Below are 103666 nucleotides of genomic sequence, written 5' to 3' on the forward strand. Positions count from 1 at the left end.
ATGAAACCGGAGCAAGATGTGAGTGCAAAATAAAGCACAAAATGTTTATTCAGAAAGGTTTACAAAAAAAACAAACAGAAAAGAAAAGCTTCAAATAATGAAGATCAGGCTTGCTCAGTCATTAAGTAGGGTAGGACATTCAATGCAAAGCACTGAACCATGGCACCTCTGGGGTTTAAATAAGAGTAAAGGGGAAATATGCTGGTGATTGGAATCAGGGGAGTGGTTGAGTGTTTTGATTGATGCACAGTGCCTGTGTAGTGTGTTGGCTGGATACCGGCTGGGGTATGACATAAACAAACAAACAAACAAACCCTGTATATCCAGCTCACTCCATGTAAGCTATCAAATAATCACTCATAAACTAGAAAACAATGCAATATCATATTTAATTTATGCAAAATTATCAGTATAGGTTGGAGACTTAATGATGTAACAAACATGCTTAATATCATAAAGCATGCAACCAAAACTCTGAAAAAGGCTTATATGTTATATATAGGAAAGTGTATAAAAACAGGCTGATCATTCTGGAAGACTCACAGCATGCCCAGATCAGAATGATCTCTCATCCTGAATCTGGGGATGCTGTGAGTCTTCCAGAATGTCCATCTGTCACTCACATCAGTGGCCTTCTTTCAAATGCAAAAAAACAATGAGCCTCTCAGTAGAAGGACATTTATAGAAATGTCATATTATTATATATTTTTTTTCCCCATGAAACAGGGAACAAGAGTCAACTGTGTCAGACACTTAGTTTTGCCATGAAAACAAACTCAGATGCACTCCAAACATTGCTTTATTGAGAAGTGTCACAAAAGCTGATATGCAGGTGGCTCTCTTTCTAAAGCTTCCTCTCGTGCCCTGGGGGTTGCACATTTTTCACTCTGTCTTCAAAGTGCACTTCTTTCTGCAAAGTACACCTGCTGCCAGTGGCCCAGTGCCCACCTTCTGTTGAGTCTTATTTGTGGGCCATGCCCACTCTCTTCCTTGCTGGGTCCATGTGCTCATTCCCTTACTCTCCAGAGCTGAACTAGGCACCATATGTGGGGTCCTGTTACATAATCTCAGTTGGGGTGCTGAATAGGGAAAAAAACTCAGTAGTTTTCAGATTGGCTTGATTTTTCAGATTTAAATGGTTGGGGTTGAAGCTGCTGAAGGTAGAACTGATGCTATCAGAACGCTTTATTCTCCCCAGAGCATTGTGACTGTGATGTGTGGTAAATCTGAAGGAATGCTGAATTCTCTTTAGAATTTGCTCACAGGCCTGACACTGAAGCTAATGTAATTTGGAGAAGTGATCTTAGTTTATTTAATAATAATTCAAAGATCATTTGCTTTAGGGCATAAGTTGCAGCATGAGAACCAAAAAAGACGAATTACTTTTTACTATCATTTGGTCTATAGCCCCAAAAATCTTATTATTAATGTAAACAGAAACAAATAATTGTTTCAGCTGATAACAGAAAGAAATGTATGCCATTTATAATTACCATTTATATTTTAAATATTTCGACTACACACATTCACAATCTTGAAAGCAATTGACTGCCTTTGAGGAAAGTGTAAGATCCCAGTAATCTCAAATGACTAGAGAGAGAGAGAGAGAGCGAGAGAGAGAGAGAGAGAGAGAGAGAGAGAGAGAGAGAGAGAGAGAGAGAGGGGGTGGAGCGTTGGGGGAGGGACAGGGGATGGACGTCCTAAGGGAACAAGGTGTCTCACCAGCACGGTAACTCTCCTGACTAAAAGGAAATTAGCTGAAGCAACTGTACACTGAACTTTTTTCCCTTTATTTTATTTTACATTATGGAAGAACAACTTCATCTTGTACAAAACCGGAATACTACATTACAAGTGCTATAGGGAGCTCCGGCAAACGTTCCATGAGGAGTTGTCTCTGAGGACCTCAGGTAGGTGTACTGTGGCATACATGTGTGTTTTGAAAGTCTTAGCTCCTACTTGGAAATGACTTATGTGGCTTGTTTGTCCTGAATATCTTGTTATTACTCCTGATTATAAAAAAATGAAACAAAGAAGGAAAAACAAAACAAAACAAACAAAAATCCCCACAGTGATTTAGTATCAGTCTTATGTTATAAATGAATTTTAGTTAAATGTTCTTTTGCATTTGTAATAAGAAACAAGAAGGATTTCTTTTTGCTCTGGCAATACATTTTGGTGTGGAAAATACAACAATGTGACAGATTTACTTAATATTTAGTTCAAACATAAATTGCCAACTTTCTCAAACAAGTAAGAAAGAAAAGAAAAAGGGATCAAATTGAAGTTATTTTAAAGCAAATATAAAGGCTGAGATGATGCCTTAGACATTTGAAAAGTTTGAAAATAAAAACTGTAATGCAATTATCAAAAGCCAAAGATAAACCTTTCTGCACAGGTCTATAAAATATTTTAACATAAGTGCAAAAATAGTGCGCTCTAGAAATTGAAGCAGAGGAGAAAATAAAGCAAATATATATATTACATTCCTCACAGTTGTAAAAGGATTTGTAATGGGATTTTCCATATCCTATGTGGCAATGTGATTTGTTTTATATGATTTAGGGTTGAGCTGACATGTGGATCAGAGTACAGATAGGCATTGAAATAACCTTACTGACTGAACTAGCATTCCCACTTGACCCTGTGATTCCACATTTCATTCTAGTCTGCACATAAAGCCTTCTTTAAGATGGTGTGAACACGAGAGAAGGAAATGATACTGTTTTGAGACCTCTAAGTTAATTGAAACTAATTTAAATCAACAGGCTAATAGTAACAAGGATAGGACATGGCAGAAGTATGAATATCTGGAAAAACTGGAATTAAGCCATCTGTTTTAATTATCTATTTTTTGGCCCCTTCCCAGTAATTTGGATCATTGACTCCCTATGGTAATGGGTGTGGACGCATCTTAGCCCATGCACAGTGCACTTACAGATTAAGTGGACAAACAGTGGACTTGTGGAAACACATCAAAGTTACTATACACATATCTGTACACATATCTGTTTGGCAATCTGGTATGTATTGCCACTAGAATTGTTATTGAATTGTTATTATAAACTCTAATTATAAACTTTCATATTTATGAAATAACAGTGCTGTGAAAATTATTTTTCAATCCCTATTTCCTATTTTTTATATTTCTTTTTTAGTTCTTTAGACCAAATCTAAAGGTTTATTTAAAAGCTTTAAACAAAATAACCTGTGTTAAAAAGTATATACTTTTTTACTTTTATCCTATGATGTCTAGAACATATCAGCATACTTTTGAGCCTGAACTGATCAGTCTTGACATAGGATCCTTCATTAGGTCTATGTCTACTAAACGCCACGTCAAAACTTTAATTTGTTTTTTTTCTCAGCCATACTCTTTTTGATTGAACATACTCCTAATTAGCTTGGGATCACACAGGTGCCTCTGTGGACATGTGTGATGAGCATTTATGTCTTTCTTGGTTAGGAGATGTTTCCAGCTTGCTACTCTCCCTTGATGCCTATTTTTTTTTGCCGGGTGTGCCGGGTGTTTTACAATTGTATCGACATGAAAACTAACTTTAGCTGAGGCAAGAGAAGCCTGTAGGTTTGTGAATGTTTTTGTTTCTTTATGGCTATCCTTTTTTTCCCCTCCCAGCTGTCTGTGACAGGGCAGATGCTCCTGGGAAGATTCATTACTGTCCCTCTACTGCCCAACTACAGACATCATGCCTCTGAGAGACATCATGTCTTTCACTGCGAGGGTCACCTAGTTTTAAAAATGCCTTTGTGACATTTACCAGACTGAGAGATAATGCTACTTATTTTCATTCACAAGTTCATATTGAGCAAAGAGTGGCTGTAATAAAACCTAGCTGACTCTAACTGAGATGAATGAGAAAATTTAATTATGGAGCAATAGTTTTTTGACCCAGGGCTAATGGGTTATTTTTTAAGACCTGAAAATATTTTGCATTTATTGTTATGAAACAATGAGGAAATGTAATATTGAAAAAGCTGTATTAATGGATTTTGTAATTAACTTCATATTTATGGGATTTTGACACAAATGACACTTTGTCTTAAAGCATCTTAAATGTTTTTCCCCACCATTATTGTGTCATTTGATTGTTAGCTTATATTGCATTAGTGAGGACACCTTTGTCTGAACTTTGTAAATGGTCCTCAGTATTTCCTGCTCCATCAAAAACTCATGGTGAAAGATACCATACCATACATACACACTTGAGAGTAAGATTGCTGGTTCAGGGTCAGGTTGTACTTCTTATATTTGAAATGATAACATTATATGGACATGTTGGAGCTGATTCAGCATGAGTACTCTGTAACAATTTTGTAAACTTTGGCTCTCATTGTTAAAAGTGATCCAAGTTCCTATATGGATGGCCTGAACAAGTCACTACAAGTAGCTGACACTCTAGGCTGGGACTGCAAACTAAAATACTTAACACATCCTATTACTATCAGAGACTGACTTCCTCTCCCATTTTTGAATTTGCTTTCATTTGGGGGGGGGGGGGGGGGTCCCAGTTTCATAATCAAGACCAGCTGTCTAAATTATACTTACAAATGTTTAAAAGTAGCCAAGAGTTTTAAAAGTTCTATTCATTCTGAGACTTCATTTAATCTGTAAAGTTATCTAAAATACCATTGCAGATGGCTTAGGATGTATTACTTTTAATAATTTTCAGTCTTTCATCAAGCAAGAGAACTATTGTTAGACATTGGGAGTATTAGACAGAAAGTAGAGAAATTACAGGGAAAAATGATAACACATGATAGCCTAGAATGATTCACCCACTCTTAAAGCTCATAAGATACTTAGTTATCACTATTGTCTTGTTTGCATTAAGAATTGTATTTATATACACCAGATTTCATTGTACACTATTATGATCACAAATGTTTTCTTAAAGTTTTCTTCTTTGTTATATAACAAAATGTATGAAATAAGTGAAAATGTAACATCTGTCTAAAAGAGCTCAAGAGTACTTCACAAGCTCAAACAATATAATGCTGCTTTTGTCAAGGCATGTTAGAACAAGAGACCAAATACCTGACTGTGGGCTTTCACTTGGCAACACAGACTGTGTGTGTGTGTGTGTGTGTGTGTGTGTGTGAGTGTGTGTGTGAGTGTGTGTTTGTATGTAGTATGAGTGCTGTAGACTGCTTAATAATAATTATGTCTGCAATAACTCTTAATTGCAATAATGTATTTACATATGAATATAATATGAACAAACTATCACTATCCCATGATCTGGCAAACTTAGTGATTATATTCATAAATGCATGCTGAGTCACTCGATAGACCTATCTCTTTCTTCCCTTCTCTTTAGGCCCAAGGATCCATGAGGAGCCGATGAGAATGGCCTTGACAGACAGAGCTAAACTGCTCAGTGTCATAGCAGTCATACTGCATATAGCCAGATGTCAAGGAAGCCTAGAAAAGAACAGCTCTCCTCTGAGGTTCACTCATCACTTGTACAACGCCACCATTAATGAGAACTCTGCCCCTAGGACCTACGTGGAGAGTCCTATTCGAATGGGCATTGTGATTTCTGATCCTCTCTGGGACATCAAGTACAGAGTTGTCACTGGTGATGATGATGGAATTTTCAAAGCAGAAGAGGTAGCCATGGGGGATTTCTGCTTCCTGAGGATAACAACTGGCAGTGGTAACACACTTTCTCCTGTTCTGCTCAATCGAGAGGTACGAGATACCTACACTTTGACTGTTGAAGCTACTGAGAACACCTTTGAGTACCAGGCCAGAACAAAGGTACTGATCCAAGTGCTTGATACAAACGACCTAAAACCACTATTCTACCCTGCCTCTTACAATGTGGTAATCAGGGAGGACACTCCACTGAAATCAAGTGTGGTGAGAGTGAGTGCAACAGATGCTGATATTGGTAGCAATGCTGAGTTTTATTACTCCTTCACGACTAGATCACATCCGTTTGCTGTTGATCCTTTCACAGGAACAATAGTGCTTGTCAAAAGGCTTAATGCAGGCCAGAGAGACAGGTATGACCTAACTGTGTTGGCAGAGGACAGGAGCAAGAAAATCTCTGGAGTGCAAAAGTTTGGAAATGTTGCGACGGTTGTTGTAACCATTGAAAAAGCCATTGAAAATTTTACCCTCATCACACCCATCATGACAGAGGCTCCTCAAATCGACACTGATATAATAAGCATAAATGTTAAGATAGTGCCTCAAGCAAAGACACGAGTGGCCTCACTGAATATAGATACAGGGGATTCAGAGAAGGCTTTTGAGATTATTCCATCTGTATTGCAGGGCAATGACTTTCAAGTGGTCTCAACAAAACGAATTAAGTGGTCACAAAACCCATTTGGATTGAATCTCTCTCTTCAGGCCAAAGACAAAAGTAACCCCCCTTTGCTAACACCAATTAAGGATATCCATATACCCTGCAACCAATTTACATCACTGACATTTGAGCAGATGGTATATCAAGTTAACCTTAGTGAATTTTCCCCCCCAAAAACCCATGTACTTAAAGTATCTGTACAAACAAATTTAACCAATGTCACCTACCACATCAAAGACAGCACAGATAGCCATAAATTCAAAATCAGTGCTAAAACTGGCATTATTGTTACCTCTGAGTCTCTTGACTTTGAAAAGAAATCTCATTATGAGTTTGATGTCACAGTAAATTCTGGAGAAGCTGAAGCACATGTCATAGTTGACATAGTTGACGAGAATGACAATAGTCCTAGATTTACTTTACCTTCATACCAAGCCACTCTGCCAGAAAATATTCCTATAGGAACTAGCATCTTAGCTGTCTCTGCTATTGATGTGGACAGGGATGACAATGGTTTTGTGACCTATGCCATTGCAAACACAGCTCCCCTACCTTTTGTAATAGATCCACTAACAGGAGTCATTTCTACCTCAGAAGAGTTTGATTATGAGCTGATGAAGAGGTGGTACCACCTTAGAATCTGGGCTTCTGATAGTGGTAGCCCTTTTAGTCATGTGAGTGAGTGTGCTGTGACCATCACCATGACCAACATCAATGACAATGTCCCACTTTTCGAAAGAGTTGCGTGCAATGCCTCCATACCTCATGACCTTGCACCTGGAAGGAGCATTGTAACGATGTCTGCAGTTGATCTGGATGAGCTGGAACAAATCCATTATGGCATTGAAAGTGGAAATGAGGATAAATTATTTGACATTGACCCTGTTTCTGGCACTATCACACTAGCTCAGTACATTTCTGCAAACATTTTAGACACAAAGAGCACTTCATACATCCTAAAAATATCAGCAACCGATGGCAAATACAATGCTGACCCCACTACTGTGACTGTGTATGTCATGAGCAAGGGCACAGAACCCACAGCACACTGCCAGGAGACTGGAGTATCCAGGCAGCTGACTGAGAAGCTTATTGAATCAATCAAGCCTATACTCTCTACTCAAGAGGAAGCAGATGTCTTCTCTGATGTCCATATAATCAATCGTTACTCTCCAAAGTTTGCTCCTGGCATACCAAGCTCTATTTATATAAAGGAAGACTTTGCTCTCAGCATGCCTATACTACACTTTAAGGCTACTGATAATGATAGTGGCTTTAATGGAAGGCTTGTCTATGTAATTTCAAGTGGGAATGAGGATGCATGTTTCACAATTGATATGAACACAGGAAAACTAAAGATTATCTGTGAATTGGATAGAGAAGCAAAAGAATTCTATATTCTGAACATAACAGTGTATGATTTAGGTAGTCCACAAACAACTGCATGGAAATTTCTTGCTGTCAATATTTTGGATGTAAATGACAATCTGCCATTATTTTCTCAACCGAGATATGTTTTGAGGATTCCTGAAAACACAGAGGCTGACAAAAGCATCTTCAAAGTACATGCAGTTGATTATGACCTTGATGACAATGGAGTCATCAAATATTCCTTGTTAACATTTACTGACTTTTTTAGTGTTGATGAAACATCTGGGGATGTGAAGGTGATAGGGAATTTGGACAGAGAAGCCTTTCCCAGATATGACTTAAGGATAGAGGCTAGGGATCAAGCCAAAGAGGAGCCGCAACTTATTTCAACAGCAGATCTACTGGTTGTCCTAGACGATATCAATGATAATCCTCCTAAATTTTCACCCAAGATCTATAGGATTAAAGTCCCTGAAGATGCCCCTCTAGGCACAGCACTACTATGGGTTGAAAGCTACGACTTGGATTTGGGAAGTGGAAGCCTTATAAGCTATAATCTGAAGAACAATGAGGCAGGCACATTTCTCCTGGACACATCCACAGGCTTACTGACTCTTGAGAAAGAGCTTGACTTTGAGAGAAAGCAGTCTTATAATCTAACTGTTCGAGCTGTGGACCATGGAAAACCCAGGTCCTTATCATCCTCATGTTTCATAGAGGTGGAAGTGCTGGATGTCAATGAAAATTTGCATAAACCAGTTTTCAGCTCATTTGTACATAGAACTCCAGTTCCGGAGGATGCCAAAATAGGCACTTCAGTCATAACCCTGACAGCAATGGATAAAGATTTGGGGAAAGATGGAGAAGTCAGATACCACATTTATGATGGGACAGGACTTGGAGTCTTTGTCATCGATGAAGAAACGGGTAGGCTTAACAATATGAGCTTAATGCCATGGGTTTATGAATAGTACCATACTCAATATACCCCTAGTCTATCGGTTTTACTTTACTGTACTAGCTGTTGGGTTTACCGATCTTCTTTATGTTATACTTGTCTTTTGCATGTTGAAGAGATTTTCTGTAGCCAAAACAACTGCTTCATATTAAATGGCTTATAGATCAAATTATTTCAGCCTTCTCATATTCTTATAAATTACAGTGTAAGAATTGAAGATGCAGCTTAACACCTAGTGTACTGTTTACACATTTTATGAGTCTTTGTTATTTGTCTAGTACAGTACTTTGCAGCATTCAAATTTTGAAAAAACAAAAAAACAAAAGAAAAATAAAATCCAGAACATTTGTCAGAAATCTCAAAATTTAAATACACATGGATGCTACAGGTTACACTTTAATTACATGTTGAAAAATGAAGCTGGAAAAAATGCTGAAGATCGAGGTACATTACTGTGAATTTCAGTTACAGTGAATATGATCCCAACACCCTCTATTTCAAAAGTTGAAATCTTCATGATTCTCTTCACAGGAATGATTCAAACTGCAGACACACTGGATAGGGAGACTGTTCCACACTACTGGCTGACTGTGTATGCCACTGATCTGGGCACTGTTCCCCTTATGTCCTGGACTGAGGTGTACATCGAGGTTTTGGACATTAACGACAATCCTCCTGAGTTGTCCCAACCTGTCTACTTTGCTTCTGTCCAAGAAAATCTGCCGCAAGACAAATTTGTATTGAAAGTGGCTGCCACAGATGTAGACAAGTCTTCAGAGGGGAAGATAACATTCAAAATTCTGGATTCTCAGCGCACACATTTTGCAATCAACTCAAAAACAGGTGAACAACTCACTTCACTTCATTTGAATAAGGGTCCTTAATTTTCAAACAATTGCATTTTCAAACAATTGCTTTAAATGTACTTTGTATTGGTAGTTGTTGGATTTCTGTCAAGATTTTTTTTTGTGTGTGGGTTTATAAAAGCATAAATGGCTAAAAATACTTACATAATGTGTGCAAGATATGATTGTCATGGAAGGTCATATTATTTTAGTATTAAAAAGCATAAATGGTTAACAATATTTAAATAATATGTGCACTATGTGACAACTCAATAGACTAATACAAGTGCAGGCACAAACTAGGTGTAACCAAGGGGGTATAAGAGTAAGTTTGTGAATAGACTAAATAGCCTGATTACTCTATACAAAATGATCATTTTGATCATTTTTCAGTGATGGGGAAAGCACTGCTTCCCTAAAGCACAAAAAGTCCAAAATTACCTTATCTCAAACCTGTAGATTAGTCATGGTTGTAAAAATGCTCCTAGGGAAATTACAATAGCATTAACCTGTATCACAGGCTTAAACTCGTCTGTTCAGGGCTTCTCATTTCTTTGTTGCTCTATTAGCTCCACCCCAAGTCCCGTTAAGAACAGGGGACATTACGACAGTTAAATGCACACTGAGGTGTATGTCTGAAAGCCTTCATGTGTTGTTAAATTGAACTTTTTTGAGAGCTGCTAGACATGAAGCAAACTACAGCAGAGTTAATTACTGTTACTGTAAAGGTAAAGTTGGTAATAAACCTTTATAAAGGTAATATTTTAATAAACTAAACTGAAGTTTAAGTTATTATGATGAAGGAAGAGCTTTGGCAACCACTCGCAGCATAGATGGATTCATACAAATGTTAAGTCAGGAATGACTATTAACATCGATATATCCAAAGCCAAATTAACCATATAGAAGAGACAAACCTACAGATTCCTTCCTCTGGCGAAAGGTGCTCTGTATTCCCATGTTAGAACAGGAAAGTTAACTTTTTTTTTTTAATACAGAGACCAGTATGACTAAGCTAAGATAACCGCTTTAACAGCACAGTGTAGAAAAACATGTGGGATAACTTATATGTGGAATTGCCAAAGAAAAACAGCTCTATGGTGGAGCGCGACTAGAGTTTATAATTCATAAAGTCAGTGTATCTTAATGGTAAAGAAAATGTTTAATGTGTATTTGGTTTATATATAGATTTAGGTAACAACATATCTCATTCCTTAGTTGGTGGATGTTAACGCTAAAAACACACTTTCTTTAATGACTTTAACAGGCGTCACCTGCCTAAATACAAACAATCGTAAAAATCCAGCAGGGTTTGTTTTGAGTGTTGTTGCAGAAGGACCCAGCGGGTATGACAGCCTGACAGCGGTTATTTTTTTGGTGGTAAACAAGCTAAACTGACAAATTCCACCAAAATTGCTGTCAAATTTCAGGGCTCGAGCTAGCTTTCCATACTCAGTTGTAAGAAACTTTAATACAGTACAGGAAAATCATTGCATGCATTGCTTATTGGCACATCATGGCTTTGCTGCAGTGTATCTTAAAAATTAAATAAATGAAGAAATAAATGGTAAAGAATGTCCAAATGACCTCGTGTAAACAACAGAGCTAAATAAATAAACTCTGCCAAGAAAGTAAAGCCGTGGGAAAAGAGTGTGAAATCTTCACTCTGAGGTACACAAGCAGGTGTGCCACCCATCTAGGCGCAGTGCCATTGACCAGTTAATCTGCTCTTCCTGTGTCTGTGTTTACTTAGGTGTGATCAGCACCCTGTCGGCTCTGGACCGCGAACAAAAACCAGAGCACATTATTGAGGTGAGCGCACCTGCTAATTCTAATTTATTTGATCAGGAGCGAAGCACGAGTCTGATCCTTTCACTTATTGTTCAATGAATATTTGTATTTCCAGATTGCGCCACTTTATAAATCTTAAAATGACAGAATTTAACAGTATTAACTAATAGGACTTTAATTTCCTACAAAAGTACAAATAATGATGTTAGAAAAATTGTTTATTTTGGTCCACACATGCAGTGGATCATAGCGGGAAGTTACACATTATATGTGAGAATATAGCATGCAGCTTTGTTCTTAAACAGTACTCATAATCATTATCTATGTTAGCATTTTTCACTTCTGCGATTTGCAGGTAATTGTGTGTGATAATGGGGTTCCTGCACTACGCTCCACTGCCACAGTGGTCATTCAAGTGCTGGATGAGAATGACAACAGCCCTCAATTCAGTCACAAGCTTTTCCAGGTTAAACTGCCAGAGCGCCAAAGCACAGCACTTCCCCAGCATGTCTACAGGATGCTCGCCCATGATGACGATGTAGGCCTCAATGGCATGATCACGTACACCCTGGTGGACAATATGGATCGGCGATTTGATGTCCATCCCACAACGGGGGTGGTAACAGCCACAGGGGAGTTCGGGCAAGGCAACTATAGCATCCTAATGGTAAACTACTCACAAATACTGCCATTTATACTTTACTACCTCACTACCTCATTGCAACTTCCACCTTTATTCATTTAGTTAGCAAATAATAGTCAGGCATGCAAAAAATAAATTAAAAGGAAATCATGTTTTCTCAGGAAAGGAAAAACATATGCAACTGTACATGTGCTATCTGTCTCTTGGGTGTCATAGATAAAAGCCACAGACCATGGTAGCCCTGCGCGAATGTCCAAGGCACGTCTGGATGTGGAATGGCTCCCACAGCCAGAGTCTAGTTCCACACTGCTTGCCTTTGACGAGGCCCACTTCAACTTTGCCGTCATGGAGACAGACCCTGTCACTCACATGGTGGGAATCATTAGCACCGAGATCACTTCAAGCCTCCTATGGTTTGACATCATAGGTGAGTGCATGACTATCATTATTCCTTCCTCCCTGGCACTCCTCAGTAACTGTCAACATGACCACATGGCACAAATATGTCCCAGTACTGTTTGAAGATAATCCCATGTAATTGACTGCCAGTACTGGCAGAACAAAAGCAAATGATAGAGTTTATTGGTGACTATTCATTGTGCAAAAATCAATTAATCTAAGCATATAGAAAAGATTACAGATACAGTTTTGTAACTGATGTAAATCTGAATCAGACCCAAACTATTTATTTTCTTATAATTGACTTAGGATATGATAACTATTCGATGTAGATTTGCACATTAAGTAAACACTAGTATGTTTTTATTCAAGTTTAGCACAATTTGAAAGGACACAGGTAGAAGTGCCATTGTACCTGTACTGCTGAAGGGTAGGCTTGGGTTCTCTATGATGTGTTTCCACATTGTCTGAGCCAGGAGACAAAGCTCCAACTGTGACCTGTTTTCTCAGATGGTAGGCCAATGTCCTGTGTCCTTGCCTCTCCTCCATAAGTCTCCTAGTGGCTGGACAAGTAGCAATGGCTCTTGGCTTTACCTCCAGGAAGGGATTTGTTCTTACCTTCACACTGCTTTTTAGCTCAGCTTCTATAACTCAGGTAGAAATTAACTTTGGCAGAAATGTATCAGGGACAGAGTAACCATTCCACTGTATTAAGAATATGGGCTATATTACTCGGGTCTGCTCTGGGAATAATCAAATGTTTCAGACATTGCATATTTGAGAAAATGACATCTTCCTCAGAGTACTAGTCTTTGTACTGGCTGTGCTTTAAATATACTTAACACAGTGAGAATCTCATACATTTATGAATACACAATTTTTCAAATCAGCAATTTGGCATAGTTTTGAGCTACACTATATTCTCTATGAAGTGTGTGCCTTCACTTTTACAGTGTAGCTTTAGCCCTTTCTAGAGAAAACAATTGTTTATTGATTAGAACCGAATGAAACAGAGACTGCTTCAAACAGCCTTTTTTCAGAAACTCCATTAAGATCAGTCACCAAGGCCTCCATCAAGATCAGTCAGCTCTGTATTAGACACACCTGGTTAAGGGCTCTGGATGAGTAAAAAGGACATCAAGCCCTATCAGTCCATTCAACACACATTTGGAGAATGCGTTGATCACAGTGAAATAGGTTTATGGCCCACTCCAAAGCTTCAGTCCATCTAAAATGAGACTAGTGAGCTTTCAAAAGGTGGATTTCTTAATAAACACCATCTGCCAAAGCAGGCATGGGTTTACCCCTACTGACTGAGACGTCTGTTCTGAGTGTGTGCATGCCAAACATTTTCCCTGAAACAATTGTTTTGTTCTTAAATACCCTGCAACTCAGGAGGAGACTTTTCAAGTGACCTTGTTTTCTGTTAAAAATACACTAGACAGCAGATGAAAGCTGAAGATGCACAGCGCTTATACTTAAAGTGCTTATACTTAGTCCTGTCATTGGCTCTCATTAAGTTGGATGAGTGAGCACCCCATGCTCAAGCATGCATGTGAATTGTGTGACACTGGTTTTCATCGAGCCTTACTCATGCAGGTTTGAGCTCTACTTGACTGGAGTGGCCGTTGGTTAAAGGGGCCAGCCCTGTACAAAGATTAATCATGTCACTCAGTTAAACAGGTTTTGTTTAGTTCGGTTTGAATTGCATGCCACCTGGGTCTTACTGTCACAATATTTCATTCTACTTGCTCTTCTTACACCAATACATGCAAGTCCATGTGCAGCTCTTCTGAGAGATGCTGATAATTGCCCCACAGATGCCCTGGGACTCCCCCCAAAGGGTTGGTTTCTAATCAGCTGGTGTTATCTTTTAGGTGGTGATGAGGACCAGGACTTTTACATAGAGAAGGACACAGGGAGTGTTCTAATAGCCAGATGCCTGGATGCAGGCAAAAGATCGAATTACAACCTCACCATCAGTGTTACGGATGGCTCTCAGATGATAACTACTCAGGTAAAGGCATATGTATCACATGTTGGAGCAAGACTCATTAATGTCTCTCTGACTTTATTATTGCTGTAGAGTGCAAAAGAAGTTCAGAATGATAAGAATGACTGTGTGGTTTCTTTTGCCCCAGGCAAAAAAATACTTGGTCTGCAAAGAACTTGCAAAACATTTGTAGCGCTTCCCAGTGTAGAATAGTAGTGCGGTGTAGATATAGCAATGTCTGACATACATCAGATTTAATGTTCACTTAAATGACAGTTAAGAAAACTGGGATGTGTCAGAGATTCCTCAAACAAATCTTTAGGCATTGCCTTATTTTCCTCCTGACCTTCAGGCATATATCCGAGTGTTGGATATGAATGAGCATCGGCCAGAGTTCCTGAAAACTCTATATGAGGTTAGAGTTCCGGAGGACACAGCTCCATGGAAAGAGATCCTGCAGATCAGTGCCCATGATGCCGACACAAACAGCAGGCTGGTCTACTCCATTCACAGCAGCCTTCACCCAGACAGCCTCAAGTATTTCCACCTGGATCCAAAGAGTGGAGTGCTTGTTCTGACTGATGAGCTGGACTATGAGGCCTTCTCTATGCACATTCTTATTGTTATGGTAAAATGCTTCTTATGTCACCACAGATGAGCTACATGATCATATTTTATCATTAGTTGTTAGGTGATAATCGCTATACCTGCAATTATTCAAACCTCCAACAAATTTAGACAGCTTTTTAAAGCAAACCAAAGAGTAGTATATTATATTGATTTTAATTAAGCGATACTTATTTTTATCAGGAGAAATGTACCATCCTATATGTTTTTGTTATGCAGGTCCGAGATCAGGAGATTCCAGTGAAGAGGAACTTTGTAAAAGCTGTGGTGCATGTCGAGGACTGTAACGATTACACACCCTCTTTCATGAGCACTCATTATGATGGAAGCATCATCAACCTGGCTTCAACTGGTACTGAGGTGCTTCGAGTCAAAGCTTTGGATAAAGACAAAGGCAGTAATGCTGAGATAGTGTATTCCATTCACTCAGGTGAGAGCATAATAGCTGTCAAACCTATTTTGTTTTCTTGCACGCTATTTTAAGTTTATTATAACTGCTTTAAAACAAGAGTATTAATTCCACAGCTCTATAGTACTTTAGTTGCTTGTTTCTTATATATTACTACTACACACATATCTTATAAATTTCCAAGTATTGCAAATAGTTCAACTTACTTGACAGACGCTACACATAAGTCCAGGTGAGTAATGGATAACACCTGAAGAAAATGTGATAGATTATATAGAAAGTAAAATAGTTGTAATAACAACTCAAGAAATATGAGAAATGGAATTGTAATTGCAGGTAATCTGTGAATCTGTTTACTCTTCTCTCCTTTTATTCACCCTGTGAATTAATCAGCAATTTAGGCATATCATAAATTAAATTAATTATTACTAAATAAGTTTTTTGGTAAAAGAATACACAATTGCAACCACTAGAAGTATTGGTCAACAGATGCTTTTACAGTTAGCAAAGTTCCATAATAATGTTTTTGTTCATATCTACATAGTTAATCTATCTTCTAAACTTCACTTTCACATATTTACAAATGTAGCAATGAATAACTATTACCAATGTGTTGATAAGGACACATTTAGAAAGTGAACAAAAAATTACTCGCAAAGCAAATGATGTTGATTTGTAAAACCCTCCACCTCAAGAGAATATATCATGTCATGGGACTGGGGCTAGCTTACCAACAAAATGTCAGCAGGAATGTTAGTTTCATTTCCTTTCAAACAAACAAAAATATGGCCCTTCCTTGTGGAAATGTTCAGGTCTGGGATACATTCAACACACATAATTTTACAATGTTTTTTTTTTTTAATTTATCTAGTTTTTTGTTAATGATTTAGAAAATACTCTTTGAACTGACAAAGTTTTTTTTCTGAGCTAAAACTCAATTCCTACTGGATTTTTCCTCTTAAACTGCTGAGGTTTATTTTAGTTCATTCACAACCATTTATGATATCAAGGCAAGTTAGTAACAATGTAATAATTTAATTCTTTCTCTCAACAGGAAATACAGATGAAGCATTTGAAATTGATCAGCAGACAGGAGGCATCCGTGTGGCTAAGTCATTAGATAAGCTCACCCAGGACCAGTACCATCTCACTGTGAAAGCCACTGACCAGGGCTTTCCACAGCGCAGTGATCTCTGCACCATCAGCATTCATGTGAAGCTGTCTGAGCACACAGCACCCAAGTTCACCCAGGATGAATACTTTACTGAAATAAGTGAAGCCAGTCCTTCAGGCACTCCTGTGCTCTCTGTCTCGGTCAGTTCTCCATCTGCTGTAAATTTCAGGATCAAAGATGGTGACCCTAATGGGATTTTCCACATCAATTTCAACTCTGGGCAGCTGTATGTCCAAAAACCCCTTAATTTTGAAGAGTGCCTCTCATACCGCTTGTTAATAAGAGCCTCAAATACAGCTGGGGTCTCATCAGACGCTGTCGTTTATGTGTATGTTATCGATGAAAATGACAATGCCCCTGTTTTCCTTCAGGACAACTACTTTGGACAGATCATTGAGTCTGCACCTATGAACAGCATGGTAATGGGTGAGAACAACACCCCACTGGTAATCAAGGCCTCAGATGCTGACAAGGATTCTAATGCTCTACTAGTCTTCCAGATCCAAGAGCCTAAGGCGCAGAAAGTGTTTAAAATAGATCCAAGCATGGGCACCATCTCTTTAGTATCTGTGCTGGACTTTGAGACTACCCCTGAGTTTGTCTTTAGTGTTCAGGTGAAGGACTCTGGAGAACCCTCTCTAAGTGCTGCCAAACCATGCAGAGTTACCATTCATGTCCTAGATTTTAATGACTGCCCCCCTAAATTTACACTACCCATCTATATGGCTTCCATTGTGGATCCTGTCTTTAAAGACACAAAAATCATCCAAGTAATGGCTCATGATGCAGATTCATCTGTTTTGTACAGTATTCCAGAGACTAATCACAAAAATGTATTTAAAATAGATCAACTAACTGGAGAAATTTCAGTGAATGAAGAGTCTGACTTCCTGTCACATTATGAACTTAAAGTTATAGCGTCAGATGGCTTATACAAAGACACTGCTTTAGTGAAAGTTAATGTAACTAAAATAAAAAAGACTAGTCTGAAGTTTGAGGAGAGGATGCATATGGGCACTGTAATGGAAAACACTACAACTATAAAAACCTTAACTGTATTAAGGGCCAGAGGTAGCTACCTCAATGAACCACTGATATACTCTGTTCTGAACCCAGGGGATAAGTTTTCAATTGTGTCATCATCAGGAGTACTGCAGACAACGGGTATTCCCTTTGACAGGGAGGAACAGGATGAGTATGATTTGGCTGTAGAGGTCAGAGACATGAGAAATCCACCACGTATAGCTGTCACTCAAGTCAAGGTCTATATAGATGATATCAATGACAATGCACCCATCATATCAAACCTTCCCCACACCCTGATGATATCTGAGGAGACTGAAGCAGGGGATGTTCTCTTTCAAGTTCTGGCGACTGATGATGACACCGGTGAAAATGGATCTATAATATTTACATTAGAGGACCATTTTAATCTCTTCAGGATTGATCCTTATATTGGTGATGTATCCCTTCAGCGACCCCTAGACTTTGAGTCTTTGAATAAGTATGTGCTTATTGTGCGAGCTTCTGATGAGGGTGAGCCCAGTCTGTCAGCTTGGGGAGAACTGTACGTCCAAGTGCAAAACCGCTCCCATCCTATATTTCAGAGTCTGTTTTACCCTTTGAGACTGCCTGAAAACATTACTCCTTATACAACCATCCTGCATGTGCAAGCAAGAAACCCAGAGGGCTATCGTCTTATCTACAATCTTGAAGAAGAAAATGCCTCTAAATATTTTCACATCGACTTCAAAACAGGAATGTTGAGTGTCACAGATTTTTTAGACTATGAGACACAAACAAAGCACCTTTTGACTGTTCGGGCCACAGACTCTGTGACTGGCACTTTTGCAGAGGCAAAAGTAGAGATAAATGTGGAGGATATCAATGATAATAGTCCTGTCTTTGAGAATCTTACTTATACAACAGAACTGTTAGAAGGTCTACCAGTAGGCACATCTGTAATAGAGGTTTCAGCCCTTGACAAAGATTCGGGGAGAAACAAAGACATAACTTACCAAATAGCTGACACAGGGAAAAATGAAAATGAGTTTTTTAAAATTGATCCACTAATTGGTCTTTTAGTAACATCACAGGTGTTGGACTATGAGAGCACTCAACAATTTCATCTGATAATCAGAGTCACAGATAGAGGTACACCACCTCTCAGCAGTGAAGCTCATGTTTTTGTGAATGTTATAGATGTCAATGACAACCCTCCAAACTTCAGCGAGTCTCTCTACCAAGCCTCTCTGGATGAAGAGGCCAGCTGTGGTCACATAGTCATCAAAATCCAGGCCTCAGATCCTGATAGCAAGGACAATCTCCAATATAAAATTATCTCAGGTAATGAAGGGAGGTACTTTGCTATCAATGAAACATCAGGTCTTATCTCATTTTCCAATGTTTGCAAGAAAAATCTGGATCAGTTTTACAACCTTACAGTTGCAGTTTCGGATGGTGTCTTTCAAAAGACTGCTCCTGTAAATATTGATATGACCAGCAGCAACAGACATAGCCCCTACTTCAACCAGGATGTTTATGAAGCTGAATTGGCTGAGAATGCAGAGGCAGGGACACGTGTGATTCGTCTGGCAGCCATTGATCCTGATGACGGACCATATGGAAGTGTGGACTACACAATTATTAACAAGCTTGCAGATGAAAAATTTTCTATTGACAATGAAGGACAGATTGTGACCTCTCAACCTTTGGATAGAGAGAATCCCTCACAAAGAGTGATTGCCATTAAGATCATGGCTAAGGATGGTGGTGGCAGAGTAGGTTTTTGCACTGTGAAGATCATTCTCACAGATGAGAATGACAATGCCCCTCAATTTAAAGCCTCACAATACCATGTCTCAATTCAGTCTACAGTAAATAAAGGTTCTCCAGTTATTCAAATAATGGCTTATGATGCTGACGACGGCAAGAATGCAGATGTCACCTATGCAGTGGATGAAGCTGAGGAAGTGACAGAGGAGGTGATTGAGATTAATCCCTTTACTGGTGTAGTCAGCATCAAAGAGAGCTTAGTTGGAATGGAGAACAAGATATTCAATTTCAAAGTCCAGGCTCAAGATGGAAGCATTCCATTTTACAACTCTTCTGTGCCAGTACAGGTTAAGGTTGTACCACCAGAGGTGCCCTTACCAAGGTTTACTGAACCACTATATACATTCTCAGCATCTGAGGATCTTTCCATTGGCTATGAAATAGGCACAGTTAAAGCTGATGCAGACATGCCACTAATATACAGCTTAGTAGATGGTAACACTGTGGAAAGCAACAAAGACCAGGTTTTTGCTCTTGATAAAGACAGCGGCACCCTTGTGGTGCAGAAGAATATCGACTATGAGAAGACCAAGTGGTATCAGATAGATGTTATTGCTCAGGGTAATCACAATGGCACAGATGTAGCTTCTCTGGTGTCCGTTAGCATCCAGGTACAGGATGTGAATGACAATCAGCCCATGTTTGATGCGGACCCGTATAAGGCAATATTGGCTGAAAATATGCCTGCTGGAACCACTGTCATCCAGGTGACAGCTAATGATCCAGACAAAGATTCTAATGGAAAGGTCACCTACACTCTGGAACCAGAGGCTGATGATGTTAATCAGATCTTCACCATTGACTCACAGACTGGCTGGATCACCACTTTGAAAGAGACAGACTGTGAAACCAAACAGTTTTACAGGTTCTATGTCGTGGCTACTGATCATGGAAGCAGCGTCAAGCTTTCATCATCTGTTTTTCTTGAAGTGACAGTAACAGATGAAAATGACAGTCCACCTCAGTTCACAGAGGACTTATATCAGGCTTCTGTCGTTGAGAACAGCAGACCTGGGGAAGTGATAGTTACTCTGACAACTATAGATAATGATGTGTCTCTAGACAACAGACAGGTCACCTGCTATATAACAGGTAAGTCAAATCATGGCTATCGGAATGAAACACAAAGAAAAAGAAACGATTGTGGACATTATCACCGCACTTAAATGACATTACAGTTTTTGGTATATTCTTGGATTTGTAATTTTGAGACATAAATTTGGTCAGATTATACTATACTCTGTTCAGAACAGGTCTGGTATGGTTTAATGTTATATCACATTGTATTACTCTTAGAATGTATAATTATTTAAAATTAACCTTTTAAATTGATGTACTGAATGTTTATGTTTGCCTGTCAACCTTCTCTGAAGATGGAGACCCACTGGGCCAGTTCTCAGTTACTGCAGTTGGAAAAGAGTGCAGGGTTACACCCAATGGTTCACTTGACAGAGAAGTCAAAGACAAACACACCCTTAGGATAGTAGCCACTGATGGAAAATATCAAACGACTGCCACAGTGGAGATCCATGTTCTTGATATTAATGACAACAGTCCATTGTGCGAACAAGTAAGTTATGCATTCTTTCACAAAAATCAACAAAGAATTAACCTTTTCTGAAATTATTCATAATTCAAAACTTAATTAACTACCTAAATAAAGCATAATGTTGACAAATGCCATTAAGAGCTTAAGATGATAATTAAGTCTAAACATATGCATTTTCCAATTCTTCCCATTCCTTTTGTAGTTGCTTTACACTGAAGCAGTCATGGAAAATTCCCCATCAGGACTGTTCATTCTGAAGGTCTCTGCCTCTGATCCAGACATTGGCACGAATGGACAAGTCTCGTTCACTCTTCATGGTCCGAATGCAGACAAGTTTCATCTTGACTCCAAATCTGGTAAAATCTATATATATATTTTGCTTCCTTGAATAGCACAAAGAGATGTCCTTTTTTCTACAGTTAGAGATATGTAAATTTTTTACTAATACTTTTGTAAAGCATTCAAAACAACACATAAGACAATAAATGTTATTCAGAGACACCTGATAAGTTTGAGGTTCTTTTTCATCAGTTGTTATTGCTTGGTTTATCTTTCATGTGCCCTCACTGGTTCCTGTGCTTCTTAGCTAAGATCATCATGTCCTCAGAATATCATATCAGATTACTAAAATCAGAAATGTTTGGAATTATGTTAGAAGCAATCCAGGCTATGGAGGACTGTGCACTGCCTTTGGATATAAATCTCTGTTGTCTATGTGGGGTTTTAAGAACAATTTAACAAAGTGCCTTTTAATGTCTATAAACAATTTTTTTCCAAAACCACTACCGATACTTAAATAACCATAATTGCTCAAAGCACTGTTGTTAGTATTTGTAAAATTGTAACTTCTTATAACATGATATTTGAAATGCTTTACACCTTTATGTCCATGGTCACTACTTAACATTTCAGAGTAAATCATGACACAAACAAGCTTTTGTTGTATACAGGGGAACTGTTCACTGTTGCTGTGTTGGACCGGGAGAAGGAAACGGAGTATGATCTAGTCGTCAAGGCAAGTGATGGAGGTGGACGCTCGTGCCAGGCCGACATTGTGCTTATGGTACAGGATATGAATGACAACCCACCACGGTTCTCCACTGATCACTATGAAGTGACTGTCTTCGACAACACCACAATTAGAACACCTATTGCAGTCATCTATGCCAAAGACCCAGACACAGGTATGCCATTACTACATTAAAGCACAATGATCAGAATGTCACTTATCCAACCAAGAACGTGTAGGGTCATTTTGCATGTCTAAAATTGTTTTACTGGTATCTGAGATACTGAACAGAAAGATAAACATTTCCTAAATGCCTTTATTGAAGGCTCCAATTTCTTTAGATTAAGCAAGAGCAGGAAGGAGAGAGAGAATGGAGGTGTGTTGTGTTTGATATGAGAGTGAAAGCAGGGAAACACTATTAGGGAGTGTTAAACCACACCTGGATATGTGTGAAGACATGTACAGTATCCACTATAGCTTCTGGCCCAGGGCTGTTTTTTTTTCAGAGCAACCTTTACCCCATTTGTGACACGTAAACACTAACAGCTACAAAATACTTTCAGGTGTTTTATTCATTCCTCCTTGGCTACCTAACCAGGAAAAAGGTGCATTTAATTTTAATGTATGATTGTTTAATATATAATTTAATTCAGATCTGGATTTCCAGTTTTGATTCCTTTGGTAAACAATATAAGCTCATATTACTATGACCTACATCTTTAAAATTCTAATCTTTAATCAAATGCAGTGACATCCGTATGAATTATACAGGTTCAGTTATGCTTTATGAACAAGGTGAGCACTGTGCACTCAGGCTGCCGTCCTCTCCTCCTGTTTGCCAGGCATAAACTCTGAGGTGAGATACTCCCTGCAAGGAGCAGACAGTGGATTCTTCTCTCTGGATGAGATTTCAGGGATGCTGCGCTTGGAGCACTCTCTGGTCGATGAAGCTCAGTCCATGTTTGAGCTGAGAGTGAAAGCCACAGACCGGGGCCTCCCTCACCACCTCTTCTCCTTGGCCAAGGTCACTGTGCACATCATAGACCTGAGTGACTACCAGCCTGTGTTCCTGAGCCCTGAATACACAGCCCAGATCCTGGAATCGGTGCCGATAGGGACAGAGGTACTCAGTGTTTCCGCCCTCACCAGAGATGGCACTGGGAGTGAACCTGTCCGATATTCTATTGTCTCTGGCAATGAGGATGGGAGATTCCAGATTGATCAAGAGAAAGGTAAGTTTGCATTTCATTAATATGAGATGTTCATCTAAATGGTTAGGTTAGCCTAATTAATTTTCAATGATAAATGATTCTCTGACCAATTTTCATAGAACTAGTGGATTAAACTAAACATACTAGTGTATGTTATTGATTTTGTCCATATGGATTTGGTAAATTAAACTGCCAAATGAATTTGTTGTTCATTTTATTCATTTATTCATAATACACATTGAAAAAAATGCCAATACAAAACTAATAGTAATTATAGTTTATTAACTGTTTGCATTGTTGAATGCATTTGTGCATTATTGGTGAGAGTATTATTTATCTCAATAATGTATTACACTTGTTTAATGTAAGTAAATGCGGGTAAATATTGAATACTCTTGTGTGATGCATGTGCAATGAAATCATATCTAACATGGCTCTATTTGAATGGTGAGCCTTATGCAAGAGGTGAGTTGCAATCCTTAAAAACCAGAATTGCACAAACAATAAAGAGACAGAGGGCTTATATTACTGTGTAGACTCTTTGTCTGCTGATGGCCTCTTGGGCCAGGCTGCATGTAAAAAGCCTGTCAGGCTTCACCATGAGGATTAGTGGGGGCAGAGCTGGAGAGCCAGTGCTAGCATGCTGTTTGGCCACAGAGATCATTTCAGCTTCTTTCATTTACCTTGTAGTTTCTCTGTTTCTAGAAGTAGATCCCGATCTCATCTCCTATTGGCCTTCATCCTATAGAATTCTTTGTTTGGAATTTATCTAATTTCTTTACAGCTGTTGATCAAGGCTATGCCTGTATTAGAGCAATAATGCACCATTGTTGCTTTTCCACTCTGTGTGTTTTATATTTATAATTGTTGGGCTGGAACATCTTTTTGGCTGTCCTCTGGAGGGATCTTTTTATCCTGGACTGTGTGTGGTTTTTAGTATCTCTAAACTTCCTTGACTCTTTTATTCAGATCCATTGTTTGGTAGTTCATTTACCTTTCTCTTTTAACTGATTTATATGTTGGTTGATGTTCTTTTTCTGTAATGAGGGATTTGGGTCATATGACTTGACTCAGACTTGATTTGTAATTGTCGTAATTGTAGACTTGATTGAGAACATATAAAACACGACTATGGTTTGCGGATACGTGATTCAAGACTTGATTTGCACTTAAAGTGGCTTGGTAAAGATTCAAAATTCTGTCAATTCTTAATTTGTATTCTATAATTTACAGGTGATTTGACTGTGCAACAAAATTTTAACTTTTTTGTTGCACAAAATAAAATAGGTGGACCTTATAGTAATTTTTATGCTGAATTTGAATCTATTTTTAGAATGTTTCTATCGTATGTTTTTTTTTTTTAAATGACAGGGCAAAAAAAAATTACATTAACTATACTTATTCATAAATCAGACTCTTATTTCTGTTATTACACTACAAACTTACACCTAAAATATACAATGTATGATTTTTGCCTATATTTGGCCTCAAGAACATCCCTCTTCAGTGTGCAGCAATAGTCTTCCAACGTGGAGGGGATCCAATTTCCTTGATACTGCTTACAAGTATATACGAGTATACTTTAACAAAAAAAAACCCCAAAAAAACTGTGGGATTCAGTGTGCAAAAATACATAAGTAATTGGGTATTTTTGCACAAAGCAAAATCATCTTTGACCACTGTTTTTTATTTATTCATTTTTTGTTACAAGATGCCAGACTGATCTTAAAATTGTAAGTAGTTTAAAAAAACCTCTGTGAGCACTGATTAGATCTACTTTATCTTGAATTCTTCTCTGACATTCATTCAGCTTCATGTCTTAAACATTAACAGTTATTTAAGGGCGAGTATGGCAGAGGGAAGTCATTTGTATACCAAGGTTAAACTAATGATAGAGGCAAAGGCAGCGTGTGCCATAAAAACACAGTATCAACAAATTTGCGGCCTACATAAACACACAATTGACAACTTCTGGCTTCATTGGGTGGATAACAGACTCTTTGGAAACTTGCTTAAGTTAACACTGCAGACTTCACTTGATTAGCACAGACATGACTTGTTTGAATGCAAGTGCACACTTGTCTTGACTCGACATGTTTGATCCTGTGCCACATTGCTTCATACTTGTCTTGTGACTCAGAATGACTTGGAAAGTTAAAGACATTATATTTACTTGTCCTTATGTGTGATGCACTTCTATTGTAAATTTCAATTTAGTCATCTTCTTTTTTTCTTTTAATTTTGTATGGTACAGAATGTGCACTATACTTGGTAATAATGATATAACAAAGCAGGACTGTCAAAATATCAGATTTTCACTACATGATTACATGCATATATATATATATATGTGTGTGTGTGTGTGTGTGTGTGTGTGTGTGTGTGTGTGTGTGTGTGTGTGTGTAATACATTATATATATTGATATATAATTATATTCATATGCAATTTTAATAAAACATATACAAGTCTCTGCTCCTTTAAGAGAAACCAAACCCAATGATCATGTGCTGATCATGCAGCTGCTTGGTGTGTAGTAGTGCAAAAGGGTTGAAAGCAGAGAGCTGCATATGTGCAGGCTACAGCTCCCTTAGCGTTACAGGCTTTTATGTTATGTTACATAACCTAAAGAGAGTGATGTTTGTCTAATTAATATATGCTATAATATACTATAATATATAATAGTTAAGTATGTTGCTAGAGTTAAATGTTTATTCGCCTAGGATGCATGACCTAATACTGATAATAGCTTATACTCCTTTAGTTTTTCAAGTTTAGTTGGTTTAGTATTAACCTGATTTATGATTTAAACAATCATTAATGTAAATTTATGTTTGTTGATATTAGTTGTTAAGCTAAGTGGTAGGCTGCTACATTAATTATCATAGCTGTAATGTTAACCAGTGCTAACGTATAAAATTGTTTTGTTCTTTCCTGTATTATTTCAGACAACATGACTCTACCTTGTATAAAAATCAATGTTTCAAGCCCAGTAAATTTCCAGGTTTACCACAAAAAATATCTGCCTTAGTTACTGACCAGTTTTTATTCTCTGTCTTGCATGGAAAATAAATCATGTATACAAACATTTGAGCAAACAAACCTTTATTTACAGGAGGGGAAATGTGGACAGCGTCCAGTATTATAGCAGCTGAGCTTTGGCCAAAAACCTTGAATGAGTAGAAAGACTGGAGACAGGACTACTTGTTGAAACCTGGATTCTTGTCACAAGCAAGAATGTAGTGAGTTGTGCAAGTTTTGGGCCCTCCAATTTTATTATAATAGAACGCAAGTAGACTGGCTGGAGACCCAATTACTGAAGCCTGCACCTAGCTATACACAGTTCACTGCAGAGGAAATAAGAAAAATGATGCCTAATCAATATTTCTCTCAGTATTGAACTTTACTGTTCAATTGTATTATTCAGTGAAGACACATATTGAAATAATATCTGGCCAAGAAGGCAATCATTAAATGGGCATATATTATGTTTGGTTGTTAATGTAACATTGCTTTGTTAATGAAATATAAAATCTTAAAATTTTTACTTATTGAATCACTTTTCTGACTAATAAATAGGTAGGTGTTAAATTTTCTAATTAGCCTGAAATTGAGATGGTAATTAAATAAGGCATTTATATGAAAAAGAATAGGGTTTTACATTAACAGTATGATAAGAAACGCTTTGGTTTTGTGAAAACCAAAGTTGCTTATAGTATAGTTACATATGTCAGTATGACAACTTTGAGTTACATTTTAGTCAGTGTACTTTGGAAAGGGAACTAATTTAATCAGGAAACAAGCCCAGACTGTAGGCCTGAAATAGGCCTATGCATATTGTGTTGTTTCATACTTTCATGAAAGTCAAGTTCATTCTTTCTCTCTCAAACTTAGAACACCACCTAACTACTGGATGCTCTTTGCCAGGGAGGTTAACTGTGTATGTCCTTACTTCAGCCATGTTCATTCTGACCGGAACATTCACACAATATCTTTGTCATGCACTACGTTTTATCCAGGAAGTCTGGAATAGCTGTGATATTGTCGCCTTGTGCCGCAGGTGTCCTGTGGGTGAATGCTGCACTGGACTTTGAGCTGTGCCGCGAATATTACCTGTCAGTGGAGGGGGCACGAGACAAGGCATCGATGTCTGACATTGCCATGGTTATTATCAACATCACTGACATCAATGACAACCCACCCGTCTTCAGCCGCAGTGACTTCAGTGCTGAAATCGCGGAGGATATCTTGCCTGGAGACATGGTGATGCAGGTATAGTCAACAGGCTCTCTCACCTGTCACTGCCATCAGAACTGATAACGCTATCAAATGAGGCCAGCGCGGGCTGTTTCCTGGTCCAAACTGCCCTTCTCATGTGCGCTTGAACATACAGTTAGACACCCAGAAACGCTCAGATAGTCAGAAAAACCTTTATGTCTGTCGTTTGTCTCAATTCTATACTGAGTTACCACTCAATTTTACTCAACCGTTTGAGCTCTCTGTACTCATGTGGGCTAGGCTGTAAGGTATGTACTGGACTCTGGGGACTGCTAGTTCTGTGTAGTAGTAGGCAGGAAAGTGTGTGCTGTGCAGTGGTGTGTGAGGGTCGATGCAAGCTGTCAGATCACAGCAGTGATTTTAGGGAGAGGTTCTTACACAGCTTTGCCACAGTTAGGTGTTGACACTCATGACGACAGATTTCTCTGCTCTCTGCTATTCTCTTTCTCTCTTTTTCTTTCGTCCTCTTCTTCCCACCCTTAGGTGACAGCAGTCGACCTTGATGGGCCACTGAACAACCACATCCACTACTCCATTGTGAGTGGTGACCCACAGCAACAGTTCAGCATCGATCGTCGCACTGGCCACATTACAGTGCGTTCTGCGCTGGACAGGGAAGAGGTGAGAACATTCACCACTGAGAGGCTATAGAGGCTGACGGCAAGCCCGGGCTCTGGTCCTGACGCACCTCTCCTCCCTCAACAAGCACAGACCTGTTGCCTTTGGTTTCAGTTACCTGAATCAACAGAGAAAAAATGTTTGCTCGCTACCCAACTCACAGTTGGTTTGTGTATTCTTTGTCCACAACAGAACATACGTCAGAGTAGTTTGACAGTGCTAATCTGCTTGACATGTCTCTTTCAGAAAACACACTACTCGTTAACCGTACAGGCTGCAGATGAGGGCCTGCCTCCTCTGTCCTCGGCTGTCCAGGTGACAGTGACAGTGTCTGATGTCAATGACAACCCCCCTGTCTTCTCTCAGACCACCTACAACCTTGTCCTGCAGGTATGGAGGCAGGGTTGCTTCTTTGTCCTGGGTTAATCCTGGTCCACTGCTCTGCTCAGGCATGTCGAATGACTAGACCGCATCTCGGTGGCCAGCGAGCCATGCTTAATACAGCTATGGATTTGCTCCTGTGCCGTTTTGCCTGCAGTGGTATTTGCTGTGGTGGTTTACCCCTTTGAACTCAGCCCAGCTTGTGTCCTCTAATTACTGTGCTACCTCTGCTGACTTGGAAACCCTGTTTATAGCCCATTTACCTTCACCCAAGGTGTCCGTGTCTTCCATGCAGTCAGACTGTTTGGCACAATGGAGGATACCCTTCTCTGTCTGCTCGAGCACTGCTCAGAGCCAAGTTGCTGGCTTTGGGCGAGTTCTTTAGCCTTAGCTGTGCTTTTATCTTTGTTCCGGAAGAATCTGGCTTTTGCAAGCAGCCCAGTGGCCCATTATTAATCTGGGAATAGCTAGAAACAGACATTCAACCTAACAACAATGTTACTCTTTGTTATTATTTCTTTGTGCTGGTAATGACATGAGCCATTGTTTTGTGCTGTAAAAGTTCATTTCATCTGCATGTTCTTTGATTCTGTGGTGTTGTTTTATGGCAGGAAGGAGAGGCTGTGGGTAGTGGTGTTCTGCAGATGTTGGTCAGCGACAGGGACATGCCCCAGAATGGCCCTCCTTTTTCTTACCACATTGTGTCAGGAAATGAGGGCAGACATTTCTACGTGGACCAGGGAGGACTGCTGTCCCTCTCTTCCCCACTAGGAAAAAGAGGAAAGCCTCAGCACCTACTCAAAATTCAGGTGAAATGTTATGTATTAACTAAGGTTATGAACACAAAAGGTATAAGAATTTTAATGAAAGTTCAAATGAAATTATATGTGTCAAGATACATTCATCAATGAAAATACCTCACTACTGAAAATCTACCTTAAAGAAAACAGAGACATATTGTTGCAAAGCAAATTAGTTCATACTTTAATATCTTTAAAAGCTGTGGAGACAGTGTATTTTATGATGTATGAATATTATCTCAACAGGTCACTGACAATGGCCACCCCCCACTCTCCTCCATATGTGTGGTTAAAATCAATGTCACTGAGGAGAGCAAATATCCTCCCACTGTGGCCCCACTGGAGGTCTACATAACCATGACTGAGGAGACCTTCCCCAGACGGGTCATTGGTAAGATCCATGCCTCTGACCAGGACCCCAAGGACATCTTGTCGTACAGGCTGGAATCCACCCATGGGGGGCTGTTCTCTGTGGACTCCGCTGGGAAGGTAGTGGCAGAGCAGGCTCTTCGATCTGGCCTGTACCCTCTCAATGTGAGCGTGTCTGATGGCAAGTTTAATGTGTGGGCTACTGTGTGGGTCCATGTGTGGACAGCCTCACAGCAGGCTCTGGACCAGGGCTTCACCCTGCAGCTGGCTGGCCTGTCTGCTGAGGAGTTCGTGGCCGACCACTGGCGGGGCCTACAGCGCAGCCTGGGTGCTGAGCTGAACGTGCCCAGGCAGGAACTGCACATCGCCAGCCTGCAGCAGGAAAGCAGCCCCGGCAGCCTGGAGGTACTGCTGGTGCGCAGGACCCAGGATGGCTCGGTCCGGCCCATAGCTAGCCACCGTCTAGCCACAGCTCTGGCTCACGTGGAAGACAACCTTGGTCTGAGCGTGCTCAGGGTGCGGCATGGCAACTGTGCTGGTATTGCCTGCCTTCCGCAGGGCTGCAGAAACTCTGTGTTGATGAAGGAGGAGAGAGTGAGCCACTACGGCACAGCGCGGGCAAGCTTCATCACCCCACAGCACAGCTGGGAGAGCATCTGCTCCTGCAATGGTAGGTGCCTGCCCCTCAGATGACTCTTGGCCATGTTCCATTGATGATTAGCAGAGATCCAAGAGCTGCAGATTGTTATTATGTGTTATTTAATCACTGCTCTGTTTTGGTATGAGCAAAGGAAATAAAAGAGAAGAATTCACATTCTTGTATCTGAATGATTCTTAAGGTTAGAATGGTAAAGATAACATAGGCTAGATCAATTTCCTCATGTAACAGTCAGATATTATTTCTATCTCTCTGCATATGTACACAACATTGTCCTATAGCCAAACATTTGTTTTGGAACATTGGGTTAGTGTTAAAATAATTTCTCAATTAACTGCAAAGCATTGATCAGTATCGATCAATTTGTGATGTATTTTAGAATCAGCTGTGAGATTTGATGGACATGGTTATTTGAAGTACCTTTATCGGACAGAGGAGGAAAAAGAAAATTTCCACCTGTCTCTCCGAATCAAGACATTTGATGCTGAATGCACAGTGATGACCACAAATGCGTCTGACTGGGGGACACTGCAGGTACTACAGCTCATAATCCACAACTGGCAAAAATATTTGGACAGGTACAGACCTGTGCACAACAAAGCTGAAAGAAAACTTGATTCTGGTGAAATCAACATGTCATGAAGACAATGCCAGAAACAATAGCACAAAAAGATTTTTTTTTTTGTGAGATGCACTAGCTCACCAGTTTAATCTTTAGGTTTGCTCTCTGTCCTCACTCTCTTAATAACTGGACGCATATCAGATCATGGAAATCCTGTAAAGAACATTATCTTGCAGACCAGAGTGCCTTTGTACTCCACATCATTTGATTTAGCATTTGACTCAGTTGGTCGGTGTTATGATAAATGATTGCCGAACTTCACTTCCCTGACGTTCTTTCAGAGGTTCGGTGAAGGCACTAGGTTTGTCTGATCTAGATTAATCTAGCAAGCCACATAATGTTTGGAGATTGAGTGGCATGTAGGAAGACAGCCTGCAGGTGCTGCACCACAAATGACATGTACAGAAAAATTTGCATGACTCTACATAGCAGGATAGGTAAAGGAAGCACAGAGTACTCCACAATCAAATCGCAACCTCCACTTTAAAGATATGGCATCTCTCCCACACGGGCCTTTATTTTTTTTCCCATTGTAACAGAACATTCAAAAAGTGGTTTGAGTCATCAGAAGTGTCATCTCTGCATTTCCAGATTTACCCCAGGGTGTTAAATCTTGCCATACCAGCCTGTATTATTGTCAGAAAAGGCTTCAAAATGAATAATGAACCCTGGCCAGCTAATAATTGTCTCACTCATGCATTTACTCTTTTGTCTTCATGGAGAGGCTGACAAGATACATGATACAGTTTGTGTTTCTTTAGGGTGGTATTGTTCCATTGTACCAATTATCAATTTGTATACAACCTCAATATTCTCAGCTGTAAGAAGACACCATTCATCCCCTGGAAACTCTAGGAGTTCAATTGACTTATCCTCTGGCTATTTCTTATTGTCTGTACCCTTATAAGTAATTACCTTTCAAATGGAAATTGGGTTGATTTGAACAAAGCCATCACCATGACAAAACAGAAGCAAGAAAAGATGACTTGTCAGTTAAGCAGCGGTAACATTTATAAAAACTGATAACTACCATCTAACATTATTAAAGGCAACAAGCATCCTGACTGGACACAAAGCAGGAAACAGATGCTCTTAAATAACCAGAGTCGGAAAAAGAAGCACTAATTGAGATTTTTTTTTTTATCTAACTAGACTGTGCAATTCAGGTCTGTCTAGATGTCACATGCTTTTCTGACCTGGGGCTCTAAATAAAAAAAGAACTTTTTCATTCCTGCCACAGCTGGCAAACATCATCAAGATGATGCTGAAAACAGATAATTTAATGCTTTGATATCACCAGAAAGGTCAAATCATATTATGTTTTCTAATGACAGAGCTCCATGCCTTTTTTACACATTACATTGGAAGACTCTGCCACAGCAAATAAGTGGCCTGCATGAAGATGATAATTGTTATGCTTACAAATTTTAGATTAAAAAGTATTAATAAGAAGATTATTGAAGAAAGTTATGCATTGCAGAAAAATGAATATCCGAAAACTGGCTTGCCAGGTCTTAATGTCTAGTAATACTATTTATAAAGTAAACCCTCTTTGTGTTTCAAACCTGACATCTGTACTTAACTGAAAGATTTACTGAAATCCACCTACATTTCAGGCACCTAGAAACAAATATGAGGTCTGGTAACAAGTGCTGGATGATACAATTTTTTTTTTTTTCTGGATATGTCATAGGTGTTGCACATTCAGTCAATTTATCAGTCACAAATTAGAAATTGCCTGTGATTGTTGGGCAGTATTGTTTATATGGGAAAGATAACAAAGTTGGAAATGATCACTGAAATATCGACAATTTATTAATTGTTTGGAAACCAGACAGGAACTCAATTTTCCAAATGAAGCTGTAGCCTGAAAGTGTGTTTAAAAAAAACAAAAGCAAAAATAAAAATCATCTTAAAAAAACATTCTAATAGTATCTGTGTTTTAGCACTTAACCACTTGTGTGATGAATATTTTTTTACTCTGGCTGTATCTGTCCAGCTGGTGGATCGGGAGCTGCTGTTCCACTATGGGTGTGGGAACTCACTCCCTGGAAGCCTGACAGTGAGGGGCTACCCCGTAGCTGATGGCCACTGGCACCACATTGCAGTGGAGGTCAATGGGACAGCGTTGAGGCTCACTGTTGACAGCATGCACTCCATCGTTTTGGACTTACCGGAGCCTTGCAGGCTGACCCAAGCCCATGGGACCCTTCTGCTCGCCAGTACTGGGACCAACACTACTGTGCCGGGCCTCAAAGGCTGCATGGACAATGTGGAGTTTAATGGGCAGCCGTTGAGGACAGAGGTGGCCGTAAAGAGTCTGGGCTCACAGGGAAACAGGCTCTTTGGTGTCTTCCAATGCTGTACAGCAGATGGCTGTGCCAGTAACCCTTGTGAAAATGGAGGAAAGTGTGAGGAGAACTTGACTGGAGGTGAGGGTTAAAACACTATGCAGTGATGGGTGTGCAGACCAATGCTGTGCACTGTGCAAATGAAACAGTAGTCAGACCGAATTTAGCATTTTGCATTGCCATAGCAAGTAATAATTAGCATCAGCGGGGAATAAATAAGCAATAAGCTCAATTTAGATGATGTATTGTGCTAAATGTCTACAGTGATGACAAATTACAGATAAGCACTACGTGCATTTTTTATTCTCAAAAGAGTTGTATTACTTGAATGTAGTTTTCCAAATATGACCGATTAGGGACGTTCAGCATCAGATTGGGTAGCAAAGAAGTTATTGTTTGCACTTGTTATAAGGTAAAAAAGGAAATGTAACAAATTTTCTGGTCGCCTTGATGTTTGTGATTATTCAGGCTTATTTGTGTTGCATCACCCATATCATATTTGTGTTGCATAATTTATATTTATCTGTTCATCAGTAACCTTAAGCCTAATTTTGTATATTAGCTATTCTATGCAGAAGCACTAGTCACTGCAACACAATTATGCAAATGAGGTTAGGGTCATAATAACCCCTCATGTGTTTAATCTGCAAGTGTGGCGTCAGGCCCAGTGATTTCCATTTTAGTCTTTGGTCTCCACTCAACTCCTGGAAAATCTCTGTGGGTCTGCCAGTGTTGGGGTGGCAGCTTCCCAGTCTGGAGTGCAGACATGATGTTTCTCTTGTTTGCTCTGCAGAGTTCCACTGTAGCTGCCCATTGCCATTCTTCGGTGCACGCTGTGAGCTGGAGAACAACCCATGTACATCCCAACCATGCGCCCATGGCCTGCTGTGTGTCCCAAAGTTTGAAGGTTATATGTGCAACTGCCCTGAACAAATTGCTGAGACCAGGTAAGGCTGATGTGCTTCTTTGCAGCCCTTATTGAAGTCGCAAAGTGGTGACTGTATTTTTTGCTTTTGAATTAATTATTGCATCATAATTTGGCCCCTGTCTGACCTCTTCCATTAACTAACTAGTTTAAGCCTATGAAACCTATGCCAACATGTTCCAGTTTCTATTCTCATCTATACATCTCTGTGCAGTTAGATTCTACTGAAAATTATTGCAATGGTGTATACAGCTCACAGACCTCATTCTCCTATTCCTTTTCTCTGCTGTTATTGTGCAGATGTCTGAGTGATGCATGTTCTTCAAACCCTTGTCCCAGTGGATTTGGCTGTAAAATGGCAAAGGGTTCAATCCATTGTGACCCTTTGCCTCAACTTTCAAGACCCATTGGATATGCAGAGATTGCTGAGATCTGCGCAGGTGTGCTGGGACTCATACTGCTCGTCGCAGTCTTTGTGTGCATACGAAAACACTATGTCAGCCACAAGAAGCACAAGCCAATCTGTGTGCAAGATTCTAATGGCTACTTCCCAACGGGCCTGACAAAGATGCATGATGGAGAGAACACTCCCCCCATGGAAATGAGCACCATGATTGGCTTGGGGAATGACCTGGACCACAGCCCTTTCCGTTCCTTGAAGCCTCGTGAGCAGAGGGAGCTGACCCAGATGGTTTCCCGTCCCCAGAAAGCTCAGGGCCCAGTGGTGTGCAGTGTGGCCCCAAACCTCCCTGCTCCTGCCTCTTCCATCTCTGATAATGAATCTATTATGAAACCCAACTGGGAGCCAGACTATGAAGGTGAGTCTGTAAGATACTAAATTCAGTGGGCTGATGTCAGTGGAAGATGGGCAAATTGGAGTAAATGACTGCGCTCAAGCAAACATGGAAAAATGTATGGAAAATTAATTCCATAACAAACTGAGCACGGAGCACTTCTCTGTCATTTTCGTCAAAAAATAGATTAAATCCAGCCTCTATGTGTGTTCAGTGTATTTTTCATGGGTGTTGTGTGTATTAGAAATGAGTGCATTCCTCTGCTCTATGTTTGCAGTATACCCTGCTGATCCTGACTATTATGGGCGGCCAGCCGTGCAGGAGTTCCCTCAGTTTGACATTGTTGAGAGCACTTACCCAACCATGTCATCCGGAGACTCCCGGCGGAACTCTCGCTTTGGGGGCTTCCCATTCCCACTGGAACGCGGTGACCGTCGTGCGCCATTGCCACCCTGCTACAGCAGCCAGAACCTGGACGACTTCCTGGGGCCGGATGGTCTGCCCCTGCCCAGCTCGCAGTGCCCCAACGAGTACACAGCCATCAGCTACTACCCGACGAAGCACACACGCAGCATGGATAACGTGTCAACGGGCTACAAGCGCTTGAGTGTACGCCTGAGTGTGGCTCAGCCATCGTACGCGGACTGTGGCTCCTCCACCCACACAGCACCGCCGTCCAATCGTGCCTCCCGCAGCTGCGTCGACTCCGACCTGGTGGAGAGTGACTATGGCAGCTGCGAGGAGGTCATGTTCTAGTCCATCACTGCATGACATGCTGGCAACCAGCTCTAAGCACTGCACCTTCCATCAGGACTGACATTTAGCTGGAGAAGATGGATTTTAGTTCAAAGGCAGAGGGAAAAGCTATTGGAGAATTAGAATCCCATAGCCTGAACAGTGTTACTCTTCATTTCCAAGAAGATGCCTGACTCAAATTTGACCACTGTCCCTTGCATTGAAAAATTGATGAGGAAGTGTACTAAATAATGTTCTTATACACATAAATTGAGAAGATGCCAGCTGGGCAGAGTGGTAGAATGTCCATTCCTCTCTGAGCATTTGTGAGCATCTCTTTTTGATTGCTGTTTACAATTTGTATTCATGTACTGAGTGCTGTAGTGTTTGTTGCATGAATTTATCACAAAGTCCAAAATGTAGTTATCAGTGACATTTTGAGGTCTTGAGCTACAAGCTGTGCCCCGTGTTGTAATTTTAGCCACCCTACACACCTGCAGAGAGAGAGAGAGAGAGAGAGAGAGAGAGAGAGAGACAGAGATAGATAGATAGATAGATAGATAGATAGATAGATAGATAGATAGATAGATAGATAGATAGATAGATAGATAGATAGATAGATAGATAGATAGATAGATAGATAGATAGATAGATAGATAGATAGATAGATGTACATTAAATATTAAACAAAAATATACCTAGACGACAGCAGTTCCACATTGAATTTTAAAGTTGAAAGCTTTTTGGTGAGACAACGTTTTGGTGATACAAACAATGCTAAAATCATGTTTAATGTATGACCCTAGTGGACAAGAGACTTTAAATAAAGACAAAAAAGTGACAATCTCAAACACTTTGACCAGAAAACGAATTCTGAAGTGAAAAGTAGTATGAATATTAGATTACTTGTGTCCTCTTAGTGCTCAGTCCTTGGGGTCCAAAGAATGCCACCAAGAGCGCAGCACTGATTTGTTATTGAGAGTTCTCCCTGTAACTAAAGCAATATGCCTGTCAGTCAGATGTCTGCTTGGTCAGGCCATTAATGTTCTCCTCTGAGTATTTTGAAACACCAGACTGCACTTTGCGGCTAGTAGATCACAACAATGTGGTGTTGGGATTTATGGACCTCATAGGATGTGTGCGCTTGCCTGCCTCACTGGAGGCACAGCTGTGAAAGAGAAGACACCTTCTACACTGGGAACTGGCCAAACTACTAAATTGTGAGGTGAATCAAAATTTGAGGACTGAAGCTGAGGCTGGTCCTTTGCTGCTTACTTACAAAATATTGATAGTAAAAATATATTATATATCAAGAATAGATTCCAAACAGTGAGTCTTTAGGTAACATATACATTATAAAACAAATATATTTTCACAAGCATGTAAGTAATATGCAATGCAGCGCTTTGTGAATAGCAAATGTTTAGATGCAGTATTTTTTGAATGTGAACTCATGCACTGTTTTTTCCTATTATTGCAAGTGTGTTTGAAGAATTTAATGATCAAAGGCCATCAAATTACAATAAAGCAATGCAAAATTATATGCAGACCATAATGGTTACATTGTGTCTCCTGTCTAGCACATATGATGCATTTCTGTCAAATGAACTCTACAAAGTAATTGTTAAAATGTAGAAGTTTAGCATTGACCATGTAATGGTTTGTACTATAATCCTATAAAAATGTGGTATGTTCACAGTTCTGCCAATTGCTATTACTTCATCCCTGTTACTTTTGTGGTATGTTGTTAATGGACATGTCCCTATTGGCTTGTTTACACTTGAAATGCCATCAGTAGGGATTCGCAACACAGCACAGCTATTAAACAGCAGGATGGCTAGTTTTAGGCTTTTGCAGTGAGGATGTATGGGTTTTGTATTAAATCCGTGCACATACGGGTAGATGCTCAGGGCTGAGCCATTGAGACAGTTGCATGTGCTGCCCCTTTCTGTTACCAACCGCTGAATCATTGTGGTGGCTATTGCATAGTGTTTGACGCTAAATTAAATGTTCTATTCTTCTTGTGTATGGCAGCTGTTTGAAGTATTTCTGGGGACTGCTGATGCTCACAGCTTCTCTTTTCACTGTCGCTTAGTTTGGCCACATGACTGTTGTTGTGTGCACAGTGAATGCAGTGGTCCAGTGGGTTCAAGAAAGAATGTATCATTTTTGTTATTTTCAAAATTCAATATGGGACAAATCCCATGTTTGTTTTAAATCTGTTCCTCTGTGAGAGAATCGTTTTCATTTTAGTCTTCATCATTATTGTTGGAAACATGAAAAAGTACTCTATAAATAAAAGTACATGGTAATAAATGTTTCACTGAGTTACATTATAATTGACTGATAATTGTTCTAATTGATATTGATTGCATTTGGATTGCAGTTGTAACTGTGTGGAGTTTGCCTGTTCTCCCTGTGCCTGCAGGGGTTTCTTCCAGTTCCTATGGGTCCCTGTCACACTCCATGCATACGTTAGGTTGATACAAATTTCCCTGATTGAGTGAGTGAGTGAGTGAGAGAGAGAGAGAGAGTGTGTGTGTGTGCGTGTGTGCGTGTGTGTGTGTGTGTGTGTGTGTGTGTGTGTGTGTGTGTGTGTGTGTGTGTGTGTGTTTGTGCCCTGTGATGGATTGGTGGCCTGTCTGGGGTTGGTTCCTGCCTAGCTCTCTGTGCAGGAGGGCTCCCCTAATATGTGTTTTGCCATAGTTGCTAATTTAAGCATAAAATGTACAATCTGTGGTGCTAGTTCATGGTTAATTTAGGCCCAGATTAAACTATATACCATGTAAAATTAATTCCAATGTCATTCAAAGCCTAACTGAGCATTACATTTCAGATAGATATTTTAGCCAAAATCATTTATAATAAAAGTATGACAACTTAGAGAAATATCTTACTTCATTAAATTTCTTTAATTCTATACTATGCCAATAGTACACTCATGGTCAGTGTGATGAGAGTAATAGCTCAGTAACTAGACACAGTGATCCATAGCATGGCCTGTTACAGAGACATGCCTGACAGCAAGATCATATGCAGCATTAAAGGACAACCCCTCCTACTGCACGCTGAACTCTCGGCCACCTGATCTATAGCTCAAAGCTTCAGAAACTTTGCTAGTGAGTTCCCTTTAATTTCTAGCATTCAGGGTACAATGTCAAAACAGAACTACATATCTGTGAGCAAACTAAAATCAGAATTTCTCTCTATCTGTCTCTCTCTTTTCCATAGCTGGACACGTGGCAAGTCAAGACAACTATGCATTCATCCATACTCTGTGCTCTCACACATGTCTGGCTAATAATGTGACCATGAGTCCAGATGCAGTGCAGCACAAGCTTGTGTACACCATTTGTAATGGTTTGTAATGACACATCAACAACAGAAAGTTTTTTTTTTCCTTTGAAATGGTGATTCTAATTATAAAATAAAATGGAAAGACAATGACAATTCATGCATCATGATTTTTACTAACACTACTACACTGTGTTCATTTGTTTGGTCCAGGACTACAAGTATAGATTACTACCATCCCAGCATGACTACATAGCAAACTCATCCAACTTAGAGTGTCGTCTTTGACCTGCCAGTGGATCACTAAATCCGCACTGGCAGAAAGCAGCTGGTGAGGCTGGGAAAGTTTACCTCAAGAACTCAGACCATCAGAGAGGGTGTCCCACAGGGTTCTATACTCTCCCTACTGTGCTTCTTACTGTACCTCTCAGTCAATATCCTGAAACCACAGTTATCGGTCTCATATGTGATGGTGATGAATCTGCATATAGACAGGTAGTTGACCAGATTGTCCTCTGGAGCATCTATAATAACCTAAAGCTGAACACAGTGGAGATGACTCTGGACTTCAGGAGAAATCCTCCAACCCTGCCAGCACTCACCATCCTTGACAGCTCTGTGTCGGCAATGGAGTCCTTCAAGTTTCTGGGTACTACAATCACCATAGACCTGAAGTAGGACAGCAATCATCAAGAGAGCCCAGCAGAGGATGTATTTCATGTGTCAGCTGAGGAAGTTCAACATGTCCCAGGAGCTGATAGTCCAGTTCTACACAGCCATCACTGAATCACAGAAACTGTGATCAGAAGATCCATTACAATGTTTGAATCTCAGACGCTGCAAGCTCATACTAAATCAATGCAAGACTCACTACTTGTCAGTGTCATGCATGGCTGTGGCATGTACAATTGTCCCAAGGATTAGAAGATGAAGTGATGATGGTGGAGGCAACCAATGCCCCTTTAAGAAATGTTTCTTCCGGAGACGGACACAGCAAGAGTCTGTCTTTTCCGTGGAAGGTCACTTTACTGTCGAGTGTGCTGATCACTGCTATTGTGGTAGAGGTACTGGGCAAACTGTTGGTCATTGCATCAGTCATCAAAAACAGAAAACTCTGGAAAGCAGAATTTTTTTTAACCTTTTGATATTTGTTGCTTTTAAAGTTTTGTGTTTATGTTGTCCTTAATCTGTAGTGCTATTGTTTAAAAAATCTCCATGCCCTTGTATGTGATCAGGCAATCTGCACTGTGCCTTGATTATGTCACCTTCTGGTCACATTACAGATCTGATCTAGTGAATTACACATAGTTTGACCTTTCCTACAGAGATTAATGCTCAAAAAGTTTCAGGTCTTGTTGTTGGTTATGATCAGTTATGACATTTGATAAATACAGCTAGAGCAAACAAGAGAGCAGACATAAAGAGATGATGGTTTGCACTTGAATGTTGGATCATTCTTTTTTTGCAACAGTTGGATTAAAAATATTCCAGATGCTTGTAGAATGTACTTTGGGCACAGGTAAAACTTGAAGATTACTCTGGAGATTGTACTTTAAACACATATTCTCTTAAATAGAATGTTCTCTAAAATAACTAGGTTTCTATAGTCATGCATGTAGCTCATACAGAAAGTACTGCAGTTGCTTGTTCTTTACCACAATAAAGTTCACTCCCACAATCAATGCAAATTCCCAGTTGTGTTTCTAGTCTATCTTGACCTTCAAAGCTTTGTGCAGCTGGAGTAAAATGTTGTAAATTAGGGAGCACACTTCATCTAATGTATAATGAGGAAGTTGTTTGCATTCATACATTTTCCTGACCCACTCAGGTTAGTGAAAAAAGTAGACAAGCAGGGTCATTATGTGGCAAATAAAAATATCACAATATATATTAAGTTCAACAATTCTACAGCATAACCATCACAAACAACAACAACTACACAACAACAACAACAACAACAACAAAACAACAACAATAATAATAAGTCATATAATTTAGAGTTTAGTTATAGTCATAGCAGTTGGTGATGGCAACTAATATCAAGATACCTCACATTGACCCAGTTGGTAAAAGCACCTGTTGACTTATGCCTATGTCATGGCTGTGTTTTCACTGGAAAAGCACAGCAGTCAATTGCAATAGTCAATTATATTTATATCTAATGATCCATCACAGTGAAAAGCATTTTAATTTTTTTGTCATTAAAACATCACTTCACATGTGACTGAATTAGTGTATCCTGAGCTCATGAGAATTGTTTAATGTGCCATTTCATTTAATGTGCATTATGGTCACAAATAAATGTCCAGCAGTGGCACATGCAGTCTAAGCCTTTGCAGAGAATGACCAAAATTGCCAGCATCAATTTCAGTGGATGTGGTGCTTCTGAATTCAGTTGTTGGCCGAAAGTAAGACAATCTGCTTAATGTGAGACAATGTAACCTATTCAGTGAGTTCCACTGAATTGAAAGAAACATATTTATCAATAAGCTTGCTGCTTTCTAGGTACATTGAGCGTACACTAGAAATCAACATGACTGGCCATTCTCATTCAAACCTACAAGTTTTTTGACAGTCCTTCAAATAAGACAACAACTACAATTATTAGTATAATTATTAATACTATTAATGTTACATTCTTAATCATTTGTAATAATATTAATAATTATAAAAAAGTAACAATAATAATATAAATATTAATAGTAATATTACGAAACACTTAATATTAAGCTTATTAATAATATTAATGTTATTAATACTTTTATTAATCTCTTTCTTAATATGGCATATAACCTCTTCAGGAGCAGATACCCCAAAAAGCTTTGGAAAAAGCTTTTATTCTTCAAAACGTATGAGAGAGTGAATGTTTAAGACCAAAACATGGGCAAAAATGCATTGATCATCATTCAAAAGCAAATATCATTATTTATCAGTCATATACAAACTAGCTGATAAAAGAAGCATATACAGAGCTTAGCAATCAGCAGCAGTGAATATTGGTATATGTATAATACCAGAACTTCATTATACCTTCATTATGCTAAGAGTTGATTACCCACAGAGAGAATTTACAAAATTTGCAAGAGAGGTTTGTATCTCTGGTTCTTTGAAGATAAGTGCAGCCTTGCACATACTTTTGCTGTTGTGAATGAATATGGTGAGTCCATTCTCACTCAGACCCTCTCCACTTCAACTATAAACCTGCCTGATTGGTGTTGTCCTCAGGCAGTGCATCAATTCTTTGAAACTTTCAATCTGTGACTCATTGGCTTTGCCTGAGAAGGTTTTTGCCACATTCTGCTTGAAAACTATAATACTCATTCCTGTCTTTTCACACTGAGCACAGCAATTACAAGTTAAATCCTGTTATTAGCTTTGCGAGCCCGTAAAATTGTTGATACAGTGTTATAGCCGATCTAAGATACCCACAGGGCATCAAGCTACTTAAACAATATCATGAGGCAAAAGGTTTTTGTGAAATACCAAATTGATTGGGAAAGCTTACAGCATTTCACATGAGAGCACTGTCAGTGTCAATTTGTATTAACACAAATGAGCAACTACTGGAAGGTCAATGTCTCTGGTACATCTGTGTGTAGAAATTCCCCTTGAGAATAAGGTGCCTATCATGTTAGCAATGGTCCCCATGTAAACATCTGACAGGTTCTGACGGGTGTGAAATGTGTAATCAATAACTCTAGAAATTCAAAACATTGTCTCTAGTCACACAACTTTATACCTGTGTCACCTTGAAACTCTGTGGGAGTGGCAAGAGCAATTTGTGATGGGGAAGAGTGATGTGGAAAAATTAACTTGAAATTTAATCCTAACAGAAACACTTATAACATAGAGATTTTGTTCAATTTAGATAAGTGGGCTCAGCAAGGGTAAAGATTTCTAAGTCCTGAATTTTCAAGTGTCTAATTCAGCAAAGAAAAGAGTTCCATAAGTTTCAGATATCTGACAGCCTATTTTGTTTAGATTTCTTGGCTATTTTTATACTGCATAATTAAAAATGTTGCCTGTAGTACAAACTTTCAAAGGCTGAATGTTGCATTTCCAGTGACATCCAATTTCCTTTTTTTCTTTAATAGGAAATGCCTTTGTGGTGAGTTTGGCTGTGGCAGATCTAGTAGTGGCCATCTACCCTTACCCTCTGCTCTTGACAGCCATTTTCCACAACGACTGGATTGCTGGCACCTTCCACTGCCAAATCAGCCGCTTCCTAATGGGGCTCAGTGTCATCAGCTCCATCTTCAACATCACAGGCATCACCATCAACCGCTACTGCTACATCTGCCACAGCCTGAAGTATGACAGGCTCTTCTCCAGCAAGAACACCGTGTGCTACATGACCCTAGGGTGGTCCCTCACCATCCTGGCCATCGTGCCCAACTGGTTTGTGGAGTCGCTGAAGTATGACCCATTCGTCTACTCATGCACATTTGCCCAATCTGTGAGCTCCCTCTACACCGTCGCTGTGGTGGTGGTGCATTTCATCCTGCTCATTGGCATCGTCACCTACTGTTACCTTCGCATCTGGGTGCTCGTCATTCACGTTCTGCATTGCATCAAGCCAGAAGGCCAGTCCAAGATCAAGCCACACGATGTGCGCAACCTTCTCACCATCTTTGTGGTGCTCATGCTGTTTGCCATGTGCTTGGCACCACTGAACTTCATTGGCCTAAACGTGGCTGTGCGCCCTGCCCTGGGTCAAGCTATCCCAGAGTGGAATATCACAGCCAACTACTTCATGGCTTATTTCAACAGCTGCCTCAATGCTGTCATCTATGGTGCCCTCAACCACAATTTTCGGAAGGAGTACAAAAGGATTGTATTCACTCTATTCAAGTTCCATTGCTGAATGTTTTTTTAAAGCACTATGACTTATCGACAAACAAAGAGAATGCTGTTCAAACAGATAGGGACTTACTAAACAAAGAGTAATGGTGCAACTATTGACACCAGTCTTTGTGCTGGGTCTGCCCATGTCAAAGGACCCACACTATTGATTGCTTTGTTTTTGTCATTGTTGTTGTTGTTGTTGTTGTTGTTGTTGTTAAATTGACATGGAGACAGATAGAACTGTTTTTGACCGAGTTGTTTGAACATGCCTACTGGATTGATATTGTATGATTCCAATGCCCTTATTACCCTATGTTAAGAGAACCTTCAAGTTGTCCAATAGAAGATGCTGGTGTCTCTGAACAAAACAGAAGAAGGACCTTCTAGCGGCTATTTCTCATTCTGTGATATTTAATACCATCCAGGTGTCATAAGTCAATAGACTGGTATCTCACCAGTAGAGTCAGGGTAAGATACAGAGGCAGTTTTCCTGAACTGAGAGTGGTTCAAAAATAAATTATTGATCCACAGGCTCCCAAAACTGCAAAGAACATACATATAATAAATTATTTGTTCAGATTTAAAGAGGATAAATCAAATCAGTCAGAAGGGCTTTGTTCGGATCGTCTTTATTATCATTTTGACTCGAAAAATGTATCAATTTCACAAGCATGTCTTTAATTTATATATAGGCCAATACCTAAATATACACTGTAATATTATAAGGGCCCGATTGCCCCTGGGCAAGGAGCAGAACGTATAGGCTCCCTCGATGGAGACAGACATTTATTAATATATGGAAAAGACAACGGCACTCACACATATCACATAAACGGTGAACATGAATACAAATACGACCAGCATGAAAAAAGGCAATGTGAACAATGACTGACACCGATTCACACCCCAACAGGGGTTTAAATACAGACATAACGAGACTTATTTAGGTGCAGGTGTGTGCTAAACTTGGGCGTGGTTACAAACGAGACAGTGAATTTCCACTGCTCGCGACAGAGCCGTACCACTTGACCAGTGGAAAGGGGCGTGTTCCGTGACAAATATAAGGAACACTAATCATATGTCAGCATGTTTTTCACTTTGCATTACTAAGCACTTGAAAATATTTACTATAATTTAATTAAAATAATCAGAATGGATATAATGCATTGACTTTAAGAACATATTTTATTGAATGGACATTTCGAAATACTTTAATACCTCAATTTGATAGATGACTCTATGCTTTCTTGATAAAGTCTTTCAAATAAACATAAAAACAATCATTGTCCACAAAAGAATCCTTCAAACTAGAATCCTTCAAACATTTACATTTTTGGCATTTAGCAGAAATGCTTACCCAGAGTGACCTACAAAAGTGCCTTATCAATTACTCACAGAATGCATCCCAACCAGTACAGTATTAGAGTTCAAGATACCATTGAACTAGAATACTGTTGAAATACATGTATCAAAAAATACATGTATCAAAAACAGTGCAAAAAATGCTTATGCAAAACAAGTGCAAAACAGGTATAAGCTCTATATCAGACAAATAATATCAAACTACATGTGAATTTCAGTTACCCAACAGGTGCAATGTCAATAGTCATTCTAAATCTTCCACAAATAGATAAGTCTTCAGTCTGCGTTTGAAAACTGCAAGGGACTCAGACAGACAGTGGAACTTTGTTCCACCATCTGGGAGCCAGGGCAGAGAATAGTCTTGATGCTTGTCTTCCATAAGACTTGAAGCAGTGTGTTTCAAGCCAAGCCATAATCATGGCATGGATCAGGCTTTTACCAGATTTCCACAAAACATAAAGTAATGAAATATGCTAGCAAAAATTATCTACATAGGGAAATAGATAATCTAATACAAATATTTAGTTTAAAGGCATAAGAAATCTTAAATTATTTTGTATATCCTCGTGTGCATAAAAGAAGGGTTTGTGCATGTCTGGAAGAATGAGAGAGAGAGAGAGAGAGAGAGAGAGAGAGAGAGAGAAAGAAAGGGAGGGTTGAGAGAGAGCAGGGGGTGGAGGAAGAGAGATGCATGTAGTTATAAGAAATTATAAAGCACCATTTCAGATTGCACATTTCAGTCTGCACCTGAAGTTAGAACTTGAGTGTTATGCCCAAGTAAAATTTGTTCTTATGAAGTCTTAATAAAGATCGATCACTCTGTACTGCCTGGAGTGTTATAACAATATACAAATAACTCAGAAGTTTGAAAAGATTACAGTGTTGTACTCATAGCAGTGAAAGTAATGAAGACTTAGTTTCAATGTTTTAACAGAATCTTCAGCTTATAAATATTGTTCAAATATCTGATGTGACATTTTCTTTTTTTTTTTTTTGATTAACAGTTATCACCTGATCTATGTTGTCACAGTTATTTTGGTAAAACTAATTCTAGTATCCACCTTCCGGACCTCCTTCTGTTCTGACAGAAAGTATTGCAGAAAACAAATTGACTGGGCAGTTTGCACATTACTGCCCTGGACACCTTTATTCTTTCACAACATGATTTCGGTTTCATGGAAAAACAAGTCTCTGACATGGAACTTTTCAGGTCAGAGCAGAATAGTTCAGGTGGCAAATGTATGCCTCAGAAAATATAAGTCCCAAAGGTAGATGGACAGTGCTAATGACTCTACATACAGCAGATGAATTTTGGTCATGTTTGAAGGAAGAAAAAGAATGCAGTGATGGAGCTTGGGATTCAGTAGCTGCTGTTTACTTGGGACAAACAGGAGAGCAGATGAGGTATTATATGTGGAAGATATGTGGAATATGTTTTGTTTGGTCAAGCCCAAGGAAGTGAGCTGTTCAAAGAACTGTTAGATATATTATGAGCTAAATTTTAGAAATGGATGGTCTGTGTCCCTAGTGGAAAAGGTTAGTTGGGAAGGGCATCTATTAACTCTAAAATGAGACAAACTTTCACTGGGTGAGAGGATTTCACAAGTGCTAACATGGGTTGTTCAAAGCAAAATCAGATCATTGTGATGACACTTGACATTCCCATAGGATTGTCTGTGTTTTTAGCCCATCAAAACAGATCATCAGCCTTTCTTTATGTACCTCGTACTGTTACTCACTGCATTAGGCCTGTAAGGGTACTATTTAAGATTTTAGTCTGGAATCTTACCAGTACATAATACAAAGAGAACATTAGTAGTATATTCTACACTAGAATATACTAAAATTTGATTTTTCAGGTCTGCCTTCATTATACTGTTCACGTTTTAGGCAAGCTACTCATTTAATTATCCAGAAAACAAGCATATGAGGTTGAGGGATAACAAAATAAAGGAAACAATTAGACGTGCTAGAACTGTTTTCCGTAGTAATGCCAGCCAGACACCTTGCAAGAAGTGAGTGGAGCATAGGTGCAAAATACATAATCTAACTTTTCACAGGCTATCAGTCACTTTGTCTTGGATGAAAAATTATTTTGATATTTTTCTATGCTTACATATTTTCATATGGATTATGTTCCAGTCTACATCTGGTGCAACAATGGTATTATTATTTTGGGTAAAGATATGAGCAAGGGAAATATGAATGACCATAGTGTTGAGCTAAGTACTGCACAATGCCTGCAGAGACACTGAAAACAGCTTGCTAACAATGTTTGCAGGCCATCATTGACCACTACTTGCAGAAACAACATGCTTTAAAAAAAAAAAGGTTAAAAATGAGGATTCCCTGTGACACCTTCCATGATCTCACGACCAGAGTAGGTTTTATTTCACTTTGCTTTCCCACAGAACACTGAGAGAGCAAGGCCAATGGGAGGTAACAGCATGTGTTGGGAGGTGACACAGTACAAACAATTGTGGCTTTAAATGTCTTGTTTAGACATACAGAATCAAACATACAATCAATGATAATACACTGTTTACATGGTGAAATGTAAGAGAGAAAAATTACAAATACAAATTTTTATAGTGCTTCTATTTGCAGTGTGCAAATATGCTTTATATTAAAACCCCAACTAAACTACATTAAATTCTAACTGCTACAAACAATAAAAAAAACTGCAACAAAAACAGTATATCAGTTTTATATTAAATACAACTCATGAACTGGAACCTTACATCAAGTTCTCACATATCCTTTGGCACCTATGCTGTATAAATGCACAAGGCAGACAGATGCCCCCCCCCCCATCCCAAACAAAGAAAGTAAACAAAAATAACCAACCAAAAAACATGAACAACTACCAGTTGAACCCAAACCATTTTCTTATGGACTCATTAAGACAGAACAGTTATTGAACATTTATACTACTGATTTGAATTCTAAAAAGCATTTGACTTTGTTTCTATAAAATCATGTTTGGTTCCTGGTTTTCCTGTTTTCTAAGATAATCACAAGTAACCTTTTTTTGCCAACTGAGATATGATGATCTTTGCTCCATATGAGACTCATCATTAGAAAGGCAGTTTGAAACAGGTAAATGAAACCCTCTGATCACATTTGTAATTAGAAAAAACAAACAAACAAATTGATAAACTAAACATACACCAAATAATAAGTATCAAATAATTACAGTTACAATAATTGTAAACAATTTAAAGTACACGGTTTTCAATAAGCTTAGACCTGAAAAAAAGAAAATGCTGATAGAAAAAGTATCAAACAAATTTTTTTTTTAATTTTAACTAAAATAAATAGAAACCACTGACCAATGACATAATATATTTGTTATGTTTTATTTTCTGTAAACATACAAGAGCCCATTTGGCCATTACTAATCATTTAAATAGCATCATTCTTTCTGATTTTTATTTTTAAACAAATTTCAAAATTTTGAGTGCTGGGCTCCAAAATTACAACTTGGTTTGTAGCTGGCAGATTTAACACAGTCTTCGCCCCAAGCATGTCTAAAATGAAGTGTGTGTGCGCGTGTGTGTGTGAGAGAGAGAGAGTCACTTAAGGTCCAAACGTTTACTGTAAAGAAGCAACATGTAATTTTTAAACAAAAATCATCAAGTATGATATAATTAAAAGTAATAGGCCAAATGGTAAGCAAATATCAAGGCTCTAAATTTTCAAAATAAAAGTCTGGTAATCACATGAACTGAAGGTAGGAATCAACGTGCTTAGAATGGCTTCGTGAGATGATCTCCACAATAGAGATGTAGGTTCCGGCCACGAAACCCACCAGGCCAAAAACACTAATGACAAGGTTCTTGAGTACCACCCAGCCTGAAAGGCCCTCCGTGTGGAAGGTAAAGATCTGTAGGAGGGGAGGGATGATGAGCGCCAGGGCACTGCTACTAATAGAACCCACCAACGAGATGACGAGATCCAGCTCTGGAATTAGTATAGCCAACACGCCTGCAGGAAGAGAGCAGAGGGACAAAGTCACATCATTCTGTTGTTTCTGGGGTTAATCATAAATCAGTGGACTTTATGGAGGATTGTGTATGTGTGTGTGGTGGTGGGGGGTAAGGGGTTCATGGGGGTTGAAGCAGGGAGCTCAGATAGCCCGAATCCACTGACTATTTTGTGCACACCATTCCTGCAGCAGTGCACTCTCTGTTTTTCACACCATGTGCCACAACAAGATCGTAAAATGTGCAAAATCTCCAAAAGCTCACATTGTGAACTCTCACCAAACATGAACACACTTGCCCACTTAGCGGCTTTCTGTCTCTTGCAATTACTTGTCAAGCAAGTCTGACGCACAATAAGAGTGGTTGATAAAAAAAAAAAAACCTTTGAACTATTCCCCTATTGCCTGTGTTAGATTTCTGAGAAATCGTCGAATGAAGCTAGAATGGGATCGGAAGTTAAATGTTTTTGGTGACATACTACAACTCACCCTAAGGACTGGAAAACTAAGAGATCTTTTTGGTTGTTTTGTAAGCAGGTCTTTAGGTCAAATCATAAACTCTTGGGCACAGAGAAGACAAATTGTCTACCAAAGCCAGGTGTTTGAAGATTTTCCACATGTCAGGCACAAGGTAACAGAGCCACCCTAGGGGGGGAGAGAGGAAAGTAAACAGAGCTTAAAGCTACTGTAAAGTGAATTTAACTGAAGGACGTGTAAAAACGAAACTAATGCATTATGGTTCTTATCTAATGCACTTCTGCAGGAGCATAAACATGATTGTTCAGAGGAAATGACTTGTCGTTTTGATAACACACAAGGAAAATGGAGAGTTCCTGCAGCTTTAGAGGTGATCATTATTGTGACAAGGAGAACTGAGAGATCTATCCACAATCATATGTAAATCAACAAGGATTTGAGTTCCTCTTTAGAGAAGGGCAATACTCAGAAAACGTTTGTCACTGTTGCATTCTTAATCAGCCTGCAAAGTGTTCACAACAACACATTTAACAGCACGCTGAGGTGGACCCCCCCTCTCTTCATAGCTGTCTATCTGAATTTATCACTATAACCTGCCACACAGTTCACATTAAAAGGACCTTTAGCTTGCTTTGTGGTTTGGGCTGCAAGAACAACAGCTGGGGCTCTCGCTGCCTTATGTGTTCTTATTTCTCTACATCCTCTGCTATTTCGTGGCCAAATGCAGATTGCAGCAACAGACATACAACGTTTGCTCAAAGACCAGCGCTGGCCATCTTAAGTCACGACCACATCCCAAGAAAGGAATTTGTACACCTTCTTCTGAAAGCGTTTAGGCAGGGAGCTCTTGAAAAGAGAGAGAAAAAAAAAGCCAAGAGAGACTGCTTTTGATTAGAGAGGCCTGTTCCTGATAGTTATGATAGTCACAGCCCTGGATCTCCTTTAAACAGATCAGCCTAGATAACCTAGCCATGTAATGGTGGCGGTGTGAAGTCAACATATCTTTTTTCTCTTCCAGAGAGAAACAGGGAGAGACGGACATAGACACAGAGTCACACAGAGAAACAAAGAACCTGACTTTCTAACTTTGGTGATTTTAAATGAACGAGGTCTGTTGAAGTCATTTTTAAAAAGGCAAGCACTTGAGTTCCCTATGCAGCAAGTTTGACAAACATACTTACGTGCAAATGTATTTAAGTACAGATGAGAACATCAGTAAATCTTGTTCTGAGGAGTGTATAGGCAAATCTTCAGACAATAGAGAAAGCGGGTATAAAAGAGGTAAAAATTGTTCAGAACTTGATGTCTGAAATGAATGAATATGTGCTTCAATCAGTTAATTTATGTGGCTACACTACATGCCATGTGGTTGTTCATAAACACAGCATGATTTCTGTCTGTAAAGCATCCTTGAGTTTAAGAAAGGTGAGTAATAATAAAAATAAACACTTATTTTCTCAAACCCCCTCCACCACCATTTATTTATATGCAGCATCTATTGTGTTTGTTTTCTCATCAGCCTCAAATAACTTAATTTCTATATTTTAGTAAGGGAAAACTTTGAATATTATACACACTTTGGAAGGTGACACAAAGTTGTTTGAAACTGATTGGTTAAACTACCTTTTGCTTTTACACAATCAGTAACTGTGAGATATTCTGTTAAACCTGTTTAAAGTTGGGTGTGGTTTTGTATGTGGAGCTGCTGTTGCAGTTTTAATAAATCTGCAATTCGGGCAGAGAATATTTTTTGTATCTACAGCATATATGCAGCAGAAATTCAGCACTGAGCTGGAGAATATTAAAGCCCCATATAAAGTCATCAAGCAGCATAGCAGTCAGCAGACTCTGGAAGTCTGTCTGCTTGATAAGATGACAAATTGACCCTTGGCATCTGAATGAATGCACTGACAGCAACACGAGTAACAGTAATGACTGATCCCTCACACTGATATTCAACTAGAGACCACCTTCCAAAACATAATTCCTAAAAATGGTACCCTAATAACACACCCCAACTATCTGGTCTGTGTGCCTGCTTGGAGCCGCCAGGCATCTATGTCAAGACTCCAACCCATACCAATCTCTCCCTTCAAAGGGCTGTCAGATTTGCCAGGTAGCAAACTGGAGCTAAAGAAATTCCAGTCTCATTTTAGTCTCTGACGGTATGGAAAACTCTTGCATCGCAGGGCCTCAGCAGTGAGATGACCGAGAGAAGCATGCGGCTAAATGAGTGCTGCTGCAGGGCAGAGCTGAAGACACAAGTGCAGCGGAGGGCCTACTAACTCCATCATTACATCCAGCCAAATCAAAACGGAAGTGAGAGCCACAAGAGACTTAGGCAAAATCCTTGATATGCTTGCTACAGTCACAACATGGCCAGTAGAGGTACAAACAGTCATGCGACCAATCAGCAGAGCACAGGCACATGTATACCCAGCAGCCCAGTGTGCAACCTAACACGTGCTCAGTGACAAAGCAGGAGTTAGCACTCAATAGTACTTGACCCATAACAAAATTGGGACTAGTAGATTACCACATGCATCTGGAATGGCAGTTGTAGGCATGCAGCCAGCAGCATAGGACAAGACTATAAGGAGATGCACATATTATAGTTCCACTGATGTCTTGCCAATGTGTTAAATATTATATGGCTTAGCCATAAGATTTGGCCCAGAGATCAGTCCAAGGCAATCTATTTGTTAGCAAAAAGTGATAATTCAACAGCCAAATGTGATGTAACCAAAAGTACCAAGGTGAAGAGGACTGCAAGTTGGCAAGAGTGCAAGGTTCAGTATTAACTAATAAAGTACCATTAAGGAAACTACAAAAAAGAACAAAAAAACCTAAACAAAACTCAATTTAAAATAATAGTTATATACTTTTCTCTGGCATTTATCTAATAAAAATCTAATTAAAATGAATAACTGTAGAATACTATATTAAATATTGTGATCATTAAATGGCTCTTACAGAAAATCTGGCACCTTATAATTATAGGACTATGTTTTTAGGGATTGGGTCATCATGATATCATATGGGTTCCCCATCTGTAAATCGAAGGGTGAGATTCGGGGCCATGCCAGTGATGTGGCAGGGGATTGAAGATTTATGAAATTGCACTACTTCAATTTATAAAATTTCAGCCTGTAAGGTAACAAATAGTTCCATTTTTGTAAAAGTGTGAGAGAGGGGTAACTGGCAACTGCAAATAGATAACATGCTTTAGAGGAAAAACACCTTTTAAATTAGAAGAGAAACTTCATTTTCAGTTTGTCAGAACTATATGATTGAAATCCTAGACCAGAAACCATTGCAGAATGACAGAAAGACCAAAAAAACAAAAAAAAACAAATACAGGCTACTTGAACAAGAATGCTACCTGATTCTTAATAATCAAACATCTAGGTCCAGGCCATCAGAGATCGCTTGAACTCTATAAATCTTACTGAGTCATATCAACCTTGTTCATGCCACTTAAAACCCTTTCAGGTCAAGCCAAGACATTTAACTCAACTAAAAAAATGTATGAAATGAAAACATGTATATCTTCAGGCTACTGGATCATCAAGTATGGCACCTATCCATGGCTGCTCAGAACTGTCCATATTTCAGAGAATCACCATGTTTGACAGACTGTTTATAACAGACCTAGGTCTTTGGGTATGGCTTAACCGAGTGCATGTTTCATCCATTTTTGGTTGCACGGAATACTTACTCATCTCTGGAAAACTGGATGAGAGGAGGCAAAACAGCCCACATACCCCTAGAAACAAGGACTGTATATCAATGCCCAACAGAAACACAACCACTGTTTTTACGTTACTATTACAATTCCACAGTCTGTCACTTGTTTGCTTAAATTATAAAGTGTAGCTGTATAAAGTCATGGTCTAATTTCAGGTATTATTAATAACAGCACAAATGCACACATACACATAAACTAAAGGTGATCATGTAACTACACTCCTGTCCAAGAAGTATTTCAGAGAACATTTAGCCTTCATCAGCTGCCTTTCTTAGACCTCTTGGTTCTGGGGTATACTTTTTTTTTTTTTAACAGAGGTCTGAGTTTTACTGTGATGAGACACAGGGGGTCATTTGCAGGTCGGTTTCAGCAGCTTTGGAGAAAAGCCCTGGCCCTCACCTGTTACTGTTCTGCCAGTGAGGACAGTGCACTCCCCAAAAGTGGATAGAACATGAGAGAGTGGTGTATGCGCACACGCACACACATACATACACGCGCACTAACACATACATACACACGCACCCGCGCGCACACACACAGACACACACCCACAGAGAGAGAGACAGAGTGTACTCCGTTTTCCAGTAAGAGCACCGCCTCAAACTCATAAGTACATATTTGCAGACGCACAGACATACACTAGACAAGCCCAGACACTTTACCCCTCACTAAGAATGTGCTTGTCTACTGTAATATTGCCAGATCAGTATGGCACTGTGTGAACAAGGGCTCTCAAACAGACGGAACATCATCTTTTGAAATGTGTGCCATTTCTCCTTGTCAGGCCACTTACTCACCACAATCTCTCCAGCTTTCTTTCATGGCAAATTCACCACTGCTACCTCATTTGTACCTAAAGCCACAAGCATGAGAAGAATGGGGGGTGGTGAACAGGTGGGGATTAGAATACAGTATGTACTGCTTTACCCAAATCCTCCTTGCAAACCAAACAGCAATTGGCTGGTTTTGTGCAAAACTGATAAAGTATAACTTTGGATTTGATGTTGCCAGACACAAATCAACATATTAAATCAACATATTAAACAAATCTGTATTTGATAGTGGATTAAACCCAGTCAGATACACATGTTGCAGGACACAAACAACAAAAAAAAAACAAACAAACAAACCTGGGACTCATTAAAGCCAGTTCCAGCTTTATAACTCTGTTAAGCCTGCTTTACAGTACAGCCTTGACAACACTGGAGCAAAAGGAAAGGGATGAAATAGAATAACACAAGAACAAAGAAAGGACAAGCTAAAATATGCAGCCATGAGAAACACCAGAGAAAAGCCATGGTCTAGACTTTGATGACCTAATCAGAAGCATTTCCATCAACATTTCTGGACTATGCTCAGAAAGACACTGCTTTTTTAATTGAAGGGGTGGGGGGATTAAGGTCAGCCTTATAATGCTCAAATCATTCTGAAGCCTACATACACACACAAACACAGAAAAATGTGTTGACACTGAAGTCATGATTTGTTGATTTGTTGGAGCAACAAGACATCATTTCTTTGTCTCAAGTTGGAGGCACACAAAAAGACTAATAAAACAAGAGCCTAAAAAACACTGTTCTGAACAAAAGCAAGCACACACAAGCACTATGATGCACATGCAATATGGTGCGCACACATTCACAGTGCATCTTGCAGTGTCATTAATTCTAATGGGAGCCTAATACAAGATGCATACAGCTAGGATATGGAGAAGCCCCATGCATAACAAATCATAATAAAGTGATGAACAGAAACTAGGTCAACATAAAAGTGTTGTAGGTTGAAGACTGTCAGTCTGCTGGGTCAATGCAAATCAATTATTATCAGCACAGGTAAAAAAAAATCCAGGTTTACTCCAACAACTTTCCATTTATACGACAACAAAATTTTAATATTTTGATATTTGTTGGGATTTAATTGGGAGTTCTATTCAGAGCTCCTCTAATTCTGCAAGAGTAACATACTATGCTAAATAGGTGAATTATTTTTCAAGCTTTATAGACAATGGCAAAACAAATTCAACTGAACTAATTCAGAACAACCATTACAAATGATGAGCCTTTCACAAGAATGGTGGTATTTACGAACCAGACAGAATTGAGACACAATTTCATATTCAGCACTAAATGACAATAATGCATTTTTTCAGTAGACATTTTTGTTTTTCTTTATGGTCATTCCAGCAGCATAGTCCACTACTTCTACACACCTCTTGAATTTCAGAGAGCAATGTTTGGAGAAAGACTCTGTGGCTCAAAACATCATGTCCCTTTTGGAACACTGGTTATTTGCAAGCAAGCAAGTATTTTTTACATATGTCATTGTTCATGTGGTGATCTTCACAGTTATATTACTGACATTTAAAACTTTCTTTTTAAACACAAAGTTATGCTACTGACATTCAAAGGAATTACAGTTACGGTTAATGGTCATACACAGAAAAAACCTATCAAAGATCTGCAGACCGCATGATAGGCAGTAGGCTTGGTGTTTTTGCAATGCATCTACATGGAACCATGACATTTGTGTTGTTAATACCTTGCTCTACCTGCACTACCAGGTGAGCTTCAGAAGTAGCTATTTGGTATCACTTACCACTTTGATAAAAATGAACCACCTAAAGCAAAATTTATAAGGACTCGTTAATGATAAGGGCAACACAATCCAATGATATCAGATGATAACCAGGCCAGCAGCCCAAAACAAAGCTAACTAAGACAAACTGGCACATTTTAAACCTTTATCATCCTATGTGCCAGGTAGGGGTGGGGACCACAGTAGGCAAACAATGCTCCAAATAAGACATTAATTTGGAATATTTGATTTGAAATCAGACACAATAAATGGGCAAATTACATTTTCACGTATTTCATGAAAAAGATGTTTATGATGGCGCCAACGCTTTGAAAAACAGCTCGGCTGACATAGTGAGCCGTGACATGATTTAAGTGGCAAAAATGTCTTTATAAATGACAGAATCACCCCCATTGCCAGAGCCCACTCAGAGTCACCGTGTCTTCTGCTGTATTAGTCACTTAAGACAATCTTCAGTCAGGACAATAGCAACAGCTAGAGGGAGACATCACTGCTGTAGCCTTCTTCTAATCAGTAAGCATTAAATTGGGTCAGCTTCAGAGTGCAAAGATGACATGGTAAGTGGTAAAACTCTGCTTCTGGTCTCTCTTGCTTTGCATTTCTACAAGCTTTTCATTTGAGTACTATAATGTACAGACAGAGGGAGGCAGAGATCTATTTGTTTATTCATGCGCTACAATAAACCTCCATGTTGCCTGCTGACAGGCCAGTTATAAGGCAAAGGCTTGCTACAGTGGCCCAAAGCACAGCATAGAGCCTTGTGAAAGGTCCATTAGGTATGGAGGAAAAAACCAACAAGCCTGGGTATTGGGCAAGAGCTCCAAGTGCAGCAGATGAAGGAATGTTAATTTGTCTGCTCAACTCAAAGGGATCTCAAGAAGAGTCGAGATCCCCCAGCACAGAGGACAAATGGTCTTCATAAAGACTTTCTGCTAAATGCTCCTTCCACCCAAGGGCAAGAGTCATGCAGCAGCGCACTCATTATGGAGCTGGAGATCAAGGATCTTTTGACATGCTCGTTTTAGCTATATCCCCTCAGAGGGGATCCATCTCACATCATCGCGTAAACTAGCCACATGTTTATGCACTCTAATTGGCATTTGCCAGGTAAAGGTATAACGAATACAGAGAGTGAGAAATGTGCCAGAGGGCCTGAGACTCTGATCACTGAAGACTCAAGGAGCTGACCATGATACCTTCAGGGGAGGGTCAGGATACTAGCTAATAAAAATCAAAATATAAGGTTCTTAAAGATCTGCTTAAGGCTACAGGATTCCCTGGTATTGCATGCCTCTGAATTCAGATATTTATTATTTACTGGAGAATAGCAGGAAAAGATACTTAAAAGTGAAGCTAAGAGGCTTCCAGTAACGTTTGGGCTAGGTTTTATGTAACGCATTGTTCTGGAAAATTAATAGCTACAGCCTCAGAAAACTCAATAGCGTAATAGTAAAAACAAACCATCAAAATAACATTTCTGTGTTTCCCCCCCAAAAAATTTATAGAATTTAAAAATGTAATCATTAAAATGTAATCATTGTAGGCTTTTCTAAAAGGGGATTAAAAACAAACAAACATGTATTATAAATATAAATATAACTACTACTGCTACTACTACTGCTACTGCTACTACTACTACTACTACTACTACTACTGCTACTACTACTACTACTACTACTACTACTAATAATAATAGGGTTTAAGTTTAAAGGCTTTGTTTGCATGTAACTTAATAATGTCCCAGTAATCATGTATGGCATGCCATCAGCAATCAATGTGTGTTCAAACATGCACTCAACACAAGCATTTCCTTTACCCTTGAATAAAAGACAAGCAACATGGCATCATGTTTCAAACAACAGTCAAGACTATAATTTACCTGCAAACCTACTGGTACGCACTCATATCACAGAAGACAATCCTCTAGTTAGGAGTTTCTAGTTAGATTACTATTCTATACACTCATGCCATCAGCTGGTCGCAGTTGCTCTTTAACCTGGTTGATCTGAACTGTGAACCAAGCGACAGTTCTGCATGCAATCTTATATTTGAGATGTAAGGATCCTATTGTACACACCAGTTTATGGTCAAACCTTTCGTCTCCTGTAGAAAGCCCCGCTTTACCTGGCACTCTGCACTGAATAGGACAGTGATGTGTATTGGCTCAGTGATGCTTTATTCAGAGTTAGTGGAACCTAGTGAACCTTGCACTGTTAATATTACACAATGGTCAGTCATACAGCAGCTGAGAGAAGGAACAGCAGGCATTATTGCGTGTGTAAATCATTTGATTAAACAGAAGCCGTCTCAATGGGATAAAATAAAATGAACCTTCCCTTTAATTAATGAAAAAACAAAGCTGGTGAAGCCCCACAAATTGAGGTTGCATGCACTGTGGTCCATAACTTGACTCCATGTTGGGGGGGCAACAAAGGATTGTATTTAAAAAAAAAAAAATTAATAATAATAATTAAAATGTGGTCCACCCAACATAGTTATACAGACTGTTCAAATAAAGCAGACAGTCCACACACTAACTTCAGTCCCATTTTCAAACCTACAAGTGTGCTGGTGTATACAGCCAACAAACCTGAAACTGTGTCGCTGTTCAAATACTTATGGAGTGCATTGGAAGTACTGGGCTTTTAAAAGTTATTTCAAGATAAACAAATTTACAAAAGATCTCCCTAGATTAAGTGATGGGTCCACAAAAAGAAACGATGATGGATCTATTGGATGATAGCATGAACAGTGAAATAATCCAGTTAGACTTTTCTCTATCCGCAACTTATTAAAACTTATCATTTGTAAGTATGCTTAGCATAACCTTAACTTTAGCTTCTGCCCTAAGAAACAAACTGCTTCTCTGCAGTTTCTAACTGCGCTTAAACACATCCCAGGGAGGCAATTAATTATGGCTGTTTGAAAATGGGAAACTTGGTGTGGTCATACATACTTTGGTATATTTTTATATATATTTTATATATATATTTATATATATTTTTATATTCAAATCATATTTCCATAACAATAGCCTTAATATGTTTCACCTTTAGAACTATTTGCAATTTCAAGTTCATTCCAACTGTTTCTAAGATCCTGTAAAGATAAAAGTCATAAAACTTGATAAAAAGCATTTAAGCATTAGAAAATGTGACTATACTGAGTTTCCTTATTCAAAAAAAATATTTATCAGGATTTTCGAAGATTTAACCAATGGTGACTTTGGTGAGAAGCCACAGAAAAGGAAAGATTTACAGCGAAGCTATTAGTGAGATCATACTAGGCATGATGACAAATGATGGGAACACCAATTTTTAATAAAGCATGTTTTGAAAAGCCAGCTCTAGCCTCTCTCTTATTCCAAAACAACAGGAACAGCTGCATCCACAAATTGCTTGAACCTGATGGATTATTGAGTACCAAATACTCAGCTAAAGTGTCACTCTGCAGAAAAGATAACACACTGTAGCTAGTGCAAGCTTTGATTAGGTACTTCCGAAGCGATCCATTTGAAACTCCCTAGCACAAGAAGTGGGGGTAGACTGGATGAGGTTTGATAACTCAAATCAGGATCTGTGGTGGATTAGCTAGTTTAATCTATGTAATCGAGGCATCCTCCAGCAGATGATAAACCAGAACATTTATTCACTGACTACCTGTCAATAGGTCTATGACTAAGTTTAGAATTCAGTCATGGACGGAAAAAGAGAAATCCAGCAGGAAACAGAGGTGGCCTTTGGTTTGCGGGCTTTAATAGTTAATGCCCCCCCCCCCCCCCCCCCCCCCCCCCCCCACGTACAAAACTATAAGTAACATCACAACATGTCCGGTCTAGCTTTATATAAGCCTCACTGAATTAATGTGCACAAGTTTTGTGTAATGAAGGTGATCTCTACAAAATGCAATGGCAAATTGTGACAGGGACTTAATGGCTGTTCAACCACTTCTGTGTTGCTTTGGCCTTGTGCTTAGAATCATGGTCCTGTCGGTTGAAAGCTTAATTGTTTACACATTAGTTTTATAGCAGACTGAAGCATTCAACTGTTGCCCTATTGATCTGAGATTGAACTGAGTGTTTCACTGTGCTTAACTGTTTTAGCTTAATACAACATGTTGACTTTCCAAATCATTCACATGGTCATACACTAGATATAAGATGTTTTACTGGTCTGTAATACTGCTTGCCAAATCTGTTTTGGGCTGGTTCTTCCTCTTCCGTGGACACGCCAGGAATACAGGAAGGGTTTGTAAAAAGCCCAGGAGGTGGGCTGCCTCTGTGGCGCTCCTAGGGCAACTGGCAAAAGAGGACCGTGAAGGGGAGTAGCACGTTCAGAGCCGGAGCAGACGTGCACCTCTGCATGTCCAGTCAAAGACATGCCTCCAACCAAGGACACGCCTCCAGCGCTTGTGCTCCCAGTGGACATTGCATTACAGCACCTTTTGTGTGTACAGGCACATCCGTTTGTGTGTATCCGTGCCTTGTGTGTGATATCAAGTGCGTTTGTTTGTTGTTGTGTGTGCCCACTGTGCAGTTGTTTAGGCTGCGACCCTCCGAGAAAGTGGTTGCCGCTGAACGACATAGCCACGCCTCTGGACTTGGCGCAGAACGTCGTAGCTGCACCTTTGGAGCAGAAGGACCCGCCAAGGAGCACAACCGGACTGCCCCGAGAGAGGTGTGGACTCCGCCTTTCTCCCTCATACTGGGAGGTCTCCCTTGTTGGTGGTTCCTTGCCAGCCTTGCGTTGGGTGGGCACCAGGCTTTGCTGTTTGATATACATGTTTGTGTGTATGAATACACGTCGGCCTGGGATACGCAGTCCCGGGATGGATACGTCGGGACAAGAGCAAATAAAACGCTAGTGGATAAAATTTTAGTGCCCCCACCCCCACTCCCCCGACAGTTAATCCTGATTTACTGCATAACCACGTGGGTTTGGGGCAAAGCTGCCATGGACTTCAACTCTAGCATGTTGGTTTGGTTAGGGGTGCGTGTGCACAGGTAGAATTTGATGGTCACACTCACATGTGAAGAGGACTAGGCCCGTACGGATGCTCAAGTCCACAGGCAGCTCCCAGCGGGCACCAACTCGTGACACTGCTGGCGGGATAAGGATCTCGGCCGGCACGTAGAACTGCAGCGCGTAGGTGATATATATCCCAAATGAGTAGAGCAACTTCACCGACTGATACATCCTAAAGAGCCAGGCACAAAAGCGGGAGATCAACAGCAAAAATCCTGGGTCAGCATTTACAAAGAAAACATTCTGCTGATCTATAATGCAATTTCAATAGGTGGCACATGCCATGTGTTGTGTATTCTGGCTTACAACATGCTCACCCCCTTAGAAAAGGATCAGTATTCAGGATTTAGAGCAGGATTTAGGATCAAATATCTTCCATTTATTTCAGTATGATTAAGTTGAACAAAATGACAGGCCCCAAATTATCTTTCTTTTCCTTAGATTCATTCTAAATGGTGGGTAGGCCTTTCCAAGAACGAACTACTTACACAATAGTGCTTTAAGTCACAAGCATGTGCTCAGAGATATGTTAACAGAGGCAGGATTATATGCCTCGGTTTAGTTATGATTCTAGGCTTTGAGGGGCTCACAGCGATGTCTGGATGCACAAAACTGGAAGAAACTGGATTTAAAATAGATCATAAAACTGAACTTGGCTGATCAACAGGGATGTGAACGCACAAACAGTCATGGAAATACCCAATACCACACATTAATGGAAAGTATTTATGAGGAATGATTCATGGGGTCTCTTGCCAGATACCCATCACTGAGTCGCTCATTGTACCTGACAGAGAAGGGTGGGTCGGAATGATTGAAACATCTGCCTCTCCTTTTGTAATTTGCAATGAGGATGCATCTTCATCGGTAAATACCAGCTCACTCAGAGGCCCGAACAGGATGAACACATTTCGGTCCCAGTGCCTGGTTTCTGGAGCTACTTTTATAGTTACCTTCTTTCCTCCCAGAGGTCGATGACCCATCTGGCCTGCTTGCGCAATGCCACCTCTTTTGTGCGACTGGCTCAAGAACCTAAGAGCTTCTGACTCATGGGCTCACTCCCGTAAACTGAATTCCCCTGTGATCAAGTGGCTTAAGTGTGTCTGCCTGTGGCCAATAAGCACATCAGAATGCACGGCAAGATCTTGAGGAGATTACAGGAGACGAGCTTGTCCTGTAGTGCTGTGAGCAGGGTGTGGGGATAGTGTTCGGGACATGGACTCCACTACACCAGGCGATAACTCAGGTTTCTCCACGAAAGCATTTTGTTTTGCCATCGGATGCTTTTCATCCTGCCTGTGCAGCTATCCTTACAGTATGGCTGGCAGATTGCTTCCACTCTGGTATGTGGTGAACATATTAACACAACACGTGTCTGGGATGAATCATTACACTGGGAAGACATCCAGCAAAAGTGGAAGAATGGCAGCTCATCAAAACAAATGATCAAACAAAACAAACAAACAAGCAACCCCCCCTGAAGAGTGCGTGAACTCACCAGCAGTCAGGTAAGTTCAGGGTGATGCTGCCCCCAATGTGCATTCCGAAGCAGATGTAGCCGATGGTACCCAGGGAGATATAGAGCAGGGTGACGATGCCCATGCCCAAGTACAGCACCATGGGGAAGTTCTGTGGCTTCTGCATTTTGTTCTCCAGTGGCAGGACCTACGTTTTGGGACATAGAAACATCACACGTTTTAACACAGATGCAATGGCTGGTGTAATGATTTGTAATATTAGAGAAATATTATAGATACTGTAACATAAAAACTCACCACACCAATTCCCTCAAAGGCAAATATAGCTGTTCCAAAGAACAAAGGGTAGTCGACAGCCCTACCAACCTTTGGAAGGTCAATGGGGAATGGAATATGCTGAAAATGGGGGAAAAACAAACAAACAAACAAACAAACACACACACACACCCAGATAAAGGCATTTGAATAACATAACAGCTTGGCAAAAAAAAAACAACTATATGAATGTCACTTTGATGCAGAGGCAGAGAGGCAGGAATGGAACACAAATGTCACAGAAGTGCAGACATTTCAGTAACACGTCAGGCAGCACACTTAGTAAAACAAATCAATGCCACATACACATCATTTATCAGTACAGTAGTGGCTCCCCTCAGAAGGGAGCGTAAGGGGAAACAAAGAAACCCAACACCACCACAATATCTGAAAAGGCAAACTAAAAGGGCCCTAACTGAAAGATTCTCATCTAGATGAATCAATTGTCCATGCATTTTGAATGCAGGCAGTGGTAGCTCAGTGATTAAGGTACTTGACTTGTAATTGTAAGGTTGCTGGTTCAAGCACTGCCACTACCAAGTTGCCACTGTTGGGCCCCTGAGCAAGGCCCTTAACCCTCAATTGCCTCAAAAAAAACCCCTCAAAAAGTTGTACTCAGTCATGATTGTAAGCTGCTTTGGATAAAAGTGTCAGCTAAATGCCATAAATGTATTTAGAGCTGTTGTAAGCATTTGAGGCATTTCTCCTGAATAGTTATCTGAAAAAGGAATTTGACACTGCAGGGAAGGGCCTGTGAGCGAGGTCTTGGCTTTGTCAATTCTCCTTCCAGCAGTATGATGCATTGATGTGGTGGAGTCGGTAGGGTTTAGCTGAACATGTAGCTGGGAAGGCTTCCTTGCCTTGTACACAGTCAAAGAAATCAGGTACTACTAAAGAAAGAAAAAAATTCCTTATGAAATAAATGAATAACAAAATGTGTAACTCAAAGTCAGGAGGTAAACATGCTGAGCCAGCTCTCTGGCACAGCAGCCAGAGCACCCATTTAACCTTCCTAAATGATGGTCTCTGTTACAAAATGCCTCAGATTATGTCTAGTTGTTCTACAAATATGAACCAAAGTAAACAAAAATAAAAGACAAAAAACACACTGAAAAAGTATTTAATATATGGCACTGTGGTTACATTTAGAAACAGTGACCAAGTGAGAGTGTGCTATTAGCTTGTAGGAATGTGGTTCTAATGCAAAAGTTCAATGATGCACAACATAAGCACCAAAAATATTACACCTATAATCTAACCTAGCCGTTTCAAGCTCATGACGGCTCATGAGTCTGGAGGCTCTGAGCATGTGATACTAAGCATATGATATTACCATATCTATTCCATAACCCTCTAAGCAAGAAAAAGTTTGGCTCATTTAAAAAACATTAGCTCAATTATAGAGAGTCTATACATGATTTAGTGGTTCCACTGGTGACAAAAAAATGACATACAAGGTGATGACTGTGATGGTAGTAATGGCATTGCCATTCTGATGCACTATGTATGTTCCAAACTGTTAGCAAAACTACTAAACATTGTAATATGTATTATGTAGCATGAAAATGTCTTAGAGGTTTTGTGATATAATATTTTCGGCATATTGCCCACCCCTACTCAACTGTGTTTATGTCTTATATTAAATGTCATTAGATGTTCTAACATCACATCAGTAATTCAGTCCATTTGGGGTGTGTGTGTCTGTACCGTTAGGCAGTAGTAATAGATTAACACCAGGCTTGCACACATGACCAAGTTGGCGAACAATGAGAAAGGAGTGAGCCACTTCAAGCTGCGTGTGAAGACCAGTGCAATGATGAAAGGGAGGATGAAGAGCATGTAGAGGCGTGAGTCATAGCTGGGAACCATCTCTGCAGTCTCGTTGGTGTTGCAGTTCAGTGTGGTCCCGTTGGCAGCCTCGATCACCTGAAAAAAAGCATGACCCAACATGAGGTTCTGCACGAAACATTCTGTGGTACTTGTTATTTAGTTTTCTGTGATGGTTTAAACATATTCCTCACAGACTTAATACGTATGTCACATTTATATATTATTCATGCTAAAACACCAAGAGATATCTTCTAGATGTGTTGTCTTTTGTATTGTAGTGATGTGACAATAAAAAATTTGATATGATTTGAGAGGAAATGTAAAAGTCTCTTTGCTCTATCTTTTGCTGTCTTTACTGACATAAATGCACTGTTATGTACTAATATAAACTGAAAGGTTTTACATATATCACATAAAAAGCTTATAGATCTGTGTTCTTATACTTTGGTAAATGAGACTTAAATGAATGGAATATTTATGCTTAATTAACAATTAATATTTGTGCATTACACCTAGAATTTTATCAGAAATATTGAAACTTAAAAAAAAGAGCCCATTAAAATTCTAATGAGGAGAGCTTATCATCTGATTTCCACAATGAGCAATGGGAAACAACTTACTTAGCCATGGAGGTTTACTTTTCACTGGACTGCTGGCACAAACTATGATTTCAATGAAAGGACAATACTGTCCTCTTGTGGTGAGAAATGACAGCTCAGCACCGATAGGCCAAATTTATATCTTTAACTCACTCTGTGGGCAAAAGCTCACATCTCCACACTGAGCAGTAAATGTATTAAGCAGAAAAAGACAAGCTGCTTCCCAAATATAATACCATCAGCATACCCATATGATTGACTTTTTATTAAAGGTGTTTTGAACACACTGCCCAGAAATACTTCCCAGCTGTACACCGCAATGTGCTCGATGCCATATGTGCCTAAAACATTATCCACAAAATATTACATCATACAGCAAAGTGCTCTGTACCGTGTACACTGTGAGTATACAGCAGATTATGCATGCTATCAAATGTGGCTTATAGTTGGTTTGGAAGGGGAACAGAAAGAAAATGTGTAATACTAGAAAACAAAGCTTACTCTTGCGATGCAAGCTATTGACTGTCACTGAAGCTTTAAGAGGTGAAGCTGAAGATATTACTGACCTGTTTGATATTTTCACTGAGGAATACGAAGTACACACAGCAGAAGCCTAGTTGGGTGATGATTAGGAAGAGATTCACCACATGCCTGATGGGGGAGAAGACAGAACTAAGTGCCAAAACATGTTTCAGGATGACCATGAGATTTTTAAGGTATTTAAGGGTTTTTAAATACTTCAGAGAAAAAGGTAGGGTGGGCAATGCGAGTGACTGCACTTGTCCAGAAAATGTGAACTGCATTCGATTTTAATGAACATTGAAAAGACAGAGGAGAGAAGGAAACGTACAAGACCACAATAAACAATATGGCCTCTGGTTCAGTCAACCAATATGGCATCCGGTTCAAACAAAATAATACATCACCTTCCCCAAACAGAATGCCTCTGTAAACAAGGCACATTCTCCATCCCATATTCTACTGCCTCTCCATAGGTCAGATATGGTTTGCCCAACCTAGAAAAGGAAGAAGCCAGTCAAACGTTTACTTATTTTAGGTTAATTTATGCTTTGTTAACTCAACACAAAGTGTTTGATGGAACCTCATATGTGGGACTGGATGTCATTTAACTTTGGCAGTCATGGCAGTGATAGAAAAACCTTATTTCTATTTCTCTAGCTCAAGTGTTTCAGTAATCATATGTGCAGTCTCTGGATCAGACTGGAATAAAGGCAATCAAGCCAAACACCGAGGGAGTAATATGCAGGATAACTGATTTGAAAATGACACATTTGCAGACATTATGCACATGAAAGTCGTCTCCACAGACTACTTATGAAATTGGCTTTAAATTGTGAGTGTGTTGGACCAGGCACAATTTGTCTGATCGATACAGAAATAAAAATGAGGGGCAGGGAGAGCTTGTGCATCAAGTGCCGCTTTTCACCTGCTTACTCCCAGATCTTAAGTACAAATACTAGTTTTGCACTTGTATACATATTTTTATTCAGTATATTGATCTCTATTGTATACAGTTGAAGTATTTTACAGGCTGTTCACAGGAAAATAGGCCCTACAATGCTGGCTGAGCACAAACTTATGTCCTAATTAGCACAATCCTACTTTATAAAACTAGGACAAATATGGGTGTACTAGTACAAAACTAGGCCCCACCCTTGCTTAGATGATAAAAGAGAGCCAACACACTCTTAACAAACCCATAATGGGAGGTATACAACAGAAACTGCCATTTGTGCATTATGACAGCAATCTTAGTCCATTCATACTTAGTGCTTAGATGATGCGAACATTTCACAAGGATGTTCATGCAATGTATGGCCACAATGCCCATCACCAGTAGACTCAGAGGGCCAATCTGCACAAAAGAAATTGATTGAGATCAGTGAATTATCAACTGGAAAATGCCATGCATTTGTAATATTACCAACCAAAACAAAAGGTTTCTCATCATCTGAAATACATACACTTCAAATTGGCATGAGCACTATGAATGCTGTCTTGTTAGAGCAAAACTGGCTTAAAGTATAAGGAAAAAATCAAAACACAAACATAGAAGCAGCTCTAGTTTGGTTGAGAGATACAAGCAGCTCCAGAGCTGGTTTAATTTAGAGATATATACATTTTCATTGCAATTGAAAGACAGCAAAGCCAGAGTAAAGATACCATGCACAAGCCTATTTCAATGTAATTAATTAAAATAAATCCTACCAGAAGGCCTGCATTCTTTACTGCCAGAGGCAAACCAAGCAGTCCTGTTCCTATGTTCCCTTTCAGCAAATGAATCAAGGTCTGAAAAAACCTGTAGAGACAAGAATCAGCACCTGAGAGTAAATCACACACACACACACACCTTCAGACGATTCATGTCCGATAGTCGCCATAAGAGTGCTTACGAGGATCCTGCTCTGCCCCCGATCCGCTCGTACTGGCTTTGCATACGGGAAGGACCAGCCGGATGAGGGGCTTCATCCTCCTCCACTGGGCTCTGGTCTGGAGAGAAAGGTGGACCTGGGAAAAGGTAGAAATGATCCATTTTTCCTCTCTTCCTGTTTCCATCCAATATCACTATACCTAAACACTATATTAAACTACGTATGACAGATTATTTGGAAACATTATATGCAAGTATTTGGGAATCTGATTGCAATCACAGGGATAATAAAACAAAACCCCCAATATGATACTCAAGAAGCATGTCAAAGCTGACAGTTACATAATCTCTGAGAATAAGTCTTTTTAATTCTAATGGGACCAAGGGAAAGAACAAAATCTTCCACTGACCTGAACAAAACAAAATGGTATTAAAACGATTTTATAAACCACAGTGCCAGATAATAAGAAGCAGGCACCTGAGCAAATGCTCTCCTAATGCAAGCTAAATTTGGTTACCATCCTGATAGTTCGTGTCTGACTCCATGGCAGTTCCAGTGGGCTGCAGGATGCACTGACTGCTTCAGTGTGGAGGCCTTGCACCCACAGATACTGAAATAAAAGACAAATAAACTATTATTGATGGTACTATTTTTATTAGCTTTCTTAGTAAACAAAGACCATGTTTCCTTTGAACATCAAAGACACATTACAGGCTATTTGATCAAAAACTAAAAAGCAACATTTTAATGTTGTGTAAGTGAAATGGCAGGCAGGCAAGATAGCTTTTAACTTGAGTGTCAATTATATGTAGTGCAATACAGTACAATACTGGTGCAACACATCAAACTTGATCTACAATTCATCTTTCATTCAACCTAACATTAAAAACTATGACAGTGTAGGATAATTCCATGTAATTGAACAGATCAGATGACTGATGTGCTTTGAGAGCTAGAAGTACATGCTAGTTAATGTCGATACAATTCATATGGAAACCTATTGTAAAGGTTAATGTCATGTCCTTTGGCTGGTGTACTAAGGTTGTAAAGGATGTATGCTGTATAAGGGTACAAATGTCACACAGTAGCCTCAGCATTAGATGGTGTCCAGCTCATATTGTGTTATGTAGAGTGTCAGTTTAACCACAGTATAGATTTTTTATGTTAAAATGATTATGACCTATAACATGCAAAAAATCGTTTATACTCATGCTGCATTTACGACCGCGGTCAAGATATAATTATTATAAAGCAGGTCATCCGCACTTTAATCTTAATTCACTTCTATGCCTGATTTTACGGTCGCTGCTCATCGCAAACTAACGCTTCCTAAGAAAAGAGGAACAGAGACTTTCGTATTTTTTGAAGCGCTTTGAGCAGACACGCAGGTTTACATTTATAAATACAAAATATAGTTTATTCGATTGGACTAGTTTACTTGCTTCACTACATTAAACTCAAATAATAATATATTTGAATAGCTTCATAAGAACTGTTCGATATGGTTCTAATGTTTCTCAGAAGTTTATTACAGGGTTTGACTGTCAGCTAAAACGGGTTATCACTTGTACAATGCTGCAAATGTGCAGGGCAGGGGTTACTACTTTACCAATTTTTCAAAAATCCATATTAAAGTCCGTAATGGGGTTTGGAGATTGTAGTTATTCATTTCTCAGAAATTTCCCATGACGCCAAAACAGTTATATTATCACATAAGTGTAGGAGCCCACTGTCTATACTGTCTCCAAGCCCCCTTGATGACCGTGAATCGTTAAATCGCGGATAGCTTGACCGTAGTCATTTAGACTACAGGAAGTTTAAAATGACGTTTCAAGGGTAGCCAAGCCAATTGCCGAGGATATACCGTCCTGCGGAATATAGCTCCTAAACAAATGGCTACTGAAGACCTTTATTAACTGAATCATGTTAGTACATCATTAATATAAGCAAACTAACTAGCTGGGTTAACTAACCAACATTATTCAGAACCTAGAGGTGTTAGCTAATTGCTAGCCATAACTTTGAATCTTCTGAATCGTTTATTAGCTAGCCCATTTGGTAAACGTATACAAATAACAGGAACGATCGTGTAACATGCCATTAAATGTCCTTGATCAAATGTTTTAAGTTTATGCACTGCTAGCTAAAAGCAATTCCTACAGATACATTTCACTGTGAGCTAACGTTAACGATTTTCATTCACTGTTCTATTTCATTGAGTGCACGGTGACTTACCGTAAGTTCGGAAGCCGTTACTGTGAAGTAGTTTTATACACCTATCTAGCAAATATTCTTACCGACTGTATATTATGTTATAAAATCTGCACATTTAAACACTTCAGCCCTTGTTCACATATTACTACTGCCGCTTCCTTGCCGACTGATACGTTTTGTTTCCTGTAGTGTTTAGGATGTGATCATATGACTGTCAGCTGATACAACTTCCAGGGACCGTATATGTAAAACGTTAAACTGGACAACGTTTGCAATTTATTCTGCTTAGATTTGTAGTTTCAATTCCATGTTGAATTTCCACACGAAGCTTATTCACAGCATACACACAACAGAATGTTAGTTATCTGCTAAAAGTTGACAGAATATATGTTGCCGGAGTTAAAGCTAACGCTCTAGCTAACTAGGAATTAGGGGACTGGTGTCTTTCTACACAGTATACAATCTTTGAATCAAGGCTTTTGGGAAAGATAGAAGCTAAAATCTAACCAAACAAAAAACGTTGTGTAAGCGTTAAAATAACTGGAATTAGTTTCTACAAGACCATATTTTCCTCTCACAACTCTCCTACAGTTAGCCAAATTCTAAGTAATTTGTCGATGAGCCCAAGTCATACCGCACAAGTCATCTCTGATACCGTTAACAGGACATCTAACCTAGCTAGCTAGCATAGCTAATTGATTTGAATGTTTTAACCACAACCAAGATATACTGGATCATGGCTGTAAGTTTACATTTTAATTTTAAAGCCCAAGTTCACCAAAGATGAAAGATTTTCTACTGCCTAAGGTCCAAGGGTTACTTTTCCATTTGTGTTTATCTTAGCTAGCCGGCTAACCTGGAACCAAGCTCTGTTTACTTAAAATGACTACGGTTGTTTAGATAATAACAAGGCAGATAAGATATTTAACGAATGAATGTTTGTTTTTGTTTGCAGACCCATGTATTTTTCGTTGATATGACATGCGAAGGATGCTCCGGTGCTGTCGCTCGAGTTCTTAAAAAATTAGGTAACCTAGTGTATGTCTGTATTTGAATACGTGCAACATATAAAGTCAGTCTAACCGAAGTAGAAATCAGTGTGAATTAAAAGGATTGGTTTAACCGCATGCCATCGATACAGTGAGATTCATTTTACCTCTATAGTAATCTGTAATTGTCTAAGACGTGTCTGTCTTTATTGGCGTGATCCATCTCTCTCTCTCTCTCTCTCTCTCTCTCTCATTCATATATATATATATATATATATATATATATATATATATATATATATATATATATATGAGAATATATATATATATATATATATATATATATATATATATATATATATGAATATATATATATATATATATATATATATATATATATATGAATATATATATATATATATATATGAATATATATGAGAATATATATATATATATATATATATATATATATGAATATATATATATATGAATATATATATATATGAATATATATATATGAATATATATATATATGAATATGAGATATATATATATATATGATACACATATACACATGAATGATATATGAAATATATATATATGAATGAGAGAGAGATATACACATGAATGACATATATGATACACATATACACATGAATGATATATGAATGATTTTATATATATATATATATATATATATATGAATGAGAGAGAGAAATATCCACATGAATGATATATATGAATGAGAGAGAGATATACACATGAATATATGAGAGAGAGAGAGAGAGAGAGAGAGTCAGTTCACTTCTGAGTACAAGACAAAATTATTGGTATCCAGTAGGTCTAACAACTATCACTGCATGTTAAAAAATATGTCACAATATGACCATCATCACTCATGGGATTGTTGGTCATCCCAAATTCAAAATATAAATTTGGGGTTGGCATTGCCCTTGTGGCTACAACCGCATTCACTCATCTGGGAAAGATTTCCACAAGAATTTGGAGTGCATCTTTGAATATATGCCCATTTAGTCAAAGAGTATTTGTGAGGTCAGGCAATGATGTTGGATGAGAAGGCCTCACTTACAGTCAAGGTTCCAGTTCATCCCAAAAGTGTTTAGTGGGGTTGAGGTTAGGACTCTGTACAGGCCACTAGAGTTTCTCCACACCAAATTGATGAAACCATCTTTATGGACCTCACTTTGTACACAGGGGCACAGCCTTGCTGGAACAGGAAATGACCTTACCCAAACTTTTGCCACAAAGCAAAAAGCATTGTCTAATATATCTATGTATGCTGTAGCATTAATATCACACTCCACTGGAACTAAGAGGCCTAGCCCAAATCCTGAAAAAAGGGCCCAAACCATTCTCTGTCCTCCTCCAAACGTTACTGTTGTCACTGTGCATTCCAGTAGGTAGTGTTCTCCAGGTATCAGCCAAACCCTTGTTTGTCAGTCAGACTCTCAGATATTGAAGCATGACTTGTGGCTCCAGAGAACACATTTCCACTACTCTATGGTCAAGTGGTGGTTTGCTTCACACCGCACCACGCCATCCGATGCTTGGCATCTCAGGCTTGTGTGCAACTGCTTGACCATGGAAACCTATTTCACAATGTTCCCAATGCATAGTTTTAGTGTTGCTGTTGCTTCCAGAAGCAGTTTGGAACAGTTGTGAGTGATGGTTATGTGCTTCAGCATTCGGCAGCCCAGCTCTGCGAGTTTGCAGGTCTCCCTCTTGGCTGAGCTGTTGTTTCTCCTAGACACTTCCATTTCACATCAGAAGCACATACAGTTGACCAGGACAGATCAGGCAAGGCAGAATTGTCACAAATAGACTTGTGGCAAAAGTGGTATTCTATGACAGTTTCGTCACCAAGCTCTTCAGTATGACAGATTCTACTGCCAGTGTTTATCTGTGGAGATTGTGTGTCTGTGTGCTTGATTTTAAATGTGTTATCAATGGGAACACCTGAACTCATATATATATATATATATATATATATATATATATATTACACATACAATGAGTATAAACAAATGTCCATCTTAAAAGCAATTTTAACATTTTATATTATAGTTTTGCTTCTAATCCACAACCTATAATTCTTAATGTTTTTTTTATGTTAACAGATGTTAAATTTGATATTGACCTTCCCAACAAGAAGGTCTTAATTGAGTCGGACAAAGACAAAGATGTTTTTCTGGAAGCACTGAAAAAGACTGGGAAAACTGTCACCTACATTAATTCGAAATAGACCAGTTAAAAAAGATGAGCAGAACAATCTATGTAGAATACCATGTAAGCATATGTTTTTATAACTTCTGATGATTATTTACTTGGTTGATTAGATTTGACTTTTATTTGCAGTTTGAGTCTTATTAATCTTATTTTGTTTTGCAATGTAAAGTAAACTCTAGCTGCAATACTTTTTCTGTTTTTCTCTTTCCAGTTTCAGATGCAATCATTTGCTGCTAATTTGAAGATCAAGGGCAGTTGTTTGATTATACACCTTAAGCATGAATCCTGTAGCGTGTCTTTGGGGACCAGTGGAGGGAGCATGTTTAATCCGCCCCACTCTGAACCATACAAAGTCATAATCTCATAAATGGAAATGTTTGTAATGGAAGACTGTTTTAGTAATGGAAGACTGTTTTAGTATAGCTGCCCCTTTTGTGGCTGCTTTACAACCAGTGTAACAGTATAATATGGACATTCATTACTTGATTTTGAAGCCATGCTTCTGTTTATTTGTACACATGCAAAAATAAAGACTTAATTCTTGGTAACCTGGGGTCTTGCTTTTTGAACTTTCACATCTTTGTACAAAATAATTTGCATCAATACAGTTTTTGTTTTCTGACTATTTTGAGGTATCATAAGGAGATTATCTGTTCAACTTTTTGATCAAATACAGTTAGGAATATTACATAGCCCAAAATGAAATACAAAGCCTGAGTCAATATATGCAATTTGGATTAACACTGTGGTATTTATATATTTTATAAATACAATCCGCTATGTAGATTTTATGAGCGTTAGAATAGCATGACATTTTATTTCCCTCCATTTGCCACTGGAGGGCAGCATTGCATGTTAATTAGGTAAACCCATTGTGTTAATCCTATTTCCTAATGAATATAAAACCCAATACATTATTTTGAAATTCATGTCTGGATAGCATACGAATATTGATGTAATATTATCAGTGTATTATGTTGCAAGGGAATGGATCATATCCCTAAGTATGCTGACTACAAACTAAGATTATCTGTTTGTGAGGCAAGATTGACATTAAGAACACTGAGTAGTTAAGGGTAATGTCTTGCTGGGCTAAGGGGACATAGCTGGCATGCCTGGGCAGTTTTGTGAGCTTGCTGACCCAACACTTGAAGAGCGTTGTATAAGACCCAGGGCCACGGACACCAGAGAGCCATAGAAAAGAGCAGTGCAGCAGATGTAAAATGCCCAGCCAAGAAACTTGACCATCTCAGTCAATTGCTTTTCCATGGACACCATGAAGGCAATGAGAGCGATCACGCAAAATGCAACTGTTAAAATAGAAACATCCCAGTCAGTACAGAGTTACACCACAGGGTCTCATTACTTAAGGCTGAGTCACATAGGTCATATTCAAGGACAAAGCTAGCCCAATGTATGTACTACTGCAGTGGCAGCATCTGTCAGGGCTTTTGTGAGTTATTAGGAATCCCATGTTGCCAGATGTGACTGGAATCCAGCCATGCAGCATAAGTGCTCGACTACCCTTTTCTCAATAGTTCGTTAATTACTGCAAATACAAATGAGGATAAACAGCACAGATGGTTCTTACCTGAGAAGATGTTTAAAAGAAGAGCTTCAGTGGCTCGCTTTCCCTTGGTAAGTGCTAGTCTAATGGCAACAAATATGGCCAAGGAAAGTATAGAAGAGCTTGCCAGGAAAACCCAAGTCAGGCTGTAGGAGCCTAAGAAGGGCAGGGGTAAAAGTGCATATCAACCAAAGGATATAGCACTATCTTGTGCTCTTTTAAAAAAAAATGTACAGGCTGAAAGTCTGATTTACATTATCAAAATCTCTAATAATTTATAATGGTATGGCAGGAGTACAATTCACTCTTTGTTGTGTAGAATGTCTGTAGAGATTGGAAGATAGAAAGCAAGGAATGCTTACCCATCCAGGCTGGAAATGTAGTGCAACTAGAGAAGCCTTCATAGCTGTGGCAGATAGCAAATAGGCCTTCAGTCGTTCCCCCAGGCTGCACCAGCCACTCTGGGGCACATAGACACACAGTATACAAGAGGAACTCCACACTTACATGACAAGCAAATTTCAGATTCTTTCTTTCTTTCTTTCGGGTCAGTGGTGCATTGTGGATTGCTGAATTGCAAACATGGATCCTGAAAACCAATATATGTCATTTATCGTAGTTGCTGATTATTTCAGTAGCCTTATCAATCCATGACAGACGAATTCCTTTTTAGGTGCAAGAGAAATTCTTGTCTCGTGTATAAGATGAGAATTTAGATGAGTTTTGTTGATGATAGTCTTCCTAGACAAGATGTTACCCAAAGGGTATGGTTAGCAGAAACACAGTAATATCAAAAAGGGAGCCAGATTGCCTCAAATAGAGCCTGTTTGCTTTCATGCTTTTCAGCAAACAAAGGCTACCTGACAGGCACAGTGCAAACACACACGGAATAGGCCCTGCAGACGTGATTATTTGTAGTGGTTTTTCATCACCTTGGTAAAAGAATAATAGGTCTTTTTCATTGGGCAGGATATTTAAAGCTACACATCATAAAATAGCTTGGGTAACCACATTAATAGATTTATGTAACTAATAGCATATACACCTATTATACACCTATTATACACCTATTAACAATTATGCAAAATAATACAAAACCTATCTAAAATATCTTTATTAGTGGGACCTTTTATTATATAATTATATAATTGCTGTGTTTTGTTTGCTTTTGAAATGGTTGCAAATAACTTTTTTTTTTCAGTTATATAATTAGGCCATGAGAAAGCTTTTTTTTTTTCAGAAAAAAATCAGTTGTTTCTATTCCATATGAAGCAGAGAGGTAACTAATAGGCCATCAGTCAGCAAAAGAGTTCCTCTTAATGCCTGTCCTCATCTGAGCAGTAGGTTGCAGTCTGTTGCCAAATTCAAAATTCCATTTACATCCTGTGTATTTTGGCAGGCAGAGATTATTTGGTATAATTAAAGGGCATGCTGTGCTTGCATTGATGAGCACAAATAGGCATTGTAAAGTAATTAAACACAAGAGAGTTGAAATGCTTAAAAACAGTTAAAATGATAACTAATATCCTATCAGACTGTTTCACTGACAGAATTATTTAACCATTTCAACGGCCAAAATCAGTGAAGTATTTATTACATTTTCCTGTGTATTAAATACAATTAAATTAGATAAATGATATGTTAAATGTTATATATGGATGATGGTTTTTTGTGTCTGAATTCTTTGCCAACTTGAAAAGGAGCCCATTTTTGAGTTGGAGAGATTCTGCTAATATATGGCAGTGATCAGATAGTTCAGCTAGCCAAAGAGTCAACAGAGGCACAGTAATCAGCTCAACATCTATAAAAAGCCTGAGACTAGCACCTGCAGGCATGCCAAAACAGGGCTTTCTCTGATAAAACCTACGTGTGCAGAATCCCACCGCTGTCATGAGATCAGAAAGAGCACCAGGCCAGGTGAACTGTAGCTGAATGACAAGGACAGGACTTTTACATTTTACAAACCCCTATATAAAAACACCACCAACAGTACAGACAACATAGCTAGCATACACTAGACTTTGAGGATGCATTATGTATGAATGTGGGAGGAGTTCTCTATGTTTGTATCAAACTATGATTTTTCTATTATAGTGCTCCACTGTAGTACTTTTGATGCTCACTCCAGCAAAACATTCTCGTGCAAAGGTCAAAGAAGAATTCAGCTGATAAGCCCACAACTCATAGAGGAACTCCTTCCACCTTTAAAAGTGCACAGGGTGTCCAAGATATGTTATGTTCTCTGGCATGCCATACAGGTACAGGCAAGTGCAGCTGCATGAGATAGACGTTTTGATCAGACATCAAGACCAGACATCATTGTCTTCTGCATGCTATGTTTCATATTTACCTCATTAACTCCAGTCTGTTCCCTCTCTACTAATCATTGTTCAGATTTTAAAAGGGGCACGTTTTTATATACACATAGAGTTTATTGTTGAATGTGACGGACATTTGTTTTGCAGCCTTGGTAGCACCTGATAACCAGTAGGTTAAAACTTTTTATATTACCCGAATTATTTAAATTCCAAATACTGTAGTGATTATTCCAAAATGTTCTCCTTTAAAAAGCATTCAGTAGACAGGCTGGTTGGGTCAGTAATTAGATGCAGATTAGTTTTTTGAGGTAAAACTGATGATGTGGCAATATAAGGAAACCTTATTGGATATCACATTTCATTTTTTACCTGTCAGAACAATTTAATCAACCAAATATCTTTTCTGTTGCATAAAATGTTGCAATTAATTTGCTGATGTGATGGTAATCAGAAACACTGGGCCGGCAGAGACCCAGTTATACATTAGACATGCATCACAGTGACATCATTACACAAAATGTAATTTTGTGAAGTGAAAGTAGTAGAAAAGGTTAGATAGAACTTGAGAAATAGAACTAGAATTCTCTATGAACAAGGGGAATCATAATGAATTAAAAATAGATCAATATTTTTTATTGTCTTAATTAAGATAAAGTTTTATTCTCTCTTAAATTCTCTTAAAGGCTTACCAGTTATCTGGACTAACTTTCAAAACCCCTGAATATAATTACTGTGAAAACAAAATTGTAAAAACAAAACAACAACAAGCAAAAATACAAAACAAACAAACAAACAAAAAAATACCCAAACCAGCATTATTAAAAGCTGCTGTAAGCTACTGCTATTTTGAACACACGCATGGACATTAATGTAGGAGCAATGGTCTTGGTTGTTTGTAGCTGTCCACTGAGGTTTTTGCATCTTTGGCTCACCGTCTGGGAGCAGACCCCTCCCTTGGCAGAACAGAATGTGCAGGCAGCAGCTCAGTCCCTGCTGTACACGTCAGCCAAGCTCCAGTGGCGAGGCCCCTTGCTGGCTGGCTGGCTGGAGGCATCCCCCACCCTTGCCCACCTCTTTGCTGCCTCTCTGCCATCACGCCCACTTAGCAGCTGCAGCATAAAGTTACGGGTAGTGGGAGAACCTTGCCACGCTCACTATTCCATTCACTCCCTCCATCTGTCTCCTAGTCATCATTCTCCCACTTGATTGGTCCTCCAGATGCCTCAGTTTCAGTGCTGTCCTCCTTATAGGGAAGTAAACAGAGGAAGGAAAGGATGAGCAAGCATTGTGGTTTTCTGGCATACCTCCTGCTGAAGAGTATGCTCCCTCATTCCCAAAAGTTCTTGTACTAACAGTTAGCTCCCGTAACTGTATTTTTTTATTATTCACATTTTATTTTCATAATACAAGAAACTGTTCTGTACATACAATTTATACAATTCTACTCCCATCCCCATCCTATCACCATTTATCCCCTTAATGATTAATTCCAATCTCTTTACTTTAACCACATTTGGTTTTATATCAAATTAACTCTGAATCACATTTAATTATTTTTATAGCACATAGCACATATATTTTACAAATAATTAACAAATATAGCTTAACTATAGAGAATAATAAATATACATCAGCCTCATACATATCCGCTATGTAGAACGTCCTAATGAGGTCGAATACCTATCCCATTTCCTCACATATATATATTCAGTTTCCCTGCCTATATGTTTGAAAACTTCAAATGCAGCTACTTTTGCCATTTCCACCATACAGTCATAAATTGATGTAACATCCTCCTTTCCACCCTCTTACCAAGACTTGCTTACCTATAATAATACTAGTTTGAATACAGCTACTAGTACATCTATCTCTTCCCGCTAACCCTGACTCATCTCCAGACACAATCAACAGGAAAATAAAATTTGCTTAACCAGAATCTCACATATCATACACCTTAACCCAGAATTCCTGAACTTTACTGCAAGACTATTACATATGTATTAAAAAAAACCTCCTCCAATTTACACCTCCAACATTTTGGTGTATATATTAACTAGAGTCTGAAGTTTGGATGGCAACCAATAAACTTGGTGTGGAATCTAGAAGTGAATAAAACATACCTAATATTCTTAAAAATCCCATCCTACATTTTCTTCTCATGTCTTTTTAAGTGCCAATATATCCGCATTTCCCAAAATCTGACTCATCTTCAAATAATATGCAGTTACTTCATGGCCTTTACCATAATACCTTAATACCCTATACAACAACTCTGCTTCTTTAGGAGCCTCTTCTGTGGATCTAAAGATTCTCAAAAACATCTCTTAGACTTGTGCATATCTAAAATAACAAGATTTGAGAATCTCACATTGTTGTACTAATTATATAAAAAAGATTTTACAGTATTTTAAATTATTCTTAATTGTTATTTCCTAAGCATGAACAACATGAAATTTCATGAGCAGCAGTAAGACGAAACATAGAGATCTTACTCACCTGCTTAACTGCTGTTAGTTTTTCATTGCGAAGCTGTCCAACTCAAAATTATATCCTCAGGCCAGTCATTTCAGACAATGATGAGCCTCATCCTAAAAAAGGCTTTGTGTGGTCTTCCTTCAAGGAAAGGTAATAAATGAGAATGTGTGCATTTCCTTATGTCTTCACATAATAAATGCTATTCTTATGCTAGCTTCATGTGTTAAAATGGACAATTATTTCACTTACAACAGTTTAAAACTTTAGGCTGCTTTTGTTAGAAGTTTTAAATAAAAAAATATAGCTTTTGCTATTTACAAAACACAGTAGAGCTGGTTTATCTTAACTGTAAATTCAGACACTGTAATTTACTCCAGTCCCATGTTAATATATTTTGATATTGCTGTTTTCAGTGTGCAAAGGGTTTACACACAGGAAAAACAGCAAAATGACTGAACTGAGGCTTGTCCTTTCTGAGGTTATGATCCTTTTGATTCTGTGGAGCTTTATTGAGGAAACGAAGGCCAAAGATTTTATTGTGTGCAGCATGATTCAGAAACAACTATTTTTATGTGACCTGAAACTATTTTCAGTGTTATTTCCAACATACAATGCAGAGAAGGTGCATTTCAAATGAATCCCATCTCTGGATGGTAATGTGCAGAAGCCAGCATTACAAACCATTATTTATTAAGAAATCCAGGAATCCTATGGCCTTGTATAGACTTGTTAGCCTCTGCAGACAGCGCCACGTCTGCAACCCGAGAGGCAAAATAATTACACCTCCTCCACAGCCTACTCAAACTCCGGCTCCGTTGCAGCCAGAATGGAAAATGCCACGTTGCAGAGCTCCAGTTTTTTTTCCCAGCTTTTTCACATCCAGATGTTTCTCGCTTTACTCAGACTTTTCTAGTACAGACAACAGCAATCAATAGCAGAGCGTTTCTGTTCCACGGTCTCTGAAGCAAAAGTCAGACAGAGGTCTATAGATAGCCAAACAGGATAGCTGTCATGATTACTTTAGACTGATGTGCTGTAAGCTGTAATATATAAATATATATAAATATACATATGTGCACAAATACATATGAAATGATATTGTCATAAATGCATTTGCAAAGGCTTTGATTGGACGAGCTGTACATATCATAACACTTGGTTAGGAGCATTAAGTAAGAGAAATACACTGCAAAATATATCATCTTTATCACTTTTTTTTATGTTCATTTCAGTAGCACATCCACATTTAATGGACAAACAAATCCAGAATTGCATCAAGACAATTATTATTTACTAAACATTAATTTTACATTCCTCCAAACATAATTCATAACTGTAATCAAATTACATTTAAATAGCAACTAAGTAGATTTTCTTAATAATAAAAAGCTGCATCCAAAAATGTTAACAATGTTATAAATTTAACCAATAATAGTGAGCATCATATCAAATCCTGATATAAACTGACTGTACATTTGTCCAAATTTGCATAATGGGCCTAATTTGCATTAGACTGAGTTGGAGTTGGATACACAGAGTTAACTGTGGGATGTCCTACACCATTGGAATGAGGGGAGTTTGACTGGACCTGCCCACTGCAAATGTCTTCTGTATGAACTCGTGTTGCTGTTAGATAGCTCCAGACCCCTACACTAGCTGACTTCTCCCTTGGCTTCTCTGTGCACCGAACAAAAGGTAAGAGCGTTCCACTCCTCATCTCCTGACTCCAACACTGAGATCAACCTGAGATTGACTTCCATTGTTTTAAGTTGCCAAAGAATGCTTAGATAAATGTCATCATTGATTTGATACTTTCTTTGAATGTTCATGAACATATACTGGACAAAAATACAGTCAAATTTTATCATAGTCTGTGGCTGGAAAACTAAGTGTGGAAGTTGTTTTTTCTTTTTTCAAAAAGTACCTTTCTTTCTTTAGTCTTGTTTCTGTTTTTTCATGCCTTTTTATTTTCATGGGTTACAGATGTCCAATTTGTTTCTAGACATCAAATCATCACTCAGTTACAAATGGCATGTAATGATTTTAATGAAGTTAGAAAACGTAGTTGCTAAGACAACTTTCTTTTTTGTGGTTGTGGCTTGAGCAGAGAATACTTCAATCTAATGATGACACTTGAAGCAAAATGTTAAAACTATTGTGTGCCACATAGGCAACAGGAGGAGTGAACACAGAGCAGGGGGAGGAGGGATGGAGAAAGGGTTACAAAGCCAGCCAGAGAGAGAGAGAGAGAGAGAGAGAGAGAGAGAGAGAGAGAGAGAGAGAGAGAGAGAGAGAGAGAGAGAGAGAGTGTGTGTGTGTGTGTGTGTGTGTGTCCAATTTCAAGCAGATCCCTCCCCTCCCAGTTACTCCCATCAAAAGGAATGCAAGTTGCCATGGTAATTCTCACCAGCTGTTGTGGCCTGTGTTGTACAGATGCCTATTCTTTTGACAAACAAGAATGTTGTTGGAACAAACTGACTGTCCACAGTTGCTAAATGTGCTCAAGGGGAAAAAAACAGCACTCATGCTCCAGCCAGTTTAATCTAGTAGTATTTATTTACTTAATGAAGAAAACTTTGTATACATTGCACTACCCATTGAGATGTTTTGCAATATCACCCAATCTTCAAGCTTTTCACTTGACTATAAAGTGAAGGGGTACAATTAAAACTAAAAGTTTAATTTCTTTTTCTTAAAAAAAAAAAGTTCTTAGTTTCTTTTTAATCGGTCACACAGAAAAGCCTTAATTTCAAAGCTCCTATGAAGTCTAAAAGCATATAAAAAGAAATGCGAGGGCTGGAGAAACCAGAGGAGTGGGTAGCGAGGCAAACATGAAAAAGCCTTTTGGTGAAGATGGAACTGCAGGCCATAAGCAATCAGGTTTGGGTAGCACTCGCATGCTAATGAAAAAGCGTTTGCTCTCAAGCCACAGTGGGTTAAGCAATGACTAGCAGAAGACAGCAAGCAGCTTGGCGAGTATTCTACTGCTCAAGAATAAGGGAGAGGCAAAAAGAGCCTGAGAGGCACACTGGCAGCCTGGGAGGGAGAGTGGAGGGACTGTGCTTTGTTATGCTACCAGAGGGAGAGTCATCTGCAGATCAAGCTTCTCACTTGGCATGGAACTAAGAGTGCAAAAACTTTGAGGTCTAGATTTACAATGCATAACAAATGCATTTATGGTCAGTCAAAATACTAATTCGAAAAAAAAAAGGTTTAAATATATTGACAGCATGGATACAAAAGAGTACAAAAGTTCAATTCTTTGCTAACCTTTACAGAGACACACTAGCTAGTATGATTTTACTTCTGAAGTAAAAGAAAGAAGCAGACAGTAGGAAGTAAGAGAAAATTCTCAGAGAAATCTAAATGCATTGTTTTTTAGGCAATTACAGAAGCAGAGCTAGAAGGTTTAATCTCCCAGCTGTACTGGGGGATGGGTGGGATGATTTTGAAAGGTCAGGTGACTGGAAACTCAGGTTACATGGATTCTACTGCTCTCCATTGACTCTCTTTTGTCTGTCTCTGAGCTCCCTAGCCTTAAAATGCTTCATGTGAGTCAGTGGTAACGTTTACAACAGAAGATAAAATTTACTAGTGTCTTCATTCTCTCCAGCTCTTCCATTTTATGTGAAATGTGAAAAAGCTTAATACTTGAGGGGCCTATGCTAAAGGAGAAAGTAGTAAAGTTTACATGGAGAAAGAAATATTTATTCCAAACCACACACCAACGAGCACAGCACAGACCAGGGTATGTTTGCACAGAACACCCAGCACACTGTCTGTGCTCTTTTTTTTGGTTTTTGGATCCCTATTGCCTTTCAGGCTGGGCTGTTTTGATTTCATGAGTCTACCCTGCTGCACTGTCCCTTGTTTATTTATTTGGTGCAGATCTCGATGAGATTGCACCTGTTTTTCTGCTCAGCACTAAACGCTGGCCAGGCGCAGGGCAGTAATTGGCTTGTAATGGACAGGTGGCTTGCACAGTTCTTTATTTTTGATGCCAAGTGGCTTCCTGCCTCATGAATCAAACCACTGTGCCACCCTATGAGCCTAAGGGCCCAGGACTGGACACTGATTATGGTCATCAACATTTCATAAGGAAGATAAACATTACCTTGCATCTTTTTTGAGATCTTGAATTAATTCTAAAGAGGCAGACAGCCTAGATGTTGCTTTGGGGTTTGTTTGGTTTTTTTTTTTTATTTACATATCTAAGTGTAGTGTGTTGTTTTGCACATGAACAGATGATCTGCTTGATTGAATTCTTTGGGCAGTGACCTTTATTGCCACTTATTTGTGGATACAGTATCACAGCTCCACTGTTTTTCCAGGCCCTAAACCACCTGTTAAGTCACTATAGGAGAGCAGAAAGAATCCCCTAATCCCGCAGGCCTTTGGGAAAAAGCAGAGTACTGTGCCCAGTTCCCTCCCCTTTAATGCCGCACAGCTTGCTTACCTAACAAACAAAATAGTGAGTGAAAAAGGCATCCTTTATGCCACCACTATCCCTTCATTTCAGCCCTGTTTGATTATGAGTACAACTTTCCAAATAACTTTTTTTGCTTTTCCATCAGTAAGTCCTCCAAGTTAACGGCATTTTTGGAAAATAAACAACATGTAAATATCTAAAACTGTCTGTGAGAGGTAATGGAGAGACCCATCCAAACTAAACACAGGAGATGATGCTAAACGTTTCCTCCTTTCTCTCCAAAGCTCACACTGCTCTGACTTCCAGTCTGATTAAACAGACATGGCTCCCATTGAAATATACCTTTTCCTCTCTCTTCTCTGAGTGGCTTGCAGAGACGATTCCTTGTCTGCCACATTTGGAGTATGTCAGTGTTTACGGCGCAGAACGGTGCCTCTGTATTTTTCCACGACTAGGTCCATCAGAGAGGCAGGCCGCCTGACATCAGTTCCTGAGCTTAAGGACTTTTTTCCCCTCTCCAGTGAAAACAGCGAGGGGAAGAGGCCAGCCCTGGGCTCGGCCAGGCAGCCAGACGGGCGGCCTTCCCATTGCCGCTTGGCAGCTCTCCTCATCTGTACCGGCAGATGCACTGAGAAATGTGAGACTGTGCCACATCGACACAGCAGCAAGCATCTGCATCTAATGGATTAGGCCAGGCACTGAGTGCTCATCAAACCCAGCACAGTCGGAATGATGCTCACTTTTAATGACAAGCTACTCCCCGGATGTTCATAATATGGTATTGAAGGTCATTTCAAATGATGTTCAAGTGCTTGTTTAGATTTATCGAGTGATATCTTAAGATGTTGTTCCTTATAAGATTCCAACCGTGGAATTCAAATGAGACAACATCATTTATGATTGTTACAAGATAAATAACATCGCAACAAGCAAAATGCCAGATCCAAATATAGACTTTCTTGCTCATTTCTGCTGAAAAAATGCATTACATGCTAGGAGCTCTTCAATCATTGCACAAGAAATCCTACATCTACAGCACAGAGTAAAAAGGTAATTGTAATGCCTATAGCATATTAGCTCCCCCAGTATATGACCTTTGACACCATCATAATGTAGGACATGACAAGTTCAGAATGAATACTGAGGTCCATGGTACATATTCAGTGAATGCCTCCTTTGTTCATAATGAGAATCTTTGCTGCAGCTAAATTAGTGGCATTTCAACATTTCCATCTGAAGGGATGTTTTTTGTTTTTAATGAGCATAAGTGAAAGGATGTTTCACTGGGTTTTTATGATAGCCCTGTGCAGAAGGTTCATACATACCTGTGTGCTTAGTTCTACAGAAAACAATGTGTGGCTAACTTTCTGCCATGCCGCCAAAGCATCTAGCATCAATCACTTGGTACCATTTTAGAACTGACTGCAGGCACGTGGCTTTGAATGTTCAGACATAAACAGAGACTCCCAGAGTTTATATGAATGTTGAGAAAAGGGGAAACATCTGTATCTTAGAGAAGGTAGTCAGGAGAGGAAAATGGCAGTGGAGGGTACATGGGGACTAATGGCTTTATCGAGCAATAGGATAGCACAGCTTCGCAAGGACAGCCCACTGCATAAGCTCCAGGGAGATCTCTGAGCAGGCAGGGGCAGATGGGAGGGGCCAGCAGAACAATGTCATGTGGGGCTGTTTCTCATACTGCCACCGTGTCTGCTCTGTTCTGCTGTGCTCTGTGTATGGTTGCTCAGCACAAATCTTACAGGGCAGGTCTGATGGGAGAAGCTAGTTTCTATTCAGGTTGTTGGAGGCTATTAGATGTGAGGTGTGAATGGGAGTCTGATCTCATAGCAAAGAAGCTGGACAGTAATGGGGCATAAGGCCTACTGTATGTGTGCTGAGATGCCAGTGAATGTAGCCAGGTTGGATCTACAACCCCTACCCTCTGAAATCAATGCACTTAACCACCATGCTCTTCTCAGTTTCATAACTTATACATACTCTCTTTTGGTGTACCCAGATCTCAGATATATAAATATATAGTCATTACTGCACTGTGATATAAGCTGCATGGATAGCTGAATTTTTGTTTCTTTCTCTGCAGGCTGAATCCCAACATGAGGGTGTGGATTGTCTTCCTTTTGTGCCTGGCTGGAAAGGCCCTGGCTAATCCAGTAAGTTCACAGTCTTCATTGAGAACAAGCACATTTGTGTGGCAATGCTGCAAACAGCATAGTTATACAAAGTGTTCATTTTGGACGATGCGGTTTGTCGCCAGTAAAAGTGAACATGATGATTCAATGGATTTACACTGAGTTTCATTTGTTTATGCTAATTAAATTAATCTATAATTTCTACCCCTCTGGTGGTTGAAGTCAGCAAAATGGACTTAAACAAAAGTAAGCATTTAATCACACAAACACATTTTACAAGCTGTGATGTTCATTCAAACCATTTTCATTGCAGGTAGAGCAGGAGCCAGTTGATGAGGAGGTACGTGCCAATTTATTTGGATATTAATCATACAGAGCAGTTTTGAATTCTGCAGGGCATTTTCCTGTCAGCACAGGAACCAGTTTTATCCCTCTATATAGGAACAGATGCCTCATCATCTGCACATGCACAGCTTCCTGTTCTAAGTCCTTAGAGGACTGAAAACCCACAGTATCGCTGAAAGGAAGCCATTATCATGATGTCACTGCTTTCCCACATGTTTTTTTCCTTAATCCAGGAGGTGGGAGCCAACCCAGTCCAAGTGGAGACTGGAGAGTTTGATGAGGCCATTGAGGTTGTGGAAGATGTTTTTGCAGAGAGTACGTATGATGAAATAACATAAGAAACTTTAGTTATAAATGCAGGTACATTATATTAGCACACAGTCTCATTGAGCATGGTGTGCCAAATGCTTTAAAAACTGTATTCTGGTAAGTTATGTGAAATCCAGCTTCTAACCTTTTTCTCTGGGCCACCATGTTGTGAATAGAATGAGTAAATTATACAGAAGCAAGTTTATGAAGCTTCTAGTAATGACAGACTGCACATAAGTTGAAACTCTATGGCTGTAATTATGAGTTACCCAGGCTATGGTCTCAGAAAGCCAAACTTAAATGCTACTCATCCAGCCACGTGTCCACCAGCCACAAAACAGCCTAAACAGAAAATCGAAATTCAGGAAAGAGCACATGCAAGGGAAAAATATTAGATGTGTACAGTCTAAACTCTATATCTTGGAGAGCAAATTTGAGAACAAACAAAATCATTTTTGCTTGTTATGCTTCCTCTGCCAGACCCCTGTCTCAACCATCACTGCAAGAAGGGCAAGGTTTGTGAGCTCGATGAAAGCAATGAACCCATGTGTGTGTGCCAGGACCCTCTGACTTGCCCCGCCCCAGTCGGAGAGTTTGAGCATGTAAGTCCTTTGAATCCTGGGCCACTAGTGAGTCTCTGCCACCTACAATATCACATCTAGCCTAAGGCTTTATATGAAGAGTGACAGCAATGCCTAGGACTCTAGGGATAATATTGTTCTGAGCTGGAACTCATAGTTCCATGCTTTGCTTACAGGCATATCCACCAATTGGACGGATAGCAATTCAAACCTGTAACGTTAGAGGCCGTGGCATTTTATTGTTCCCTTCTTGCATTTTGTAGATCTGCGGCACCGACAACAAGACCTATGACTCGTCCTGCCACTTCTTTGCCACCAAATGCGCCCTTGAGGGCACCAAGAAGGGTCACAAGCTGCACCTTGACTACATTGGACCCTGCAAATGTGAGTGCACAGTGCTTCATGTCTGCATCGATTAGAAACACAGTCAAGTGCCGATGTTTACCACAGAGGATGTTTAACATTCATGCCTTTCCCAGTGTCTTAGATAACATCCCATTGCCTTTCCCCTCAAGGGGGACTCCACATGTACTGAGCATGAAGCAGGTCCTGGCTTGCCTGTGTTACTCCACCCCACAGTGCAGGACAAATCACTTTTAAGCCTTGTGCGTGCATAGCCCATGCAAACATGCTGGGCTGGTTCTCTGGCCTGAAGGGTTCAAATGGAGCCTCTGGTGTGTGACTAAGCTCACAGATGAACTGAGAAATAAAGTGTTTTGACTTCTGTGTATTAACTAATAGCATTAACACAATCCTAACACAAATGCGTGTTGAATCTATATTTGACATGTGCTGAGTGTTCATACTGGGCTCTCCCCAGACATCGCACCCTGCCTGGACAACGAGCTGAATGAGTTCCCCCTGCGTATGAGGGACTGGCTGAAGAATGTGCTGGTCACTCTGTATGAGCGCGATGAGGACAACAACTTACTCAGCGAGAAACAGAAACTCAGGGTCTGTCTAACATGATTTTACATTCATGGGCTGTCATCCATTTTGTAATGAGCCAGCAGAACTCAACCAAAACATCAGCCCATGTTTAATGCAGTCAATAGTGACCATATTTTAACAAATTTTAATGAGTGTGGCAACTATTTTACACAACATGCATTTTAACAAAACATGTAACCCATGCCTTTTAGGCATTCTTGACACAAAATAACACAAAGTTTCAGTTGTTTTTTGTAAATTATGCATTTTAAACGTTGACAGAATAGTTGTGCTCTGTGCTCATCCATGGTGTGTTCTTTCTCCAGGTGAAGAAGATCTATGAGAATGAGAAGAGACTGCAGGCTGGAGACCACTCCCTGGATCTTCTTGCCTTGGACTTCGAGAAGAACTACAATATGTACATCTTCCCCGTGCACTGGCAATTCGGCCAGCTTGACCAGCACCCCGTGGACGGGTCGGTTCTCACATACCTCTCAATATCTGTTCTCTAATACCTCCTACAAGACTACGTTAGCCAGTTTCACATCTGCTTTTATTAATATTCAAAAGAAATTTATAGTTAATACTTGCTTGACCCATGTTGTCTTTATGAACCTATACAATAAGCTATTCTTGGACAAAGCTTGCAGTCATTTCTGTTTCTTTCTTAATTTTCTGGAGGAAGAACCTTGATGATTGTACATGTGTTTCAGGTTCCTGTCCCACACTGAGCTGGCCCCATTGCGCGCCCCTCTCATCCCCATGGAACACTGCACCACCAGCTTCTTCGAGCAGTGTGATGCTGACCAGGACAAGTACATTGCCCTGGAAGAGTGGGCCAGCTGTTTCGGCATCAAAGAGCGTATGTTTTCCATTCAATACCTTTTCATCCCACTTATTTGGAAAGCACCCCACCCCTACCACTCCTGGTTTCATTCATTCATTTACTAACTCTTCTTTTTTTTTCTGCTTGCAGAGGACATTGACAAGGACCTTGTCATCTAAACCATGGCCACCATTGAAGTTTCTTAGTTAGTCTACTATTGGGACAAGGTGCTAACCATTAAATTAAAATCATGTTAATGGTGCTAATTGCAATTTCTAATAACCTATGTATACCACTAAAATTTAAACTGTAAAAAAAAAATGCACAGTCCACACTAACAATCACAGTAAGTGATAATAACTTCCCTTTTTTTATTTTTGTTTTCCAATTTTGTGCAAATGCTAAAGTTAGTTGGAGTAACTAAGCAGACGCTAGAAAGCTATGTGCAGGGTGATGGTAAGGTAGATGATGGACTTTGCATGTGGAAAGCCTTTTGTTTTGGAAATGGATGCACAGAGTGATAAATATTTTTCAAAGAATCAGGGCTTGAATTTAATGTAAATTAGGAGTTACTGAGGTGAATTTGTAAAAAGAAAAAATAAAGTTTCCAAATAAATGTTCTTTCTGCTTGCTTTATAAACCTTTTAGTTTCCTTTGTTGAACTCTTTTTATGGGGTTTACACTGTTTTGGATGTCTGTTTAGATTTAAATAGCTTCTTTAAATTTGAGCCCTGAATAAAAAGGTCTGTTTGTTTATTTGCCCATTATTTCTTGTCAAAGAATCAGGGTACAGTGTTGAGGTTTTTTTTTAATTTGAAAAATAAAAGAAAATATTATTTGAACTCAAAGAGGAAAGAATCTTGCAGGATGAGAAATTTCTCCCTCTAACATGTTCACGTACATTTGCAGTATTTGCCACAATGTGAGCAGTATGAACCTCTTTACATGAATAAAGCTACTGAGATTCCAAACCCATATATTGCATGCATTTTCTCAATGCTTCGTCTTTCTACTCTGGATATATGACTGGCTCGCTTCTGCTTTTACAATTGTGTTACTGTTCAACTTTGCTGAAGTTCAAAATAAGATGAATGTATATATATATATATATATATATATATATATATATATATATATATATATATATATATATATATAAATGTTGTGCCAGTCTCCTTGGTCAAGTCTAATTTGGATAATTTATTTTTGCTAATAGTTTCTATCCAGGCAAAATATGACAAACATATAACTGTAAAAGTTCATAATAAACAGACTACTACAAAAATGCATGTACATAACTATTAAAAAATCTTCATCTTCTAGCGAGGATCACAATCCATATTTTGTTTCCCTGAGGGTGGAGTGGGCATCTCTGTAATGTTTCCCTTTCTGACATGTGTGGGTATTTCTGTATCCTCTATTTAAGAGGTCATTTTTAAAGCAAAAAAAGCCTGCATGTCCCACAACTCACACATGGATGTGTAATGCAGGGTGTGGTGGAGAAAAACAAACAGAAACGCCTGTTTTCAGAGGTACATTTTGGGGCCAGACGAAAGTGATTCAGAATTTCAAATGCATTGTGAAAGCAGTTATGCTCTATGCATAGGAATATCACAGGAAATAGTAATAGTTAAATATTAAACAAAAACAAAAAGAAGAGCCAGCACTCCTAATACTATGTACTGCTTAACAACCAGCAGATTTTAAATGAACATTTTGGTCCTTGGTATTCTGAAGTATTAGAACTGTATTTGAGTGCTGGTTTTCCTGTTTTCTGTTCTTTTCAATATTACAAATATCTGCTATTCTACAAGATAAATTATATCCCTGACCCCTAGAGTTAAAACCACATTCATGTCTTGGATGCTGAACAGATGTCTGTTGCACAATATCCTGGGAAATCGGAGCAATGGTCCCTGTAGTGTTAAAGCGCCATCGTGCAGACGTGGGGCTGATTATAGAGGGTTGATTTCACCCAGGCACCAGCTTTACCCTTCCAACCAGACATTCTGGTCAGGAACCTCAAACAATTGCAAAGCTCCACCCAGAAAGAGGCCAACCCCTTGCACAAAACAGGCTCTCATGTTTCCAGTCCTCCCACAAGTCAAAAAATGACTGAAATTGTGATACAAATAACAGTTGAATGCCTTATAAAAATCTCAGGAAACTATTTAAGCCATTATTATATTTTTAGATTTATGCCTAAATATATTTTGATATGTACGCCTAACTTGTTAGTCAGTAGGCTATCTTAAGATTATTAATACACCAATAGTTTACTAATAATCATCAAGTTTATATTAATACAACAATAGTTTACTAATAATCATCTGGTTTAGTATATTAAACTTGATAGATGATGTTACTATTAATCACATAATATAATCAACCTGTCTAGTTGATCTGCAAATATACGGTCAGGGGCCTGTCCCCTTGGCCTGTCTCCTGAATGGGATGTGTCGCCCTCAAGTGGACTAACAACTTTTAATACGATAACTCGAAACACTGAAACAAACACAACACACAAGGTAGTTCTTTTTTTCAGGAAAGGTAAGGTCTTAATCTAGCAACGTTGGGGAACAAATACGGCATTGTTTGAGTAAGCATAGTCGCGTTTGCACCGTTTCTTAAGCATTTTATCGTATTGTTAATTACCTTCGCTTTCTTTAACCATACTTTTAATTCCGTATTTACCATAGGTGATTCACGTGTGATATTTCCCATTAACAACCTTTGGTGAGCATAGTCTGTCGTGTAAAACGTAATTTTTAAAAAATCTTTCCTTATCTATCTTTTCAACAGTCAGTTGTGTATGTACTTTATGCGGTCTGGACACTAGAGTTACAAAATGAGTGTATGTGCCTTGAACGATATGCGACACAGCTTCACCTCGAGTCTGGTTAGTGCAGTTCAACCAAACCTGCTTCTACATAACGTACTCCTTGGAATGAATTCGATAGGCTCTGTGAAATTCTCATGGTTGCAATTGATTGGGTAACAGTAGGGGATTTTGGCATATTGATTGCTGATTGGCTTGAGCAGCACTATGCCGCCAGCCTATTGGTTCCCAGTAATTGCGTGAACCTACGCTGTGTTTGCAGGTCTAGCTAATTTGAAACCGGCTAAGCACGCGCTGCCATTCTTACTCCACCCGGTACAGGAGGTGATTATATAAACTCGATTTGTAAAAAAAAAAAAAATATATATATATATATATATAACGTTTTTCTTCTTGGTAAGTAGTCTGACTCTAAATGGTGGACATTTAATAACGTTTCACGTGTTTTCGATAAAAATATTATCTATGTAGCTAACGAAGCTTGGGGGGAGGTATCTTAGCTAACTGGCTAGCAGTGTTTCTTAGCTAAGCAACATCAGGCTCTGTCGGCTAGCCTAGCTGCTGTTAGCTAGTTCTACTTGCTGTCCTCGTTCTATAACGTTAAGTATGTCTGTCTGTTTGCATATATTCGACTGCTTTCTGCCACATCTTATATTCTCGACGTGGTACATCGTTAAGGTGACCGATCGAACCATATCAGAAATGCTACGGCGTGCGTAAGAACGTTAGCTAGCTAGAGAGTAAGCGTGGTGGGGTCAGTCATTGTAATTTGTCGTGGCCCATCAAATTATTAGCAAATTTGCTAACATGGCTAATTTAGTGATCTATATGACCGACGATTCATATATTAGCCAGGCCCTGACTTCTGTGTTTTTAGCTAGCTACTAATGTCATTGTATTTTGAGGTTTGACAGATTATTCAGATGTATTATTTCAGACTGTTATTTTTGCGATTAACGATCCAAGCCATGACTCGCTACATCAGATGACTAACCTAGTTAGCCATCTGGGCTAACCTGAAATATTGGACACGTGCTTATTTTAATAATTGCTATTATTAGCGTTCATGTAGGTTACGAGTATCGATCGATGCTTTAGCGTCAATAACGATGTCGATTTAGTATTCCGATCATAGCTATCGCTATCTATCATAACTAACGTTATATCAAAGCAAACATCAAACTAGCAACGTCGCACCCTTTACTGGGGGTCGGTTAATAACATGGGCCTGTTGGCTAGCAAGCTAGCTAGCAATTCTGCCATTACACATGGCGTGTAATTGAGAGGGTGCGACTTATTTTGCATTTGGGGACGAACTACCCATGTGAACCTTAAATGACCTTAAATTGCTCTCTTATGCGGAAGATTATGCGTCCATCTTGATGAGCTAAGTGAAGAATGTGTTTTTTGGTAATGGGGCAGAAGGGCCATTGTATTGTATTTTTACAGAATCATTTCTCTTTCAGTTGAAAACAGCTGACCAAAGAAATGGTGATGGAGAAGCCAAGTGCCCAGCTTGTCGGGCGAGAGTTTGTCCGACAGTATTACACCCTTCTGAACCAGGCTCCTGACTACTTGCACAGGTGACTAACAGTGAGATTTAATTTAATGTGATATGTTTTTGAACTTATGGCCACACATCATGATCATATTATAGGTCTATGAAAATGATCCCTCATCTTTTACCACGTTGCATCCAAAGTTTGTGTCCATAAAGAAACTAATGAGAATGTATCAAATAAAATGTTGTATATTAAATTAAATACAATGTAATACAGCTATAATAAACAAAAAAGATGCACTGTTATACTAGTCATGTTAAATATTTATAGGTTTTATGGCAAGAACTCTTCTTATGTACATGGAGGTCTAGACAACAGTGGCAAGCCAGCAGAGGCGGTCTATGGTCAGTCGGTATGTATACAGCAATGTAATCCATGTTTTTTTTTTTTTTTACATTTTTATATGTATAGTGTGCTTATTGAAAAGTGCTGTGTTTGGCAACCCATGGCTTTTTTTTAACTCTTTTGAATAGGAAATTCATAAGAAGGTGATGGCACTGAGCTTCCGGGACTGCCACACTAAAATCAGGCATGTTGATGCCCACGCCACCCTGAATGAGGGCGTTGTGGTACAGGTGATGGGTGAGCTGTCCAATAACATGCAGCCCATGAGGAAATTCATGCAGACCTTTGTGCTGGCCCCAGAGGTGTGTACTCCATTTACCTAGTGCTGTGTAGCTGTAATAAAAAACTAAAAAAAAGAGTTGGTAGGAATTCATATTTGTTACAATAACACTGTTTTTTGCCTGTCATTTGTTTTTGGCCGTGTGTGTGTGTGTGTGTGTGTGTGTGTGTGTGTGTGTGTGTGTGTGTGTGTGTTTTTTTTGTTTGTTTGTTTTTTTTTGTTTTTTGGGTTTTTTTTTTAAACAAAGCCTAAATGTTTTTTTTTATTGTATGTAGTAGCATCAAAGTAAGTTCATCCATTGCAAGATCTGCTGCTTTTATATTTTGGTAGCAGTTAGCCTTCATTTTGTCTTTGCTTGCTTATGAATTCTAATAAGCTAGTCGCAAAAGTTCTTATTTTTCATGCTACTCGCTGATCATGTCATCTGTTCAGGGCACTGTGGCCAACAAGTTCTACGTACACAACGACATTTTCCGCTATCAGGACGAAGTCTTTGGGGACTCGGACTCTGAACCTCCTGAGGGTGAGCCACTCAGATGCTGTTAAAAGGCTCTTTAATGCAGACTGTCTTGGCGCAGTGCAGATTGTCATTCATCTCTTGCCATTCCAGAGTCAGAGGAGGAGGTGGAGGAGCTGGAGGAGAGAGTGAACTCACCTGAGGTCCCACAGGAAGAGCCACTGTATGAACAGACACCATGGTACTGCCTGACTCCCATTATCTTCATTTTTAACTGACCACATTTTAAGATTTAATTTGTTAAACATCTTTTATCAAGTTGCTTATTTAAACGCGTACTCCACTGGGTAGCCATATAGCCTCTAGTATACATATAGTGTCTAGTATCTTTTATACAATGAGAATTGAAAGACAGCAGAAAATGGCATAATTTCAGGCAAAAATGGAAAAGCTTCCCTTTCGCATTATGAAAGACTCATGGAGGCAAAAATGTGTGGTGCTGCACTGAACCATCGACTCCACCAGCCTCCAAAATTAACTACCAATGTGGAGTAACGTGCGCAGCTATCAGTGTGCTAGCATCACCTAGTTCTCTAGGTTGTCATGCATAGCTGCATGCTCCAGGTAAAACGTCCCTGAATTTAATCTGTATCATGAAATATGGCATCTCCCCCCACCACCCCACCCCACCATAAAGCCTTCAGACTAATCTATGAAGTTCTCATTGATTTTGTGGATCTGACTTTTCCATAGCTTGGTATGATCTTCAGTCAGACCAAAAACCTTCCCTGTGCTTGTGTAACAGGAAGCTATCACCCCCATTGTTATTTTTCGTCTATTAATGTGTCGTCTGTACATTTTTCTGTACTGGGTCAAGGCAAGGAAGGACTTTGTGTGCTTTCAGCCCCGAGCCAGAGGCCTCTCCGGAGGAGGTGGCTGTAACCCCAGAGCCCCAGGCCGAGGCAGAGCCAGAGCCTGAGCTGGAGCCTGAGCCATCTGCAGCAGAGCTGAAACAGGAGACACCGAGCCAGCCCGAGCCCCATGCTGCAGAGAAGGCTCCCCCCTCACCCACGCCTGCCGACCCAGTGCCCACCATGCCAGAGGATAGCCGGGTACACCCACATTACTCATGCCGTCTCTAGTGTAGATCTGTGCATTGCGGTGTGTCCTTAGAACCCCCAGAAAGCTGCTCTTTTTCAGGGAGGGTACATGTAGTCTCCTTTTAGTATGAGATCTGGTCTAGACCATAGTAATTGGCCATTTATTTATTTATTCTCATACAAATAAACTAAAAGTGGACATTCTGAGGTTTTTCTTATTCTCTCCCTTAGCCTTTCTCATGGGCTTTAGTCACCAGTAAGAATCTCCCCCAAGGAGGAGTGGTGCCTTCTTCAGGAATTCCCCCTCATGTAGTCAAAGCTCCAGCAACTCAGGTAGGCTGTCCTAAACAGCTCTTCAGTCATTTTAATTCAAGCTCTCTGAAGATTTTGGTTTTTTTTTTTGTTTGGTTTTTTTTTTTTTTTTTTGGTGTTCTAGTTCGTATTGGTGACACTGATAGTTATAATTAAGGTAACCCCAAAAGTGGCTCCCTCTAGATTTTAATTTTTGATATCAACTAATGTTTGAGCATATGATCTTGAATGCGTCCTGTTACTGCAGCCCCGGGTGGAAGTGAAGGCTGAAGTCCAGACAACAGCACAGAGACCTCAACGAGATCAGAGACCACGTGACCAAAGACCGGGCCCGTCTCCAGCCCAGAGAGCTCCTAGACCAGGAGGTATCAAGTACTATATACTGTGCACAGAACAATTCAAAATGCTGCACCTTGAGTGTAGCCCATATCGATCCTGCTATAAAATTACTGAGACGAGATTGATGGTCACATAAAAAAAAGATTGAAATGGGTCTCCACAATTATTGTGAAGCTTGGATCCGATTCCCAATGCAACCAGCCTGCCATGCGGCAGTAAATAAGAATGACGACGATTTTTGAGTGACCATTTGCAGTGTTGTCAAGTGCTCGGTCCTACCATATGAACAGCAAATTGCTTGGCACATCCCACTGCATCATGAGAGAGACTCTCACTTGGTTAGAATTTGGACAAGCAGGGAATGTGGCACACAGTAGTCAGTACATTTAAATCTGAATTTAGCCTGGAAAGCAGTGCCCTGGGAGGGAGGGAAGGAGGGAGGGCAGAGTAATTAGGGCTTTTTAATCCAAGTAATTACAAAAGACCCACACTTGAATGGCTTTTCTTTTTTCTTTTTTTCAGGAAACCTAATTTAAAATTTTATAGTATGAATAGAGACTGCCCGCAGCTGGCTGTAGCTCCCTTGCTTTGTCCTGGCTAAACAAACTGTAGATCTTCCCATGAAATAAAGTTTCAATCATACAAACTGAGCGCCCTCATGTGCAACATCAATGGTGCTCATGGTGGCTTGGTTCAAGGCTTTGTTTTAATGATGCAGTGCTTTTGTTGGTGTGTTTGCAGTGCGAGAGGGTGAGAGTGGGGAGTCTGAAGCGAGGAGGGCAGTCAGGTATCCTGACAGCCAGCAGCTCTTCGTAGGAAACGTGCCACATGACGTGGACAAGGCTGAGCTTAAAGAGTTCTTTGAACGTGAGTCATTTAAATATTGACCATGTTCTTTGAACGTGAGTCATTTAAATATTGCCCATGTAAAGTTTAATCCCCTTCCATCTGCTTTAATGTGGTACTGATTAACTGTGTTATTTGCATGCCCTCAGAGTATGGCACAGTACTGGAGTTGAGGATCAACAGTGGTGGCAAGCTACCCAACTTTGGATTTGTGGTATTTGATGATTCAGAGCCAGTACAGAAGATCCTGAGCAACCGGGTGAGCGCGACATTCAGATGTCAAACAAATTGTACCTGGCATGCTGGAAGCTTGTCTTTGTAATGATTAATCAGTTAATAAAAAGTGTTGCATGTCACTAAATTAAAAGGCTTGTTGTTTAATTCAGCCCATTAAGCTGCGAGGTGATGTGCGTCTGAACGTGGAGGAAAAGAAGACTCGTTCGGCTCGTGAAGGAGACCGGCGGGACATCCGCCCCAGGGGCCCCGGCGGACCTCGGGACAGGATAGGTGGCCCAAGGGGTCCGCCACCCAGAGGGGGCATGGCGGCCAAGCCCAGCTTCGGTGCCGGACGCGGGGCTGCATCCAGCGAAAGTCGCTACACAGGACCACGCCAGTAAAGCAGCTCGCATGTCGAATCACTGCTGATGCAAGTCACCATGAGCAACAAATGGCTTCCCTCATCCCCATGTCCATGCCACTCCCAGGCAGTAGAGTGGGATTCCCCCTTTATCTGGACTTCTCCTGTATTTGAGTTTGAACTTGAATTTGTTGTAGACAAACAAAAACTACTTGAATTTGTGGAAAAGAAAAACCCAGCGTTTTTTGGTTTTAGCGTTCTCTCCCTGTTTCTTAAAGGAACGTGTTTTTACTGCTCGGGCAATCCTGTGTATTGCTAGCGCCCGCTGTCTGGTCAAAGTGCAAGTATGGTTTTATTTGGAATTGTTGCCAAGTCAAATCATGGTTGTTTATGAGTGACTGTCTAGCATGTAAAATATCCTGTTTGCCTTCTACTGTTGCACTTCATCAAAAATGACAACATATTTTAACAACTCTGCTGATGAGAGAACAGAATAAACTTGATGTACTGTTTTGAACCCTGTTTTGTCTTCTGTATTAAAAGGCCCCTTGTTCTGGGTATTTGTTTCAAATGGTGTCATCCTGAGGTGATTGGCCACTGAAAGAAAATGCACATGGATCCATGAAAAGATTTGCCACTAAATGCAGTTCCCCAATGTGCCTGTTTATCCCCCATGAGAAATGTGATTGCTCCCACAGCTAGAAAAAGTTAACACCCTCTGCTTCTTTCAAAAATGTCAAACACATTTCCTTTTATTATATACCTAATGCATTTTGTGTTTCCCCTGGAAACTAGAGGGAAAGGTATAGGAGTACATCCCTCTCAGGAGTTCTGTGTTTTGGCATGCTGGAAAAATGGAAACATTTAACTGAGCCCCTATGAGCACAAAGTAATTTGCACAGCATCAAATTTGTAACCCAGTGCCCTGTGTGAAAAGTTTGCCCTCAGTGAGTGTGTAACCATGTTTTTCACCGATCACATACTTTGTAGCATGTGGGGAGTTTTGTCTTATGCAGAACAATTTTATTTTGCACTTGTTTGCTTAGCACAAACCTTACTTGAATTTTTTTTTTTTAAATTGGCTGATACTCAATGACTCTTGGCTTGTTGCCTGTCCCAGGTGCACCGTAGCCTCGAGGTCCTATGTTATGCTTAATTAATAGGGTCTGAGCTGGATTCATTTTCTTCAATGATAAAAAGGCCAGGTCTTAAATACAGCCAAACATCCAGAAATCAAGGCTTCCAGAGCTGCTTGATGTTTGTAATTGAAACAACTATTGAATATAGTGCCAGGTTGTTTTTGTCACCCAAAGAAGTTCCTTGATTAATCTCTTTAGGGAACTAATCCACACAAACACTGGGCAAATATAGTGTGAAAAATGTGTAACAATGCTGTAAATCTGACATGTTATTGCAATGCTTTTCCATGGCTATGTATGGCAGCTATCACTAGTGATAAACAGAGCTCCTTTTTTCATCCTGCATGAGCATTTCGCCTAATGTAGCAGCTGAGAAATTGGATTAAAGCCGTGTGACCATGTACAGTCTGGCAGTGGTAGTGAGGGGAGTGGTTGCTAGCAGGTGGCCTGGCATTAGTATTCCAGTGAAAGCCTGCTGCACTCTGCCTCCCCTCCATCATGCTGAGGCCCATACCCCATGACCCATACGAGCGCAAGATGTCCTCCTACAGCTGGAAACAGCCAACTGAGCACATCCTTCTTCTGCTCCCCAAGCCTCAGGTAGGAAAACCCTCACAAAAGTCCTGAGCCCAGTGAGCCTTTAATTCAAAACGAACCTCCCAGCTCTTCCTACACAACGCTCTCGCTTGCTTCGTCTTTCCCGCAGTGAATGGATATTAAAAACCTCCAGCTTCTGTCGTCGACTGATAATTAAGTATCACACAAATAGGAGAGCACTGCTGTATCTATGCAAGGGTGGCAAAAATTCGTATTTCATACACAGGAAAACAAATTTTTGTCAAAGACTTGATGTTTCTGTGGCTTCAGTCCCTGAGGTGTTTTTCAGGGTAATGTAATTCTAGTGGCACTGTAGTGAAGTGTAGTGATGTGAAGCGGCAGATCACACGTATTGGATGGTTTGGGGATGGCAGAGGGCAGGCTTTTCTATGCTCTTCAAGCAAGGAGGAGAAATTGATTGAGCAAGTCCTTTGTGGGTCATAATCCACTTGCCACGTCTTTCAAATTATGCAAGTACAGGCGCAAGACAAAGATGGGCATTTTAAATTTAGTGAAACTAACAGTCATTTTTTTGTTAAAAAACAGTTTCCATTGGAAAGAACTCCTGAAGAAAACCTGCATTCTTTCATAAAACCAGTTTAGTTAATAGTACGAGAACCTCCATATTCAAACAATAAATCTTAATGCATCAAGACAAGCTCTTGAACTATAAATTGCATTAAATTCCATTGTAACATCATTTAATATTTACATATACATTAAGATTCAATTAAGCACATAGTGGTATTAAATACATTGATAGTTTATATAATTGAGCAATGAAAACAAATAAAACTGCATAATGTAAACATTTTATAACGTAATTGGTAAACAATAAAAAAGTGTTGATAAAATGAGTGGGATAATATGGGTTGTTAGTATAGCGCTTCAGGAGCATGAGGCTGGAAATGGCAGGACGGATAGCGGTGCAATAAGTCATACATGCTTCCTGGTCTGAGCCTGGGGCACTCTGCCCAGAACTGATGACTGTGGGCCCAAATTATGCAATATTATACTATAGGTTTTTGTGCCTTGTAGCAAATGTGAGCCATTAGCAATGCTCGGATTTAATGGAATGATTGAAAGATACCGCATTACATTCCTGTTCAGGCTAGAAAATGCTTAACATTTTCCTTAGGTTTATTTTTCCTGCTGATGAAAAATATTGTTTGCAAAAGCAGCTGCTGACAGGTTTGATTTGTTTGTTTGGTTTCTGAGGGAGATATGAAACAGGACAGCATAGTCCCTGCTCATATAGTATATCTTGTTAATGACAAATTCACAGAATGCGAGAGCCTTGTTATCTCTGCCTTTCTTGCTGCATTACAACGAACAGAAGGTAGGCGCCTGCCTGGCGTTGGATTTTACATTTTTATGTTTACGGCTATCCTTAAGTTCAGTACACATCCGTCTCTCACAACTGTAACAATGTTTCAAAAACAGCTTGGAGGTTTTGTTCAGAAAACCTTTAATAGTAGAATTAGCTTTAGCATAATGACATATTTCAATAAATATTTAATTATATACAGATACAGCAGAAATGGTACATTCCTTTTTTCTTCAAATTGCTCACATTTCTGTATAAGCCAAAAATATCTGCCATTGTATTTATATTCATGCAAAATATTCCATGATTCAGATTTAAAAATGAAAAAGGGTATTTGCTGAATTTTCACTCTGGATGATGATAATTAGCAAATAAGGAGCTGCACTTTGTGCCAGTACACATTAGAAGCAAGTAAACCAAAACAATTAAGGCCATACCAATTTGTGCAAAAAACAAAACCTTCTCCACATTTTTGTGTACAAAGGTCACATGAAGCAGCCATGCCCATAGTCACTCTTAGTGATCATCCTTCTTCAATAGTTAACAAGAAAATGACAAAAGGCGACAATATAAAATATAAAACCATATAGGAGTAGGGCAAATGAATCGTATCATGCCTCATAAATTGACCACTTAAGGAACAATTGCAAACACTTAATCGATATTGGCATGATAATTTAGCCTCATAAAGGTTCACTGTAGCACTGTAGCAGGTGTTTTCACATTGCACTGTCCCTTTGTTCCCAGATCAGTGCTACTTTTCTATGAACTTAGACATCAAGTTCTTCCAAGTTCTTCATTCTATAATACTGTATCTAGCAGTGAGGGAGAGCGAGCGTTCCAGGTGGGGCTCTGGTCATACACAGGACAACACTGCAGCATGATTACGTTAGGTGCCTCTAAGCAGAGTTGGTCATCAATGCCAAGTTGAGCATCAGTTTTACAAATTCCGCTGACATTTTCAGTTTAGCTTTATAGTTAGCATAAATGATCATTAAATGTATACAGCAAAATTGCACATTTCAAATGTACACTATACATTTCGTGCCTCTATAGGTTGTATGAAAGCACGTCCCTTCATTGGAATGGATGACTGCATGACTGGTGAATGAGAGAAGTTATCATAATTCATAATATAATTTCTACAAAGGCAGGTGTTGGGTCAAAGTAAAAATCTGTATCGCTCTAAAATTTGTTCATTTTAATAACTGTTGTTGCAGTGTGTTTTGTAACTAATTACTGATACAATAATATGTAATAACAGTACAAATAGGTAGTTACAAATCATGATCAATTGTAACAATTAAATTAACACTAATGTAAAATTTAACTCAATATTGAAGATTTTCTGTAATGCACCAAATTCCAACTCCGGTTCCGGAGGGGCGGAGGGGTGAGTGTAGTACAGAGCTTATGGTTTTTCTTTTCTCAACAAATCTGTTTAAACTAATTTCAATCTGTACTGCCCCCCAGGACTATGGTTTTGCAGCTGTCAACAGAATAACATTAATGCAGTGCATATTCAGATTAGATGTATGAACCAGAAAATGTACTGACATCTGAATACTTAAGGTAAATTAATTTAGGCAATACCTGTCCCAATAATTAAATATAGCCCTTCAAATTTAGTAGATGCCTGTTTGCGGGACATGCAAAATGCATTTTATTGTTTATAATTTTTCTACTGTCAAGATAAAGCACATGTAACTGTGCCATAGAATTCCAACTATTCCACACATAAGATCATATGTTGCTCAGAATGTCTCACATTAGAAGAAGCTGCCAAACAGCATAATTCATCAACATTATCATTGATCACTAATATGATCAAGTTCTTGATTTCCTTGATCTAGCTCCATTACATGTTTAACTAGGCAATAATGCTGAAAGTTATTATATACTTAGTATAAAGAAGTGCTCTCAAAATATGAAAATGCTGCAATTTGTGTGTCAGATTCTACCAATTTTCCTCACGAGATAAGGACAATAAAGATATGAACAATCTGCTGACAAAAATCAGAAAAGTAGAGATCAAAAATGTCTGCATATTTATCATAAACAGGTAAAACTGTTAGATCAGGTACACATTTCCAAACCTGAAAGGCAATGGCAATACTTTAAGATGATTACTCTTTGGCCCTTAAAAGAAATGAAGTGGGTGAAGAGAAACTTGCGAGACGTGAGCGTTAACTCTGTCTTTCGTCCCTTTGAAGGGTACACTCCCACTTCTGTGAGTGCTTACGGCAGAAAGAAGAGAGAAATGACAAAGCACAATGGCCACATGGAGAAGCAAGCCTTACCATGCATAGTTGGGTCCTGAATGGCTGAGTGCCTGCAAATCTACTCAAACAAACAAACAAACAAACAATCAAACAACCAAATAAATACATGTAATGACTTGTGAGTGTTGGCCACTTCGGAATATAAGAAATGACCATGTTCACTTCTATTATGATAAAAATTAAAATACTTGCATATATTCTCATTGCATAGAGAAGCCAGATGAGAATGTATTCCATTGAAGCATGGCATAAATTAATTCATTCTTTAAATACAATGCAAATGATTTTCTCTACTGCATAATACATAGTGACTTATAGTTAAAAGACATAATAATACACATTTGGTTGTTAAACATATGCTTAAGTATATGATGGCACTGGCTTCCTATAAAAATAAAACTTTCTGCTGTTTCTGAGATCATAAAACATGAAATTCAAACAGCTAAGCAATGGCCAATCTTCTTCTTTCATTTAGAGTCTGTTCATGTCATTTTGTGGTTGTTGTTGGAGATGCCATGGAAAGTAAATGCAAACCAGTGGAGTAGGGAGTGCAAAAAGCTTTAATAACCTTTCCCTTCTCCATTAAACTCATCCAAAATAAGCTCATAAAGAAGGCAATGAAGAGCTGCAGGTGAGGTGTGTTCTTCAGCTGATCCTC

General features: G+C 39.3%; 6 protein-coding genes across 9 annotated transcripts; 5 read left to right on the top strand and 1 right to left on the bottom strand.

The window, feature by feature from the left end:
• Positions 1 to 1728: 1728 nt before the first annotated feature.
• Positions 1729 to 36248, top strand: fat2 (FAT atypical cadherin 2). The gene is made up of 24 exons (XM_027003592.2): positions 1729 to 1910; positions 5340 to 8636; positions 9199 to 9510; positions 11266 to 11324; positions 11659 to 11970; positions 12163 to 12373; positions 14223 to 14362; positions 14691 to 14966; positions 15185 to 15395; positions 16429 to 20475; positions 20757 to 20953; positions 21135 to 21288; positions 21883 to 22116; positions 22784 to 23173; positions 27211 to 27422; positions 27912 to 28049; positions 28293 to 28436; positions 29039 to 29236; positions 29474 to 30266; positions 30634 to 30788; positions 32876 to 33308; positions 34021 to 34174; positions 34453 to 34970; positions 35224 to 36248. The coding sequence occupies exons 2-24, from the start codon at positions 5363 to 5365 to the stop codon at positions 35700 to 35702; spliced, it is 13041 nt and encodes a 4346-aa protein (XP_026859393.2). The 5' UTR covers positions 1729 to 1910; positions 5340 to 5362; the 3' UTR covers positions 35703 to 36248.
• A 3587-nt stretch (positions 36249 to 39835) lies between these two features.
• mtnr1al (melatonin receptor type 1A like) lies at positions 39836 to 43839 on the top strand. The gene is made up of 2 exons (XM_027003628.2): positions 39836 to 40098; positions 43068 to 43839. The coding sequence occupies exons 1-2, from the start codon at positions 39911 to 39913 to the stop codon at positions 43837 to 43839; spliced, it is 960 nt and encodes a 319-aa protein (XP_026859429.2). The 5' UTR covers positions 39836 to 39910.
• Positions 43840 to 47546: 3707 nt separating this feature from the next.
• On the bottom strand, positions 47547 to 70019 carry slc36a1 (solute carrier family 36 member 1). Of its 2 annotated transcripts, XM_027003651.2 has the most exons (12): positions 69862 to 70019; positions 68144 to 68236; positions 67648 to 67762; positions 67463 to 67553; positions 67021 to 67109; positions 66160 to 66249; positions 65800 to 65884; positions 64512 to 64730; positions 62787 to 62885; positions 62510 to 62676; positions 61014 to 61183; positions 47547 to 49169 (listed from the first exon to the last, which is right to left on the bottom strand). In XM_027003651.2, the coding sequence occupies exons 2-12, from the start codon at positions 68169 to 68171 to the stop codon at positions 48901 to 48903; spliced, it is 1422 nt and encodes a 473-aa protein (XP_026859452.2). In that variant the 5' UTR covers positions 68172 to 68236; positions 69862 to 70019; the 3' UTR covers positions 47547 to 48900. The 2 variants fall into 2 exon arrangements, with proteins under 2 accessions (XP_026859452.2, XP_026859453.2); XM_027003652.2 differs by lacking the exon at positions 69862 to 70019 and having other exon boundaries at positions 67463 to 67552; positions 67646 to 67762; positions 68144 to 68228.
• A 435-nt stretch (positions 70020 to 70454) lies between these two features.
• Positions 70455 to 73624, top strand: atox1 (antioxidant 1 copper chaperone). Its single transcript, XM_027003629.2, has 4 exons — positions 70455 to 70582; positions 70796 to 70868; positions 72968 to 73136; positions 73288 to 73624. The coding sequence occupies exons 1-3, from the start codon at positions 70577 to 70579 to the stop codon at positions 73090 to 73092; spliced, it is 204 nt and encodes a 67-aa protein (XP_026859430.1). The 5' UTR covers positions 70455 to 70576; the 3' UTR covers positions 73093 to 73136; positions 73288 to 73624.
• A 7400-nt stretch (positions 73625 to 81024) lies between these two features.
• Positions 81025 to 89981, top strand: sparc (secreted protein, acidic, cysteine-rich (osteonectin)). The gene is made up of 10 exons (XM_027003617.2): positions 81025 to 81131; positions 85967 to 86036; positions 86329 to 86355; positions 86594 to 86675; positions 87150 to 87271; positions 87514 to 87634; positions 88071 to 88204; positions 88507 to 88655; positions 88894 to 89042; positions 89157 to 89981. The coding sequence occupies exons 2-10, from the start codon at positions 85980 to 85982 to the stop codon at positions 89183 to 89185; spliced, it is 870 nt and encodes a 289-aa protein (XP_026859418.1). The 5' UTR covers positions 81025 to 81131; positions 85967 to 85979; the 3' UTR covers positions 89186 to 89981.
• Positions 89982 to 91514: 1533 nt separating this feature from the next.
• g3bp1 (GTPase activating protein (SH3 domain) binding protein 1) lies at positions 91515 to 98180 on the top strand. 3 transcript variants are annotated; one of them, XM_027003551.2, is made up of 12 exons: positions 91515 to 91556; positions 93312 to 93428; positions 93678 to 93759; positions 93881 to 94054; positions 94465 to 94555; positions 94643 to 94730; positions 95394 to 95601; positions 95821 to 95922; positions 96149 to 96266; positions 96982 to 97107; positions 97236 to 97345; positions 97473 to 98180. In XM_027003551.2, exons 2-12 carry the CDS (start codon positions 93334 to 93336, stop codon positions 97701 to 97703), a joined length of 1425 nt encoding a protein of 474 aa, XP_026859352.2. In that variant the 5' UTR covers positions 91515 to 91556; positions 93312 to 93333; the 3' UTR covers positions 97704 to 98180. The 3 variants fall into 3 exon arrangements, with proteins under 3 accessions (XP_026859352.2, XP_026859353.2, XP_026859351.2); XM_027003552.2 differs by lacking the exon at positions 91515 to 91556 and adding an exon at positions 92149 to 92169; XM_027003550.2 differs by lacking the exon at positions 91515 to 91556 and adding an exon at positions 92196 to 92241.
• The last annotated feature ends 5486 nt before the right edge of the window (positions 98181 to 103666 follow it).

This window comes from Electrophorus electricus, chromosome 12 (assembly GCF_013358815.1).
Source record: "Electrophorus electricus isolate fEleEle1 chromosome 12, fEleEle1.pri, whole genome shotgun sequence".
In the NCBI taxonomy this organism is placed as follows: Eukaryota; Metazoa; Chordata; class Actinopteri; order Gymnotiformes; family Gymnotidae; genus Electrophorus; species Electrophorus electricus.

Excerpts from the sequence above, each read along its gene's own strand:
- fat2 (XM_027003592.2), top strand. The coding sequence starts at position 5,363 with ATGAGAATGGCCTTGACAGACAGAGCTAAACTGCTCAGTGTCATAGCA. Across the intron at positions 15,396-16,428 it reads AGTGTATTCCATTCACTCAG|GAAATACAGATGAAGCATTT; the intron begins GTGAGAGCATAA and ends TTCTCTCAACAG. Across the intron at positions 34,971-35,223 it reads CTGGGAGCCAGACTATGAAG|TATACCCTGCTGATCCTGAC; the intron begins GTGAGTCTGTAA and ends CTATGTTTGCAG.
- mtnr1al (XM_027003628.2), top strand. The coding sequence starts at position 39,911 with ATGATGGTGGAGGCAACCAATGCCCCTTTAAGAAATGTTTCTTCCGGA. Across the intron at positions 40,099-43,067 it reads AACAGAAAACTCTGGAAAGC|AGGAAATGCCTTTGTGGTGA; the intron begins AGAATTTTTTTT and ends TTTTTCTTTAAT.
- slc36a1 (XM_027003651.2), bottom strand. The coding sequence starts at position 68,171 with ATGGAGTCAGACACGAACTATCAGGATG. Across the intron at positions 67,554-67,647 it reads GGGGGCAGAGCAGGATCCTC|GTTTTTTCAGACCTTGATTC; the intron begins GTAAGCACTCTT and ends TTGTCTCTACAG. Across the intron at positions 64,731-65,799 it reads TCAGTGAAAATATCAAACAG|GTGATCGAGGCTGCCAACGG; the intron begins GTCAGTAATATC and ends GCTTTTTTTCAG.
- atox1 (XM_027003629.2), top strand. Across the intron at positions 70,869-72,967 it reads TCGAGTTCTTAAAAAATTAG|ATGTTAAATTTGATATTGAC; the intron begins GTAACCTAGTGT and ends TTATGTTAACAG.
- sparc (XM_027003617.2), top strand. The coding sequence starts at position 85,980 with ATGAGGGTGTGGATTGTCTTCCTTTTGTGCCTGGCTGGAAAGGCCCTG. Across the intron at positions 86,356-86,593 it reads AGGAGCCAGTTGATGAGGAG|GAGGTGGGAGCCAACCCAGT; the intron begins GTACGTGCCAAT and ends TCCTTAATCCAG. Across the intron at positions 87,635-88,070 it reads CTACATTGGACCCTGCAAAT|ACATCGCACCCTGCCTGGAC; the intron begins GTGAGTGCACAG and ends GGCTCTCCCCAG.
- g3bp1 (XM_027003551.2), top strand. The coding sequence starts at position 93,334 with ATGGTGATGGAGAAGCCAAGTGCCCAGCTTGTCGGGCGAGAGTTTGTC. Across the intron at positions 94,055-94,464 it reads CCTTTGTGCTGGCCCCAGAG|GGCACTGTGGCCAACAAGTT; the intron begins GTGTGTACTCCA and ends TCATCTGTTCAG. Across the intron at positions 94,556-94,642 it reads GGACTCTGAACCTCCTGAGG|AGTCAGAGGAGGAGGTGGAG; the intron begins GTGAGCCACTCA and ends TTGCCATTCCAG.